The following is a 144,179-nucleotide window of genomic DNA, read 5'->3' as shown; positions in this document are numbered from 1 at the left end:
CTGGCTACGTCCCCTCCACCTGCTGCTGGCTCCTCGTCGTCACCTTAACTTCTCCAGTGGATTCTTCTGACCACGGTTGCCTCATCTCTGCTCCAACAGCCACAGTATGCTCCTCTCCTTTTCACTGGTCATCAAAGGAACTGTTCTGTACGGGCACAAGGAGCTGGGCTTCTTCCCATGGTTACACGGCTGGGTTAGATCCCTTCGCTACCCCGAGCCAAAGCCTCAAAGACTGTTAAAAGGGCCAGCCAGAAGAACAAACTGTATTATACTCACTCATCCTGCTCTGATAACCGTCATAGATGGAGAGAAAAAAAGAGTCTCTCAAACTGATCCTGATTCTGCACTGCATCTGGGTCCTAACAAAACCCTGTTTCGCCATGTGTATCAAGTGCTGAAGGTTTCTAAGACCAATCAAGTCTTAGCTGATGCATTGCCAGGGCAACTGATAGTTTTCTACAAGAGTTAGTTATTGCTGGGTAATATATCTCCAATCTAATTAAGCTAAATGTCAAATATCAGTCATGTAATAACGATATCAACCCAATATCAAGAGGTTACAGAAAACTTGAGGATATTCTGAATTTTGATTGAAATTAATTTCTAATACTTTTTGATGACTATTGTGTACATAAGTCCATATATTACATAATTAAGAGGCTATTTAAGTTGCAAAAGAACTTCAAGATATCTAATTTTTATCTCAAAAGAATGTTGAAGAAAGAACTCTCTTCACTTTTTTTCCTCATCTTTTGCCTTTGCATTTTTTTGTTATATTTTAGCATTCTGAAGACAGGTAATGGAGTAGTGGTAAAAGGATGGAGCCTTTAGGGCAAAACCCTTATGAGGCACAAAAAACATAAAAGTCAAGGAAAAAAGGCTTAAAACAGGTGAGACAAGTGATGCTGTTACTGTTCCAATACTTCGGGTGTAATGTAAACGGTGCAAGGGCAGAATAGCAAACAGGACAGAAAATCAATAGATTTGACCGTTTACTAGGAGTACTAAACGGAAAACAAGATGTGCTCATCACTGACAGGAAAATCAAAACAGTCTCATAAATTCTGTGTGGTGATGTAAGATTTTAATATCTGGCTCGATCTGCACCAATAAAAACCAGGTGTTTTTGATTCAGTCAATTTGACTAGCATCTAGAAATAATAGGCCAGCAGAAGAAGAATATTATTGGTTTTCTCTTCTATAATAGTGACAAAAGGGTGTGTCGGTATGCTAAAATTGGTGTTTCCTGACAAGCTGTTAATGTTCGCCAGCGTTTTGATAATAGCCAGGACATTATTAGACTTCTTCCATTTCTGTGAAAAGATACTGTTTGTTGTACACCGGGATGTGAAGTAATAGATGTAAGTAGGAGAAAGGGAAAATGTCTATCTGACTCTTATCACATTGGCATGTTTTCACAAAGAGGAAATTAAAGACCAGTAATTATAACAGCAGTCTGCTCTCGTGTCTCTTCTCACTTGAATTTATCTTCTGCGGCAGCGTTTACAGATCACAATCCCAACACTTACCTTCACTGTATTGATGCCAAGGAACTGTATATGTCAAGGCTTAAGGAGCTACACCAAACCCTTAAATTATTTCTGTTTCTGGCAGACTTGCTACCTCTCAAAGGTAACAGAAAATGGTCCGGAGGATGTTGGGCACTGGCCCAGTTCAGGTGTTTGGCTGCCCTGAGCACTATTTCTTTAACCTTAATTTATCCAGTGGAGGATTTTGCTGAGGATGCATCATTTTTTTCAGCTCTGTCCTGCTTTACATTCATTCCTTCCCACATGGGACATTAATTTGACCAAACTGTTGTAGTGTTGGCAACCAAACAGCTGTAGGGGAATTATTTAGCTTTAAATGCCTTGCTCAAGGGCACCTCAATGACGTAGAGATTGGCCAGAGACTGTTAAGGAGGCAGACTAGACAGTCTAATGATACAAAATGATGATATAACATTGCTACAATTAAAGGTGCAATGTGTAACAAATTTACATATTCATTTTTTTCTTATTTACAGTTGGTGTCTACTTGTTTTTTTTTACCTATTTATTTTACCCCCATCCCATTTATTTTAGTTGCTTTTATTTATTTATTTTTACAGTGCATTTTATGTGATTCATACATTGGATGGCACTTTGTTGTACTTGTTACAATGACAAATATTCTATTCTATTGTTTGTCCAGGTTTCTGTCCTGAAAAGTCGTAAGGACATGTGGCAAGTCTAATCTTCATCAAGAAGCAAAAGGTCTGCCAAGTCTGAAGCCAGATGTGACTGTGTAGAGCTGAAGTCCTGCGCCTTCTGGTTGTCCTGTGGGCCCTTAGTACAGGAAGAAATGCAGATGGAAATTACAGTTGTGAGACACACATAGTTTTTTGATGCTGTTTTAATTGTCAACATTTATACATACGATTTTAGCCGATTTAAAGAATAATGTGAGTCAGCACTATGTGGTAAAACTGTTGAAGTGTCTGACTGTCAAAATATTTAAATTGAAAGCTTACTGTCGCAGAGGTGATGTCATGTAACTGTCTCTGTCCACAATGTGTTCAGTCTCTGAAGACAGTAGGGATTTTCACCTTTTTAAATAGTTTTTCACCTCTCTTTTGAAGAACGAGGTGAAATATGCCAGATAAAGGCCTGCACATGCCCCGCGAAAAGAGAAATTTGTTCATTTTCTTGAGGTGTAAGAAACAAGAACAGAGTTAGTTTTGGTCTGGACATGTTGTTCTTTATGAGAAACTCAAGAGCAGAACTCCTGGGACGTCCTCCAAGAGCCTTCCCACTTTACTGCATTATCCACGCCCACTTCAAATTACTGACTGATTACATAATATTTGTTAGACACCACACACACACACACACAAATTCTGTGTGGATGATGTGTCAAGAACAGGTTGCAATGAACTCCAAAACAAACTGCCCTGGGAGAGAAACTACATTTTTCTGTTCTTGTGGAGTATATACAGGCCTTAACACGTCATTTTGGTGTTGGTGACTTGTATCCCATGTGATGAGAGATGCAGTCCATTGAGCTATGCTACACATAATTAGATATTTATTTAAAAAAAAAAAAACTGCAACTGTCTTACCATGTAAATTTAGATTTTAACCCATAAAGACCCAAATGAAATTGTCTCTATATCTAACCTTTCTTAAGTGATTTATCACCATTTGTTATAATATTATCTTCTGTATTTTGCATTTTATCAGTATAAATCAGGTTTTTCCCTATATTTATTTACTGACCATATAGATGTTCATAAAAACTCAAATTAAAGTTGAATGCTATTATATCAGAAATGGAAAAAACTAAAGTAAAATATATCATAAACTGAACATAAACCAAGCATTTCCATCCACTGTCATTAATCAAACTCCGTGGGTTTTACTGGTGAATCAATGTTGTAGTAGATGACTGTTTCCACATTCACTACAGAGCCTCTGAACGTCCAAATAGGTCATATATGATTATCATATTTGGATTTGCGCATGCGTGGCGTCTGTCAAATCGCCGGCGGATCTACTCCTAGAAATCCAGCCTTTTAACTACTTATTTCTTGCCTTTCAACGCTTACTCACTTGAACCTAACCTCTTAACCGTGTCTTTTTAACTTGACGCCATCAATCCAAACCTCCATCAGGGCAGGTCAGTATTGTCAGTGGATCCTTACCTCTGGTTGTCACCCATCGCTTCCCGCGCTCTGCCCGGTATCTCGCTGTTTCCACCATGGCGTCATCCTCATTAGCCGGAGATAGTCCTCTTGTCGAAGCCAACAAAACCCTGGTAAAGGCTTACCAAACTATCGCGGACCTCAAAGAGGAAATACTGTGCCTCTCCGCAGAACTTGAGGAGAAAAATGCCCAGCTCTGTGGTTTCTCCAGCCGCCTTCCCACACTGTCCAGTCTGTTTCTGAAAAGCGCAGAGAAGCCCAAAGCCTCCTGTGATGATACGGTGTTATGGGATCCTTCCTCTGCCTGTTCTCGCCCCCCGTGTTCTACACCCTGGTCTGAAGTGGTGATTCGTGGCCGCAAAAAGAACACGAGCAAAGACTCACCACCGCCGACCATCAGCACATCAAACCGCTTCGGCGTCCTGTCCGTGGAGGACGCTCCGGCTCCTCCCCCCGCGGCTGGTGTGCCCCCCATCCCACCTGGCTCTGTCCCGGAACCGGCTCCTGCTGACTCCGTGGCTGCCACCGAACTGATTACCGGCGACGGTCCTAAAGCCGGTCCTCCTGTAAAGCCGTCGAACAAGGGTCCCCGCTCCTCGGTCCGCTCCTCTGCCCGGCGCCGCCTTCTTCGAGAGGCCGTCCGCCGTCACTCCGACGGTCCACCCGTGGAATGTCCACCTAGAGAGACCAGGAACCCTTCACCTTCAACACCGTCTCCTCGACCACTTTTCCCTCCGACCACCGCTATCCTCGGGGACTCCATCATCCATCACGTCCGTTTCTTTAACGCCATAACCAGGTGTTTTCCTGGTTCCACCGTCACCTCCATCCTCCATGAACTCCCTCAGCTGCTGCTCTCACTGCCGTCCACCGTTACCCGGATCATAGTTCACGTGGGCTTCAATGACACTTCTCTTCAACAGTCCGAAGTGACGAAGGTTCATTTTAAAAACCTCTTTGATAAACTGAAAAGATCCGGGAAGGCTGTTTTCATTTCCGGGCCCCTCCCCTCCTTTGCCCGTGGTGTGGGCCGTTTCAGCCGACTCCTCAGCCTGAACACCTGGCTCCAGTCCGCCTCTGCTCTGAACGGCTTCAGTTTTATTGATAACTTTAATCTGTTCTGGAACCGCTCCTCCTTTTACAAGTCCGATGGCGTCCACCCCTCTACACTAGGCAGCAGCGTCCTGGCTCAAAACATTCAACACGCTGTCCTGACTAAAACCACTCCCACACCTATGTGACTACGCTCCCTGTCTTCTGCTGCAGTCACCTGCTCCCCCTGCTGGTCACATCAAACATCACCACGTTCAGAGTCTCCTGTACAGTCTGTAGTCAGACTGAATACCACCCCAGCTGATCTCTCCTCCTCTCCCAGCCCCTCACTAATGACAGCTACACCCCTCACTCACACCAGCTCACCTTTGAGGAACAATCTCTCTACTGGTCACCATCCTATTCCTGTTATTTTCGGTTCACGTATGGGGTTTCACACTGCTAAAAGGCATCGTAATATCACCAATCTCCGCCCATTAATATACACCGCAGTCATTGGTGCGTCCTTCTCTATAGGGTTATGGAATTGCCAATCTGCAGTGAACAAAGCAGATTTTATTGCTGCCTATGCCAACCATCACACACTGGACATCCTGGCTCTCACTGAAACCTGGATTACGCCTGAAAACAATGCAACCCCAGCCGCACTTTCTATCAGCCACACATTCTCTCATACCTCTCGTCCATCTGGACGAGGAGGTGGTGTGGGTCTGTTAATTTCCAACAAATGGAAACACAATCAACTCCTACCTTCAGTCAAATACAACTCCTTTGAATACCATGCCATCCTAGTGACAGCACCAGTCAAACTTTACATAATTGTCATTTATCGTCCACCAGGGCAACTGGGTGATTTTCCTGATGAGCTTGACACTCTGCTTTCCTCCATCCCAGAGCATGACTGCCCCATGCTAGTCCTCGGTGACATGAACATCCACTTAGACAATCCCAGCTTCTCAGATTTCATGTCACTAATACTCTCTTTTGAGCTACAGCGGGTTTGCAGTCCTCCAACCCACAAAGCTGGTAAAGAGCTCGATCTCATTTTCACCCGAAACTGCATCACAGATGCCCTCACAGTCACACCTTTACACCTGTCTGACCACTGTTTCATTCAGTTCAGTGTGTCTCTCCCTGAAAAACACTCTGCTCCCTCCCCCATGGTCTCTTTCCGCCGCAACCTCCGCAATTTGTCCCCCACCCACTTCTCCACTGTCGTAGCCTCCGCTCTCCCTCCCCCCAGCACTTTTTCCTCCTTAGAGGTTAACGATGCCACTGAGTCTCTGTGCTTTACACTTAGCTCCTGTCTGGATAATCTGTGCCCTCTATCTACTAGACTCGCTCGATCCTCCCAGTCCCACCCATGGCTCAATGATAACCTCCGGTCGCTGCGTACCAACCTCAGAGCCGCAGAGAGAAAATGGCACAAAACAAAAAGCTCTTCTGACCTGATCACATTCCAGTCACTATTGGTATCCTTCTCATCCAGTGTCACTGCTGCGAAGAAGGCTTACTATAATAACAAAATTCATTCTGCCACCGACACCAAGAAACTATTCTCAACCTTTAAAACACTATTCAACCCTCCACCTCCACCGCCCACTACTAATCTGACAGCAGACAATTTTGCTTCATTTTTCACAAATAAAGTGTCTACTATCAGCAGTCAGTTCACTGATCCACCCATAGACTGCACGCCTCCTTCTTCAACATCATCATCATCACACACTGCTTCCTCTCCCCTGACTATGGCTACTACTAACTCAACTGATAAAAGCCCAACTGCGTCATTCCCCTCATTTACTCCCCTCACAGAGAAAGAGGTGTCTAAACTCCTTTCCTCTAGCCGTCCTACAACATGCCTGTTGGACCCTATTCCATCCAACCTCTTACAGTCTGTAGCCCCTACTATCACAGCACCAATCACACATGTGATTAATGCTTCACTGACTTCAGGAACATTTCCTACAGTATTTAAACAAGCGCAGGTAACACCACTACTCAAAAAACCTTCCCTCACCCCCACTCAAGTGGAGAATTATCGACCAGTCTCACTCCTCCCATACCTTTCTAAGATCATCGAAAGGGCTGTTTTCAAACAGGTCACAGAATTCCTCTCCCAAAATAACCTCCTTGACATCAACCAATCTGGCTTCAAAATCGACCACTCCACTGAAACGACTCTGTTGTCTGTGACAGAAGCCTTGAAAGAGGCTAGAGCAGCAGCCAAGTCTTCAGTACTCATTCCACTGGACTTATCAGCAGCATTTGACACTGTCAATCATGATATCCTGTTATCCATACTCTGGAACATGGGCATCACAGGCCACGCACACTCCTGGTTTCAATCTTACCTTACTGGTCGGTCCTTCAGTGTGTCCTGGCTAGGGCACACATCAGCAGTTCACCGCCTCACCACGGGGGTCCCCCAAGGCTCTGTGTTGGGCCCCCTCCTTTTTGCCATATACACCACCTCACTCGGTCAGATCATCCACTCACACGGCTTCTCATATCATTGCTATGCTGATGATACCCAGCTCTATCTGTCATTCCCACCTGATGACTCCACAGTCTCAGTGCGGATCTCAGATTGTCTCTCTGACATATCTGCATGGATGAAAGCCCATCACCTTCAGCTGAACCTGTCCAAAACTGAACTGCTGGTCTTCCCAGCTAAGCCAACCATACAGCAGGACATCTCCATCACTATTGACTCCATACCTCTGGCTCCTACCAGTGTAGTACGTAACTTGGGAGTCATGATTGATAATCAGTTGACCTTCACGGATCACGTTGCTTCTGTCACCCGATCATGCCGTTTCACTCTGTTCAACCTAAGAAAGATCAGGCCATACCTAACCGAACAGGCCACCCAGCTCCTGGTGCAGACTATGGTTATCTCCCGTCTTGACTACTGCAATGCTCTTCTAACGGGCCTCCCAGCTTGTGCTGTCAAACCACTACAGATGGTCCAGAATGCAGCAGCGCGTCTGGTCTTCAATCAGCCTAAAAGGGCACATGTCACCCCCTTACTCATTGAGTTACACTGGCTACCCATAGCTGCCCGCATCAAATTCAAATCTTTAATCCTAGCCTACAAAATTCTCCGTGGGTCTGCTCCTGTCTACTTAGGTGCACTAATAAAAGCTTATGTCGCCCCACGACCACTCCGCTCATCTGGGGAACATAGTCTGGTGGTCCCCAGACCTTGTACAAGACAGTCCAGGCTCTTTTCATGGGTCGTTCCACGTTGGTGGAACGCTCTACCAAGTGCTACAAGAACAGAGTCATCCCTGCCTATCTTCAAGAAGCTCCTGAAGACCCAGCTCTTCCGAGAGCACCTCCTGTCCTAGCACTTTCAAACATTCCATTTTAAATATTCTAATAAGGTTTTTCCCAGGACAACCACAGATTCTTTCACGATTATCTCTGGACCTGCTGCGGTGGTCCGGCCTCTTCCCTGCCCTCATCATCACCACTCACTTATCCTCAACCGCCTCCATGTGTCTCCCCCTACTCCCCCCTTCTCCCCCTCTCCCCCTCTCCCCCAGTCCCTATCTCTATCGCTCTCTCTTTTTCCCCTTCTCTACTCTCTCTCTTTAACCCCAACTGGTCAAGGCAGACGGCCATCCTCCAGGAGTCTGGGTCTGCTCGAGGTTTCTGCCTGTTAAAGGGAAGTTTTTCCTCGCCACTGTCACCAGTCACAAGTGTTTGCTCCAGGAGGATTCTGTTGGGTTTCTGTAGAATTGACTTAGAGTCTGGTTTTGACCAACTCTATATATAAAATGTCAAGAGATAACTTTTTTGTGATCTGGCGCTATATAAATAAAATTTGATTGATTGAGTGATTTAATTGGTTTTCCCCTGTAAGTCGCTTTGGAAAAAAGCGTCTGCCAAATGCGTAAACATAAACATAAACATAAACATATGATGACCATGAAAAGATGACAAACTGCATTTTACACAAATTATTTACATGGATTGATAGAATTAGGGAATCAACAGGTATTAAACAGTAGATGCTTTTGGTCGGTGATGTTTTGGTCTTTATGAGTTAAATAGATAAATATGTAAATGGTGCCACAATTCAAATGGTATCAGGAAATTATCTCTCAGCAATGGCTGCTGTTCTTTTTTTTTTCTTCCAAAGCAAGGTCCCTTGGGGCACAGTGGAAGAGGTGGGACTTCATCTCCATATTTGGTCAAAAAGGTAGAGATTTAGAAGTGTATAATGTAGGGTTGGGGGTCATGTTTAATGTTATTGACTAAAACAGTAAGGTTCTTCCAACATTTGTATTAGGGTTTGTTTATTGAAACCTGAGCAAATTTGTTGTTAAAAGTCCAGTGTGTACAATTTAGCAGGATTTAGGAGGATCTCAACGCAGAGATGGACTGTGTTTTACAACAGCTCAAAATTGACTTTTTTCTTCTTCATTTCATCGCAAGTGAGGTCACTTTAAGGAGCATTACGGTTGTTAACTATGAATTAATACTCCCTTAACTAAAAATCCCAGAACAGTCAAAACAAATGCTGACTCTAATGTCATACTTCCATGTTCTGTGTGGTCACTGGGGTAGGGGATTCACTACTGCAGCTGTACCACACTGTATCACACATCGAACTTTTATGGTGTGCACATGAAATCATTAATAACTGTGTCCTTAAAAAAAGTTCCTCAGGTCTTCATGTCTACTTAGAAATTTTCCAGAGACTCATATTGTACCATCTCCAACAGCTACATAATAATAGTGAACTTTTGCAGGAACTTTATTTCCACATTTAGCAGGTGGAATACTTAAAACACTGAGACAGCTCTGGATTCATTTGCGATCAGCAGAGACACAGTGGTTGCTAATTGGAAACTGTGAGGAAATTAATCCAGAGCAGATCAATTTCCTAGTGGCTGCCAGTTAGTAGAAACAGTGTCTCTGTTATTTATGTTTTCTTGCTTCTACAGCTTCCGTGTAATTTACACCTTTTGTCACCTGTGAATGAAATGCATTAAACCAGGTTTTCTGTAAATGATGTGACTTTCTTGCTCCAAGTTCTTATTTCTTTACCAACTTCTGTTATCACATCTATTGTCTTCTTTTATTATAGATCAGCCACACATTTACTGGTTCATTTAAAACAGGGGTCACCAAACCTGGTCCTTGAGGGCCGGTATCCTGTATGTTTTAGATTTCCCTCTCCCAACACACCTGATTCAAATGATAAGCTCCGCAGAAGTCTGTTAACGACCATCGGGTGTGCTGGAAGAGGGAAACATCTAAAATATGCAGGATACCGGCCCTCGAGGACCAGGATTGGTGACCCTGATTTAAAACATCATCTGAAAACACCTGGGGCCTCATGTATAAAGACTTGCGTGGATTTCATACTGAAACCTGGTGTACGCTTAAATCCAGAAAAGTCCTTACACACAAAAAAATCCAGATGAATAAAACTGAGCATATGCCTGACTCCAAGTACATTTCCTTTATACGTCCCAATCAGCATGAAATTGACCGAACATGTTAGAGTACCAGACTCCTCCCTCTCCACGCCCACATTTAAATATGCAAATGAGTATAAACAGGGCCTGCAGGTGGGACTCCCTCTGGGATTCCCCTCTCTACATGATCAGATGATGAAGTCCAGATGGACGTGAAGCGGAGGACAAAACAGGCGGAAGGAGAAAAGAGGGCGAACTCAGCCCATTTGAGCAGAGAATCGATGCTATTGTGAGTGACTTGGATCACCCCCAAGGTACATATATATTTAGTATTAGTGTAACTCACACTTTAGTTCATTCTACAGGTCATACAATAGTCGGATCACAACCAAACTAGATAAAAGTTCATGCGTAATCATGTCAGGATATCAAAGAAGAAATGAAAGACTTGGACTCATTTTTAATCACTCAAATTATTTTACAACAATGGGGCAGAAGACAATGAGACGCAGTATCAACTTCCTGTCACAGAGGCTTCCTGTTGCCTCCCCAACGTTAGCCGATCCTCCGGTCTGCCAACAGCCAGCTGCTGATGCCCGTCCGACCAGCACTGGTCTGTACTCACAAGAGGACATTGAGAGGACTATCGGCGGAGTCAATGAGCGACTGGACTGACTTATAAATGTTCTCACAGTCATTAACACTGTACATTAAATGCATTTACCAACCAGTGAATTTTGTGTCCTTATCCCTTTATATGGTTGTTGCTTAATGTCCTCCCGGGCAGGATTGGCATTGATGGGTCCAGGGTCTGGTTGGTTCTGGTGGGTGGATGTGCTGCTCTGGCAGTAGGATGACGTGCCAGTGTGTTCATTGTTCATCTGTGTATCACCGATGTGCCCATTAATTGGAGGAATGACCTTTTTCACATTATTAACAGTTTCCCAGTGTCACCTCAAAGTGTCGTTCAAAAGCACTAGAAACGTGCGCACACCAGCTATGGAGTTGGGGTGGAGGATCGCACATTTCCACGGTCATTTCACTCTTTATACATTTGAACGTGAGTGTGGAAAAGAGTGTACACCAGGTTTTTTTGTGTATGCAAGTTTTATACATGAGGCCCCTGGACTGTTCCTAACCTCTGCTCCTACATAGTGGCCTTTTGTCAACATGCGTTCTTGTCTGTTCTTCCGTTCTCGTGAAACATCATCAGTCGTGGCCCAAGTGCTGTTCCACTTGCAAGTTCGCATAAAACAAGAATGCATGGAATACCTAGATGTTGTTCTTGTCCGCTAGTTTAAACCAAGGATACACTGGTTGGTGACTTGTGTAGACTTGGCTGGGAAATAATTCCCAAGATGCAGTTCGTGCTGGCTCGACCGGGACCCGGGCAGTTGTGCCCAGCTGAACAGACTACATGTATTACAGTTTTGAAAAATATACAAAATGTATAAATGACATGTAAATACTAGTACAAATGTATTGAAATCAAATCGAGTGATATTGTGGTGGTTTGAGGGAAATACATTAGGGAGCCGATGATGGAAAACACAGAAGAGACAGGGAGGAAAGTTCACAAGTACGCAGCCGTACCAATTACAGATAGACTTGGGTTCTTGGGAAGTACGTTTTCTGGGACCGTTCTTACCAAGACCATACTTGCCGAATTCACAAGAGCATACTCTGCCTTCTTGGTATTGAGAAACAGCCAATGATTCACACTCCAAAATATGCCACTTTAATGAATATCTAATCTCATAAAATGCTGTCACCAAGATGATTATTTTGGGACTGTTCATCAGTTTTTTGGTTTGATGTTTTTTTTTGTTTTTTTTATCATGATGAATAGAATTGATTTTTTTTTTTTTAATTTGAAACTGATCTTGCATTGCGACAAACTTTTACCTAATCATTTATATTCCTTATTTGTAATTTAGACAGAGTAATCTCATTGTCTTGTCTCAAATGTGGTTTTGTGGAACATAACACATTGTATATTTGTTGCAGTAAAACAGCTCAATTGTATACAAATAAATAAAACACGTAAACTCACATTTACATAATTCAGAAGATTTGATGCATTTTTGTGAGATCAAAAAGGTCACGTTATTTTATCCATCTGTAACACTCACGTAGCAAGGTATTTGTTGATATCTCCGTACTGACTGTAAGAAAATAATGTTTACTCAGAGATACTGCACACAGACTCAGTATTTCCATCAGCTTACATTTATGCCCACTCTAAAACTGTTGCATTAGAAAAACTGGACAAACCCAGTTTTACTATGAAGTTTTTATTCTTGTTTTTCTTTTTCTTCTTGCTTAAGTACATCTTTCCCTTTTTCAGTGAACAGCTAATGTGCTTAATGTGCTTAATGAGACATAGAAACACTTTGCCTGAGTAAGTATTGTTGTGGCCGGGGTGCAAAATCCAAGGAAGGCACATGGGCCATGGTTAGTTGCCACATTGTGACATGTTTATTCTCCATCATATTTGTCTGTTTTGTCTTTGTGCTTCTTTTTTTTTGCAAGAATCCATGTTGAAGAAAACAAAGACCCAAATTACTTCAATAATATTAGAAGAAGCACTTCCTGTACTAAAAAAAGGGTTTGCTTGAGATGTCACTTGGGTTGGGATACATAGTGCTGTATGTACTCAAAAGCAATTAAAGATCTCCAAGAAATTCCTTTTTTTGTGTTTCTGTATTATAAAATATAATGACCTTTGTATAACCCACTACTTGACCTGTGGATCACACATATGTGTCCCTTTAATATGTTATAATTGTAGTCCTTATGCATAATTTTGCTTCACTCATATTTTAGTCCTGACACTAAAACTGAGCTCTTAGTTTGACATTGATTCATATGACTCCACACATTGCAACATTCATAGGATTATTAATATGTTTAGATTGATATTCAAACTAAAAGCTAAATGAGCAGATTTATAAATATTCTGTTTCTGATTAAACCAAAGTGAAAAAAAAAAGCTGAACTCCCATTATAACAGCATTGTTTTTACACTAGTGAACATTTAACCTTGAACATTGTTTTGTCTGATATTTGTAAAATGCTTAACATATGTGGACTGTTGAGTAGAGATAATTATTCCTCAATCTCTTCCATGAAAAAACTTAATTGCCATTTCAGGTGGAATAGGAGGGCTCTATTTCATTTACTCTTGGTTATTACACCTGTACAAAACATAGTCGGTCCTGCCACCTTCTGATGACTCAAGTTTACTTTAAGTGTGCTTGACAATTATATGATAACATGGTTACTAATGTAGATATTAACAAACACACCTACACACACACACACACACACAAACAATGTTCAGGTACCTATTCAAGCCCCCAGGGATCACCCAAACCAAAATTTAACCAATTCCTCCACTGCTACCTCTGCTATCAACTGATCAATATACTCAGGCCCCTTGTTCAATTTGACAGGCATCTACATGGGTGAAAGGCAATCGCTAAGCACCTGCAGGTATATGATATTGACCGAGGGGAGATAAAGCTTAACCTATTCAATCATGCAGGGGAGATTGGACCAGAGAGGTTTAGAGCTGGAGCCAATCCAAAGTGTTGGCAAAGCCACTCGAGCAAAAGGCTGCAATAATGAAGAGCATGGAGGAGAAAACAAACAGACAAATTTGTCCTTCCTATTATGAGGATGTGTGAATGAGAGTGAGAACAACTGAGTGCTTGTATGTCAAAGTGTGAGAGTTGTAAAGGGAGAGAAAATGAGTCGACCAGAGTGTTCTACAGATGTTAGCTCTGGAGATGCTGACACGTTATTATTTTGGATGCATTTACAGTTTGACATTACAGTTTTGCACATACTAGTTTGACATTACTGTTTACAGAATCTAATGGCTTTTCAGGAGTGAAGTACTGTGGTAGTGTTCTCATAAGATAGCCTATATTGTCTTGAGCATTTCTGAAGCTTAAAAGACAGTGGAGCTTTCTGCTATGGTCTAAAATAAAACAAAGGAACACCAAAAATACTGGTAAGAGGGTTTTACCTGCAGCTCACAGGTTCCTGGCTCTGTGGGACCTGATCCAGTACAGTTGGTGTAACTGAAGGCTGCACACTGCTGCCTGACTTTGACACATCAAACTAAATGAAAAATATGCTCTACAATTAGGCAAAATATATGAAACAGAACATAGACTTGGCTTTTGAATTTGTATCATTATCCAGGTGGAACACAACGGTGCGCCTGTATGTTATGCTGTGGTGGCTTCTCAAAAGAGGGCGCTAGGCCACCACCCCTCCTGTCTCGCATGAAGACAATGGGAATCACATAAAATAATTTTACAAAAATATTATTTAAATCAACAAGCTATACATGATACAGGTGGGTCTATCCGTACTAATCTGCATTACATTTTGGTGTCCCCATTACACGGTAACGTGTACAAAATACATGTACAAAATACATGTTACCGCGTAATGGGGTCACCAAAATGTAATGCAGATTAGTATGGATAGACCCAAGTGTGAGTACTGTGTGTAATCTGCATTCAAGTGTAGTTAAAAAATGTTTTTGGTCATTTAGTGAGCACTCAAGTGACGTGTTTCCTATAAATATAAAGACTCTTATTATAAATGGCACATGCACAGTAGATCCCTCCCCAGCCATACAGGAGATAGGAGAGCGCCAGTGACATGTTGTGAGGTTCATGGCTGGAAAGGCACCCACTCTTTCAGAGTCAGGTCTACAAATATATGAGCCCAAAAGAGTATTGTTATGGCTGGCTCATGAGCCGAACATAATGATGGAGACAGGACCACAATTAGCTGATTAACTAAGGTTTATTGAAACAATGGAAAACTGAATCAAACCAAAACAAAGACCAAGCGTCTTGATACAAGCACCTAAGTGTGCTACTGAAGCTGGTGGCCTGTAAAACTGAAACACAGAGAGAGAGTGAGTGAAACAAAGGGCCTGCGTATGTAGTCCCTGTCATCAATCTGGCACAGGTGGACTGGCAGGATGCAACTGTATGGATGGATGTAACAGGTTATGTTTCATATGTCTTATATCAGCATTCATTACACATACATACGTGATGCATATTTCATTTAAGGTCAAATGTAATTGTCAGATGATGTTGGATATGTAATCTTCCATTTTGACATTAAGGCAAGAAGGACAAATGAACAAATTGCTGCACTTGACCGCAGCAGTAAGAAGAATCTGTGGGCTCATCAGCACCCTCTGTCATGAGGCAGGAGTACTGGCTACCTCACCGAGTAACCTTTATGCGGTTTTATGATTGACCGCTAGACTGAACACCCAGGGATGGGAATCGAGAACCAGTTCTTTTAGAGAACCGGATCCCAGTAACTCGATTCCTTGGAATTATTTGCCTGCCTGCTTAACAATTCTGCTTATTGATTCCGCCTTCGTTGCGCTTGCTCGATGACGTCACGCGTACATTGCATTGTTTTGGTCAGAATGTAGCCAACATGGCGTTGAGGCAGAAACGGTCTAAAAAGATGGCACCAGGGCCACTGTAACACTTGCAAAGCTTCAATTTCTTCAAAAGGGTGGAATCCCTGCAATATGCTTAAACATTTGTCCACAGCATGTGATTCATTTGATACACTACTTAGCGGTGCTTGTGAATCTAGCGGCAGAGTGAACACCAGGCTGTCATCCAGGCCCAGTTCTGGTTCCGGTGTGGGCAACAAATGTCGTACCCTCTCAAATACAAGTTTCCGAAGGTAGGGGAAAGGAAATGAGGTGCACAACAACAGGAGACAGGCAGAGTCGAACCGGTTCCACATAGTGGAAATGTGGCAATAGAGGAATTAGTAAAGCGTCTTTAGTTTCACTTTCACTGTACAACCCCCCCCACATATACATTCTTACATTATCTAGACTGTGGAAAGTCAGGGCATACAATTAAACTGTTTGAAACCATTGTATTGGCAATATACAGAGAGACAGCAACACAGTCGGATTGTAATGGGATGCCAGTAGTTTGTGAAGGATTATGCATCCAAGGTGAGGCAGAGCTCACTGCTGCCACACTGCGCATCTGTTCCATGTACTTGAATGGGAAATGCAGAAATTCCACAATTTTGAATTAAAAAATATTTACAAAAACCAGTGCAAAACTAAAATATGTACAAAAATACTGGCGAGCAAAAATTAAGTAGTTGAAAAGCAATGAAGAAACCCCTATCAAAAAGTAAAAACATTTAAATAATGACTTTTTCCTGCACTCCAGAAGCTGTTACTCCAAGGAGGCCCCTCAAATACCCAAAAGCCAGGTCTGGCCATTCCATCGCTAGTCCCTCAGCCCACTTGTTTACAGCTGCCTGCTGCGGAACATCAGACCATCCCCCACTTTCTGCCGGAGATGGTAAAGCTCACCCTTTCAAATTAAATTAATCTTTATTGTCTCTTTCCTGTAAATACAACGTAGTGCAGACAGAATGAAACTGTGTCTCTACAGAATCTGTGGGTTGGTGTTTGTGGGTCGAGTGTCAAAACTGAAAGCTGCCCCCCCCCCCGCCCTTTTTATCTCAATCTTAAATAGCTTATTTTAGTTTTATTTCATGATCTTTTTTTTTTTTTTTACTTATATGTATTTACTGTTATTACTGTTAATGTTATGTGTATATACAAATATTAATGTATAGCTATTTTTAATATATTATGAATTGAAATTATTTGTACACTTAATTTTGTCTTTAAATAATCATATTGACAATCATTGAAATTTCTTCTCCAGTTTTCTCTTTCTTTTAATGTATATAATGGGTCACACACTTAAACTATGTGTATCAACAACTGAGTGTATCAGCAGTTAAACTGATTATTAAGTGCTTTGGGGGAGATGATAACTTAGTAGTAAAACATAAAAGAGGTGACAAAGTTGCAATTAAAAGGTTTTTACCACCAAAATGTCTGGTTAAAGCATGCACTCTTATTTAAAAGACTGGCATACCATTTTAAAGTCAAAAATGAGTAAAAAACTCACTGAGCTTGAAATTAGGGGAAAATGCTTGCTGCAAGTAACCTGAGTCAACCCTTCTTTTATGAGCCTCGGCTGATTTGAGGCAGTTAACATGTGGAATTGCAGTTTATTATCTTCAAACGAATCAAGAAAATTGCCACTGTATAATACTTTTTCAGATCAGTGCTTGTTTTGCACGTGCTTGGGAAATTAGAGTGAAATAATTGACCCTTCACTAAGCATTTCCCCCTTTAATTACTGAAGCTACTTTTGGCAAGCTTCAGGACTTGGCATATGAGACAATGGCATTTTCAACAACACTCTGGAGTAATTTGGAGAAAAAAAAGATAGAAAATAGTTCTGATATTTTAGAAAAATGTATACATTTGAGAAATACATTTACAGTATTATTTGTTCACAAGTATTGTTAATGAAGAGGAATATAAAATTGAAGCACAACCTAACTGCTCGTAATGTAAGACCCAGACACCACACATCTGAACAGTTAATGTGCAGGACAGTTATGTCAAAGAGCAATTTTCTTGCACTGCAGGGTGAGACAGTATATCTGATATTGTGTTATTCTAAGCCAAGGTTTAGTCATCACTCCTCAGAGCCTTCACTGTCTGATTTTGGCTCATTGGTACATCTAATTAAGCTAACGTTATCCTACTTCTCTGTTTCACGTGTGTGGTTATTGCTCATATATCATCAGTACACTGTATCTAATGAAGGCATAAAAGCCTAAAGTCTCGTATAAGCTTGCCTCAACAGTAACACAAGATAGGGGGTAATAAAAGCTGTGTCAATATTGCTAGCATGGATGCAAACAGCGACCTAGGGCATTTCTCAATACGGTTTTGTCTGTTCTTATGATCTCATGAAGCGTCATCAGTCGTGGTCCAAGTACAGTTCCATTTAAAAGTTCGCACAAACCAAGAATGGATGGAATTCCTAGATGTTGTTCTTGTCTCCTAGCTTAAACCAAGGATGCACTGATTGGTGACTCATGTAGACTTAACTGGCAAATGTCCCAAGATGCATTTTGTGCTACTGTCAATTTACTCTTGAGGATAATGGCAGCGTCTGTGACAGGCTAATGCAAAAATGTTTTATTGAGCAGATGACCATCACAAGATGATTTGATACAATTTTGGAACACAGGCAAGAGGGAGAATATTGAGCAAATATATCTTTATTATCATGATATGGGATTCAATGAAATTAGTTAATGCAGTTTTGAAAAATATACAAAATTTCTAAATAATATAATTGACATGTGACCAGTTGTACAATTTTTTTCAAAATCAAATCAAGTGACATATTGTGGTGGATTGCTGGAATACATTAGGGAGCCGATGGCAAAAATACAGCCGAGCCAGAGAGGAAAGTTTACAATTACAGACAGACTTGCGTTCTTAGGAAGTCCATTCACTCGGACGGTTCATATCAAGACTGTTTTCACTGAGTTCGCAAGACCATAGCCTACTTGGCAAACTTCATTGAAAGACAGCCCTAGACTGTCAATACACACAGTGCAGGAAAGTTGAAATATTAATTTATTTATTTTCCAAACCACTTAGTCCTTGAGTGGGTCATGGGGCCTATCCCAGCTATGGCTAAGAACCACTAACTATTGATCGAATACTAAATTATAATTATTTTAATTTAACATATCTAACAAGCTAAGCTAGCTAGCATTAGTTAGCATCTTAATTTATCTTAGATGGACTGTAATTTGTTTATATTAGATGGATTCAACTCTGTGTAGGATCTTTCATTGTAATCAATTTGTATCTGACATCTCTCCACTGTGTCTTTGGCTTCAGAAAATGGTAAGACACCTTATTCCGAACTCATCTAAACTTTGAGGATTTCTGCTGTTGCATTTGCAGGTTTCTTCAAAACCAGTGTTTCGGCTTTCTTCCTCCCCCTGAAAGCTTTCCAGAGCACCTGTGCCAACATCAAATTGTATTGTAGCCCTTTTTAGGGGGGAGCTTACTGAAGGGTGAGATCCCACAATGCAAAGGGTGTACTCACTTTAATGAGCTATTAGTTCATTCCAGCCTTAGTTTTCATAGTGTGTTTGCTGATAGAGGTATGAGGAGACATTGCTCTCAGGATGTTTTTACTTTTTGCAAAAAAACAGGAATACACAACAATAATACATTCTAAATATTCAACCAGTGATGACTGGTAATGGCTGCTAATTTAACATTGAAAAAAAAAAAAAAAGCACATATACTAAGGATATTTTTTCCTCATACAGTACATCTATAACATGTTCAGGTATTTGCCGGAATTGTAAAATTAGAATTCAGGTCCTTGTCTGTGTGATGTTTTATTGCTTCAATTTCAATCGAAGCCTTATCTATTACTTCATGATGATATATCATAGCATGGTTAAAGAAAATATGGCCACCGTCTCTAATTCAAACCATCCGAACCTACAGTATATCCCTGCAGAAACTGACACCACACTTACTGTCACAAAACGGTAAGAAAAAAAAATGCAATCAGCAACCTCAGAGAAAAGAGAATGGGAAGAAACAGATAATGAATAAATTAAACTCAGGCAGCTGACAAATGAACGACTGTAGAAGGGGGGTGAAAATCCACCAGGGACAGAGATAAAAAAGAAAAAAAAAACAAAACGTGTGTTTGTAAGATGAAATTAATGAAATCTTTATGTGTGGTGGGTTTAATATGGACTGAGAAGGATTGTAATTCATCCTGTCTCAGGTTCAGCCTCATACACAGGACTATAAAATAGGAGAGGATAAGGAAATGAAATTAGACTGTTTTCTTTGTTGACCATGAACCTTAGATGAAAACATGCAGTTACCCTGACTCATATGCTTAAGAAATAAACACTCCCACAAGCACAATTTCCTCAATTAATTAAACCAGTGAGCAAAAGCCAATATTATCATGTTTGTAAATGATATTCAGAAAATGATGCCTGTGGAAGAAGAAATGAACAGTTCTTGCACTTCTCCTCTATCTCGTACAAATTTAATTTCATGAGCCCATACCATACCACAGTCCAATTACACTGTGATGTGTTCATTATACAACTGGATGCATGTGTTTACAGTACTGAAGCGATTTTCTGTGCTTTCTTTTTTTTGCAAATCATGGCAGTCTTCTCTGACTTGAAGCGAGTTAAATTCCTGCTGAAGATGGTGGCATTTATCCATCAGCGTGGCCACATAGCTTGCTCTAGTGTTTGATGCAGCTCAGCAGATTGATTCGCTTCAGTCCCAAACTACTTTGGCAGATCCTCAAATTTCATTGATTGGGACAAACAAATCCATTTTTATGCATTACTCTAAAGTTGATTCAGGTGCATCATCAAAATTCAACAGAGGGAGACCGCCATCTGGTCATATCTAAAGACTTTTTAAGTTATTTCAACAGCCAATATACCACCACTTTATGTGCCATATTGATGTTGTCATTTCAGACCCAGGATGACATTATCGCTACTTGCTTTATCCTTTTAGTTCTATATGAACCCCTTAGAAAGGGCAGCTAAGTTTGATGCTAATGGTAGTTATGTAACTTGGTCATACTACTATACTTTACTAGAGATGTTGCATAAAGAAGCATCATAATCTGAAGTCACACTAAGGGCTCATTTATACTCTACGTTAAAGACGCAAACAGATATGGACGAAGCGTTCTGTCCATCCCCTGCATACATTACATGCGTAATTCTGTCCGTTTTCCAGGGAGCTTGCGGATGTGTACCCAGACGGACAAAACGGAGCAATATCACCGGGAACAGTCGAAGCAGTGTTGAGATTTGAACAGAATGCTTTGCATAAATAGCAGCTTTCAAAGAACAACTGTGTGAGTTAGTGAAAAACTGCCGACACATTTTTGACAAATACCCTTCTGAATATTAACATTATTATCCACATTAGTAATTACCATGTTTGTTATTAATGACTTTCTTCTTCTTCTTCGCAAAAAGCATTACTCTTCTTTGTGGTATTCAGTCAGTATGGTAATTAAAAGCAGCGCCCTCTGGTGGATTGATTGAGAAATGATCATTCAAACGTACAGGACACATGGAAGTATGAAAGCAGTGATGCATGACAACATTAGAAACAGACGTACCTATTTACGTACATAAGGTGAGCATAAATTAGCCTTAAGGAAGAGGAAAAGAGCTTTTTTTTTCAGATCAAGAACTTAAACATTTTCTTAAAAATGTCAGTCTGGATATGAACTGGTGCAGACAAAATGCTACCCTGTGTTTTTTTTTACCCATCACTCAAACCATCTTCAGCTCACCAGGCAGATTTCAAAACAAAACTATGCCCTTCTGACAGGCCCTTTAGCAAAACACAACATCTCTTCCTGCTGCATGAAAGTGACAGCTCATCTTTTCATTGTCATCTTGGCTTTTTTTTTGTCTTTCCCTGAGTCACCAGCTCAGGTTTATCACAGAGAATTCTGATCACCAGGCCAGATGTACTTCTAAGTAGTGTTACCTTGACTAAAATCACTTGCTACTTGTACATCACATATCATATTAACTCTCTGACCCATGGATTCCACTGTGGGGCGGCTGGGTTGTGGCTGTCAGAGCTGATCCCAGGGAGTCAGCTCTATGTTCCCCAGTCCAACATACATTATAGGAATGTAGCTCCATACGTAGGGGCAAAAGCCCACAAAACATAATTGCAGGCAGTAGTGTTTCACTAGTTTCACCAAGGGTTAGGATTATGTTAGGTTTAGGGTTAATTGTAATAGGCACTTAGGAACATAGGTACACTCCCAATCTCAGCCACTCTAGAGTAGTGATGTAAATTGTACGGTGATCACCAGAGATGTGGACTCGAGTCACATGTCTTGGACTTGAGTCAGACTTGAGTCGTTAATTTGATGACTTTAGACTCAACTTAACAAAATGTGTGCCATTAAAGAATTGTACTAATCACCAGGGTGCGATTTGTTGGGGGGGATGGGGGGAGATCAACCCCCACTCTGGTTTTTACATCCCTATTTCTGCTCAATGAATTTCATCCTCGGGGGGGACAACCAATCATCTGAAATAACAGGCAGGTTGTGACTGTTTTTCACACCTATATCCTACATTACTGGCACTAATGTTCACCTGAACCAAACTGTCGGCAGTCTTAGAATTTGCAAACGTCCCCATGCACTGGGGCGCCATAAAGGGGGGGGTTAATGTGACAAATTCATGGGGCCCAGCATTTGTGTGTCCAGTGAATACAGTTAGAAGTTGTAAAAATTTTGTCTAAGATCTGCTGTATAATAGAGGAATAGAACCCGGGAGTTGGACATTGAAAATATGTAAAGTTTCACTTTCATTTCACGCCAGCATTATGTTAGTTATGGACCACACCCTCACGTATATAACTGCTACCCCCTGCGAGCCGACAAATGAACCCCCCCCCCCCCCCCCGGTTGTTTGACAAATTGCACTCTGCTAATCAAGTCATTTCATACTCACTCACTGAGCGACACAATCCACCTCTCTCTCTCTTGCTGTCTCGGTGTGCTTGTGTGACCTGTCAGCAGAAGGGGTGGGAATCAAAAAATGGTTTCAACTTAGAACTGGTTCCAATTGATCAGTTCCATCGGAATTGTACATCTCAAGTGTAATCAATTCTTCTTAACAATTCTCTCATTTCCCAGCACGAGGTTTTCTGGTTTTCCCTATGTCGTGTTGCGGTGCGCTCTGACCCAGTCTGACGTAGGGAAAACCAGAAAATAGGACTTACAGAGTAGCATGACCATATGCCACAGTTGTGATTTGTCTGTCACCCACCAGGACTGCCACCACTGGCCAGTCTGGATCAGATCACCCTAACATGTTTTAAAATCATCATTCTTTCAGAATATTTACACTTGTTCATTAAACAGTTCAGGAAAATGTGATTGTGTTTCACTTTCTGTTTGTCTATGTACAATAGTATATATGTGAGACATAAATGATATGATATGGAAAATGGTCAAACAAACTCCACTATGACCTGTCCAACAACTTTTTTTCCCACTCAAAAAAACAATCAGGAATTGATTGGAGAATTTATAAGGAATTGGATTACCAAGTTACCAATGTCTTACACATACACATTTCTCTTTAATGCTGCCCATGGTTTAGTAGGTAGGATCAGATTTTTACAGAACTCAGTAGAAGCCGCTGGTATTCTCCAAATGAAAGTATTACAGTCCTGTGTCTGCCTCACATGTGCCACTGGTAACAGGGTTACATGTCTGAAAGGGGATTTAACAAAAGCAAAGTGAAATACCATTTACTGTGGATTTTTTTTTTTTTTATAGATACTGTACCATACTAGACTGTGTGGTAAAATGTCATTACACATTACACAGTAAAATGAAAAAACAAAACAAAACTGTAAAACCCAGTGATATTCATATTTAATAAGAATTATAACAGAAGGGATTTTTTATGCTGTATACTCAGGATGTAATCAGAGAAAAGGAATTTACATGAACATTAACTATTGTTTTTGCATTACTGTTTAATCATCTAAACAGTTGTTGTGTTTTTGTTTTCATAGAATGAGCTGTTTTTATCTACAGGGCGAGTAGGAGGTAGTCATGTTTCTACTGGACTATTCCATTCGGTTAGAACAGGGGTGTTCAATCCTGGTCCTCGAGGGCTGGTATCCTGCATGTTTTAGATGTATCCCTCTTCCAACCCACCTGATTCAAATGATAATTCTATTATCAAGCTCTGCAGAAGCCTGATAACGACCGTCAGGTATGCTGGAAGAGGAAAACATCTAGGATTGACCAGGATTGGACACCCCTGGGTTAGAACATACGGTAGTTTGGGACTTTCATAGTTTTTGTAGCCACCATAGGTGACTGGGAGGTGAGGGCAGAGTGGCATAATCTACGATATCACCACTGGAGAATATTACAGGAGATTATTTATACATCAGTTCATACATTGTTTTTTACCAGTGTTTTGAACATGTTGGACAGGAAGTGGCTCATTTCCTTGTACATTATCCCATATTGAGCTAAAAACACTTTTATTAGGACTCCAGGAAACTTTGGATTTGTTTGTCCATTTCATCCCTGTTGGACTGAGATAAGGTTGTCCATTGTTTTTCCACTTTTGGTAGGGGTGCTAACAACTTAAGACCAGGAACATCCAATAACATCTGTAGTTTTAGACAAGCTGAATTTGGTCATCATCATTTGGTGCTTGTCATAACCACTCAGACACTGCCCATTTTTCTAGTTTCAACCCATCATTATCAAGAACTATATGTTGTTGGTTTTTTTTTTTGCCGATATCCAAAACAAATTAAAGATGCCAATGAAATAAAATAATCAGAAGTATTAACACTTCACCGTGTGACAATGGTGTTATGACCAACTATTAATCTAAGAACATATGTCATACAGGCTTCAAATCGATGCATTGGACCTTTAGCTATTGAATGTAAGGGAATATAAATTAAGGAAATTCACCAAATCAGAACAGCCTGGTTCTGAAACACTCCCAGTGTGTCATGAAGTTGTGATGAGAACAGAACAAAACTGAATCCTGGAGTTAGTGTGAAACACATGCGCTGTAACTCCTTCAAATGCCCCACAAAATTCCCATACATATGCATTTTTTTCCACACCAAGGCATCTATAACCATTCATACTAAAAAAGGTGTTAATAATAACATTAACAATAGCTCTTACGTTGTGCTCTTATTTCAGTTGCCTATGGCTTGTCTTACATGATTTTGTCCTTCTTGTTAACTGCAGCTTTAATTGCTTAACAGCCAGTCAGAGAAGGTGTAAAGATCTGACCGCGATGAGCCTCGACGCCACCTCACGACTCCTGATAAATTGGTCACAGGAAATGACAAAGTGAAAATGTCCTCTTTTACAAACCAGCAAATGAATGTTCAGTCATTTTAACCTACAACAAGACTGAATGTCATCTTCAGAAGGAAAACATTTGTTTCCCTCAATAAAAATCAGAGGAAATTAAATGACCAGGAGGATGAATTGAGTAATGAACAGAGGAGAGGTTTGATAAAAAATTTAAACAAGTGGTGTCAGGCACAACAAACCCCGCCCCTCTCATGTATTGTAGCTTATTTTGTCATCAATCCAGCTGATGTCATCATTTCTATGCTGATGTTGGCATATCAGTTGCTTCTACATATGTGCCAAGTTTGAAGTAAATTTAAACAAAATTGATGTTTTTATAGACTTTTGAAATTTCACCCATTGTAAGTAAATGGGAGAAGAAAAAAGATTTTAAAAATTCTGAAAAAATTTGAAGTTTGACCTACTTTTCCCAAAATGTAACCATATCTATTCCAGGTAACTGGCAATCTATAAACCCAATTTGGTATGAATTCAACCAATAGTTTTGCTGTTAACAAACAAACAAACAAAGACACAAATAAACTGAACCAAAAACAATACCCCTTGCCTCCCCTTCAGGAAGTAAGTGAGGTGTCAGAAGGAAACGCAGATGGACAGGAAGGAAAAGAGAAAAAAGTGGTAGAACAAAGGAGCAAGGAAGTGGGAAAAACTGGAGAAGAAGTGATAAAAGGAAGATGTGAAGATGCAGATAGGCATAAGGGGATAAAAAGACAAAAGATGGTGAGATATTCAGTTCTAAAAGAGGACGAGCAGCAGAGAGGAAAGGAGAGAGAGAGAGGTGTGAAAGACTGGTAAGGAGTAAAATGTGAGCAGATGTGTGTGATAGAGGAAGAGAGTGAGAGTGGTGCTGGGGTCACTATGCCTCCCAGTTTGAGAGAACCATTAGCAGCGTCTGCCTGAGATATCTGTCCATTCCTATTACCGTCACAGCTGGATGCATCCAAGTGTGGGACCTGGCTTGGTCTGTGCAGACTCCTGCTGCACTGGCATGCACACACACATGCACACACGCACCTACACACACACACTCCTATAGGATTTCTGAAAGCACACACACACACACACACAAGTATGTAATTGTTCTGAGTGAATCTTTCCATGCTTATGTCGACATTTATTTTGCACATATGCATTTCTGCTCACATAAGACAGCGGGTTTGCCCAGCAACCTTCACTTCACAGGCAGGTTCAAATCCAGGTTAGCTGCTGACTCCAGTGCTACTACCACTGCTCGCTGCATCTTGCTCTGTCAAGCGTGAGGACTTATTAAGTGACAGAAAAACAAATAAAAACATTAGAAAATAGAGGTCAGAGCAAGAGTGCGTCCTGAAAGCAGTGCAGCGGTTTTGTCTGCTAGTGTGTTGCGCGTAAGCAACCGTCTCATAAATGATTTGTGCACAATCAATAATTGACAAGGCTTCAGAGATCTGATGAGGCACTCGGAGTCACTCGGTCGGATGGTGAGTTGGAGGGTTGGATAGGCTCCAGCGCTGCAGACAGTAAGTTATGCATGTGCAATTCCAGTAAATGCGTAAATGTTTCCCCGTGGCACGGCTGATGCATGACGAGATCACGGATAGTAATAAGAGGTGATGAAAGTGTGTGTGCCGAAGTGTGTGTGTGTGTGTGTATGTGTGTGTATGTGTGTGCGCAATTAAACCAACTACTCCAGGGTCTAGAACGTAGCTCAAGGCAAAGGGATTGTATCACTCGACTAAATGTGATTAATTAAAGAACTTCTTTGCATACGATTAGCATTGAGATGTGTGTGTTTGCACGGAGATCATTATAACCATGCTGTGCCTTCACTGTTCTACATAAAGTTGTCTAATTGGTTTACATCATTACCTGTGGGTTTAAACTCTTTGCCCCATATAGTGTGAATTCGATTCATAAATAAAATAAGGTGTCTCTGTTCAATACCTTTGGGGGCTTTTATTATATTTGCGGACTTTGATGTTTCCACTACTATTCTGGAGGGTCTTTATTAGATCAACAGTGGTAACAAGAGCTCCTGCAGATTCCCCTCAGCTGTTTAAAATGGTTTGAAAGCTCAGTGAAACAAAGGAGAGAAAAAGAGTAAAACAGAGAGAAAGATGCAGTGAAGACGAACAGGTGAAGGTGAAAGCAAAGTGCCTTTCAGCCGCTGAACACCAAATGCATAAAATGTGATCGCTTTGTAGTTTAAGGACTTAAACCAGTGAAGCTATTGCAACATTTAGGGTAGAATTTATTAAATTATAAATCCTGAAACACTGTGAATGATCATAATAATTAAACAGTGCATGCGTAAGGTTGGGTTAAGTATAAAAAAAAGTTAGATTTCACTACAAACATCTCACTTTGAAGGTACTTCCTGAACAATAATTGCTTTGTTTTGTTTTGTTTTTTTTAAAATAAATTTAATAAAAAGAAAATTACATTACAAATAATAGCAGAAATTATTTTTTTTTCTTTAATTTAATCTTCACAGCCCTCCAATGAACTGAAGACATGTCAAAGATGTACCCTGCCTTCGTCCATTGCTAGCTAGGAAAGGCTCAAGCACCCCCATGACTCTCTTGAGGATTGAGCGATGAAATCAATTCATTCATTCATTCATTCATTCATTCATATTTTCAACAATGTTATACAAAACCTATTTACATCCCCAATTTAAAAAAAAAAGAAAACTTGGGATTGTAGCTCATGAACCCATAGTTTGTTTACAATAGTGCATATCAAATATGTAAATGGAGAAAAATTACCATTTTAAGAAAAGAAAAAAACAAAAACTAATTTTGAATTTGATGACAGCAACTCTTTTAGAATTGCCATTGCACTACAATGTGGTTTAATTGAAGTTGCCATATTAGTTTTACATTTTCAGCACCCTTTTTCTCCCAGTGCAGTTTTATAAATTTAAAACTGAGTCTGTTTACCACAAAAATGTGTGTGTATACTCACAAACTAACAAACAAGACTTATGCTGTCGGGGGCCGACAGCAAGGGTATATCCCCGAAATCCCCCCAATCCTCTGCCATATAATAAAGCAAATTAATGACACAATGTACAAAAGATACCAACTTAATTGTTATTCAGAAAGCAGTTTGTAGATAGATTTAATATGAAATGTGACATTGAACAGAAATACTCAGAACTGTTCATTTGATATTTTCAGAATATTACCAAACATGAGATGATCTTTATTATAATGGAATGCACCTCTGCAAGCAAATTGGCAGAAGCAACCAAGTAAAGGAAGCCACATCATGATTTCATGATTCACATCACCCCAGCATGTTTTGGATTTCAATTGCCCGGCAGCCTTAATATGAACAGTTGTTTGTACAAGGATTAAGAGCCTAATTGCCTCATCTCTGATTATCTCATCAGTGTGGCTAGCAAACAATACTTAATGAATCTTTTGTCTGTTCAACATAGTGAATGCATTTGTAGAATATCTGAAAAATATTTGAGTTGTTTTCAAACACTTTGACACAATATTCAAATGTAACCTTGATTGGCCCCTTACTTCCTGAATAATATCTGAGCAACCTATTTTTCATGAAAAAGTGCCATCTAGTGGCAAAATATGACATCATATGAACTTCAGACAAGGAACAACAAGGAAAAGATGGATATTTGTCAGAAGATCAATATGAACTGAATTTGGTCCTGATTTAACTATTATTTCCTGTATGATGTTTGAAAATTTGTTTTTTTAAGAAACATGCAGTGCCACTTGGTAGCAAAATGCAACATCACTTAAGCTTCAGGTGATATGAAAGAGATGGATGTAAAATTTTGCTGAATGATCAATATTGAACAAAATTTGATGTCAACCTGCCAATTATTTGCTAAGTAATGTCAGAAAATCTGATTTCATTTTACTGAAAAAGCCCCACCTAGTGGCAAAATATGACATCAACTAAACTTTGATTAATACAGAAAAGATAGATATTTTTGGATGATCGATATGAACCAAATTTGAGCCTGATTGGCCCTATATCTTTTAATAATGTCAAAAAAAACAGATTTTTCAACAGAAGCACCCCCATTTGGACAAGTGATGATATTCATGGAACACCAAAAATGAATAGGGTTTTTCCCTTATGTTGGTGCAAAAGGAAGATTGTTATCACGTTCACATGGAGGATATCCGGCCTCAATAATGTCAGAAAATTGTTTGCTGAATAATGTCAGAAAAGATATTAGATATTTGTTGGACAATCAATATGAACCAAGTTTGAGCTTGACTGGCATACTATTTGCTTAATAATGTCAAAAAACAACAACAGATTTTTCAACAGAAGCTCCCCCAACCATTTGGAAAATCCACACCACCTGGTGTCAAAATATGACATCTTGTAAACTCAGGGTAGCGGCATGAAGAAAGATAATTGTTAGACAATCAATATAAACTCAATTTGAGCTACATCAACCTGATAATAGCAGAATAATGATCAGAGAACCAATTTTTCCCCACAAAACCCCACCTAGTGACTGAAAATAACACCATATGAACTCTGGGTGGTAGTGAGAAAATGGACATATTTGTAAGATGATCAATATGAACCAAATTTTATGTCAGTCGGCCTATTATTGCTTGATTTATGTCCAAAAAACTAATTTTCAACTAAAGCGCCCCCATTTGAATGACTCATAGAGAAGCTGAAATTGACAGGGTTCTTCCACTAGGGGTCCACTGTGTTGGTTATCAAGGGAAAAGAAATCCAACCAAATCTGTCCTAGTTATCACGTTCACACGAAGGATATCCAGCGGCGGCAGATCCAGCAATGGGAGATCCGGCAGCGGCGTTTGGGGTGAAACCATTATACTGCTGAAGCTCCATCCTGGGAATATAAATATACAGCTCCATTGCTTCACATTGTGAGTAAGACCACTGACCAACCTTTTCTACTTTACTAAATGTTCATTTTTAAGGTTCAGTGGGAAAGACTTAACAAATTCAATGAGATCCAGTTGCTGGATAGAACATAATTGTCATAATTCTACTTTTATTGGAACAAAATTAGCTTAGAATGAGGCCCCATGCTGCCATGTTTGTTACAGTAGCTCAGAATAAAATTAAATAATAAATAAGGCTCTCAACTTTCAAATTGTTTCAAAATAAAATGGAAAACCTGGATATATAAAAAAAAATAAAAATAAAAATAAAAATAAAAATAAAAATAAAAAAAAACAGTCAGTCTGGTACCTCATTGGATCAGCTTTAGTTTTAACTATGGCACCTTTGAATCATTACACAATAATGTCATGGCATTTATTTCCATCTTTAATTGTGATGGTATTTGGTTAAGATGGAGATTCAAACCATTGTGTAAAGTCTTCTCTGTCACATCCCAAATATTCTCATTGGGGTTCAGGTCTGGACTCTGTGGGGGCCAATCCATGTGTGAAAATTATGTATCATGCTCCCAAACCACTCTTTAACAATTTGAACCCGATGTATCTTGGAATTGTCATAAGACTTTAATCACTGCAGTAATTATCCAATGGAAGGCTCTTACCCATTTGCTTAGTCAAATTCAGGTAGTAACTTTTTTTGGGGCTATATACAAATAAATTTAGTTGCTGTATTCACAAAATAAAATATTTAAAAGCTAAAAAAAAAGTGTGGATGCACATTGATCAGACATTTACAGCTCTATTGCTTCTTGTTGTGCACCATTGCATTACAGTGTTTGAGAGTGAGGGAGTGCTGCATTACAGGCAGTTTTTAGAACTAATATATCTGAGCTAGAGTATATTTCGGTCAGTTTATAGTAATTCTTTAGTCGCCTATGCTTAGTTGACTTTAATCTGAAGGAGTCCATGAGAAGTTTTTTTTTTTTTTTGCTGTTGTGGGACTGTACAAAGTTAGAAAAGTTCAGGTCACCTCACTTCAGTAAGTCAACTGGAGGTGTGTCTCTGAAACAACAGCTCAAAGCAGAAATAGTGTAACAACAGTTTTGGTTCATTATGTGACAGTAACATAACACACTAGACTGTGACATCAGCTGTTGTTAAGTTTGGTACAAGCACATTTACACCTTAGGTATTAATATTTGGCATCAAACAACAGGGAATTTTTGAGACTTGAGAGTTTTAACATGGAGGTAAAATGCACTGTGTTAACTCATTTGTCAAGTTCAGAGGTCCTCAAGGACAAATTACTGAATCTCTAGAAACTGATCTTTTTACACACAGCCTAAAACACTGGTATTATTTTATCTATAAATGCATTTTAGGTCTGCTTCCATTGAATTTACTGGTCTATATCTGTTGGAATGACTTAAATAACTACAGTCTCCAGTTCCAAGATCTGTTATTTCTACGAGTTCCAAAAGTCAGAATAGAACTGGGAAAGAAAGCTTTTACATTTTCTGCTCCCACTGCCTGGAATAACCTACAGAAGGAGATAAAACTGATGGAACTGGTGTCTGTAAATACATTCAAAGTGATTCTAAATGAATGGGGAAAGGATAAATCCGGATGCAGATGTTTTTCTAACTGATTGAATCGGATTCTGCTTTGAGATGCTTTTAAGGAAAATTGTTGTTCTACTTTCAGTACCTTTTAAATTATTAATGGTGTTTTATACATATGTTCTTGGTTTCGTGATTTATGTATTCTTTTAGAAGAGACTTTTATTGTATTTTATGTATATTTTTAGTGTGGATTTATGGCTGTGATTTCTATTTTGTGTAACTTCTGCTGCTGCTGTCTTTGCCAGGACACTCTTGCAAAGGAAATTTTTAATCTCAATGAGTTTTTTTCCAGGTTAAATAAAGGTTGAATAAAAAATACAGCATGATATGTAGTTTACTTGGATGAAAAGCTTCTTCCTCTGATTTCATGATGAGTTGAAGTTGGGGGAAAAGAAAGAGCAATGAGAGAAAAACGAAGATCAACACAGGAAAAATAGAGTGAGGGAACGGCAGCAACAGCATGAGACTTTTCATTTTGATAAGGGAGGCAGAGCCGTGGAAAAGCAGAGAGAGAGACTGAGAAACAAAGCAGAAATGAAGTGACAGCAAGCGGGGATAGTCGTTTTGGTTTTCTCAATGAGGACCCGGTCGGGGCAGAGCTGCTCTGCTAGATTATCCAACACTGGAGTTTTCACTCTGGCAGGCCTGGAGAGAGCCAAGCATAAAACTCGTCCTGGAGCCTGGTGTCTTGCCTCTGACAAATAAACCTCATAATGGAAGTCTATTGGGTTCCAAGTGGGAACATTCATTTTCATTACCACGGGTTTATCTGTCCCCACATGCTCTAATGCCGCAGTGCAGAGGTACACTCAGGTAGAAGATCAGAAAAGGGGGGATAAAGGAAAAGGGATAAAAATAAGAGTGAGAGAGGAGGCGGGGAAGTGGGAGGACAGGCAAGGGGTGCTGGCTCATCTCTCAACAAGCATTTTCTCTGTTTTTCCTCTGTTAAAACTGTTTTGCACTCCACGCGTGATATTCATCTTAATCACTGGTTGGAAAAGCATAATTTCATTTTTTAGGTCAGGCAGATGGTACCTTTGTTGAAGAGATTAATTACCATGCTGCGCTACATTAATAAAGGCAAATATTTGAAGGGGAAATGCAATTTGCCCTGAGAGCAAGTCTAGTGTAAATAGGTGAGTCAGGGCCGAAGAAGGCAGATAGCCCGTGGGTGGATCATAATTTATTCTCTGTAGCGCCTGTTGAGCCTGAAGCTGGCAGAGCAGAGGAGACAGAGAGACTAATGGGCATTCAACCACCTGGCAGCAAAGTAGGCATCACAGTGCACACCAGGCCAAGACAAGCTGCAGAATGTTGGGCTGCCTTTCTTTCTTGTAAGATACGAACATAATTATGTGCACTTTTCTTTATTTCAAAGATGCTTTTTAAGTTTCAGGATAAGTGTTTGGAACAACTTTCTCACCTTTATATTCTGTGCTGGCACATTGCCTCTGTGCCACAGATTCTGGCTCTGAACCTGTCAGATGTGGTCAGGACATCAGATTTCAACACCATCAGCCAAGCTATCCGACTTTGATATGAGGTGGTTCGTGGGCCACTGAGAATAAAAGTAAAAGGGAAAAGGTAACTCCTTGTTGTTAATAGATATAATACTGCATGGAATAAACTTGCTTTTTTTTTTTTTTTCTTTGATTTAATTAAATCAACTGCAAAAATGTATATAGGACCAAAGAGGACTGAAGACGAAAGAGGACCAAAGAGGTAGGGTACTCATAGTGCTGGTTCCAGTTCTCGAACTTAATTTTGAATTGATCGGTGTGTTCACACTGGAAGAAAATTGGTTTGGAACTAAAAATTAGCTGGTTCTTCCTCACATCATTGGGCATGTCATATTCTAGGTTGTGAAGACAAATGGAAAGGAGAGGTTTACTGTTTATTTCCATTGCAAGTTGCATGCACAGCAAATTCTGGTCTTTGGAATAAACTCCATGGGAGTTAAAATCAACTCGATTTAAGTGTACATGTGAGACCATGGAATACAGCAGGGTTAAAGTAACTCTTTTCAGAGAGTTGATCTGTTAACTCTTTTCAGGAGTTAAAATTTAACTCTTCTGGGAGTTACAAAATTAATTTCATGTAGAATAAAACTCAACTCTCACTTGGAATTCATTTTATGTGAACTATGGCATGGAGTTAATATGTTAACTAATGGGGGTTAATATTAAACACTTAATGCAGTTAATATTTCGATTTTTTTTTTTTTTTTTTTTTTTTTTTGGGGGGGGGGGGGGGGGGGTGAAAATGATTAAAAACAAAAAACACCATCTAATGACTAGTTGTTTTGGTTTTTTTTTTTTTTTTTAAGTGTGTACAAACACATGCTAGATGCTTATAAAGTGCTCTTGCATGAAGTGCTTTCTTTCAACAATATAAATAGCCCAGGAGACAATCCATGAATTTGTTTGAGGTGCCTGAACAAAAGTAAAACAAAGGAAACAGCTCAACATTGTTGCTGTTTTAGCCAGTTACTGTCATGACTGAGTGAAAGACTGAACTCATACGCACAGTGCTGAAGGGAGAAAATGGGTTTATTAACATAAAACAATACATGAGAACGAGACAAAATCTGGGTTTGAAAACATCAGAGTTCACGGGAAGACAGGATCAGGATGGTGAGAGTCTAGGTTATGGCTCTGAAGTGAAATGGGATGAACATCTATGGAGGTATGAAGCAGTGACAGCAGCAGCAATGATCTGGCACTGTACCAGAGCAGAGGAGGTGCTTCTATGGGCTCCTAATGGAGATCTGCTCCAGGTGTGACAGGTGCCAGCAGGTGAAGGTGATAATGAGTCTGAGGGAGGGGTCTGTGGCAAGGCAGGAGTGTACCGTGACACTTATCATTTGTTCAATAGCTTTGCTCTCAACTCTTGTATGAACTGTATGAATTACCTAAGACTACAATGCAAAAAGCTGTCAAGCTAAAATTAGCATGTTCGACGTTCTAAGTTTGCAGCAAGAGCTAACTTTAGCAGCTGGTTAGCAAGTTAGTCCAAACAGAAATATACACATTATGATACTAACAGAGCTGACAGAAAAGTTACTTCCAGCCTTCCAGCCTTGTTTCAGAAGTAAAATGGTACTTATATGATGCCTCATACAACGTCCATGAACACACTGGTCCTCTCTGTTGCTCTGTCCAGAAATCAACACCCATTATGGTGTTCAATCATGCTCCTCAACATCTGGTAAATGTAACCCAAAAATGACACCATCAAAGACACAAGCTGGAGTTACAGCTCTTAGTTAGTTACAACTTACAGAATGAACTCCAGAAATTTAACTCTTTCACTCTTTTTTTATCTAACTCCAGATTATTTTACTCCACAAATTTGCTGTGTGAAGTAACATCCTGCCACATTGGTTTCACTTAAGCACCAAGGTTCTGAGACTCTGGATCCAGAGCCAGAAGCAGAACTGTGTCTGTCTGAAAGCAGTAATAGATTACATTTTATTATTAATAGATGCATGTGCAGATTTTATGAGACTTTTTTATTGAAAGTATTCTCACCTTTTCTTTCGTGTGTTGGTGTACAGCCCTATCTGTAAAAAATAAGACTGGACTGCAGAGTGTTTTGGAGCTGTGTTGCAAAAATGCCAACACAAAGAGGGAGCACAGCAGATCCTCGCCGACCCCAACCACCCGCTCATCTGAGTTTAAGCTGCTTCTGTCAGAGCGAAGGTTTAGTCTGCCTAAATGTAGGACAAACAGATAAAAAAAATTCCTTTGACCCCATAGCCATTGGTATTTTACATAGCACTTTCTAATTTAATTACTGTATGAATTGTCTGAACTGTGTTTCTACAAACTGTTATGTTGTGTGGTGTGTCTCGGAGATAATAAAGCTTCTTGATTTTTTTTATTTGATAAATTTTGAAAGCTGGATACCAGTAGTAAAATGGTATGCATCAGATTAAGAGTTGATAGGCTTGTTCATACTATATGAATAAAACTTCCAACCAAAATTAGGCTGCTTTTAAACTGCATATAGATAGATTAATTAGCATCAGTAGTTTTACAGCAGAATTTGCCGCCAACGTTGGCCGCTATCCAATGTTGAGGCTACAAGCAGGATGGTATACCTCCCTCTTGTTTTCCAAGTTCTTGACAGACAGTGTGACACTGTGACAAATGGCAGGTGATGAGGTGCAGGTGTAACCCAGTTACAGTAAATCACAGCACACAGGTCCCATGTGTCTCAAAATGAATTACTTCAGTTTCATCAAATCACAAAAGCCTGATTTATAGTCAGCTTTTTGTAGCCATAAGAAATTTGTACTGTAGTCTTAATTATGCATAGACATGGTTATGGTTTTGTTATGTTTAGGCATGAAAACAACTTGGTCTTAGTTTTAGATAAACAGTCAGGGTTTGGGTTGGGGAGAAAAGGTTTAGGAGAATGATTAAAATTACAAAGACAAACTACGAAAATGCCAAAATAAACAGCAGGGAATGGGACATGATGCCTGGTCTCCACCTCCTGCTAATGTTTTTGCAACTTAATAACATCATCTGGCATGTATTGTCAATTTCCAATATCTAAGAACTTACACCGACTTTATTTTGGTGGTTGTTAGGACCACCAGACCCGAGGGGCACTAGACCACCTGGGCTCTAGAGACAACATGGCTGGTCTGAGTGTACATAGTAGTTATAATGCCAACGTCAGACCATTTAAGACTGTGTAAAACACTGTCACACAACAAAATGTGTTAGTGGCCACCCTCCAAATTTATATGAGTGAAAAATCATGGTATTATAAAGTAGGTTTCAAAATCATGTAAAAGGCAGCTTTCTGTGCTCTGAAATGCAGGAAGCATGTCATCTGAATGCACTGAAACCACACCAGATATCCATGTGTCGTTTCAAAAATAATACATTGTCTTTGATTCCCAAAATAAGAAGTTGGAATTCCAACATGCGCTGGACTGTTTAACACTAACTGTGTGTTACTCCTTGGTCCAGCAACGGCCCATTATTATGTGTTTGTCTTGCTGTTATTCAATTACATTGTATATTCCAGTTTAATTTTTTTTCACTTAATCATATTTCATGAGAATGTCTAAAATGTAGTTATTAATCTTATGAATCATTATTTTTACCATAACAAATATTTCATAACCTGGGCCTACACTTATTTGCATTTATAATGAATAATTATGAGACCTGTCTTGTCATTTTTTAACTCTGAACTAATAGAATATGACACAATATATCAATAGTGGATTCAGGAGGCAGTAATGGAACATAAAGGATACCAACTGATATAAAACCTCCATTTTCTGAACCACTTACTCCTAGGTGGCACTTGAGTCTAACTGGGGCCACCAGACAAAGGTGGGGTACACCCTGGATGTGATACCAGTTCATAACAGGGTGACATATACAGACCATTCACTCTTTAGATTAACCGAAGAACATGCAAACTCTACAAGGCCTCAAACATCAAATTTATTGGATTTGTCTAGTCATTAATGTTTCATCCACTAGACTGATTTTAAACCTCTTTCCAAAGCAAACAGGGAAGAGGGCTGGAAAATATGGTATCATCCCATTTTTTGCATGTTTGTTGTTACTTTGTGTAGGTGATGGTCAGCACGGACACACTAAAGATGGACACATGTACTGGTGTTGTGGCGAAAACCATGTAATGTAAAGAAAACACTTCAACTCAAACCAGTATTTAAGTTGGTATGTTTTGCGGTCATTTTTGTGTACTAGTGTGTGCAGACATATTGCGTAATAATTATAAGGCAGATCAGTGGCCCCCCCAGCCCCCCCCAACCCCAATCACTGCCAAAATTTAATCATTTGTTCCTTGTGCCAGTATCAACATTTCCTGAATTTTTCATCCAAATCCGTCCATAACTTTTTGAGTCATCTTGCACACAGACAAACCAACGCCGACAAAACATAACCTCCTTGGCGGAGGTAAAAATTCATTATAAATTCCCATTTTAAAAAATATAGCTGTATTAGTGTGGACAGGGCATCAGCCTCCAACACAACAATCAAGTTTTATCTCATTATCCAAGTTTGCTTAATGTTTTACCAACTAGCAGAATCTAGCCAAATAAAGCAAGACTATTAATGTTGCATTACAATAATAGTCATCTTAGAAAGACGCTGTTTCTTACTATAGCTGGACAGGATAAATATTAACACACATTCATTTTTCTGAAAATGTAGCAATTAGAGTTCAAGATGAATATAGACGAATAGCATCTAGACGTTTAAGGCATAATTTCATGTTTATGTTCTTACAGCATCTTTACATAAGTCTTCATTTAATTCTGTCATATTCTTCGATATTAACACAGTTGTCCCGTTTATGAAGAATCTGACAGCTGCATGACTTGTTTACATAAGCCTCATTTTAAGCCTTTTCTCTGAGTAACATGGCAGACTCTTTTAACGTTTTGCAGTGTACCTCAGTCTCTTTGCCTTGTTCTCTTTGCTTTACTCTAATGCAGTCACTCTGTCGTGAGAGATTATTGTGAATGACTGATGTTGTGTGGATTTGTTGCTGATATTATTTGGGCTGTTGCTGTTTATGATATTCTGTTCATGTTTTCTTTTCTTATATTCCTCATTTAACAGGTCTTATTTATTTTATGTTATTTTAATTTTGTTGGTTTGTTTTTTTTTTCTGTCTTTATGCCAAGTTTACTGAGTGCTTGTTGTAGTTATTGTTACCATTATAATTATCACCATGGTTGTTATGGTTAATATTGTTGATATTTTGTTGTGAGGGTCGTCGCCACCTTCTTCTTACTTTTTCTTCCCCCTTCACTCTTTCCTTCTCTTTTCCCCCTTTCTTCTCCTTCCCCCCAATCCCTCCAAGTCAGGTCCAGCAGAAAATTATAAATAAATAAATAAATAAATAAATAAATAAAATGAAAAATAATATCTTGCATACCGTTTTGGTTCTGATCTCCTGTCCACATCTATAATATCTATAGTGCTACTCTTATTGAGCTGTAGTAACTCACCAACAAGCCATGAATGCTACAGTTGCCTTAATGTTTTTTCAGAAAGCAAATGTAAGTAATTCTTATTCTCCAGCAAGTGACTGAGCTGTCACAGAAGCTCTTTACCTCATTCACTGACTTCTCATATGTTACTTTCTAACAAGTCTTTTCTATAGAAACAAATTTCTGAATTTCCTTTACACAAAGTCTGTCATGTATCCTCTGTATACATCAGTTTATCAATTTGCTAATTTTAATTGCTTTATTTACATGTTTATTTCACACTTAAACATTTGCCTGCAGGTAATGACGATGACATTGTTGCTGCTATGTAGATACTTCTGAGATGCTGCAAACAGAATAGGGTAAAGGCAGCATGCATAAAACAGCACATCAAAAAAGATGTAAAGCTTTAAAGTTCTTTCACTATTTTTACTATTTATGCACCACAGATGCAAACTGTGAGCAGGGAAAAAAATTAAAAATAGTCAAATAACTTGAAAGCCGTTTATATTCTTTGTTGTGCAGATCTTTGAAAGTCAAATCTCAAAGATACAGTTTTATTTTGCAGAAGATAAGAGATCACTCACAGCTCACATTATCATGCACACAATTACAAATGAATAGCATGATATCACATCAAAGAAGCCATCCTCACCACTGTCGCTTCCTTACAACTGCGATTTCAATCCAAAACACAGGCGACATCAGTAAGCAGAGCACAAGCGCTTGTCGTGGAGTCATGCCAGACAAATTGCCATCAGCTGGACGGGTGGTAATTTTCCTGAAATCTGGAACATATCAGGGAAATGAAAGAAGAGGAGCAGCACCTGAGCAGCACCCTGGAGACACAGAGGGGCGATCACTTCAAAGATGAGTGCTTTTAGGGAAGATTTCCCATTCCCATTCGGCCATCCAGATAGAATGAAGAGGGCAAAATAATCTGCACCTTTATTACTAGGTGGCTACAAAAAGGGATATATAGGCAAGAGACGGAACATAAAACAGAGTCATAAGTGGTTTCAAAGTAGCAGTATATTTCTTTCAGTAACATATACTGTCTAGTACTGCACATTCTTGGTGCATCTGCGCCTGTGCTCACCTAAATGTCTTATTGTTTTCAAGGATGTGCATGCAACGGTTGAAAGCAGTTGAAAATAAAATAGCAAAAAGCTAAACTGGTGAACCACACACATCAAAAAACACTCAGAACCCTGAGCTGTGTTCATTGTCTGCTGTTTCTCCACCACCTGTGCTCACTTTTACAGATACTGTTTACTTCATTTCAAGGCTGACAGCTCATCAAGATGAGTCACAGGATGCACTGCCTACCTGAAGACAAAAAGGACACAATGGCTTTCATTTAAAACATCTGACGCTGAGAGCAAGGAAAGCAAAACACTGTCTATTTATTGAAAGTCCAATAAATCAAAAACAAATACAGAAAACTTTGAAATTAATCATGTATGGAAATAATTTTTACATGCACATGCATTTAGCTGCCTGATACTACCAAATGCTATGTTGGAAATTGGCTAGTCAGGTTCAAAGTACAGTTTCAAGTCATGTTTAACCTTATAATTTACACCAAATCACTCACAAGATATATTAGAGTTAAAGTTACATTTGACCTATCCTAACACTTTAAATTTATATTCCACTGAAATTTGTTGTCTGGAAAACACACTGGTTTGAGTACACTAACACTTAAAAAGTTGGTGCTAAAACAAGAAAAGATCTTTCTTTTCTATCTCAGCTGATGATCAATGGGAGTTGTGCATCACATCCTGCAGTAAAATGTGCAATTAGATTCATTTTCCATATCTGCTACAAACATGTCCAAACAATCCTCATAAAACTGGGATAATATTGGCATATCACACACTTACTTGGAAAATGTTCCATTCTGAAATAATATTAATATGCAGGTAAATGTACTCAGGCCTCCAGTGACCCTATGTTGTTATGTATGTATGGATAGACAGATGGACTATAGATGGAGGGCGCTATTGAGCCAGTCAACATACCAAAATACCAGATAATGTCATTGTGACAAGCGAACTATAAACCCTGTTGCATGAGGAGCAGTGCAATACACCCCCCCCCCCCCCCCCCCCCCCCCCCACCCTTCCTTTATTCCCTGAATACCATGAAACAAAAAAACCCAATTCAGCTCTGAACAGCTGGATGATTTCCTTGAGTTCTTCCTTCTTTGCCTGTGAGATCTTCTTCAAGTGATTGACGGCTGCTATGTGTCAACCCCAGGGAACAGAAACCTGTGACTGATGCAGCCAAAGATTTGTTTGACAAAGGAGGAAGCAAGCTATGTCATCTGAACCACAGGAGCATCAAGGAATGATCAGAATTATCGTTTGGCATTAATGCTAATGCTGGACTAAAATACCAACACAGATAACAAAAGAAGTGAGAGGTACAAAACTTAATGACAGCACCCACCAGTGTTTCTTGGTATGAAGGGTTCAGGAAAGGGATTGATGATTGCTGCTGTTGTGGGGGATAAAAGATGAAAGGACAATATGATTAAACAAGTTTCTTGCAAGTTCACCTGTTGAATGTATCTGGGTTTGACATTGATTGCTTCAAAGAATACAAGACAGATTAAAACTGCACTTCAATTTGAGCTGATTGGTTTCTTGTGTGGAGGGTGCACTTCCCAGTGAAGGGTTCTTGCTGTTGCCTCTGCAGTCATCAAAAGAAAACCGTACATGGAAGCTCATGGTAAATCAGAAGGAAGATCCAATCAAATTAGTGTCTGTTAACAGACATGCCTCAACAATATTTCAGTGATTGGAATTAAGTATGTGCTGCAGTATTTTGGAAGCATGAGCTCCTTAAATGCAAGAAAAACTGAGAATGTTTCTACCAATATTCATCAATTCCAAAATTTTTCTTGTCTTGTATTTGATGTGACACCACCTTGCAATCCACCAAATGATATGCTTAGCTTAAAACAAGGAGAAAAGTTTTGGTCATTTTCATTTGTAGTATGACAAATATTGGCATCAAAAGCTAAAAGTTAAGATCCATGCGTTTTTATTTTAATGACCAGTCTGATGAGAATATTATATTTTGAGTATGCAAATGTTTTGGACAAAAAAAAAGAGGATCGGGTGTATTGCTTCTATAAATGTATTGTGTGGATAGCTGCCAACACAAGTATGAAAATGTCACCAACATGCAATGAAACATGAAGAACCAGGTGAAAGATAATGGAAGAAAGGCTGCTACAGCATTTTTTTTTCCAGTATTATGTGACTGCCATGTAAACAGCTTTGTTGTGTTTATCCAGCAAAATTATGTTGAATATTATAGCAATGGAACCAAAAGGCAACAGCAATAGCTTTGAAGTATCTGATGAAAAATCTGCTAAATGCAAGCTTTAAAAAAAATCCTGGTGACTACTGACAACCATTTAAAAAAAAAAGACTGAAATACTGCAATTTATTCAGACCCTCTAATACGTTTACTGATGTTTTTGTATATTTTTTCAATGTTAATATTTGAATGTCCTGTCCACATCCTTATGGGTATTTGCAGTAATCATTTTTGTTTTGTTTTGGTTTTTTTCTTTTTATATTTGCATAATTTATTTACTTCAATTTTACATTTACATGGCATTTTAGGTCACTAAAAATTATGCATTAGTTCAAGTGGGCCACAATTTCTCAGCCCACGTATGAGTACAAGAATGACAGCAGCTGGACTCAATACCAGCCCACATCAGCTGATTCTCTTGGACACATCCTGTTGGTTAATCTCATTCTCGATGCCATGTTTCAACTGCATAGCTATCATTGCTGCCTCAGCCTGCTGCCATCACCACTCTTCACCATCCACCTCCACCCTTACATTCTGTATCTGATGTAATATCATTTTGTTGGCATTGATGCCTGCTCTATTCTGTTTCCTGCAGGGGGGTATTTTTGCTAAAATCCCTACTGACTGAATTGAGATCATTTGAAACAGCTTCTGAAGTTTAGATTTTTGGTGTCCATGTGGAGGAAGAAAATGAGGAGATTAGAAAAAGGTGGTGTCACTCTCTGATATGTGCCTGTCTACTGCTCTGTATAATGAACCTGCACCTGAAACATTAAGTCATCTTCTGCTGAATACAAACTAAATATTGAAAATTAATGCTTAAATATAAAACACAATAAACACATTCTTATAATAAAACTGACACGACTGACCTTATTTCATTTCAATATTCTTTGAAAACTTGGAGGCCCCCTTAACCTGATGTCAGAATAGTTTGACCCAAATGACTTGTCAAGCGAGTGTCAGGTAAAACTATGGACTTGTTGTTAAAGCGAAGTGGCGATACTGTGGAAAACAACACACATCAAGCACCAAAGAAGGCCAGGGCAGAACCTCAAAAGTTTTGCCATTATATCGAGGATTACGTCACGATGGGATCTACGTCCACCAGCTGCAACCCACTGCAGCCATTGTGCTTTTTTTGTGTGGAGATGATAGCTAACAGTGCCATGAAGCCAGTTCATCTCCAGCGACGCCGTAGTACAAAACACGGGTGTCACATTGGTAAACCTGCTGAATTTTGTTAGAGGAAATTTTCTGAATTTCGCTCCTCACAAGAAACATTATGAGAAGCTTTCATAGCTTCCATTTCCATCCATTTCCGTCATCTACTGTTTATTTGACTGTTGTTTGTTTATATATCCAACTAATTCTGTAAAGCCCTGTGAGGCAACCTTGTTGTGATATAGGGCTCTACAAATAAAATTGAATTGAATAACTTGATAACTGCAGTCGCCACCTTACCACCAAGAATGTCAAAGATTATCAGTGAAGCACAAACCCATGTTTCTCACTAAAATGTCCAAAAGACTCACAGTTCATATGAAATAATATTTTGGGCAGGGTTAGTTTTATTGTCAGTCATTATGTTTAAGCTTTGGTAACATTTTAAGAATATTTCTATTTTATATTATTCAAGATGAGTTTATTTAAGTAATTCAGTAATTATTTTTTGTTGATAAAAGGTTCCTTTAGTCATTAATGACCAATTTATTTATTTTTCTTATCAATGAAAAAGGGCACTTTTCAGTTTATATTTTGCACAGAAAATGTACATATAAAGATGTGTTGGATTTTTTTTTTATGTAATAAAGTTAAATATAATTTGGTTTTGAAAATAAAAATTTGGCACCTTTGGCACAAGCAGAAATTTTGCCAATTTTTTTCAATGAAAAATGCTGAAATGAGAGTTGGGGATACTTGAATAAAAATATATGTTTCAGGGGGTACTCAACTCAAAAGTTTGAGAACCAGTGGTGTAAGGCATTGGCATCAGCCATATGGTTTTGAGACAGTAGTGGTTATGAACAGTTCACTTGCCTGCAGAGTCTGACATTAAGGGTTTCTGTTTATTAAATAGAATGTATTTTCTTTAACAGAGAGCTCAAGTGTAGTTTCAGCTAAGACATTACGCTAACAAGACAAGTAAACAATTTTGTTTTGTAATTCACTACATGTTATCCTGCTATCTCTTGGCTGTCTGTAGTTAGCGCACTGATAATTGTTTCATACATCAGGAAAAGTAGCAAAAGTGTATGATACCATTTACAAAGTGGGTGAAATTTCTGAAAAAATACTAGTGTGGTTGGTAGTTATTTTCAGTAAGTTAGTGACAGAATCACCAAAGAGAGTTTCACCAAAGCCTAACCCCAACCCAATGATGGGAAATGGTATATACTGTAAGACCAGATAAGTTGAGTTTACTTAAAAAATTTGAGGAAACCAGTTGCCTTAAAAAATTCAAGTATTGAGTAGTGAAAACTTGAGTGTATTAAACTTAAATGCTTGATTTGAATGGAATTGCCATTTTAAGTACAACACACTAAATGCCAAGTTAATTTAACTTAAAATGTGTTGCAATGTCAATTGCTTTGTAAAATCATTAAACTTAATATCATCAGCTCATTGCACTCAATTCAAGGTGTGTTCAAGTCAAGAGCTTCTGCAATGTAAATTGCTTCGTATAATTATTTAATTTGTTATGTTATAGTGTGAATGGAAAACAAGCGGAAAATCTTCCAATTCAATCTTCTACCTCTAGACATGCTTGTAGCTTGGAAGAGCATTTGAGTAAGCACAGTCTAAGAACAGCTAAGGATGGAAAGGAAAGCCATTGTTCGGCCTATGGCTCTCACTCATGGTGCAGCTCTACAAAAATGCAAAAACAAACATAAAAAGGCCAATAAACATTGCCATACACACATTAAGTCAAAATTAACACTAACACCACAACCCCGCTGAGCCCCTGCACATAAAAATAACACATTTTCAGCAAAATGCCCAATACCCACAATGCAATGCGGAGTTAAAAAGGTGTGGTCGTGACTAAATCTTAGTGATTTAAATCCATTCAACTTAAACTGTTTTATACTTTTGACTATGTCTACAAATTAGTAGGATATATGTAACATTTTATAGTAATGTAATAGGACTTAAATCATTTAAGTGTAGCCCCATGGGAATTCTAAGTTGATTTCTGAAATTCATATTTTTGATTTCATTGTATTTTTATTTTTTATTAAAATGTGAATATCACTATGTTTAAAATTTGGAAGCGTTGTGTATATGTAAAAATAATTATTTGTTAAAAAATAGTTTACCTGTCATGTTGAGCCAATCCAAGTCGGGAGGAAGTGATGTGTGAGGAGAATGCGGGAGAGGCGGAGAGAGACGTGGAGTTGCAGAGAAACACAAGGCGGAAAAAAAGAGTTGGCAAAACGCTAATTTGTGGATGTAATGTGGAAATGTTCAGAGACTAAGGGACAGTGAGTCACTTATGGACATTCTTTGGTGTTTATTTGGATTTTCTGTGCTTCTTGTGGACTACTCTAGCGAAGAGTTTTCCCCGGAGGATGCAGTGCATGCTAGTCAACTCGACTTAGCTTGTTGGAGTTTAACGTGGACTGTGCAAGCTAGTGGTCAGCTCGACCCTACTACGGAGCCCAGTTCATCAGACTCTTTTTCCTCAGAAGCCAGATTATTGAACGGGACGACGACAGCAGTTCCTATCAGCACCGCCAGCGCTGTGAGGCTTCAGAGAGGACGCTGCCGCTGCCATTAATAAACAGCTGTGAGTTTTTTATTGCTGCGCCACGGCATGAAATGACCATGAAGTTTTAGGTCCCTCCGCTCCCAAACCACGCTTCAGGCCTGCACCAGTTTGTGACTCATACATTACTATATTTGGTATCCATTTTGATACTTAAATATGTTAGTTTAGTTAGATAAACTGCCGGCTTTAGGGTTAAAAATTATAAGGGGTATGATTTTGTGTGCCCTGCGATGAACTGGCGACTTGTCCAGGGTGTACCCCGCCTTTGCCCCTATGTAGCTGGGATAGGCTCCAAGCGACCCCCGTGACCCTGGTGAGGATAAAGCGAGTTCAGAAAATGAATGAATGAATGAATGATTTTGTGTTCTGTTCATTTAAAGTGAACTAACGGGACTTATAATACACTTTAAAGTGGACTGAACTGAATTCAAAGAACTGAACTGAAAAAAGAAAAGACAATTTATGTACTCATACCTTACTGTTGAATGTTTAATTTGCTTAAATGTTTAGTAAATTGTTCAACATTCTGTTTGGTGTACGTGTGCATGTTTAATTGTGATAATTCATATGGTGGGGATATTGATTTTAAAGGGGCAAATAGTAAAAGGTGAAAAAAATTCAAAAAGGGTTAAAACTATTTTGATATGCATAAGTAAGGCAGGGTGTTGAAGCTACAATACATTATACTGAGTAACTGGTTTTATTTAATCTAATTTAATCTATTACAGGTTTACTAAAAGTAGTCTATTACTGTCATTAGGACATTCTGAATAGCTGAACAGTTACATTTGTGGGATCTTATAATTACCTAACAAAGTACATTGGTGAACTATAAAGAGAGAGAGATCTCTCGCAACACATGGATTCGGGGAGCGCACTCCAACAAATAGCCTGACAGCTAGGGGGCGTTACATAAGTACATTGTAATTAAAGCATTTTAGTTAATACAAGGTCCAGGCTTACAATGTATGTCCTCTTTTGGATGAAGAGGTGATTAGAAAGGTTGAGAACATGGTGTGGATGAAGGAAAGTAGATTGATATGGTCAAAATAAAATAAGAATACTGTGTTTTTGCGGTAACTGATTATTTAATTTTCTTTACTTTCCTGCTCCTTTTTCTCCTGATCTGCATGTCAGAAGAAAAGGTCAAAATTATAATTGGGTAATTTGGGGTGAAAGAGTTGATAATCATCTTTAATCATGTTTTCATAAATAAAAGGCTAAATACTGGATGTACACAAAGCTGCTTGTTAGTACAAAAACTCCACATGAGACATTTGAGGTCATGTGACTACATCTAAAAAAACATATCTGAAAGAGCCAGAATCATCTGTCTGATGATATTTACTAAGAGAGAAGTAAAGAAGACTTTTCAGTTTATTGATTTTGTGCAGACGGGGGAAAAAATGCAGGACATGCAGCTCAAATCCTCTTAACATTTTAATTTGATGCACTTGAGGCTGGAGTGTGTATTTTGGTTTTCTTGCCGTCACGTCTGTGAGCAGACAGCATCCTCTCATCCTCATTGATTAAGTCGTCAGACTGGCCAGCTGTGTCTCACAAGAGATAATGTTTTAATTAACGGACTTCAATATCTAATTAAGATTAGATGTAGATGGTGTTATAGAGGTCATTTAAATGAACGCAGACAGGCTGGCAAGAGAATGTTTGGGCTCATGATGGGATCAATAAGCTGCCTGTGGGGAGTACCTTCCTGTGGTCCTCAGGTACTTCAGAGGAAATAGCCGGCTTTCCATGTTTCAGCAATGAGTCGAAGTCAGGGTGACTGAACACAAGAGACACCTCTTTTAAGATAGTGTTAAAGGTATTCCTGTTTTGTGTGGTGGATAAAGAGGACTGACCTGCATTCATCATGCTGATTTGCCTTTGGTGTGTCTTCTGACTTTACTTTATTAGAGGATACATCTTAGAGAGTGGTGACTGAGGACGGCTAACCTGTTGTGCTTCATATTTTCCAGAAAACCTTAAAGCTCATTTAAGCGTATCAGCATCTAACATTTTACCACAAGGGCCAGAGACACACTGTACATCTTAGGGGGACATCAAGGCCTTTCATTTGAATAAAAGGGCAGGACAGGACTTATAAATGAATACAGACTCTGCACAACACATTACAAGCGTAATTTCAAGGACAACACTGATTACATTATGGCAGCATGTTAAACAGAGCAAGGCAAAGTAAGATAAATGATAATCATAATATTCCAATACCTGAACCTTTTCTCACCTTTTACGATGGCACTTTTAATCAATAGAAAGATATTTCTCTGTGTTCATTATTAAGTCCTTGACTCTACCATCTATTTCATAACACTGGAAGGTCTCAGAGCGTCTGTGTGTGTGTGTGTGTGTTTGTGTGTGTGTGTGTGTGTGTGTGTGTGTGTGTGTGTGTGCGTGTGCGTGTGCGTGCGTGTGTGTGTATCTGCACAGTTCTGAGAAGTTGAAATGTTTTTAACTGGCCAATTTGGTACCTACAATTGTGGAATAGTCCCATTTCCACATTAAATATCTCGGTAAGTTGAGAGGATCAATATTTTGGGAGATATTCAGCATTTTCGAATACAAAAACCTTACAATCATGTTGCTCGATTGATGGGAAGTACCACGCTGCATGACAGGAACTGAAGTTAAAAACAGGAACAACACATTTACTAACTTCCGTCCCTAGATATTGGTATTAATATCAGGGTCAACACACTAGTTTGATATATTATTAAAGACACAATTGGTCGCTTGTAGTTAAATTCATACAACTGGTAAAACTATCTAAACCCTGTGCAAGAAAATGTGTCAAAAACTCTGTTCCTTATGTTGTGCTCATTTATATTATTTCATGCATTTATGAATGGCAACATGTATTACTTTGCATATGGAACAATCACAAATGTACATGTACCCACAAATACTAAATCATACAATGTATGCAAGGTCAGCTGTACAACTTCATGCTAATAAGATGAGCAAGAGTAAATACCAGTTAGTGTACAGACACCAGGCACGTCTTTATAAAACTGGGGAATTCTATAATCAAAGAACATTTTTTACACTTGCCTGAGGTTGATTTTGAGTCAATATGCTTAATGCGAGATGGAAACAACTGTGAAATAAGGTCTCACAGTGCAAACATTCAACTTTAAAGAACCGGCAGATGCATTGCCATAGATATACACATTAAGTACAAAGACATGACTGTTCATTGCTAAAGGTGGTGTGGGTGGAGGAGGAGAACAAAGGTGTTCACAGGCCTGAATGTCTAAACCATGGTCTGCATGATACCTGTGTATCCTGCCTTCATCATCTATGTGTGCACTGGTTGGTTACAGAAAACCACTAGTTGTCTTTAGCCAATGTATTTAATTTTCTTCCATCTTACATATTTCTTGGCAATAATTGTGTTGCGTAAATTCCTGTAATTTGTCAGAAAAAGGATAGAAAAGATTGGTCCATGAGAGGCTTTGCACTTTGGTTTGGATCAAACAGAAAAATCCACCCGTTAACTGATATAAGATTTTAGTTAAATAAGTTAAATAAATCACATTTTCTGTTCATGACCGTTCAGAAGTTCTAACCAAATTCACATGACACTAACACGGAAACACAGCTAGTGTCAATGGAAAAAAATAAGTTAATTTTGTAGGATGTGGAAATGCATTATTAAATTCCCTTGTATTTGTTAATATTTGAAAAAAATACTTCACACAAATACTGTAAGATATTTCATCATGTGTCAAGTGTGCTTGTTTATTAGTCATTAGTTTTCCTGTTCTAGGTGTATGTGTGACACACACAAATGTATGGTCACGTTTAGGATTGATTGATTGATTGATTGATTGACTGATTGATTGATTATGTTTTATTTTTTGGATGTTATTTCCTCAAAAGAAATATTTTACATAGATTATAATGATTGAATAATATCTTGTTGGTTACAAGGACTTTAAAAACAATGTAAAGTTGTTGGTTGTTATTCTTAGCCCTGTCGCTAGTGGGCAGTGACACCAAGCTCTTCTCCAAAGGACCCCTCTTTTCGCGCTGACTTTCTTGATTTCCTCATTCTGCTGAGTGAGGCTGAACTGAGAACAAGCTAACCGTCGCCGTATCATTATTTTCCTGTGTTAACAGGAAGCATTATCTGATTACTGGTCATCATCGTGAGACCTGTAACTTATGCCATACAGTTAATGGTCCTTTTGTTTCATAGTCCTCATTTGTTAGTTTTCTTTTCCAAACAACTTCAATGACTGTTATAAAGTTCTTCATATGAGTGTAATTGGATTTACCAATAAAGGAGAAAAATCCACAGAAATGGGAAAATGAGTTAGAAGTTGAAACATCACCCTGTCCTCCTAAGGGTTTCTAGTGGAAAATGGACCCTGCATCCAGTTCAGCTTTAACAAAAGACATCTGTCCAGAGAATCTAACAGAGGTTGTTAAAACATGAAATAATCTGAAAGTAACAGGAAAAGGAATTTCTTTTTTTTTTCTGTCGAGAACAGTACTGAACTGAAGTCAATGATAATTTTGAGCGTCCTGGTTCATTAATTTCTGGGGCAGCAGGACAAATGTATCTTGGAGACAAGAGGCCAAAGATCATCGTGTCCCATTCTTTGCATTTAATGAGCGGTCAGCCCTTCACAAGGTGACTTTGATTCTTCACCACAGGACTCCGTCTCACCTTTTTCCTCTTAGCGTCTCTTTGACTGCCTCCGTGTCCTCCACCTCTCCGCTACAGCGGCCAGCTGCAGTCCTACCCTGACAATCTATGCTTTAAAAGCACAGCTCTAATTAAAGCCAATGTTTAAATACCTTCACTAATCCATAGACCATTGTAGTGTATTAAGACTGCAATCATTGATTGGAAAGGCTGATTCAAAGTGTTAGGAAAGGCAAACTCATTAGAGGAGATTTGAGAGATGTCCTGTGTTGATGGCTGGAGAGAGAAACTTCACCTTGATTGTTTACTGAACTAGAAAGACCATTTTCTTAGAGTTAACTAGTGCAGATCATCTACAAAGAGTCACACAGCGCATTAAGTGTCACAAAAAGTAATGTAACTACTTATGATTACTACTACTACTACAACTACTACTAATAATAATAATAATAATAATAATGGATTAGATTTCTATAGCGCTTTTCAAGGAACCCAAAGCACTTTACATTATTCGCTCTCACATTCTCACTCTGGGGGTGGTAAACTATATTTGTAGCCAGAGCTGTCCTGGGGCAGGCTGACGGAAGCGTGGCTGCCAATATGCGCCAAACGGCCCCCCCATTGGCATTGATCATCCTTCATCCACTCTCAGTAGACTTTACAAGCAGGGAACAGTAACCGTGACTTGACCGTTGAGCCAGTGCACAAGTATGATTACGTGTAACTTGTATGTACAGTACATGTGTGTACAAAACACTTTGTGACATTTTGGAGGCAATTTTTTGCTTACCAACCTATATGCCATGAGCTACGGTGAAGGCGCTGTGTCCAGTGTCATGTTCATTGTTGTCTTCGTCGTCATCTTCATTATCAATTTCTTCAAACATCTTCTCCTATAAAACTTCGGGTCGGATTCATTTCAAATTTTTTTATGTAGCTACCTTGGACAATGCCTACGAAGTACGAATTTTCTAAATATTGGAAACCTGTCTTTACTTATAATGAGCCATATTTTGATAGCTTATAACATGGAAATCGTTACAGATATCAATATAGTTACTATTGAGCTCTGATAGGAGGTATTTATGGACTTTCATTTAATTTGTTGAGTTATCCTCTAGTGAAAGTACCACCCACTTCAGTTGGGAGATTGATCTCCTGCTTCACGACCACAGGACTCTAACATTGTGGCAGAACCTGACAACCTCACAAATTCTAAATGTTATTGATTCTTGATAGAACATGCTGGTGAGACACAGGGACATTTGTCTGACTTGTGGAACTTTCCAGTGAAAACTGAGGTTTGAATATAATTACAGGAGGACACATAAAGGCTCTCACATGAAATGCATGAATAACCTGCTAATTTTGACAGCAGTGCATTGAAGGAACACAGCAGAGACTACTATAAGGAGAAAAATCTGTATTAAAGAGAAAAGGAATTAAGATGTGAAGCCATAAAGACCAGAGCTGAACAGGTGAGGAGCCTAAGCTAATGCTGTATTCACTGTCTTAACACATTCTGATTACACATTAAAACAGGACAAAAACCAGTAAAACTATTTATACTCATCAGCAGAAAGTGGCGCTCCCATAGTAACTTCACGCCGTGCTGTGATTCTGTAGGAGGTCTGGGGGCTTGTTATCCATGATGGTTCAAATGCAGCCAAAGCGAACTGGAACAAAACCAGAAGACAGTGTGTTTCTGTTAACTGTTTTGTCTCTCAGAACAAAATAATAGAAAAGTCAGCAAAATTAAATTTCATCTGTTACTGGTCCTGTCTACTGCCTGCACACCAACACTGTGGTGTGATTTTAGAAAACCAGTATGACCTGAGAAAAAATGAGTGAGTGTTACTAAGTGTTGTAGATGTAAAAGGTGACTCATATACTACAGTGAACTGTAAATTCAGTGTGGGGCAGGTGAAGTAAATATGACCTATATGCACTGTACTGTTATGGAGACTAACTAATTTTTCCCTCGACATTTGAGCAACAACTAGAAAAGCGCTCGGAGAGCACAGACCTCCACTAAGGCAGGTCAGTGGCCTTGGTGGAGTGATCGGGGGGGATCACCACCAAAATTGAATCATTTGTTCCTTGTGCCAGCATCAACATTTCCTGAAATTTTCATCCAAATCCATCTATAACTTTTTGAGTTATTTTACAGACAGACAGACAAACCAGCACCAGCAAAAACATAACCTCCTTGGCAGAGGTAATAATGACTTGTATTGAAGAAATGTGAAGGTGGTGGTTTATGGTCCTGTTTGTTTCTTGTCGCATACAAAGGGCTTTATAAAAGTGGGTGAAATGACTTTCACAACATAATCTGATGTAGTTTGAAATAAGAATAAATAGCTGATGAATCTGAAAACAATTTTTTTTAACTCATTTTTTTGTATTTATGTGTACTCATAGTACTTTCAGATGTTGATATATTACATGTTCTATGGAACATGATGTATGTATGTCCTTTACTTTGTTTGGACCCTTTAAGAAAATGTAGTGGTGTTTCTGGTCATTACTGTTTTAAGAGTTTATGGCTAAAAGAAGGTCTTGAGGTCCACCATGTGACTGACATCTGCTGAATCAGTCTTTTAAAAATTTCTGTGTCTCTTCATTTTCTGCCAAGCAGATGTTAGGTTAGCAAGTTAGGATCCACCAACATGATCGTCAAGTGATTTTTATAAGGCACAGGTCACATAAAATTTTACAATTTTAACATGTCTGTATGCTAGCAGTTAGCATTAGTTGACCCATAGGCCTTCATACTCCAGCTTTTGTCTAAATATGGTCCACTCTGGCTCAAAAATGTAAACCTGACAATGACCAGGACATACGAGGGCCGTTCAATAAGTTCATGGCCTCACCCAGAACAGAACAACACAGACTGATAATTTATGTTTTATTTTTCAACATAATCTCCATTTACAGCAATGCACTCGGTCCATCGATGTTCAAGCATCACTATCCCATCACGAAAGAATGTAACATTCTGTATTATAACAACCAGTATTTCTGGGTGAGGCCATGAACTTATTGAACAGCCCTCGTAGGTTCCTGCCCTCAAAAACTAGTGGGTGATGTGCACATGTTGGCATCGTGTACATGATACAAAAAACATCTCACAGGAACCAGTGTGGATCTCGTGGATCCATCAAAGACCTGTTTCGATGTGGTAGTGGAAAAAAAGAAGGGCAAATAACTCTTGACGTGACTAGAGAAAGAGAGCAAAAAAATGTCCCTATCACCTATTCTCCTGTGCGGCCATTGATCTCCAGGCTCTGATTCAAGCCTCGTATTAAATCACCCTGGGGTGTGGAGCCACAACCTGTTCTCCCTTATCCCTTTGTTCAGACCACCACCAAAGATAATAGAAAGCATTTTGCACCAGGAGTTCCAGGGTGCCCAATCTCGCCTCCAGGTCTTTTTTAAAATCCCTTTTCGCTTCTCACTTTTTCTGCACCCTTTTCTTCACCTCTGTCTGCTTCTCTTTGGCTCTTTTTCTTCTCATTTCCCCCTAAATCTCCTCTTCCTCTCCCTCAACCTTATTGTAAAGAAGTCTTTTGTAGAACCCTGATGGAAAGACCACTTTCAGACAAAGACGGCTCACATTGTGGGACAGGGACAACAAATAGGATCTTTTGTGGACAGTCTGAAGGGGTTCTTTCATCACCAACAGACAGAGAGCAAGAAAAGAAAGAAAAACATAGTGAGAAGAAGAGCTGAAGTCAGATTTCTTGTCGGACCTACAGGCTTTAAGAGAGTTGGAGATTAGGATTGAAATGAAGTGGTTGAATAATGAAACAAATACAATCTGGTATGCCACATATATGCACAGACAGTACTTTTGGTTACAGATTACTAGTTACTGTGTTTAAAAAGTAGTATGTATAGTAACTATTTTAATTACTTCATCATAATACATTTGATTTCTTTTCTGCATTAACTTGCAGTGAAGCTGAAAAGTCCTACATAGACATATAACCCAAGTAGAACGCAAAGGTGTTAGCTGTCAAATGTTGTGCAGTAAGGTTCAGGTCTTTTCTGATTTCACAAAGAAAACGCTGTTGAATTTCCAGCCGTGAAAGGCGTTCTAGTCCAATAACATGGCTGACAGACTCAAGTTGATTTGGGTAATACACATAGGTTTGAATGGCAGACGGGAGGATGTGAAAATTCTCAAGAGAACCAATCAGAGCCAGTATTCAACATTTGGGTGTCAAATAATAAATGAATGGAGTTTATTTAATATAGAAAGAAAAAAGGCTCTTTGTAGGATCTTCCACCTGAAGGTTTTTCCCATAATATATTTTAATGCAATTCCCAAATAGAATCAGCATTCTGAACTGTACATTAATTCCACATTGTTCTAAGTCATTCTAAGAGATAATTGCTTTTTTTATATATAGAATTGAATCATATAATACTGTACATGAAAGGATTCATACTTTCTGAAGTGTTGTCCATAAGTCCAATTTGTTTTTTTATGAAGACATACATTGTTTTCACATATTACTTATTTTGCAACTTTGGAAACTCTCAGATCCTGACTTGAAGAGAAATAAGCAACCAGGTAAACTTTATTTCTATTGCACTTTTCACAGATAAATTCACAAAGTGCTGCACAATAAAAGTGCAGAGTGGCATAGGATACAAATTGTGCAATTAAAATAAGACAAAATTAAAATACATCACAGTAATTCAAACAACATAATCAAGCCACAAAGTCAACATAGGTTAAAGAAATGCTTAAGGAACAAAAAGAGTTGTGTCTAATTTGCACCACCACTCATCAGTGATAGGAGGTTCAAAATTAGGTCCAAATACACTATATTGCCAAAAGTATTTGCTCACCCAACCAAATAATCAGAATCAGGTGTTCCAATCACTTCCACGGCCACAGGTGTATAAAATCAAGCACCTAGGCATGCAGACTGCCTTTACAAACATTTGTGAAAGCATGGGTCGCTCTCAGGAGCTCAGTGAATTCCAGCGTGGAACTGTGATAGGATGCCCCCTGTGCAACAAATCCAGTCGTGAAATTTCCTCGCTCCTAAATATTCCACAGTCAACTGTCAGCTGTATTATAAGAAAGTGGAAGTGTTTGGGAACGACAGCAACTCAGCCATGAAGTGGTAGGCCACGTAAACTGACGGAGCGGGGCCAGCGGATGCTGAGGCGCATAGTGCGAAGAGGTTGCCAACTTTCTTCAGAGTCAATCGCTACAGACCTCCAAACTTCATGTGGCCTTCAGATTAGCTCAAGAACAGTGTGCAGAGAGCTTCATGGAATGGGTTTCCATGGCCAAGCAGCTACATCCAAACCATACATCACCAAGTGCAATGTAAAGCACCGGATGCAGTGGTGTAAAGCACGCCACCACTGGACTCTAGAGCAGTGGAGGCGCGTTCTCTGGAGTGACCAATTGCACTTCTCCATCTGGCAATCTGATGGACGGGTCTGGGTTTGGCGGTTGCCAGGAGAACGATACTTTTCGGACCGCATTGTGCCAAGTGTAAAGTTTGGTGGAGGGGGGATTATGGTGTGGGGTTGTTTTTCAGGAGCTGGGCTTGGCCCCTTAGTTCCAGTGAAAGGAACTGTGAATGCTTCAGCATACCAAGACATTTTGGACAATTCCATTCTCCCAACTTTGTGGGAACAGTTTGGAGCTGGCCCCTTCCTCTTCCAACATGACTGTGCACCAGTGCACAAAGCAAGGTCCATAAAGACATGGATGACAGAGTCTGGTGTGGATGAACTGGACTGGCCTGCACAGAGTCCTGACCTCAACCCCATAGAACACCTTTGGGATGAATTAGAGCGGAGACTGAGAGCCAGGCCTTCTCGTCCAACATCAGTGTGTGACCTCACAAATGTGCTTCTGGAAGAATGGTCAAAAATTCCCATGAACACACTCCTAAACCTTGTGGACAGCCTTCCCAGAAGAGTTGAAGCTGTTATAGCTGCAAAGGGTGGACCGACGTCATATTGAACCCCATAGACTAGGAATGGGATGTCACTGAAATTCATTTGTGAGTCAAGGCAAGTGAGCAAATACTTGTGGCAATATAGTGTATCTTAGATAAATAAGATATATGGTCAAAAGAACTTAGTTCAAAATAGATAATTCACACTAGCCTATATGTTATAGTCTTAAAAACTGCTGCCAAATAGTCAAAGGATAAAAACTGTGTGCGATGTGTGTTTATATCTCAGTCTGTTCTCACTGTCTCATTATAGGGGCGAATGTTGCATTTCCAGTGGCAAAATGTTTTCAATTTCCAAGGTTCATTTATTGTCATTCAGACATGATTATATTTGCAGTCAGAGAATAATAATAACCTCATCATTTACTAATCAGCAATTTAAAAAATATATGTAAAGAAATGACCTGAGATTTATATCTTAAACTTTAAGAATAAATAAAAGATGCACCTATAAATAACATTGTGCATAATAGATATAAAAAAACTCATCATTAAAGGTTCAGTGTGTGATATTTAGTGACATAACTAAATGCCCCTGCCCCCATCAGACTCCCCTATGATGGTCAGAAAAAAGTCACAGTCCCTTGTTAGAGTTGGTGCTTATTTTGTTCATTCTTGGGATATTAATTCAGGGCGATATTAACTCTGGTCCACACACAAACATTATAGGTGACAGTAATGCACTATAACACTGGATGTTATCAGTTACAAAATGAATGAGAAGTCCGTTTATGTCTGCCTTAAAAACATTGTGAAAGGTCACCCATTATCTTTGCCAATATAACATAATATTTTAAGGTCACAAAAACACAACAGGTGTCATTTTCTTGCAATTGTATCAGAATGAAAATGTAAATACAAAGATAGCATTCAGTTTTCATACACAGAACCTGTAAGACTTAGCATTATCTTTAATACGGGTTTAATTTTGCCCCCAGTGCCACCAGTGGAGTTTTATCACTTTGTATTAGTAATCTAGTCTAGACAATCTCATTTTAATTTATTTCTGGACATGATCAGACACTAAAATATGGATCCTCATCTATGTTTCTGTATCTTTTACCATGTCTTTAATGGTAGTCGTACTTATAATGATGGTAACTCAAGATTACATCTGTCCTTAACAAAACTAAATTAATCAATTGCAATTCAGTTCAATTCTGATCTAGAGGATGTCCATAAAGTATCTTTACAATTCAACAAATTTATTACAAAAGCAAATGAGCAGACACATCTGTGGAAATTATTACAAAATAAAAAGCAGATATTGAAGATTTTTTGCCTCAGTGATATTTTGCTTTTTTAAATGGAATCAGGCATTTTAAAACATTTCCCTGCGGTCTACATAAATTGGAAATGCTATGCTTGGGTTTGAATTCTTCATTAATTAAACTCCTCAGGTCCATCTTCAACCCTATTTCTGAGTAATGACACCAGAAAGGTCATTATGAGCGCTAGCCCTTTAAATCCAAATGAGCCACTTCATACCCCACCCCCTCCAGGTTGTTGGCTGTGCTGCTCTGTCCCGTTCAGCCCCTTGTGTTTGTTAATACAACCAACAACTGAACATTTTAGGTAATCGGCTCGAAGTTTGGACATATTTTCAGTCACTGCTACAACTGCTGCTGCTGATAAACAATTATGGCGTACTCGGAGAAATGTTCAGCGGAGGTCTTGACCTTCTATGTGCAAATGTCATGATGTAACTAGTTATAAAATGTAACAAATTAAGAAGGACATGAAACAGGTTGTAGAAATCCACTCGATTTTTGCTGGAATTAATATAAAGAAAGCTTTGCAGCACCTGGATGGTTCAAATTCAAACTTTTTGAACTGTTAGGGTACATATACATAAATAAATGTACCAAAGGCTACTAAAAGTGGGTTTAGCAAAATATGACTGTTTAATACACCTCTGTATGGGCACCATTAGTTGCATGAAGCACATCAAGACGATGCTGGATTTCTTGCTGTGTTTGCTGTAGCATAGCCTTATCAATGGTGGCAATGGCATCAAGAACAAACTGACGAATATGAAGGTGGATGTCTTCCATACTGAATGCTCACTGAGTCTGTGTGTCCAATTTTGTTTCAATAAACCACGGTACATAATACGCCTTTTCTTGAGGAGTAGCCATTATTTAGGGGTTTATTCAACAGAACCTATTTCATCAACAGGGTACCTGAAATACACCAATGCAGTACATAGAGTACATAGAACAAATCTGATTAACATATATCATCAATTGTTTTTCTAATTCATTTTTTAAAATGTAAAAACACTTTATGCAAACCTTGTATTTTTATGGTGCCAAACATATTACTTAATTAATAATACTACTACTACTACTAATAATAATAATAATAATAATGGATTGGATTTATATAGCGCCTTTCTAGACACCCAAAGTGCTTTATATTATTGACCCATTATTCATTCGCTCTCACATTCTCCCTCTGGTGGTGGTAAACTACATCTGTAGCCACAGCTGCCCTGGAGCTGACTGACAGAAGCGTTTTCCCTGTGTAATTATCTCGAGGCACCTCACAAATTCAGATAAGGCTTTAAAAAGACAATATGGAGAGGAAACTCAACAAATCCTCCAGGAGCAAACCTAGGGTGTCCGTAGGGAGCAACAACCCGGCAGACCAGGACTATATCACTCGGTTAGGACTTGATCCTTTTCAGTAAAATGCAATTCTCTTGTCCTACAATCTGATGACAATCTCCTCTCTATCAATGCCATCTCTCCAGAACAACTTATTATTTTTGCTTCTTTTTAATTTGTGTCCTTTATATCACAGCTCATCACAGCTACTGTACCTCAACCTCTGTTGTCAAGCAATGGCATGTTTTCTCCTCTGGTCTTGTAGCTGTCACAGCAGATAAGAGGAAAATTCACTTTCTGGCCTCAAACTATCCAGACCTCAAATCAAGCACTATCCTGGATTTTTTTTTTTTTTTACAAAGATATTTTACTAGTCAGCCATAAAAGAGAGGGTAAAAAAAAATAGCCAGTACTACTGAAATGAAGTACTTATTTCTTTGCTGCACAAAGAAATAACACTGCACAAAGGTCTTTGCTCTGGTGTCAACGTGTCAAGATTTCATCCAAAACCAAGAGTTCATTGGTTTAAAGTTGGGCTTAGGTTATAGGATGAAGATTGGCATCAAGATTAGAGAATGAATTCCATGTTTAAAGTACTATGTATGTGTTTACTTGGACAGTATGGGGGTGTTTTTGTGCTTAAAGTGCAGTCAAGTCCACAAGTTGATATCTCACCTCTCACCAGCTCATAGTGTGCCATAAATCTTGTCGACAGGGTTCGGGTTGATAATTGCAGCTTTTCTCCACTCAGCCCTTTGCTGCTCAAACCTACATCACACCAGCACCTCCCAGTTTGACCAGAACCTCTTTTCACTTGGGAAATTTACCCTGAAAATTGCTGCAGGAGTTGAGTTCAAGGTGACGCCTTCATATTAACACAAAGACAGTGTGAAGACCATAGTTGGGCGTAGAAGGACTTTTATTTGATGCTTTTAGTAAATGCAAGGAGTTTGTCACTTTGAAAAGCACTCATTGTTTATTATTAGCTTTAAATTGCTCTGCAGTTTCCAGACATCCCTTGATTGAAAAGTGCGCCAGTGTGCTCCAGACACCCCACTGTTGTGTATAATAAACTGTTGACAAAAATGTGAGAAGCATTGGTCTTTGAGCCGTCCAGTGCGTCCGATAACAATGCCATCAGTGTCAGATGACTGAAAATGAGGTGGTCAAATGAGTGCAATACTAGGTCAGTAAACATTCTAGCCTGTGAGGGTAATTTTGGTTAACTTTTAATGATTAACTACATTTGTCAGACATGAGGTCCTTTTCCGCCAAAATACCAGGAACTTTTAATACCAGGAACTAATTTACTTAGGTAAAAGAATTCCTGGTAATCTGTGTGCTTTGCGTTTCCACTGCACCCCAAAGTTCCTGGTAATTTATTCAAATCAGGCTGATGACGTATGAGGGAGTGGTAAAAGAAACTGCACTACACCTCTAGTCCAAGTAACAAGTCCAGTTCATTTACATTCAGAAGCTAAGATCTAGTTCCATTATATTACACAGTACTTTAAGTGGGCGGTTTTGGTTTAACGTTTTGCTGGTCGTTGCATCACTTAATCTGTCTGGAATACATTTTAGATGTAGTTAACCATCTGATAATTTATTCCAAATGACATATTGTTGATTTTATTTAAAAATGGTATAACATATATTTTCAATTTCTCAGTCACTAAACTAAATCATGATCAGCTTTAAGTGTGATGGATGGTCCTTTTTTCCTTTCTGTTGTTTAATAGATATAGCCCAGGTTCAACCCTAAAGTCATACAGATTTACTCGAATACCTGCATTTAATTTGACTGCATATTACTTTAAAAAAGTACTTATACTCTACTTACATTTTGATATCTTGTAAATGAACAGACAATGTTAGGATTTTTTTTTTTATTAAAAATTACAACACAAAACAAAAGGTGCAAAAAACAAGGTGCCTTTAGATTAAAAAAGAAATAAACAACTGTGAAAGGTTCGGGCTTCTGGACAAGCCTATCCAGGACAGCCAGAAAGCCAGTCTGGAACTCCTTCTCTTGCTGTCTTGCATTGTGTGCAGAAGGAAGAACTGTTGCCTGCTCCTGACTTTTAAAAAATAATTTACCTCAATTTTAACAATAGTATACCACAGCTGATCATTTACATATGTACATTATAATTTACAGAACACAGTGGATCTACAAATACACAAAACATTTAGAAACAACCATCTAAAACTGAAAAATGTAGCATTTAACTTCACATATTTTGTTATTTTCTGTTATGAATGAAAAAAAAATCACTTATAGAAAGTGCAGACATTTTTAATTACAACATATACACAACGTGTAGTCATGGTTACATTCATAAACATATGTCCATGTATTGAAAAAAAAAAGCTGTAACTCTACACAAAATGATAGTATTATAACTGCCATTTCCAACCCCTGGTTTAGGTAGAGAAACATATATAGAGGGAAAACATATATCCTTCAGAAAAGTTACATATCAATAGATGATTCAAGGACATGCATGATAACGTATCGTCATAGGTCCCAGGTTATACTAGTTCTGTGAGAATATGGCTTTATTCACAGATTTAAAAAAAGACCATCCTAGGATCTTTTGACATGTGAGTGAGTGTACGTAAATTGGATTATAGTGAGCAATAAAAGTATTCCGTTAGTGATTGTGCAGTAATCTTAATTTTGTGCCTACTTTCAAGATTTTTATTTTATTTTATTTAACCTTTATTTAACCGGATAAAGTTTTTTTATATGTTTTTTTTTGTTTTTGTTATTATTGCAAAAGTCAAGTTATATGAAAAATAACCCGACCAGTGTAGTGTCTTGGACCATTTTGACACTTCGATTATTGACTGAATTATCAATTAGCACACAAACACTACAATAATCAACTGGTTTGGAGCTACCCTACAAAAGATTATGTAAAAGTTATGAAGTAGATACCCTAAGAATCAGAGTTATGTAATCAGATCAAGGGACTGATAATCAAAATGTATTTATCAGTGAAATTCCTGAAATTCGTATCCTATTTAAGCAGCTGCTTGAATATCAGTGGTGTTTTGTTTTGTTTTTTTTCATGCTTTTGACACAGAATATATTTACACATAACATACATACATTGCAAAATTGGGTTCTGGTGGCAATCCTATCATTGTGCAATGATTTTTTTTTTTTTTAACATATGATGGTGTTTTTATCACATGATGGTGTTCACCTCCTCCTCTTCTAACATGCCACAATCAACAGTTGTATTTTTTTCTAAATCCATAGAAACACTGGTCCCTGCTGATGGCTGATAGCAGAACAGCCTCATCTTAGACAGGATGTGTGTGTGTTTCTTTGAGATCATGAGTTATTGTGTGTGTGTCTGTGTATGTGTCGGGCCGGTGGAGCTTTGTGTAGACAATCCATGGGCTGAGATGGTGAAGGTCACAGAGGGCTGTGACATGTGGTCCGTCACAGAAAGGCCGGAGCAGCTTGCCACCTTGTGCTGTCTCTGTTTCGAGGCTGGGGGCTCGTGGCTCCGCGGGGCAGAGATAAGAACATGGTTATTATCCACCTTCAGCCTGTACACAAACCATTTTCACAGCTCACTTTGCTCTTCTCTCCTCTGTTTATCCCTCTGTCTCTGTCTTTTTCTAAAAATGTCTTTGTGTCTGTCACACTGCTGCAGTTTCACACAAGCATGCACAAACAAACAATGCACAGATACAATCTGGCTTCTCTCGTAGATATTCATATCTTCAACACATGCTGTTTCTGCTTGGTTGAGCCATGCATTAGAAAATCTATGTATAGATATGTGCAACATAGTGTGCATGACAGGCTGTGCATTCATGTGAAAGCAATGCACAGTGGCAGCTTTTCTACAAGAACACTGACATAAGCAGATTCAACAATTAGGAATGTAAGCATAAGTACTAATTTGAAGTAGTTGTACTTAACTTGTGTATCTACATTATAAAAGCCAAGTGACTTCTGTGTGTGTGTGCATGCATGTATGTATATCAGCTTGAAAAACTGGACAGAGCTAGCCTGTGCCATTTGGAGAACTTATGTATTTTGAGTCAAGGATCAGACAGGCAATCTGGATCAACAGAAACACTGGGACACAACAGGAGAAGCAGGTCCAGCTAACACATTAACAAGGTCGATCTGGGAAATTGCATATTGATACGACCAATACTTTTGGAGTTATTACATTTAAAAGTTACAGTGGGTTTACAGGCGGCCTGTGGATGAGTCCATTCACAGCCGCTAATGGGGGCTGGACTGGATCAAAGGAAATACCGGGACACGACGGGAGAACTGGGTCCGGCTCTGATTACACACTACCAAGATCGGTCTGGTTCTTCCTGTGGCCCGGTTCCACTCCGCCGGTCCCTGATCAGACCCGGCCCATTAACACCCCCCACCCCAACAGCAATATGGTGACAGACGGACTGGAGTTTGGAACCACACACAGGACAGGAGCAATTCGCAATAAACCATCATGTTCAGTCCTGTGTAAAAGTCTCTGGTCCACATTGATGTCAATACAAAACACAATGAGTCCATTCTGTTTCTACCTTATCTGTGTGTTACATCAGTAAACTTAGCTAAGTCATCAAATAATGTGAATGAGATGAAGTCATACAGTAACATTACTGTAAAGCCCTGTCAAAAAAATATTAAATATTAACATCACTATGAATGCATCCTTTTCTGTTACTTTTGATTTCAATACAAAACAAAATGAGGGCCATTATATTTTTTTCTAATCTGTGTGTTACACCAATAAGCTTAGCTAGGCTCCCCATTTTATCAACTCGACTGCTTCTAGAACCCGTGGATTTCCACGGGTCAATGCACTAGTTTACATATGATGCATCGGGGCACTCACCAAAATGTGAGAGATGCAAACCAATTGTGATTTTTAAAGGCTGCTGTAACAACAATAGTTTGAGTCTGAAAATGACTGAAAAGTGTTTGATAGTTTCCTGGCATCGTGGGGGAAAATTACCTTTCAGCATATCCTAATGCAGCTAGTCTGAGAGGAAATAAAAATTCTATCCATTTCTCTAAGATCTTCAAAATCTGCCACCATGACGCAAACTTCAGACCTCATAACATGCTTTGTCAGGTAAGGGGGGGGGTTTAGACACATAATGAACAACACTGATTGCAATAACTGCAACAGTGTGAGACAACATCAGGCCTGCTGGCTTTATATTTAGTCCTTTGAATTGGACCAAGAAGATGTAGCTGCTGAATGGTGTCTCATGCTGTTTATGGCTGTTTTTTTTCCCCCCCTGCAGCTTTAATTGGGCAATATCCCAGATTGTGTGTATGAAATTATATTTCATTTTATTAAACCAAAAAACAACAACAAAGCAGCAAATGTGAATCACTGAGGTTAGAATGGTGTAATGAAGTTGAAGAAACATAATAAATGGTGTTTAAATCAGTGTATGACCTGCAGCAGATCGAAGTCAACATGGATAGCAGTGGTTCTCAACTGGCCCACTATCACCCCTCAATGACAAGCTGCGACCCAAATTAATAAAAGTTACACTCAAATTTATTTAATGTAAAGATGGTGTGTTTTGAACCTGAGATAATACAGAATATCACAGTATGCCAACACAGAAGACAAGCTTAATGATAACCCAAACTGACCAGCAGGAAAAAAGACTCATTGAGATTAAAAAAAATCTCTTTTGTAAGAGTATCCTGGCCAGCACAGCAGCAGCAGAAGTTACAAACAATAGAGACTTCATCCATACATCCACACTAAAACCATACATGAAACACCAAACTAATAACATATGTATAAAACACCATCAGTGAATCAAAAGGTACTAAAAGTACACAACAATGTTCTTTAAAAGCATCTCAAAGCATATCTTGATTCAATCAGTTACAAAAACCTTTACATCCAGAGTTATCCTTTTCCCATTCATTTAAAATAACTTTGAATGTATTTACAGAGACCACCTCATTCAGTTTTAGCTCCTGTTGTTTCCAGGCAGTTTGAGCAGAGGATGTAAAAGCTTTCTTTTCCAGTTCTGTTCTGACTTTTCTCCATATGTTTGAGCTTATATCTAGAAGCCGCTACAAGGCCAGTGCCTGAAACTGCAGTGCAACAAAAAGTCAGCTGATATAAGAACACTAAAATGACTCATTTCATAAAGGATAAAGGAATTCTTTTCATGAAACTCTAGGCTGTGAAAACAGGTGATTGTGTGAGGCTTTGCCCTCAGTTAGGTTTGTATGATAATGATCATCTTGCACCCTATGGTCTCCAGCCGCCTGCCACAGTCATGGAGAGACTGGTGGTAAGGAGCTAAATTGGCCCCTCAGAGAGTGAAAGAGCCAGGGATCGAATGGACAACTTCAGGCTTTTATTCTTCAGAGGGCACTTGAGATAAAAAGTTGTTAAGATGACCACCAGAGCTGAGTGTCAGCTACATGAGTACAAAGGCCAAAAGAGATGGGGGGGGTAAAAAAGCGGTAGAAGCACAGGCAGAGAATTTTTTTTTAAGGTATGAGGGAGGAAAGTGTCTTTGCGCAAAGAGGTGAGGTACAAGATACAGAGAAAGTGAGAGTAGAAAAATTGAGACAACTGTGTGTGAGGGCGAAGTGAGAGCGATTGAGACAGTGTGATAAAACTGGAGGATTAATGAGCGAGAGAGGCAGAGTCAGAGTGTGGAGCAGAGACACACAGATGAGGAAAAGGTCAATGTATGGATTGTGTCCTCTGAGGAATTTATGAGCGCTGTTATGTCTCGGCTGTGATGTCATATTGCGCTCCTGTCCTGTGTAACTGCATAAGATGAAGGAATACTAAACTTTTTTTTTTTTTTTTTTTGTAATAAAAAATAAATAAATAAAAAGCTAAAAATAAGCAATATCCTCATTCTTTTTCATTGATGTTCTTGACTAAATGATCATGAAAAAGAATGACCTGTTTCATTAGTTATGCATACATTTTCTCTAAATCACATTGAACACCAAAATGAAAAACAAAAATCACCACTAACCAAGTGTGGGACAGCTGTGAACCTTTCAGGCTGTTAAAACTCTACTTGTAAAACAGTGGCGGCTGCTTGTCTTTCAGACAGGGGAAGCTCATTGTCGGCTTATATATATGTAAAAAAAAAAAAAAAAAAAAAAAGAATTAAGAAAATGCTCAGTGACCATATCGTACCAAGTAGGCGTCTTTTCCAGGGACTGGACCAGTGTCCTCTCAATATCCATCAGAACTAGGCTGCTTAGATTGCCTTGGCCCAGTGTGTTGCAGGTGTAAGATTTCAGCCTTTTTAAACTAGAGATGCTCCTTTCACTCCAACCTCGCCGACAGTTTTATTGATTTAACTATCTACAAAACGATATTAAACTCGAACAAGAAATGATTAAATTATGTAACTGAAACAAGAAAACGCTGAAATTATGTTAAATTGAAACAAGGAAGTACAATGAGTGGGTTTTATTTACAGTGCAAGAAATGAATGAGTAATTTTGTAGTAGTTTCTCTCTTGATTTCACAGCAGAATGCGCGACGGTGTTAAACTGAACTGTGTCAGTGAAGGAGATCTGTAAATAGCTGTCAATCAAACGGGATTCAGCCTTTGGACCGATTCTCCTATCAGCACATGGGATTCTGGCGTCCAGCCCAGCCGAGCTCCGCCCACAGCTCCATTCACCCCCAGAGACGCCCGGCGTCCGGGGGCGGGACAACATCGTGGCATTTATCCAATTACCGTCCAGTTTTGACACAATGAAAAAAACTGTTCCATTCAGTCCCACTGAAGCCCAGAGACGCCCGCAGTCTACGGACAAATGCTTTGAGCAGAGATCGAATGAGAAAACAGCGCAATGGGAATGGATGAGAAGTGAACAACATCGCGTCCGTTGGTTTGTGATAAAGCTGATTCTGAACGAACTCATCTTTGAGATGAACGTGTTCTAACGCATTTGTAGTCAATGAAATGTCAACACAACCGAACATATTTAACCATTTAATTTTCGTAATTTTAGGGGAAGCCGGGCTTCCCTTGCAGTCTATGAGAAATCGCCACTGTTGTAAAAACAAATCACCACTATTTGCTCTAGCTTCTCAAAGCATTATGACAAACAATCAATTGACCGAAAGTACTTTAGCATTTTAGCATCCACCCTTTTCATGGAACCAAGCTGTTGAAGAAGAAAATGGAAGTGGAGTACTGAATACTGTATAATACTGTATATGTTTGAAAGGGAACGTCTAAGTTCTGTGATGAACATGTGGTTAAAACTCAGTGGCGTCATTAGGCCTATTTTAGGGGGGCTTCAGCCCCCTAAAATAATTTGGTGCTTTTTTAAATTTTTTAGTTTTTTACAAAAATGTTCTGACAAATTCAATATAATGAGGCCAGAATATGAGTTTAAATAAATAATCATATAACCTGTCATTATTAACTAAATATGATCATAAATCCGTCAGTTTCCCTTCACTTCATAGTGTAAGGTTAGAGACCCTTCAGTGCATCATTATTCAATCTGTTACATGTCAGACAGCAGAGGGCGGTGTTTTTTCTGTTTTCCCGCCTTCCTTTTTTTCTGCAGGTGATTTGGCTTTCACCTGGGCAGGCTGAGCCGCCTGTGACTGGACCATGAAGACTCCAGCCAGCCAATCAGAGCTAAAAAGACAGGTGAAAAACTTCACCCTCCTCTTCATCTTCCTGCTGCCCGCTATCTGATGAGGCCCTGCTGCCATGACAGTCCTTTGTGAGCTATTTTTTTCTCTGTTAGAAGGCCATTGGTGTGAGGTTTGGGACATAGGTGAGTTTGGGGCCCCCTATACATTTTTGCATTCACACAGCTTCATCTTTTGTTTAGTACACTAAGTTTATTGGTTGGTGCTACCCATGTATGTTTTTGTGACAGCAGTTTATAGATAAGTTTAGGTGTTTCTTTTGTTTTTCTGTTTCCTCTATTTAGACGCTCAGTTAGGCCCTGTTTTGTTCTATTAATTTCATTTATTTGGCACAACCTGCACTGTCCTGGCCTCCACCACATTTCTCTGGCCTTTGTGTTTTTGTTAGCGGCCTGCATTTTGATTTATTAAAGAAATAAATGAATTAATTGTACATGACTTGTGTTGACTGCTTCTCTGTTGGCTGTCAAGTTACTATCCAGCGTGTTCTGTGATGTAACACAGTCCATTCTACTTGTCCACAGAGTACATCCACATGACTGAAAATCCAGTCCACGTTTTCCCTGCAACTTTGCTTGCACTCATTACCCTCGGCCACACTGGCCGCAGGATATTGTCATCAGTTGGTCGTCCGTCTGTCCATAAACTTTGCCATGCACTGATATCTGTCCACTAGGGGCAGTACGGCTCTGTAGGGCAGACCCCCTCTGAGTCGGCCACATACTCCGCGGATATCTGCGCATACTCGTGTATTTGGACCGCACTCACTGCAGACACAAATCGGATGTGACAGTGCACAGCATGGTTAAGAAAAAAGGATGAATGAAAATGCCTCTGTAAACCATCATTTGGTAAACCCGAACTCTGGAATCTCCACTTCCCGTCCAGCTTCACTGTGGCTTTGACAGTGGAGACAATAGAGTGGAGGAATGGGTGAGAGAAATGAAACTATAACAGTAACTTTCACTAATATTTGAATACATGAATACTGCTTAACTCTGTTTGGTTGATGAATCTCTACATCAAAAACCGTTATAAATAAGGTTTTTCAGATCCCACAAATGATGTCTAAAAATGTTATAACATAAGCAGTCCCCCTATCAGGGTAAATTTTACCCAGTTATGGTTATGGGTATAAATGCCTTTATTTTTCGTTCTTGACTTGTAGTTATAGTTTTAAAAACACAATTTTAGTAAAAGTCAAAAACTGGCTTATCCAATATCCCACTGAACATCTCTGGTGATCCTGTTCCCTGCATCTGCTACTGTGTGAGAACACTTATCACTATACCGACCTGCACCACAGTCCTTCTCCCATATATATAATGTAATATTGTCTAATAACCCATCTTTTTGTAGTTAGTTTAGATTTTTTTTTTTTTGTTTTTTTGAAAACGTTCATATCCTTGGAAGCACCTGATCAAACTGCCACACAGAGAGTCGAAAAGGTCACCAAACTGACGAAGGTCTCCAAATAATTATGCATTTTAAGCAATAACGTTGCAGCACAGCATTCTGAGTCAAAAGCCTCCTTTAAAATGCTATGAGATCTAAACTCCCTGCTGCAGGTGAGTAATGAAGTAATTCAGCCTGATACAGCTCCTGAAACCTATTACTAAAGAAAAAATTTAGAGAAGAGACACTTTACTCATTCAACCTTGTAGTTAGACCAACTGTATACTGCACATTAAGCCAGAAACAGTTTATCAAAATATACCAAATTTATGCACATGGTGCAGTTAAAAGAGATAACTAATATGATACTGGCAGAGAATCAACAAAACCAAGTCCTTGGGAAAAAAAGAAAAACAAGGCATGTGCAAAGGGAGGCCAGTGCAGGTGAAGACCATTAAATCTTCCCAGAGAACCAGTCAGATCTTCAGCTGTTAACTAAAAGCTTGTTCCACTCAACCAAAGCAACATCAAGTTGAACAAGTCTCCCACAGCAATTAACACATTGGAGTCATAACCAGGACTTTGTCTGTCAGGAGAAACAACAAAATCTCAACGACTGAAAAACAGCCTGAAAACAGTCACCTCATGTCACCAGTCAACAGTCACCTGTGAAACTGGAACTGGATACTTGGGAAAGAAAACAGCAATTCAGTCATCAAATCTGTCTTATAATCAAAATTACTTTGGCAACTGAGTGTTTACAAAATAAAAAGGTCTCAAGTGCCAGATGTCCCAATATTTTCATCGGCCCATCAGAAAGCAGATGAGTTATTCAAGTGGCAGAATCATTGGATCCAATGATCGTAACATAGTTGACATAATACTCCAGCAAGTTCTATTTGCTTACGGCTCATTTTTGAGAATCCTTCTCAAAGTTTCAGTGTGGAATATTCAGTGACATATAGTGGTATATGTCCCCTCGTTACAGCTAGTGTTTGTTTTTTTCCATTCTGAAGTATTTAGTTGAGGATATAATATATTAACTCTGGTTCACACTGAAATATAGTAAGCAAAGGCACAACACCAAAATGCTGGATACAAAACAACAAAAGACAAAGAAAAGACAAAAGAAGAGGAAGTCTGCTCTGAGCTACTGTAGGTACATGGTGGTGCAATGGAGACCCAGTTCCTCTGTTGATAAGTTGTTCATTCTTTTATTTGTGATTGATTTAACTGAAATCCAGCCTTTGCCAACTCCTAGGATAGTTTTTCTTACATGTTAGTGCTTGTGGTGGAACTTTATAACTTTTTTCTGAAAATCAGTAGATGGAAAAACTGCCAAGAAGTGGGTTTTGTTGGCAGACCAGCCGCACTGGTTTCTTTCCACCAGTTACTCACAAATTTCTTCTATTGTTGTCTTCTTCCTACTCATTTTTCAACCTGGTAATGGGAAACCCTGCTATAAAGCTGGGTCTGGAACCAATTGATTTTTGGTCAAAATGTTCATAAAAGTCAAAATTAGGTTTGTGAAGTGTTCCATTCAGGTGGAACAGAAGTATTGTAAGAGCTATGTTTAAGCTGCAGTTCTCATAAATAACTAATGAATTTTACATGTTATGACAATCTCAATGAGGGATGCACCGATCCAATTCCAGTATCAGGCATCGGGTCCGATACTCAGTGTGTACTCGTAAAAATTATCCAATACAAATGCACCAATACCACTTACAGCCGTGTGACATTCACAGTTAAAGTGCAGCAGGTACGCAGCAGTGGAATAATGTGTGAAGAGTGTGGAGATTTTTCAAAATAAATGACAGTGATAAAAGAAACGCTGACTGCAAGTAATGTTAAAGACACATACGGAGCGTTCTGTCCATCCTCTGCGTACATTCCATCCGTTTTCCAGGTGCTCGCAGATGCATACCCAGATGGAGAATACCAGCAGGAACCGTGGAGGTAGAGGATCTGTTCAAAGAGCAACTGTGTGAGTTAGAGAAAAACTACTGACAGATTTATGACAGCTACCCAGGGCTGGGCCGGGGTACGGAGCGGTGCAGACCGCCGCCAGTGGAAGTGAAAACAAAACTTAACACTCATTTATCTTTTCCCTACCTGCTGAAGGTTTGCTTTTAAACCATCCATCCACCCATCCATTATCTTCCACTTCTGTAGGGCCAGGTCGCGTGGGGCAACAGTGTAAGCATGGATGCCATCGACTGCCACCCAATCCACACTGCATCCGGCCCCTACGGTTCCCTCGGTGGGTGGTGAGTCCTCTGGCGGGCCCACATCGCTCCTTTAGGTTGGGCCCGGCCGGGCCCCGTGGGCATAGGCCCGGCCACCAGGCGCTCACTTTCGAGCCCCAATCCCGGGCCTGGCTCCAGGGTGGAACCCCGGCTGCGCCATGCCGGGCGACGTCACATTCTTCAGAACTTTCTTTTTCATAGGGGCTTTTGAACTGCTCTTAGTCTGGCCCGTCACCTAGGACCTGTTTGCCTTGGGAGACCCTACCAGGGGCATAAAGCCCCCGACAACATAGCTCCTGGGATCATACGGGTGCTCAAACTCCCTCACCATGGTAAGGTGGCAGTTCAAGGGGGAGGTGCTTTTAAACCTTACCAGTGAAAACGCTGCAATATTAGTATCACATTAGTGTTACCTATGTGGTCTCCATGTTTGTTACAGACTTTCTTCTTCTCAAAAAAACTTTACTCTTCTTCGTGGTATTTGTCCAGTATGGTTAATTCCAAGTGGCGCCCCCTGGTGGATTAATTGAGAAATGCTCATTCCAACACATTAAATGTCAGTAGCAGCACCTTGTTACAGTCAGACTAATGACAATGACAATAAAGCACATTTACAAAAGGAGCTAAGAACTGGAATGGGATTATTAAGTACTCGTATCGGTACTCAGTATCGGCAAGTACTCAAATGTAAGTACTCGTACTCTGTCTGGAAAAAAGTGGTATCGGTGCATCCCTAATCTCAATCATATTTAAGGTCTGAATACCCTAAACCCAGCTGGTTGGGTTTAAGGTAAGATCATAGATGGATTTGATTAGGTTTGTTTTATTTTCTTTTAATATATCTAATTATTCTTTTTTCAGACAAATGTAAGATATTGTTAAGACTGACTCATAGGGCCTTGACAAAACGCATAAACACAGGAGGAAAATATCATTTATTGATAATGGTAATGACTAACTTTATTTCGAACATAAGTAGGAATAAAACAAAGGTGTGCAAAAGGCAAAGACAAACCATACATATAAACAGAACACTCCAGAATATAGACGGCAACAAGCCAATCAAAAAAGAAAAAAAAAAAGTCACACAATGTACAACTACTTCATTGTGGCTCCTCAACAACATTTTATGTCTGAAATAGAGTAGGAAGAAGCCGAGTTTATATTGTCCTACCCCAAATGTACATGGCTAAAAAAGAACAGGTCAGCCACTAAGTTAGTGAAAAAGAGCTCAAATTAAAACATACTGAGAGCTGTGTCTCCTTCTTCAAACAATTTCATTACCGTCCTGGGTTAAACTGCTGTTCTTCATCCTTATATTTCTTTGAAAATTGTATTTTATTTATTTCTTTAAAATGATTTATGTTTTTACTTTGCTTTAATTCATCTGTTAGACTGTTCCATAATTTAACTCCTGTGATTGAAACACATCCATTTTACAGTTGTTCTGATACTATGTATTTTTAAATGCAGTTTCACCCTTCTCTCTGAGAACAATTTTTGAATTTTATTTTGAAAAATTCAAGTCTTGCTTTAAATAGTATAGTTTGTAATCTTTAACCCTATAACGCCACAAATATTATATTTGATACATGAGTTTTGAAGCCCTCTACACAATCAGTGTGATTATTTTTTTCTTGAAAAAAATTGATGTATACAATTAGATAAATGCAATACATGGATAATCCACCAGGGGGGAGGAATTCGTTCACCAGAGGCCTTTCCAGTGACACTGCAAGATTGTCATTAATGAAGAAAGAGGCCAACTTTGCCAATTTTGAAAATGAATTACCAATTTGTTTGACATGTTTGTGTGAAATTATGTTTTTGTTTGTTCAAAAATAATAATATTTGAGCATTGAGACCTGATGTATCAAATATGATACAAAATTGCAACTCATACGTGGAAATTGATATTTGAAAAAAATGTTTTGGGTTGTTCAGAAGGAGCAATAAAGGGTCCAGTTTCAAAGAACTGGAATTTTCTGTCAATGCTTTAATGTTTCAGGCTTTACAGGGTAAAAGAAAAAGTTCCTTTGTATGGTCTTTATGTCCATGTCTTTTTTCATCATATATATTGTTTGTTTCATATGTGTTTCCCCACACCTCAACACAGTAACTCAAATATGGGGAAACTAATGTACACTGCAACATATATAATGCTTTCTGATTGAGAATATGCCTTGTTTTTCCCTGGACGGTGATGCAATATTAGCAAAATTGTGCACAAATAAGATTAACCAAATTAATAATAAGGTAAGTCCTATATGAGTGATCAGCATCATCAGTAGTGTGATGTGTGCAAAGTGATGGATGCAAACTAAATGTAACAAAACAAAAGGTGAACAGAGGAAAACAAAAGGATGCTACTGCAGTGAGGCTGAGAGGGAGAGCTTCAGGGTTCTGCCACTGCTGAGTATGAAAAATTGTGGCCACACCCACAGCTAGGTAGTGCCGGAGAGACCAAGCCACCTGACTGGTTGCCTGCAAGTAAAAGAGAGAAGCTGGGAGAGCTCTGCAGGCAGGACAGAAAACCAGTCTGATGTAGAAAAGCCCTGCACTGGGGTTGTCACAGGTGTAAGAGTTGGTTTTACCTTGACATGTTTTGACTCATCTACAGTCTTCTTCATCTTCATCATCTTCACCTGACAGCTGTGACATCTTTTCCTTCTTCTTCCCTCTTCTTACCCTGCAGCGCGATGGTCTTTGGAAAAAAGAGTCCCAGACGAGCATGAGTCCTCCCTCATACTTAATCCTTCTTATGAATTTGTTTGGTTCTGATTTCTTCAGATCATCTGTAGTCTTGTTGAGGTAAATCAAACTCTTATACTGTATGTTTGTCTGAAAAACTGAAATCAAAATAAATCAACAATAATCTGTGGAGTCATTTCATACAAACGCCGTGTCTTTAATACAGGCCAGAGGAAAGAAATTTTTAAAAAGAAATCTCTTCTCTTTCACAATTGTTCATCCTTGACAATAATGAGATCACAGTGATATGTTGATATGATTATTGCTTTTGTCTCCCACTTCTCAGGTTTGTCTCAGTGTAGACCCCCTTTAATGTACAAATGAGATCTCGACAATGTTTTATATCATGATCAGTGTTGTCCAATTTATACATGTCATACCTTACTAAGGCTGATCCACCAGAGAGCTCTCTCTGTAAACTCATTTCATCATTATTTCAGATCTATTTGGTAAGTCTCAAATTAGGCTCAGTAAATTCTATAAAAGAGGTCTGTACACAATCTTGAACCGGTCTCATTCTAGTCATCTTAGTTTAGTCCTTTTTTGATTTGAAAAAGAGATCTCAAAAAAGGCTTAAATAATACTCAGATTTGCTCAATTTATGCATCTAATGTTTTCATTGGCTTATTAATTGCACATATTTTTAAGTTCACATTTGCACACTTAAGTAACTATGTTTTACCAATAAAACCTAAAATAAATTTAAAGAAGCGAACGATTCATTTCAAGTTTTTACCATCTCTTTATTATATATAATTCAAAAGCACCTGAATCATACATGTTTAGTAAATGACACTGTTCTTCAGCTTTTCTAATCCCTCTCAGCAGCGTTGGGGAAATGTGCAACAAATACTACACCAGGCATTGAAGACAGATCTATGAACACTACCTTCCCCAAAATATTCTCAAGTGCTACAGCTGTCTTTTTGACTGGCTGATGGTCCAACAAATGTCTTACTTCGCATTTTTGAGTGACTCACAAACTAATCTTCTCTCCCTTCTCCCTGTGGCTGGTTCCACCACCAAGATAGAAGACACAGGTTGACCAGCCCACTTTCATCCGCCATCGTGCACAGTATGGTGCGCTTTGGCACAAGTTCAGTTTGTTTATATTATTACTGTTTACCAGTTGATGCTTTTGCCCAACACAGCTAATTTTATATTTTGCCAAAGAAACTATCAAACCAGAGGTAGTTTACCCATACAGTCAATAGCCTTGGAGAAAAAAACTAAGTCACTAAATGTTTGGGGCAGAGCCTGTACACTTACAACATGTTCAGGGAACAGTTAGCAGAGCTCGAGACATTAGCTGAATGCAATAGAAAATGTTATTTACCACACCACACTTGCAGTGTGTGAGTATAAATTAGTGTCTTCCTCTTTCTTTGTCAACACCCTAAAGAAGGCGCATACCGACACATGTTGGTGTGTTTTTAATTCCAGCTCCTATGAATTAATCTACAGGCCCACATGAAACAAAGGCTTTTTAAATGTTCTAACCAAGGGAGTACCTGGATTTTTATCTTTTTCCAATGGTTCACGCTCTCTCCATGAGCACCTTTGGTTTGCTGAATACCAGTAGCTCCCTGTGAAATAGTTTTTTTGTCTTTATAGGAAATGTTATTTGTTTACAAAGGGCTTGTTTGTGCATAGCACACCTTTAATTTTACACACTGCTGTCCAGGTTGTATGATTTACAAAATAAAAGTTTGAAATTCTATGGAGTGCCCTATTTTTCTGATCCTCAAACTGATATCTCAATTGTAACTCCTCTTTCTCAACAGTTTCTCATTGCAATGTCTCTTCATTTGCTGTATGATTTCTCCTAAGGGGAAACAAGTAGTAAATGAGACTACACTCAAACATTTGAGACCTCCCCTATTTCTCCTGCTTCTCAAACTAATGTCTCGTATGTGAGTCCTACATGTCTCATTGCTATGTCTCATCTTTTGCTTGTTTTATTTTTCCTAAGGCAAAATTAGGAGAAAGAACTGTGACAAAAGGAATACTTAATTGATCCTTAACAGACAATCATCATTTTGTCTCCTGAGCAACAGGAGGTATACCACTGAGAAACAAAATTTTCCTCTGGGAGGGCTCTTTAAAATTACCTGTTCTTTAAATTATGCAAAGACTTTTGCTCAATCTGACAGATGAGCTAATATTTTTCTTCATTGGGACAACACAATAATCTACATTGAAATATACAGAGTGGGGAAGCAAAATTTACAATATTTTGAGGCAGGGATTGAAAGACAGTGTATGACCAATTAGTTTATTGAAAGTCATGAGAATTTATTTGCCACAAGAAAATTTACATAATAGAAAATGTTTTTATTCTATGTGTCCTCCATCTTTCTCAATAACTGCCTTCACACACTTCCTGAAACTTGCGCAAGAGTTCCTTAAATATTGGGGTGACAACTTCTCCCATTCTTCTTTAATAGTATCTTCCAGACTTTCTCGTAATACTTTTGCTCATAGTCATTCTCTTCTTTACATTGTAAACAGTCTTTATGGACACTCCAACTATTTTTGAAATCTCCTTTGGTGTGACGAGTGCATTCAGCAAATCACACACTCTTTGATGTTTGCTTTCCTGATTACTCATATGGGCAAAAGTTTCTGAAAAGGTATGGATAATAGTGTTAGGTATGATTATGACATCAATATATGTTTGGTTTCAAAACAATTGAAGTAGTGTCTGCTGAGAAAAAACAACTAAATGTTCATTGTAAATTTTGCTTCCCCACCCTGTAGCGTTATTGTATTATCTTAAGTTCACTAGTTTGATGTCTGAGAAGCTGGCATTCTAAAATTGTTGGCATTCTAAAAGAATAGATTGACTATGTTTTGCTGATAATTTGGAGCTTTATTTACCTATTTTTGAGAGGACAAGATGAGAACATAATTTAAACTGAGTATTTCATTATCACAATGACCTAGTGAGAAAATCAAAACATTTGGATAAGGGTTTAAAAAAAAAAAAAAAACTATAATTTTTTCATTTTAACCTAAATGATCTATGAGGCTGATGACATGTTATTTAAGACACAGATAAGATGATAAAATATAGATTCCTCCATTTAGGAGCTTTTGAAATAACAAATTAAACATTTCAGAGAACTAGACTGTGTTTCAGGAGAGTGTGAGAAGACAAGTTCGATGTCACTATTTTTCAGACAGTAGGCATCTTATTTTGGAAAGGTGAATGCACTTCTTATTGCGTGTTGTGATTCACAAGCAGCGGCTTGGTGTCTGAAAGCAAAGAGAGAAAAGTTCAGATGCAGAGCCGTACCTGCTGCCTTAGGAGACAGATTTCAGGTAAAATTTCTGGCTAGTTTGATTTGCCCATAGCGGAAATATAGATTTTCCTTCCCACTCCTCAGGTTGGATATATTAGTTTGCTCTTTCCCTCTTTCACTCCAATCTGGTGCCATATCTTCCCCTGTCCCAGGAGATTTTATGTTGGAAATGTTTAGCCCACTAATGCATGATTCCATAACACTTGTACAATGGAGAAAAAAAAAATTAGAGCATGTGTTGAGAGTCTCAGGGTTTTCGTCGCTGTGTTTGCGTCGTATAACACATACTTGATGCACACAAATGCACAAAATGTCCCAAATACACATGAGACCTCAGACATATTCATGATGAATCAAGACACATTCACACATTTTATATATAGGCTGCTTCTTACAAAAGTTCACACAGAGGCGAAGATACACCCAACAGCACTAGGGAAGACATATTTCTAAGTTGTTGTTTTTTTTCTGACAGAGGTACGCATTGCATAGCATCTAAATATATTCTGTATACTAAACTCAGTGACTCTCAAATGCACACAAGGCCAGAAATACTCAAGAAAATGTTTTTCATAATGAGAAGTTTTACACAATCAAACCTGCTGTATTTGAATAAAATTCTATCAAACACACGAAAACTACATGACGGACATTTCTTTTAATTCTTCTCTATGTTAGCTGGTATTAGTTTACTTTCTGAAAATTACATGAAACTCAGAATTTTACATAGATGTTTTGGGTCTTGTGTGCCTTAAATGCTTATTGTGGACCAACAGAAATAACTCATCTTGTTGTAATATTGAAGGTATTATGATCACTCCATCACTGCCATTCTGTTGTTGAATTAGTTGAGACTTGTTCTTTTCTGTTACAATGTGTGTGTGATTGTGTGTGTGTGTGTGTGTGTGTGTGTGTGTAGGTGTGTGTGTGTGTGTGTGTGTGTGTGTGTGTGTGTGTGTGTGTGTGTGTGTGTAGGTGTGTGTGTGTGTGTGCGTGTGTGTGTGTGTGTGTGTGTGTGTGTGTGTAATGGTTTATTACGGATTCAGTTGTATGTAGAGTTAATATGCTTGTTTGACTGACAACACTGAAACAAATTAAAAAGTAATCATGCAAATCATGTTTTATGTAAAAATGGCAAAATGTCAATGTGTCAGCTCTTTAAATGTGTTAATTTGCTGATTTTCATTTAAGTCACTTTGATAACTTCAACGACTGGGCTGTCATTTGGACTAAATTGCATTGTGATGGTGTCACTTTGAGCTCCAAGACTTTATTTTTCGTACTTTTTCAAATGATCCCTTTAGGTGGCACAGGGATGTTCTTTAAACCCCTCATGCTTTCAATCACAGCTGTAAAATCAAAGTTCAGAGGTTTATGAAACTTTTTAGGCTTTCCCAACTGCAAAACAGGAAGACAGAAAAAATATTCAATAAGCAACCATGACCAGGTCTGACCAGTATGTTTGTGTTGGATGAGATCTTGCTGCATTGTGACAATAAGAGTTTTACAAAACATTTAAACTGCAGAAGCTGAAATCGGAGGAAATAATGCCAGAATTGGAATACACACGCCTTCCTTCAGCAGCCTTCACTTCTCAGTCCAAATCAAAACACTAAATATATAGAAAACAAGGGCGGATCACACATTGATGGGACAGGGGGCGGGGCCGAAATGTGTATTATATAGTAGGATTATGTACAACTTCAAGACTAAATCCAATTTAAATGTCAAGTTTGCAAAAAATTCAAACCAAAATTTGCAGGTAAATTATTATGATACCAAAACTGAAAACTGTACCAGGCTGTAAACATCATACCCTTCCTAAATTTTTCTGACAAAAGTTTTTTTTTTTTTTTTGCCTAAATCATCAAATATTCAATTTCTGGTTGATTTTTTGTGTTTCTTGGAGAACCTTGAAAAAAATCATCTCAGCAGTTCTTTTAGGATGGGGATGACATGTTTCTTTCTGCTGTAACATTGGACATTTTAACATTACGCCCTATGGAGTTTGACTTGGCTCAACAGGCCATTTGAGGAACTTCAGCTTTTGACATTCTGCACTGGTTTCACTATACAACATGATTATTCCTAAATCTTTTGGCAAATTAAACTTTCAGCAAATATCACTGAAATGTGTTTTTTTTTTTTTTTTTAATCTGTCGCTCAAACTAACAGAAAATCAGCATCCAGGGCTATATACCAGACCTCTCTGGCAGCAGCACAAAACAGTCGTTTTCTTCTTTTGTCTTTCCTCCACTAATGCACCCATGTATGCAGACACACAGGCTCACACTCACAGACACACAAACACAGCCATATCAATCAAGCTATTTCAGGAAGCCAGAAAAGGGAGAGGAGATAGGCAGTCCGGCGCTCAGATGCCGCTCTGCCAAAGAAAAGCTGTTGGCTGCTGCCAAGGTTGAGCGAGCATATTGCCTCGTAATGGAAAAAGAATGGAGAAGCAGACACTGCACATTGTCTGAAACTCTATCAAACGATTCCTCTGTCTCTTCCTGCACACAGACTGTGACACAGTGTCTGATAATGGTGGGCTTGTGTAACTGTGTGTACCTGTGTGTGTGTGTGTGTGTGTGTGTGTGTGTGTGTGTGTGTGTGTGTGTGTGTGTGTGTGTGTGTGTGTGTGTATGTGTGTGTGTGTGTGTGTGTGAGAGCGTGTGTGTGCATCTGAGTAAGGTAGAGAGTAGTGTTTGGCATCATGTGTTTGTCAGAACTGATGTGTTCAGTCATTTGGCATCCCTGTGTGTTTGTACACGTGTGTGTGGTCTGACACCAAATAGTTGTCAGAGCTGCTGTTGATCGCTGATAAAGCAATGTTTTATTTTGCCAAGCACAAAAACAGCACAAGATTACTGACAGGCTGTATAGCATCCATTCTCCTACAGCTCAACACACACACTTTGCCACCACTTTAGGAGGCATTGCACTGACTTACATTCATTTCCTGGAGACTAACGGCATTTTCACACCTCAAAGTCACAGATCATGTATGGATTATGCTTTTTCCTCCTATTATATCCATTTGGTTCATTTAGCTTTGCTTTCACACTGCTATTTTTGCAGCCAACTGCTGCATCCGGCCACCATCATCTCCATTTGTTCTCTCTGTCTATAGTCAACATTGACTGGTTTATAGACAGGGGTGTGTTTGATGTGGGCATGTTGTTGACTTGGCTCATTTGTAACTCCTGTCTTCTGTCAGTCTGAACCATGGTTCAGTTTGATGCAGACCAAGACTACATTTACTAAAGACCAGACACTTGGTCCACACAATGGTTCAAAGGAGGTTTAACACTCAAACTCAAAAAGCAGTTTAACCTTATGCAAAACCATAACCATGACATGTCTGACCCATTATTACCATCATTGAACTACATCCTAGCTCTAACCCTAAAACAAGTCTTAACCCTTAAACCATTTACTACAGATACACTGAGTATGTAATTGGTCTAATAGTGACCAAAAGCAGAAGAATGGGGATAAGACATTATTTTATACACGGCCTGGCCAAAAACAAAGTTGCCACTTGGATTTACTAAAGACAATTTATCAGATCCTTCCATTGGATAAATGTGTTTCGGCTGCAACAACTCCTTTAACCCTGACTGATGAAGTGAGTAGTTTCTCATTTCTTAAACAAGCATCAGTTCAAGAACATAAAGATTGGACTGTGTTTCAATGGACAAATGTCATGTGGTCTGATGTGTCCACATTGACCCTGTTCCAGAGTGATGTTCCAGAGCACATCAGGATGAAGTAGGCAGATGAAGTTGTTACCCATCATGCCAAGTGGCTGCAGTATATGTCTGTGGGGACAGTGTGATGATCTGGAGTTGTTTCAGATGGTCACGTCTAGATTCCCTAATGACACAGACATATTCCAAGATGACAATACCAGGATTAATCAGAATCAGATTGTGAAAGAGTGATTAAGACCCCTGCTTTACAGGGTTAAATTTGGATTTTTGCTTGTTTGTTTTTGCACAACCTCAAATACTTAATGTTTTGTGTTTTAGCCTTGATATTCCTATCACAGTATTTCAGTACAGTTAACTTTGTGTGTCCCTGTTTACATTGTGTGGATGTTTAATTACGATGGTTTATGAAAGTGCTGCTGAAAATTATGTTGTAATATTTGTCCCATCTTTGTGACTTTGCTCAAGACAGCAAAATTCCTACATGCACCTTTATCTGGATTCATATCTTAAGGCAGGGGTGTCAAACTCATGTTCACCGAGGGCCACATCAGCATAATGGTTACCCTCAAAGGGCCACATGCAACGGTAACAGTATAAATGTAACCAAATGTAATGTAAAATAAATGTAACTACTCCTTAATGTTAAATAACTCTGAATTTATTACTCATTCAAGTCCAAAATGTTACATATGCATTTGATCAGGAAATGTTCAACTTTGGTCGGGAAACCCTGTAACTTTGTTCAAAACCTTTTTGTCACAATTGAGAGGGGCAGAATAACAGAATAAGTACAACCAACAATTGTGAGCTGCTAAGAACATGTGTGACAGATGTAGAATTTTACAAAAACAAACGGCTGCACACAGCCTTGCAGATTTGTCTGCATAAATAAACCTGTACAACCTGTGCACAAACCTGTAAACACTAAATACATTGCTATACATATAAAATAGTATATGTAATAAACTCAAAATAACAAAATCAGAGTTGTCTCAATTCACAACTATACTGGTCAAATTTTTAGGTGAAGTTGATGAGGAGATGCTGCCTGTCCTTAAACACACCAAGTGGATCCCCTCTCCACCATCCTCATCCATTGATCATGTTCTAAAAATAACAAACAAAACCAAATGCAAGCACAATCATTAAATTGGACATAGTTCAACTATTCTTCTTGGTTGAAATATATAATATAATTTGTTATATTTTAATTTGGTTTTTACAAATGCTTACCTATGTGTTTTCTGACCAGATGTCTGACACCGTTTTTCCATGACCAGTGTATCAGTGTCTGGTTTTAGGTTTTGTGCTGAGGCAATCCGTAGAACAGCGTGGAGGTTATCATCCGTGATACGTGATCTGTGCTTGTTTTTGTTTAGATTCATTAAGGAAAACATCTGTTCGCACAGATAGGTGCTCCCAAACATAGACAGAACACAGGCAGCATGAAGTCGAAGTTGTGGCATCAAACCAGGGGGCAGTAGATGGTAAGATTCCCGGATTGCAACATCCTGAAACTTTGCTCTCAGGCCACTATCACTTTGAAGCTCTATTAACTCCATCTGAAGGTGTTGGGGTGCTGTGCAGACATCAGTGGTGAATGGATTGGTAAAGATGGAAAAGCCCGAGTGCTGCCCTTTAAAGTTAGAGAAGCGCCAATCAAACTCATCCATTAACCGGCTCAGTTTGGTCGTTAACTGAGTACATGAAAAAGTACTGGGAAACAAGGCTCTGACAAATGGGAAAGTGGGCAAGATTGTCTTGTTTTACTTGGTACATCCATAGGTCAAGTTTACGCTGGAAAGCAGTGATCATGTCGGACATCTGCGTGATAACTTATTTGCATCCCTGCAGCTTCTGATTCAGTTGGGCAAGATGCTTGGTTATGTCGCATAACATAGCTAAGACACACAGCCAGTTTGAATCTGATAATTCAGACAAGGGTTTTCCTTTACTCTGCATGAAAAGAGCAATGTCTTCCCTAAGCTCAAAAAATCGTTTGAGGACTTTGCTCCAACTCAGCTACCGTACTTCTGTGTGATATGGCGCATCTTCATGCTCCGAGCCCATCTCCTGCAAGAACAGCTGGAACTGACAGTGATTCAGTCCACGCGCACAGATGAAGTTCACTATTTTCATGACCGTGGTCCCGATATTATCCATCCCCAGCACCTTCCTACACAAAGCTTCTTGATGGATAATGCAATGATTGTCAGGATCTGTGCCTGTGTGACTCTCAGCTCCTCCCTCTTGGTTATGGATCTGTGCCTGTGTGACTCTTAGCTCCTCCCTTTTGGTCATGGTCTGTGCCGGTGTGACCCTCAGTTCCTCCGTCTCCTAATCATCATCATCAGACTCACCTGCTGGCGCTGCGTGGCTGCAGCCAATTACCTCTAGCCTATTTAAGGCTTTGGTTTGCAGCCATGCAGCACTGGTCCATTTCTCCTCACTCCTTTCCATAGCCCGGACATTTATCCATATTCATCCACGGACTCTGATTCAGGTTTTGTATGTTGTTTTTTTCTATGGACTCTGCCTTAGTTTTGGTGTTTGGTTTTTCGTTGTGTTGTTTTCATTTTTGTTAAATAAACTTGTTATTTTTTCCCTTCAGTTCCGTGCATTTGAGTCCTCTCATTTCCCCTTTGTGACAGACAACAAAAATGACAGACAACATAAAAGACAGACAAAACCAGACAATGTCTGAATGCCAACATGACAATGATAACACTGGTCTACAAGGAAAATGCTTCCAGAATAAAAGTAATGAAATTTTACCACATGAGAGTCACTGATAAAGAAAAATCAAGTAAAAAATGCTGGTTGGCTGAACTTTCCAAGATACAGCCTTGGGTTAAAATGTGAAATTCAAGAATTAACGGGAGAATGGGTTTGACTCAAAAGGAATATTTGTCTCAGAGTACAAGATCTACTTCAAAACACTGTCTGCACATTAGAATACATTCACTTTACAGGCTCTATTTAGTGGAAGCTTTAAAAAAACTATTATATAAATAAACCAATATATATGTGTAATAACACTTAATCATTTACCTTGAAAACATCAGCAAACCGGCACTTTTGTCATTTATTTTCCAATTCATCTTATTAAAATACGTAACATTTAGCATATTTAATCTCTGAAGCAAATCATTTCTAAAAAATTGTAGACCACTGTAAATTATCAGAGGCGTGTGACAGTTATTTTTTGCCATTTTCTCCTTCATTAGTCCAACCAAACCCGCTTTTCCTCCACACATTGCTGGTACACCGTCTGTAGTTAATCCCACCAACTTTTCCCAAGGCAATGCATTTTTATTTATGGACTTCTCCACCACATTAAAAATGTCCCATCCCATTGTGGTCCCATGCATGGCAGCTACATTCAACAGCTCCTCAGTGACAGAGAGGTCCGACTTAACGCCTCAAGTAAAAATGGATATCTGTGTTGTCTGTGCTTTCATCAAGAGTTAATGAAAAAGCTATGTAGCTGCGTGTCTCTTTGGCCAGCTGTGTTGCCAGGTTTCCTGCTAGTTCCGTAACTTGTTCCGTGATGGTGTTTCTTGATAAACTGACATTTTTAAAAGTCTGTATCTGGTCGGGACACACCTGCTCACAGACCTTCAGCATGCACTGCTTCAAAAAGGCACCATCTGCAAAAGACTTTGAAGCTCGGGCGATTTCTTCAGCCACTATAAAGCTAGCTTTCACTACTGCAGTGTTTTGGGATGAGGCTTTCGTGAACACATTCTGCTGCCATCGTAGTTTGGCTTTTAATTCTTGGACAATTTCTTGTTTTCCTGGAAGGCTAACTTTGGCATACTTAGTTTCGTGTTTGGTGTCAAAATGCCGACGTAGATTGTACTCTTCGACAACTGACACTGCCTCATAACACAAAACACATACCTGTTTTTCTCCTTGAAGCACAAACATGTATTCGCCTTCCCATCTTTCTTGAAACAGCCTTCCATCTGCATCAGCTTTTCTCTTCCTGGACATTTAGGGATCATTTGTATTTCTCAATTCCACTCGTTGAAAATCGCATTGATGTGGATACACTGCACTCTAATAGCAGGATACCGTCACTTCGCAGGTAACATGATCGGCATGAATTGTGGGAAATGTAGTTTATGGTCAATGCACGCGTTTGACTTATTTATTTTAAGACAATGAGACCTTTTAAGACGTTCTCGCTGGCCACATAAAATGACATGACGGGCCACATTTGGCCCGCGGGCCTTGAGTTTGGCACATGTGTCTTAAGACTAACAACTGCATATTTCAGGACATTTTTCTTGTGTGTCAGATGAGTAGGCTAAAACAACCTGGTTTTAAAACAGGAAAAGAGGCATCAAGCCATCCCTATTATTTCTGTTCTGGCTATCTTCAGCATTTTGTCCCTGGAAAGTCCTGAATATATGAGTATCTGAATAGATTTATGTCCCCAAAATATAAGTAATACTTGCCTGCTTGCATAAACATAAACACACATCACTTCATACAGAAAAAATATATTAATCTGTCAAAGAGGGTGAAATGGACCATATATTTAAACATTTCACACAAATTACTTTTTCATCATCACAGATAATCTATCTGAATGGGTTTGCATCTGAAGCTCCATTTCCGTAACATTTTGTGGATAAAAAGAAAAATGGGGTTATAGATGTTATTAATGATAGAGCCAACTGCACATCACTTCAAGCTGAAAACATTCTAAGTGGATTTTTATTAGTTTATTTATTAGGTTATCTACCATGAAAAGGGTTGACAAAAAGCACCACTTCTAAGCAGCTCCTCTGTTGACACTTTCACATTAGAAAGCTGCTGAATATAATTCAAGTTTTCTCCTGGATGCTACTCAAGAACAGCTGAAGGTTGCATGTTTTTCCCCAAGGTCATTTCACCTGGTTGGACATGGGGGGGCTCCTATAAAACAACAAATCAATGATTCTGTCCTCATGCATATTCCCCAGGTACAGCTCATACCAGTTACTTTTTAACATGATGAATGTGGTCCCTGGCTTCTGAATCTGTGTCACTTCACTAATCAGACCTAACTATTTCTGACATTCACACATTTTTGAAAAAGATAAAGGAAGGTCCGCACAACCTGTGAGCTTTGGGAGCTCACAGGTTGAGTGGACCTTCCTTCATCTTTTTCATCAACTTTTTTGGGATCCTGCACACCTCTCATTCTCTGGATGTGCGTGTCGATCACCTCTCTTCATGATTCACAGATTTTTGTTCATGCTCATACCTTCAGGTACTGCTAACTCAGTAGTCTGTGGTCAAGTTTATTTATATCGTATATTTACAACAACACAAAGTGCCCAAAGAGCTGTACAAAGATATAGGTAAAAAAAAAAAAAAAAGTATAATAAAAAAAAATAGTAAAAATATATATAGATATGCTAAAATTGATAAAAAAAAAAAAAGATTAAAACTGATAAGATAAATAGTATCTAAAGACACAACCAGAAGAAAAACAAATAAAAGTCACACACTTGTATTAAAAGCCAGTGCAAATAGGTGAAGCTTTAAAAGAGATTTAAAGTGCTCAATGGACTGTGTACATGTGACATGTTGGGGCAGAGTGTTCCAGAGCCTTGGACCTGCCACCGAAAAGACTCTGTCACCTTTAGCCTTCAGATGGGTTTTTGGTCCATCTTGGCGATTTGAAGATCGTGTCTCTGCAGATTGTTCTAGAGTAACATCACTTATTTACATACTCAGTTCTGGCTGAATAACAATGTGACACCTTTTGAAATCTATGCACAGTTAACCCTATACCACCAAACATATCATATTTGATACATGACTTTTGAAGCCCTCCACATGACCAGTGTGATTTTTTTTTTTTTTTTCTTGAAAAGCTGATGTATACAATTAGATACATGCAATGCATGCCTGGGATGGCCATGGCTCAGGAGGTAGAGAGTGTTGTCCAATAACCAAAGGGTTGGCGGTTAAAATCCCACTCTGTCCAAGTCAGTCCGTTGTGTCCTTGGGCAAGACACTTCACTCTCCTTGCCTCCAGTGCCACTCACACTGGTGTATGAATGCTTATGAATGTTCAGTGGTGGTTGGAGGGAAGGGTGAGGGGTGAAGTGGCAGCCATGCTTCTGTCAGCCTGCCCCAGGGCAGCTGTGGATACAGGTGTAGTTTACCATCACAAGAGGGGGAGTGTGAGTGAATGAATAGTGGGTCAATAATGTAAAGTGCTTTGAGTGGCCAAAAAAGCACTATAGAAATCTAATTCATTATTACACAGATAATCCACCGGGGGGAAAGAATTCGTTCACCAGAGGCCTTTCCAGTGACACTACAAGATTGTCATTAATGAGAAAGAAGGCAGAACTTTGCCAATTTTGAAAAGGAATATCCGATTTGTTAGATATGTTTGTGTTATATTATGTTTTTGTTTGTTCAAAAATAATAATATTTGAGCATTGACACCCAGTGTATCAAATATGATACAAAATTGAAACTCATAAATGGAAACTGATATTTGAAAAAAAAAAGTTTTGGTTGATCAAACGGACCAATAAAGGCTCCATTTTCAAAGAACTGGAATTTTCTGTCAATGATTTAATGCTTCAGGCTTTACAGGGTTAAGGACTTCCCCAGTATTGTTTGCAGTATGTATCATGCTTAAGTTACAGTTATATTAAATCGGACAGACATTTACCACAATGAACTTTCCCCACATCTGTTTGAAGTAAGAGTAATAGCCTATTCGTTAAAAGCTTTCTCATATTTTAAATGTAATATATGACATATGAGGCTCCATGTCAAGAGTGATGTTGCCATATGCATTACCTATAACCTCCTGAGATCCAGCTATGGGTTTTCTGTCCACATTTGTGGACACGAGCTTCACAACTTTATACAAAGAAAAAAGAAAAGAAAAGAAAAGAAAAGAAAACTGTCCACCACAAAGGACATTCCATAAAAAATGTAAAAACTGCATCTGAAAAAACTGTTGCATCATGATGTTTCCAATATAGGCACTTATTTAATAAAAAAACAAAAAAAAGCTTGTACTTTGCTGACATTTCCTGGGTCTCAGGAGGATAAGAGATTATATTACTATGACATATGTACATCCTGAAGGTTTCACAAGTTTTACACCTAAGTTGTTAAAAAAAAAAAAAAAAAAAAAAAAAAAGCAGACTTAATGCATGGCTGTGCTTATTGTTATTCAGTTATGAATGTGTGTACACATCTCTGTAATGTTATGTGGTTTGCATTATGTATAACTCAGTGACGTCTTCACTGTAATGGTCATTTCAACTCAATAATGAACTGAGAACTTACTCAGTTACTTTGACCTCATGTCTGTCTTTTACTAAGAACCTGAAACATCAGCAACACCTTCAGGGAAATTCTACTTATTTGGCACTTGGAAATGTTTAGCTGGACTCATGGATAACCTGATTCTGTTTTGGGTGGCTAAAGCTCAAACGTCAAGGTCACTGTGATCATACAGAACACTTATTTGGCCATTACTAAGGCATTCACCTCAGTAATTATGAAAAAATTTCACGCCCTTCATATGAAATCTATCTCTCTATTTGTTGGCAATTCAGAGGTTGAACAGAGCATGATACAAAGAAACTGGACACATCTGATTGAGCCTGGTTCTGGAGATCAACTTTAAGCCAACAGAATTACTTGTTCTCAAATTATTTATTACTAATAAATAGCAGTAATGCTGTCATAGGAAACTGAACCTTGACAACATGATCAAGACCTGGGTTCTGCAACACCCTGTCAGGTTTTATTGTGTTTATTATGACCCGTACCTCTAACATATGTAGTACATGAAGCAAGATTTTACATGAATATATGAAATACCTCCAATTTCAATAGGTCTCATATATAGATTGTGTCTATATATTTTCAGCTTATTTTAGTTTATTAGGAACTCCATTAACTACTGTGAGGCTGCAGCTATTCTTCCAGGGGTCCAACACATTAAAATAACTCTGTAAAGCACATCACAGTTAAAAACAAGCACAAAGAGCAAATGAACAAAAGAAAAACAAACTACATAATAAAAGATGAATAAAATTGTGTAGCTCTCAATCAAGCAATCAGTCATATTGTATTTATATAGCACCAAATCCTAACAAAAGTTATCTGATGACACTTTACATATAGAGCTGGTCGAAACCAGACTCTTAAGTCAATTTACAGACACCCAACAGAATAGGTATAAACACTTCTAACTGAGAGACTATATTCATATATGCAAAAAGTTGCCTTTCCCTTTTACTCCTAAACCAGATCAATGCGCCATACATTTATACATTCAACAATTAAATCCAGTTTTCACAAAGAACATTGTTGTCATATTCTCAACACGTCAAACAGTCAATCGTCACAAGTCAACCATCTCAGTAATATACTTTGTATAAGATAATATACTGTCACGGTCCGCTGACCCCTGACCCCTCCCTCTACAATTACACTCACTTGCTGCACATTGCACAGCCACAGCACCTTCCCATTAGGAGGTCATATAAGGGTCTCCTCAGTGGCTGTGCAGCGCCAGATCATTACACCACCATCCTGTTCACTTTATGGACTCTGACTCCATCTCCACTCAGGTTTGTGGTTGTTTGTGTAGTTTGTTTTCTGTTTAATGAACACTGTTTTCTCCCTTCAACACCGTGCTCATGAGTTCATTCATTCACTACCTTGTGACATATACTGTAAATAGTACCAAACAGACATTCAGCGCATGTACTTATGATACATATGCCCTGTGATTTGTGTCTATTTTACAGTTGCTTTTTTCCCAATCATTTCACAGCCATGTCATTGGTATTCCCCATAAAGTTAAACTTTCTCAGTTCATTTGGCATCATTACTAGAAATAATTAGACTGGATTATGAATGAATGAATGAATTCCTTCAGCACCAGACTTTTATATCCCTATGTGCAAGAAGGAGTGCAGCTATCAGACTATTCAACAGTTCTCAGTAAACCTTCCATGTCACACCATGTGCATGTGTAACCACAATGTAAATATGTAAATAATATTTAATTTTTATTCAAATTCTACATTTACATAAATATTTATGTAAGTACCAAATTTCTTATTTTTCTCTTTATATTTAATTGTTCCTTCATTTGTGGTTTTTCTACCTGCCTTTTTCTCTGTACTTCCTTGTTGTATGTTGCTGCTGTTGACTGGGAAATTTCCCCATGGTGACATAAATAAAGTCTTATCTTATCTTATCTTATCTTATCTTATCTTATCTTATCTTATCTTATCTTATAAAGGGTAGGGTTTCACAATGCAGTCTTCACATTTAGTATCACTTTAGTGTTTAATTGTAAATTTTTGTAGTACTAAGCAAAACAGTACAGCTTTTTTTTTCCTTTTCATTTTAATTTACCATTGCATTTTACTAAACATAGACCTTCATTTGGCATACTTCATATATGTACAGTGTGTGTATCTGCACATTCATATTGCTGTTAGTACAGTATTTTGTATGGTGTGTCCTCCTTTATTATTTCAGGCACTCTATGGACTTCTTTGTAGAGGTTTCCTTTCTTCATCATGGTCCTGACACTGTAACCCATGGATGCAGCTGATAAAAGGACTGGGCTGCTGCTGTACTATTAAGAGCCTCTCACCTCAGTCTCATCCATACTATTATGGCACTTTTGCATCTCTGTGAGTGAGAGTGTGTCTATTGGTGTGACTCTAAAAAAATGTTGACAGTGGCTGTCAGTGTCACAGTATTGGTGTGAGTGTGTGTGTGCAGGATTGTGTAGGATTCAGACTCTGCAATGTGTGTATGTGTGAGACAGAAAGAAAAACACATTAAGCTGATGCTGTCATCTCTGCTCTCAACTTCCTCTTCCAACAAACAATACCCACCTGTGCCAGTCGCCATCACTCATGTCTTCTTCATCTCAGCCCAAAGAGAAAAAGAGAGAGGGAGTAAAAGCAAGACAAAGAGAAGGGGAACATAGACACAGGGGGCTCCAACTTGCCGTGGCATTTCATTAGGGGAGATTTTCAACACCATTTGAAATTCTCAAATGTCAACAGTACATCCTGTCAGCACCTGTTAGTTTCTGTCTCACATTTTTTGTGTCAGTCCTGTATTGTGAGCATTTCCTGTAACATGTCAGTACCAATTAATCAGGACAAGTTGATTGTGCACCAGGTGGAAAACTGTAGGTATAATTGTTAGGCCTGGAATGTACTCAATACAAGTGTGATACATGAATATGAACCTCTGCACATGGATGAGCTATCTATCTGTACCTGTAGGACTTATGGAAATGTTGCAGTTGGGGTGTTTCAAGAATACTTGCAATTTTGGAAAAACTCCTTGTAACCATGGTGAATCTCAGAAATGTACAGCAATAGACATGTTCTGAACTGTTTACCTGGTGTGTTGGACATTGTCTACAATGTGCACGCCTGAAAATTCGGTCAGTAATCCCTACATTTCCCTCTTCAACTCCATTTGTGTTCTGTACATAAGCCGTTTTTGCCAGTTTTGTGTCAACCAAAGGGTAATTACAATTTTCAACCCTTTGCCCTGTTTAAAAAGCCAAACAACTGCTTACATATTGAATGATTTTGAATACTCTGTGATATTGCCTCAGTGATGGAACAATTTAGGTCTACATTTTATGGATCTTAAAATCATGACAGCAGTTTTTCAAAAACCTGTTTTCGTAACTGCTGCTCAGGTTTTTTGACCCTCTAAATCTTTTGTCCCTCAGATGATAAGAAATAGAGGCTATTATGGGTTTGTACGTTCAATTTCATTCAATACGCATCTGTTATCGAGAATAACTAGTTCAGCCATCAAGTAACCAACTTGTTTGTGATTGGTGTGCCTCTGTTGAGGACGTTCTCATCTGTCCCGTACATAACCAAAATTTTCACTTAATTTCAAAGTGATATCTTGAAATAAAAACAGAGAGGCAAGGCCAAAAAATACATCAGTTACAGTCCTTTACCACAGAGGAAGGTAAACAACCAAATGTGAGACTTGTCATCTTAGAAATAGGCCAATAGTAAGTGTTGAAACATTGCAAATCAGGAATGTCCCGTACATAACCACTTCAGTGTGGAACATGTCTTTTCCATCCAAGCAGGGTTTGATATTGACTTCATAGTTTATGCCAAATACTCTACTACCTACTGATGAAGACTGACCAAAATATCACTGTAAAGAAGGAATTTAGGAAGCCCATGCTGGAAATACCTTTCTGCACATCTCCAAAATCTGACAGTGCAAGAAACATACCTAAACTGGCCATGTCCCGTACATAACCATGCTTCAAATTTTCATATCTTTTGAATACTAGAGCAACTATATTTCACTGGAAGAATGTGTTTAGTAACTGCTTTAATCTTCACAAAAAGACATCATAGCACAAAGAACAATTCAGTGATCCTTATCCATCTTTAAAAAGAGTGTCCCATACATAACTTTTTGCCAGTGTGAGTTATGTACGGGACACCTTAATATATTTAAGCTAATCTTGACATTCTGATTTGCTGATTTGCACTGATGGCCTTGATGGGCATCTCATGACCCATCTCATTAGTGTACTGGGTGGGGAAGCAAAATTTACAATATTTTGAGGCAGGGATTGAAAGACAGTGTATGACCAATTAGTTTATTGAAAGTCATGAGAATTTATTTGCCACAAGAAAATTTACATAATAGAAAATGTTTTTATTCTATGTGTCCTCCTTCTTTCTCAATAACTGCCTTCACACACTTCCTGAAACTTGCGCAAGTGTTCTTCAAATATTCGGGTGACAACTTCTCCCATTGTTCTTTAATAGTATCTTCCAGATTTTCTCGTAATAGTTTTGCTCATAGTCATTCTCTTCTTTCCATTATAAACAGTCTTTATGGACACTCCAGCTATTTTTGAAATCTCCTTTGGTGTGACGAGTGCATTCAGCAAATCACACTCTCTTTGACGTTTGCTTTCCTGATTACTCATATGGGCAAAAGTTTCTGAAAAGGTATGGATAATAGTGTTAGGTATGATTATGACATCAATATATGTTTGGTTTCAAAACAATTGACGTAGTGCCTGCTGAGAAAAAAACAACTAAATGTTCATTGTAAATTTTGCTTCCCCACCCTGTAGACCCAATTTTACCCAGGATGTGTGGAATATAAGTGATGTTTTAAGCTTCATATCCATGGTACCTGAAAAGTGGATTTTTTTTTTGCTGGGAATTTCGCATCATGCATAAAAAACTTTTTTTCACTTTTTTTTTTCTTTGACTAGAACATAACCCTAACCTAATCCTACATGTCAGGTATTTGGAAGTTTGTTCTTTTGTTATTGTTGACACTTTGTCATGTTTTTCTGTTTCATACAAATGATACAACCCCCTTTCCACCATGCAATAGCAAATGACATTTACAAAGCATGGTTTAATCATGTTTAACCCATTTCAGGAAGTAACAAGTTCAAAATGATGATTATGGAGGCAAAACAAACAAGTGCCCCATACGTAACCTCCATGTCCCTTACATAACCCCTACTACTACTATTACTACTACACTCTGAATTTTTGAACACTCTCAGCCTTGATGGAAGACCAGTGATTCATGCCCTTAGTTTTACAGTGTTACATGTCTACTCATTGCAAAGGAGCTGTTTGGTGGCATTACCTGGTGATTTGGGGAAATGAGGACAAATGGAACTGTATCCTGAAAATTCTATTGGACATTAAGAAGGCACCAGGTTTGAAATCGGACACTAAAATCCATTCAGATTGATTTAAAGTACCTCAGCTCACTTACGCTTGGGCAAACCTGTCAACTGGAGCCCATTTTCTTGATGAGAATTACATTTTTATCATCATTCACCTTATTTTTGTTGTGTGTGTCCCGTACATAACCATAGTGTTGTCATGGTTTTCTAATTGCTGTTATTTCATAATAAAGCATAGTATTTGAAAACGATTTTCAGTTTTTTCTTCCTTAGGTTCCTCTCTTAGGGATCAGCTGAGTTTTGAGCAATTTCACCATGGTAAAAATTTTGGCCCTCTGGTTGACAAAAGTTGCGAGTATTCTTGAAACACCCCAGTTAAGGAAGCAAGAGGAGTCAAGAGAGTATTTCTATGAAGACAATAGTAAACAAAACTACACATGAACTTAATCTGCTGTAGCTCAAAGTGTCTGTGAATACACTTTACTTAAACTTTAAGCAACAACCTCAAAGGCTCAGTTCTAATAAACCCCAAGTTGAAACTCCAAACATTATTACAACATGGTTAAAAAAAAAAGGTTTTGGTCTCTATATTCTCTAACTTATGACAACTGTATTTACACAAACTGTATTAAGGCTTAAAATTGTGCGCGATAAGGGTACAGCTGAGGTGTGCTGAAGAATAACTATTATATAAATGACAAATAAATGACATTTAAGCAAAAATCTATTTGTGTCATTCCAAAAACTTTTGGCCACAACTGTAGCTGTACCACCTACTGTTAGCATCAATTCTTATTGGGTTATGTGCTCTTTCAGCTAGCCTGACACATTATGCCAGCTAATGTTAGTTAGCAAATTACACCCAAGACTACACACACAATTGTCACATCAACTAACTGTTAGCCAGTGTTGATATTTTCAGCAAAATAACTTGTTTTTAATTAACTCAGCCTGTTTATTAGTCTGCTTCTACATCACATATGGGCATATACCTAGGGATGGGAATCGAGAACAGGTTCTTTTTGAGAACCAGGCCAAGTTCTAGCTCTGACTTCATTTCCTGAACAAGTGCTCCAAACCTCTGAGAACGCACGATTCATGCACGAAGAGGGGTATGCGCAGAGAGGAGAGGGACAAATTGCAGTTGAGTTTGATAGACATACACCGTTCAGTCATTTTGATTGGGTGCTCAAAATTGGATGATTGGATGGTGTTTTTTCAGTCCTGTTTGTTCCACAGGTGACTAAATATTTTTTTTATTTTTGTGTTAGAGCATTTAATTAATTGGTTGTAATCAGGGTGTGAAGGGGATTCTAAGCTATATAGTAAAAAGTGCTCTAGGAAAACATCCCCACCTTTAAGGTTTGGTTTGTGTGTTTGGGCAGTGGTTAGACTTCATTTATTAGTCTAGAATGGAGAAATAAGGCGACTCCTTCCCACCACTAGCCTGGATAGACAGCAATATGTATGTGGTATAGCAGCTTTGGCCAAAATAAGTTATATTTTGGCCCTGGGTGGCACCAAGTTGACAGTCTGTAATAACAATGACTTGCTTTGTGTCAAGGGCACCCACTGTCAGAATGTTGTAAGTCTTGAGCCATATAGGCCTTTGTTCGTGTCCAGATCACCAGCTGTGTTGGTGTTCCCCATCCGAAAAGCATTGTAATTCTTGAGCAGCGTAAGTCTTTGTGACCTGAACGCAGGGTGTTCCCTAGCCCAACGTACTGACACTGTTGAGCGGTCAGTCTCTAGTGTCCTGCAAAATGCCCGGTTTTTGTGATTAAAAGCCTTGTGTTTTTCAAATAGTGTAGTTCAATTCAAAATATGAAACTATGTGTAAAAATTCAACAACTAAAAAAAAATTCAACTATAAAATTTTCAAATTACGAAATACAATTATCCAAACAAAATTCTTGCGAAATACAACTATTCAGTACCTGACAGCACACATTTGCTTCCATACCTCTTTTTTTTCTGTACTTATAATTTCCAATATATAGTTTACTTAAGGCGTCCATACACTGTGCGATTATTTCGATCGTTGCACACAGCTCCATCTCAAACTGTGCGAATCAGTCGTACAGTCAGGCTCACGATTCCTGTTCTCACACTGTACGGACCGACGCTCGTATGCGACCTGACTGCTCACACTGTAGGACCATACACCACAGGACGCACCACACGTTCGAGTGTTGTATCCGGAAATACAACGTTAAAATACCAAGGAATCCGTAAAAGCGCATAGACGATTGTGTATTGGCGTGAGTCATGAAATGGTAGTGCTAAACAAAAACCAACGAGCTGCTTTGGTAATATGTGCCATTATCTGTGAGGAATCAAAAAAGAAGAAAAGACAACGATGTGTTTGGTGCAGGAATTGGTTGTCCAGACGTGGACAGTATGGGCTGTCATCCTACAGCAAAGAGAACTAGAGGTAAGCTGCAACAGCTAAACTGCACTAGGACAACAGCCAGCTACTGTTAGCTTGTACACTACTGTACGCGTCTGTGTTCGCGCATGCTCAGTGTGAGAATTTGCGGCACATCGGTTCGTGGCACTGCTTTGATAGTACGATACACTCACGAGGAGCGAGTAGGATTTCAAACAGCTCCGTTTTCCTTGCGAACACACGATTGCTGGTCGTGAGGTGGTCGTGAGGTGCTAATCGCTTCTCTTTACCCCATGTACACTGCACGAAGCACGACACATGATTAGAGGCACATCTGGCCCGATCCCAGAAATAGTCGCACGAGTGAGAAATCGTCTCTAAACTCGCACAGTGTAAGGCCGCCTTTAGTCTGTTCATCACTATTAACCCAGTGTCCCTTTTCCCCACTCCCCTCTGGGGGAGTGGTTACTGTTTCAGTTGTCACCGCCTGGGACTCAATGATGACAGGATCTGAGGTCCATTTACATGGACCCCCTCATGTGCCCCCCACCCAACTGCATCTTTACAGACTGGATCTACATCTGCAAATGGACGTTGATCAGTCCTGGTGCATCTATAGCCTATCTGTCCATGAGAGTGGATCTCTCCTTCACTGTGGTTCTCCCCGAGGTTTCTCTTTTCCCACTGGGTTTTTGGAGTTTTTCCTTGCCGAGAGGGAGGGTCTAAGGACGGGGGATACCTGTGACGTTCATCCATTTCCTTCATCTACTATTTATTTGACTGATGTTTGTTTTCATATCCAACTAATTCTGTAAAGCCCTGTGGGGCAACCTTGTTGTGATATAGGGCTCTACAAATACAATTGAATTGAATTGAACTGAATAGCTTTAGTGATAGTGATGATGAATAAAACTATCTGTGCTTCATGAGAGATGTGCCTTGCATACTATTTTTAATAAAGAACAGCATCTGTACAATAAAGCCTTCACCTTCATTGTTTCATCTTAGCTCTTTAGCCTCCTATACTGTAATGTAGTTTTATATTATACTTGTCAGTGACCAAACAAATACTGCTACATATAACACTTTATTACATATGAGTGTAACATAGGTAACATTGATATTTAAATATATTTTGGTCAATGATTTTTTTTTTTTTTTTTTTTTTTTTTTATGATATGCCTAATAAGTAACTATTTATCCTGATTTGGTACCAAGGGCAGAGTGGGTCCCTTTTTCATCCCGGGAGTTTTATGCCCAAACCAGCTCACTTTTTCCATGGAGGAGGAATTTGAATAAATGAAACAGCAGCTAGCTTTTACAACGCCTTTTTTATAAGTTCAGGTGTATGTTGGTCAGTTAACTGAGAACACTTCACTTTAACAATATGTTTAATTCAAACTTAAATTAGATAAAGATTTACAGGGTGGGGAAGCAAAATTTACAATATTTTGAGGCAGAGACTGAAAGACAGTGTATGACCAATTTATTGAAAGTCATGAGAATTTATTTGCCACAAGAAAATTTACATAATAGAAAATGTTTTTATTCTATGTGTCCTCCTTCTTTCTCAATAACTGCCTTCACACGCTTCCTGAAACTTGTGCAAGTGTTCCTCAAATATGCAGGTGACAACTTCTCCCATTCTTCTTTAATAGTATCTTTCAGACTTTCTCGTAATAGTTTTGCTCATAGTCATTCTCTTCTTTACATTATAAACAGTCTTTATGGACACTCCAGCTATTTTTGAAATCTCCTTTGGTGTGACAAGTGCATTCAGCAAATCACACACTTTGACGTTTGCTTTCCTGATTACTCATATGGGCAAAAGTTTCTGAAAAGGTATGGATAATAGTGTTAGGTATGATTATGATGTCAATATATGTTTGGTTTCAAAACAAGTGACGTAGTGCCTGCTGAGAAAAAACAACTAAATGTTCATTGTAAATTTTGCTTCCCCACCCTGTATAAGGTAAAAAAAAAAATGATAAAGATGAAAACGCATTTACCTTTGTACAGGAGCAATAAATTGAAATTAAAATAATTTAAAATTGCGTTTTTCTTTCCAACAAAGGTGCTCTATTGTTAGTGTGGCAGGAGGATTTGCTCCTCCCTTCCCCCCGTGTGCCAAATCGGCATTGATTGAAGGGAGGCGCTACCCGCCGTATATATACGCAGGTGCAACTACTCTCTCTCTTTTTCGCTCTTCCTCATCAGCAGCGTTGGCTGTGTGGCGTTTCTTTTTAAAATCCAGTGTAACGCTGGTGGCTGGTCGGCGAAGCTGAGAAGTGCGACTGACTTCTTGAGCAGCGTGTGGAAGCGTGTTTCCCTGTTGGCGTTTAATCGGGTGCATGTACACCGTGTGGTGAAGCCGGGTTTAAAAAAGTTCCATTCTACACATAACGTGACTGTGGAGCCGGCGGACATCCCCAGAGTCCACCACCGCAATTTCCCTCACCCTCCGAAGCACTGCTGTTCTAGCCGTTTGGATTGCCTTTTATAATTTTATTTTAATCCCACATCCGTGGCCTCCGTGCGGAGTGACACGGATGCACCATCCCCCTCTTCGGCGTTTCCTTCTTTTCATTTGGTTGATTTGTATTCCGTTGTGTTGTGTGTTTGTTTGTTTGTTTGTTCGTTTGTTTGTTTGGTTGTTTGTTTGTGTTATATTGAATTGGTTTCATTGAATCTTTTGTTACATTATCTTCATTTGTTTTGTGTTAGTGTATTATTGGGTTGTGTTTTATTATAATTGTATGTATTCCATTTGTTATATTGTGTTTCATTGAATCTTGGTTTATTGTGTTCCTCTTTCTTTTGCATGGTTAATTTGCTTATTATACTGCATTTTTCTGTTTAGTAACTTTTGTTTATTGTTAAGTTTTGGGTTAGTTGAATTTCTAGTATATATATTTTTCCTTTTTGTTTAGTGTTTGTCTATTCTTAGTTTGTTATTGTGTTTTGTTTAATTTTGTGTATTATAGTTTGATTAATTGTTTTTTTTCTTTACTTTAGTTGAGGGGCTGGGGGCAGCACGTGGCCTTTTTTTAAAAATTGTTTTCTCTTTTCTTTTGAACAGGTGCCGTGGGCCTTAGGGCGGCAGCATGATCCCTGGTGGTGGATTTTTCTTCACAAGTTTCCAGTTTTTATTGGTGTGCAGTTCACGGGTGTTGGTTTGCGGTCCCCTTTTTTTATATTTTGTTGGATCCCTGCCATAGTGGTAAGCCCCGGCCCTGTTCACCTGTATGGGCCACGTGCTAGCTTTTTAATTACTAGGTTTTTTTAGTAGCAGTCTTTTAATAATATTTTGTTCAATAAATTGTTTTAAATCGAAACCGTCTATGCCCCTGTGGTATTGTTTTCAAATTTGAACCTGTGAGCCCTCTTACTAATTTCCTGGGGTGCAATTCCCCAGGTGGCGTTGTCACCCAACTTCCCTGCACTCTCTCTCTCGCCACATTCCGTAGTGGCAGATCCAGAAAATTGAACGGGGGTGGGGCTATATATTCAGGGTCCCTACGCAAGTATGGAAGGTATGGTATTTGATTTTATAAATTTCCAGGTCTAGAAAAGTATGGAAAATAGAAAAAAAATGTATGGAAAAATAAGACTGTTACCACTGTTCTATTTTCTAAAACATACAATTATGCTTATATAGAGAGAAAGAAATGGATCGATCTGTTTTTTTAAGGCACTTGCTAGCACAGCTAAAACGTTTGTGTGAGAGCATATACAATAGGCTACGTGTCCCAGAAAACATTTGGGCAGATTGACAAGTTGAATGCCCAACCTTCTGCTCTTATCCTCCTCCAACCCATTTTAAGGCCCGCCCAGGTGTCGTTAAGTTTCACTGCTGCTTCGATGGACAGGTGATGTCCACGCGCTGTTTGTGAACGATATATTTAACATGCCTGGTATGATCTTTGACAGAACTCATAATAGGTAGATGTAAATTCTCTGAGGACTGGCTCACAAATCCCAAATATAAAGACTGGTTGGCTAAAGATCCTGAATGGATTAAGAAAGCTAAATGCAGACTTTGTGTGAAATCATTTGACATCTCCTTCATGGGGGAGGCGGCGGCTGTGAGTCATACGCAGGGGAAAAAGCACTGTTGTCTTGTCACCGCATCCTCTGCACCGAGAGTCACAGCATTTTTGGCTCAACCCAGCGTGAGACCAAGTCCGACAACATCAAGTGAACTTGCCCACACACCAGATGATGAACGGTGAGAACATGCAAAGATGACCAAAGAACTACTTCAGTCTGCACGCTTTGCACAACAGATACCATTTGTTCCTTGAGGAGGAGAAGAAGAAGAGGGAGAAAACACGGCAAACACAGAAACAGAGCGTCATGCAGGATGAAGTTGATGAACTCAAGAAGAACAGAATAAAGCTTCAGACACGCATAAATGCACTCCTGGCATCAGCAGATGAACTTGCAGTTGAATCAGAAGCCACTGACAAGATCTCTGTCTTTGCTAAATCGAATGCCCTCAGAAAAGCTGCTAAAAACAAAGAACAATAGTTAATGCAGTATGACAAAGACATAGAAAAGAAAATATCTCAAATTAAGGCATTTTGAGGATACAGCCTAGCCACACAGTCCAAGTCAGACCTGTACAGAACCAAAGTAGCCTTTGTGTGTGTTTGTGTCTGTGTCTGTCTTCGTGTGTGTGCGCGTCTGTCATGTGTCTGTCAATCAGGCTGCTATCGAAGGGGCTCTGGAGCCAACTCCAGATCTTCCTCAGTACTGTGGTCAGGAGGACTGACAATGGAATTAACCTATATGTACCTGTTTTTAATAGCCAGTGGATGAAGCACTGGGCCTTGTGCACGGTGACCAGTAAAGCAAAAGTACAGGTAGGTTATACAGAAGCTTTTCTCTGCATGTACATCCCTTATGTTTCTCCAGCTCCATCCTTTTGTCCAAACATGGTTACAGCCAAAATGCAAAAGTGAGGCTTCAAATCATTTATGGAAAAACAAATCTGTGATATTGTGACTATATCTCACTCCTTTTAGACCATCTGCTTAAACTAACAGAAGTACCTTAATAAGCTCTGACATTAAGCACAGCCTTCGATATTTGTAACTGCCCTCACACCATCTATATTGTGCTATGAGAATGTCAAAAAGTAGCAACAGAGACATAATAAATTCATTTCCTCATCATCAGTAGAGTCAGCTCTTTTACATTACCCCAAACCTCAAATTTAAATGTGTACTCGGCTAAAGAACCACCACTTTTGTTCTGTGGTTGGAGGTTGACACACGATTTCTAAATGAATATTAACCCGAGACTGTTGACAAGATGACATGACAACAATCAACTTTAGTCTGTCACAGTCTCCATAAAGACTCAGATGATGAGCTGTCATGTTGAAAGTGAGTGAAATTAGGCCAGAAATAAATAGAGGGAATTAAATTAAGAGTGCAGTTACCCAAATAATTATATCACACATTTTCTTTTAGATTAACGTGTATCACATTTTTGAGAAACCCTTTTTTTTCTAAGCAATTGCATAAGCAATTATTCTCAGGCAGAGAAAATTGCTTGCTCATTACTTGTGTTGTTTATCCTTCATGGTTTATTTGACTAATCCACAATGAGCCTGAGAGAAATACTGTTTCTGTAGACCTCTTTAGAGGTTTATAGCCTGAATGCAGCATAAAATGAGTGTGATGAGGAGAAATATATTACAGCATACCTATCTATCTATCTATCTATCTATCTATCTATCTATCTATCTATCTATCTATCTATCTATCTATCTATCTATCTATCTGTTTTGCAAATGACAGGTTGATATGTGCAGTTAAAAAAAAAAATACAGCAAAGGAAGACATCTCCTCTATTCACAACCATTATCAAATTTATCTGTAGCGCCCCTTTGCTCTTCAGGCTTTAACAGGGGTAGCTAACCTGGGTCCTTGTTACACATGTAATCTCTTACAATATTAACTAACCCTTGTCTGTGGAGCAAAGTGCATACCCTGACGGTGTTACGTACAACAGACACATATCAGCCATCAGACAATCCAACTGCTGTTTATACATAAGCAATGTTGTACATTCCCCACCTTACCAAGTATGCAAGTTTTATCAGACAATGGTGCTAAAGTGTGAAAATAAAAGTAGTCTTTGCATGTCATTATCAATAAAAAAAATCCCCTGTCTATGTTTTACTATTCTTATGTTTTTGGATTCTGTATTCAAGTGTATGTAACATTTTATTACTGTACATGTTCAAGGTTCCTAATGTCAGTGACTTTATACACTTGCATAGTTTAATCCACTATAAAGTGTCATATTCTATAAAATCATCACCTATCTGTAGAGTCACAGTCCTTTGAGAGACACGTATCTCTCTAAATTTGAACAATTTATGATCTAAGAAAGGCTGCTTTCAGCTTATTACAGCTTAAGATGGAGGAGAATTTTATCCTCATTTGGACAGGCATGATTCTAACTGAATGGGAAGGTACTGAAAAGTAGTTTAAATTTGGTCTATATAGTAAAGTGGTGGTGCAAAAATTGTAGTATTTGCCTCTAAAATGTGGAGAAGTAGGAATAAGGTAAAGTCAAAATGCTCTGAGCTGCTGTTTTGAAGCCAGTTTTTTTTTTGTTTGTTTGTTTTGTTTTGGGGGTTTTTTGTAATTTGGCAGCCATATTGTGTTATTGAAACCAGAAGTGACAATATTTGGACAAAAGGAGAAGAACTACAGTAGCATGAGGAGTCAGAGGTGTTTCAGAAGGATCATGGATAATGCTAAATATTAGCTTATTGACTCTGGAAAACACTAAATTTCATCAGTCATCTCATAACGTATTATATGGTCTTGTTAGTGTGACCTAATAACCAGTGGTGGGCCGTCTGGGCCAGCAAGGCCTTCTCTGCTGGCGTAAACATAATCAGAAACACTGAATTACATTTACAGCCTTAACTATAATATTTGTTCCATGAAATTGTATTAATTTAGTCGCAATAGACGATTCTCTTCATTTCTTAGCATTTCTCTTGGCTGCACTGCTTCCAGTACGTGTATGTGGATGGAAGATACTTTTGTCCAATCAGATTTCAGTCTGTATGTGTTGCCAGGGTTGATCTAATCTGCCCTGGGCCTTCAAAATGAGTAGTGATGATCATATAACTTAAACTGTATAGCATCAGGATTGTTTGTGTAACCAATGAGATTTCAGCTAGCTGGCCCTCAGTGTTACCAGCATTTATATTTCCTCTGATTGGATGGTAAGAGCAAAACTTATTTGATATAGCTTTGGCAATATTCTTTTTGATTTGTGCCAGTAAAGCTCATTTAAGTGAACTGAACTGAACTATTAAAAGTAATACAAAGTAAGGCCAAGGAAAAACAGCACAGTATGAGCTACATTTTCATTGAATTGCAAATCTGATTCAGTTTTCTGACATTATTTTCCGTTTATTTTAACGCGTACATTTGGTTGGATCATTTGGCTCTCGTTTTGGAGATTTTACTGGAAATGTGAGCTAAAACTCACATCTAACTGCTCTGTCTTCTGTGCAGGTTCCTTTCCTTGCCATTATCTGAAGAAACCATCTTCATTATCTTGTTATCTTCAGATAAAAGCTGATCGTTTCTGCTGAGATCACACCTTTTAGCCCAAAGCTGTTGCCTCCATTACACATTTTGAAGCCATTGTGTCACAAGAAAGAGAGAGACGGCTCATCATACCGCCGATTCTTAATTTGATGAAAGCGCGATTTAATTAAAGTATGATCTTGACAACTCAGCTTTTGTTATCTTATTGTTAAAAGAAAATTAAATTGGGATCAGGCAAAAAAGTCTCTAAAAGATAATTGCGTGAGTGCAGCGCTGCTGTTTTCAGTTTCTGCAAGAAAACAGGAGATATTCTTCATGAAAACTACATAGTTGGTTACAAATAATTCAGGTTATTAATCAATGAGAGATGAGTATTGCTTCCAACTTCATTAGATAATAATACATTTTAACAAGAATCTGCAGGTCTGGTTTCTGGTTATATGCAGCAGGAGCTGTAAATCCCTAATGATCAACGGCTGATTGCATTTACTATGGAATTACCTTGAAAGTTAAGTGCGTTGTATGTTTTCCGAATTGATGTTTGGATCCCATTGCTTGAAAATGAGGCTAATGAAGAAATATTTGAAGGATCAATTTTTAATTGCTAATGTTAAGTTTACACTGGTATCAGTTTGTGCTGGGAGCTGTTTGATTGCCAGGAAGCTAATGTAACATTTCAAAGCAAAGCAGTGTCTTAGTTGTCTATGTCCATGTCAAAAGCCTATATACTAAATTCAATGTACAAGACATGGGTGGATTTTTCAGCAAAAATCCTTTTACTCATTCCAGTCTTGCTCCTCCACTGCTGAAGCTGTGTAAAACACTAGGTACAGTTAACTTAGAAATGGAGATGGAGCTAACCTCAATAAATGAATGGTGTGGAGGTACTGCTAGATTGTTGCTCTAAAAAAAAAAAAAACAAAACCCTAAAACCTCCAGCTCCAGTTGACTCTGATGAAAACTGTCACTCTTCATAAAGTCAACCATTTCTTTTTAACTTTTCCCAAGAAAAGAGTGACAGGAAACAAGACACGAATGCCTTTTGGCAGATTTCTGAACTAGCAGTCTAACAAACTCTTTGAACAAATTTGATAACAGCACCATCAAGGGAAGACTGACTCAAATCTAGACAGACGTCATTCTTTGACAAGATATGCTCAAATTTTAAATATTGTTTCTGAGGATTTTCTTTAAATTTCCACCACCTCTTTCTGTCAATCAAGTCAATGCACATTGCTCTAAGTAACCTAAGTCTATCATGACTGTCTGTGATCATATGACCATACTTAGTTGGATACTTAGCCAAGAATATTTGTCAGTGTAGGTGAATTCAACAGTATTATCCTTACGAAAGCAGAAAACTAATTAATATTACTACAACATTACTGTACAGTGTGATGCTTATTTTTCAGTGGTGAAAATTCTCAATGCTCACGTAGAGCTACAGCAAGTTTATATAAAATCAGTCACAGCAATCACAAGTAATACATAAGGAATAATGTACAATGCTAATTATTAATGTGAAATAAATCCTGGCAAGATTGATGCAGGTCACTAAAGCAATGTGGAAAGGCGTTCTGTTTATTTATTTATTATTATTTGATTTATTTGCTGTTTTTAAAAACAAAATGTGACTGGGACCTTTATTTATTTCAGCTGAAGGAGATACCAGGCCTTTATTTGGTGGAGGTTTGTATTAGACTAAAGTTTTTAATTTCTCTGCACAAATGGTCCTATTTAGTATAAAACCTTTTACTGATGTGTGCCTGTTTGCATTGTTAAAAGCATCATTTTGCACCTTTATAAAAATGCATTTCTTCATTATATTACAATACCCCCCCCCCCCCCCCCCCCCCCCGTTGTTACAGTTGATAGAAAGCATTGTTTTCTTTTATTTTATAAATGTTGTGTATCCGTCATGCTTATAATTTTCTACTGCTAGCTGAACAGCAAGACACACCTGCAGTGACTGAAACCATACAAGAACACTTCAGATGAGTGATCTACAATGACAAAGTGTTCAAAATAGATGGACTATAATGTTAATACATAAGAATGAATTTGTAGAAATATATGTTGTGCTTTACTGAAGGACATTATTTGACAGTTTATCCATATTTTTACCCAGCATGTAGTAGATGACCAGCTTTTATTTGTTCATGTTGACTTTTACTCTGGGTATTTTTAGAGCCTTGGCTTATAAATTACCTTTTGAGGAAATATAGCATTATAAAAATCAATAATTAATAAAATTTGATTTGATTAATGGTTATTATTTTATTGATATTACTCATACAGAACTATATACAGCAAAAGTATAATACCAAAAGCTGTGTAATAAGTTATCTTATTTTAATTTTTAAAAAATGGTTACAATATGCCTCCTCATTACATTTTTAACAGGATACTTAGTAATCTAACAACAAAGACATTTTTTATTAGATTGCAAGTCCCAGATTTTAAAGAAGTGTCTGGAAATGTCCATATTAATGACAGGGGGATCTGCTTCCATGGTTACTTGGGTCAGACTCATTTATCCCTGTAAAGCCTTAACCATTAAATCATTGACAGAAAATTCCAGCTTTTTGAAAATGGAGCCTTTATTGCTCCTTCTGAACAACCCCCCAATTTTTTTTTTGAAATATCAATTTCCATGTATGATTTTCAATTTTGTTTCATATTTGATACATCAGGTCTCAATGCTCAAATATTATTTTTGAACAAACAAAACATAATCTGACACAAACATGTCTAAAAATTGGAAATTCCTTTTCACAATTGTCAAAGTTCTGCCTCCTTCCTCATTAATGACAGTCTTGTAGTGTCACTGGAAAGGCCTCTGGTGAACAAATTCCTCCCCCCTGGTGGATTACCCTGTGTATTGCATGTATCTAATTGTATACATCAGGCTTTTCAAGACAAAAATATCACACTGATCATGTAGAGGGCTTCAAAACTCATGTATTAAATATAGTATGTTCGGCGTTACAGGATTAAACATCCTTCATGAGACACAATTTTCTGGAAATGAGCCTGATTAATAGACCCTGGATTCACTTGTCACCTTTATGAAAACAAAAACCTCATGTAAAAAAAATACTCAAACATTTCTTTCTGATGCCCGATGACTCAAACGTAGCCAGTTTCACCTTGATTTGTTTACAAGTTTCAGTCAAACCTGGTGTATACTGCTGTATGTGGAAGTGTTTGTATTGCCTAATTGGAGCAAGAATTGAGATTAAGTTATTATGCAAATAAACTTTTGCTGTCTGTCGCCACAGGGGTGCAGACAGCCATATGTGCTTTGATTTTGAGTATCAGGAAAAACTAATAAGGAAATGTTACAGAAAAAGTAGAAAAACTTCCTTTTAGTCGTCTACATTTTTCATCATTAACTCATACATGAATGGAAATGGTACACAAGCCAAATCAATACTCCTGAAGTTGTTAGACATTTATAAATAGGAAGAGGAAAACAATCTGTCTGTTCAGCTAGTGTTAATTATGCCAATGTACCTGATAAGTGAATTTCCATACTGCCAGAGAATAATACAAACCCAAATATTAGTGGAACGTAAGATGTGGAAATTTGCAGAACACTGTCCAACTGCATCCTGTTATAAAGATAAAGAGAACCAGAGCTATTAAAAATATACATCACTGTTGTCAGTTTACAACAGCAGAATCCCCCTGTGGTATTTTCTAAAGCTGCTGAAATGTGTAATGCATTATTGATTAATATTTACAACAAATGATACAGGTAATGCGCTTATACTACAGCATTTATTGGATTCTCCACAACAAAATACCGCATAACAGGGTTTCTTTCAACACAGTGAACTTTATACTCAAAACAATAATGCAAAATCTCTTGTTACTGAGACGACACCAAATCTTTCTTTGGTTTTATTAGATGAGCAGGTTTTCTGTAAATATTCTTCCTAAATGGCAAATGTAGAAAATGCAGTGAAACACCTAAAACAAGTATTTATACATGTCAGACTCTTAAATTTAATGCTTTTTAAGACCAATGGAAATATAATTCAGAGTTTTAGACAATTTGGCATTTTTACTTATTCAAGCATTACTGATAAATCTACAAAACACTGAACGATATGTACATGGTCCAGTGCGGATTTTATTTACAATGGGTTAGGTTGATCTATTTTGCAAACAAATGAAATGTATTGTTAAAGTTTAACAGAGCCTTGTTTTATAATATAAAAGTTGGACAAAGTGTAGCAATACATAGGCCAAAAGCATCAAATTACAGGATGGATGCTTGTCAAAGTATTTCACACTTAACTTTTTCACACTCTTTACCTCTTCCACCATGCTTTGCATCATAAACATAATTCCAAGAGAACATGTTTACAATGGCATGCTGCTAGCATGCACATATAATTAATCTTCAAGATACAAGATTTTTATTTGCCATTTGTGCACAGTCCAAACCTGTCATTTCAAAGAAAAAAAAAACATTTAGTCTTAAATAAATAGTACTAAAAACACATACTAACTAGAAGCACTCGGAGAGCGCAGACCTCCGCCAAGGCTGATCAGTGCCCCCCCGATCACCACCAAAATTTAATCATTTCTTCCTTATCCCATTTCCAACAAACCCTGAAAATTTCACCCAAATCTGTCCATAACTTTTTGAGTTATGTTGCACACTAACGGACAGACAAACAAACAAACAAACAAACAAACAGACAAACAAACAAACAAACAAACCCTGGCAAAAACATAAAATAAATAATAGTATATAATAAAAATAGAAAAAAATAAAGAAATCATAAACGATCTTTTCCATGTTAACAAAGGTAGTGTACTAATATTTGCTAAGTAGCTCATTTTTTGGTCAACAAAAAAACGAAAAATGAGCACTGACTAAAAATGTCTTACTTTGCTCTTCAAACACCTGGTTTTGAATTCTCCTGCCTCACACTCAGGTGCACAAAACACATTACCTGGCAATCTGTACCGTCATGGTCATCCATGTGCAGAAAAAAGCAATGAGCCAGTCCAGTTTTACCAGAATACAAATACATTTACATTTCCAACAATAATTCAATAACTGAAAGCCACAGGACTTACACTCATGTTATCGAGCCTGCTGCTCCACAGGCATGTTCTGTCAGCTTGCATGACAAGAATAACTTGAGTTTATCAAATTGAACTGACTTGCTCTCGTCCCAACTGGCACATAAAACAGTCACAGATGGTTACAGTAGGTGATGGAAAACAGAGACAACTCTATTTCCTTCTCTGCATTTTTTGCTCTCCGTCTCTGTGAGTGGGCACTCTTATTTGATAAAAAAAAAAAAAAAAGGAATACCAACTTTAGGTTCAGCAATGCAGACATAGAGATTTTCTTTTTTTTTCCAACACCTTTTTTTTTTTTTTTTACACCTGGCCCCCAGGGGAAACTTCCCAGCTATACCCTCAGACTGGCTGAATGCATCGCTCAGCTACTTCTCCTTTTTTCTCAGCTGGATATCTGTGGCTCATTCACCTTGTTGAGAGTGTAGGGCAGAGAAAGGGAAGAGCTGATAGTAGACGGGGAGACATTTTGTCAGGCAGTCAAACTGTAAAACGTACACAAAGACCTGTGAAGATAGATGGTTGAAAAGGCAGCCAGTCAGGAAAACTAGAAGGACACTCAAAGAAAGGACAGAGACAATAAAAGGGAGAAATAAATTAATCTGCAAGATGAACCTGCTCTATTAATAGGACAGGTGACTGCACTGGTCACTGCCAATCAGCTCCTGTAAATCCTAGTCTTTATTATTCAATCTGAGGTCTCCTGACTCTATATCCACCTCCTCATTCTCAGACAGATGGTCAACAAAACCAATTAACCTTTCTTCTCCTCCCAGTCTCTCACCTGCACCATCATTCACTTCTCCATTCAGCCTGGTCCCTAAAGGGAAGAGTCTGACACAACCTGAGCTTTTCTTTTAGAAAAAGAGCAGGCACCCACCAGGTTGGTAAGCATGAATCACAGAGAGGGGGGGAAGCCTGGAAGAGTAGAGTTACACTGTGTCCTCCAGCTTTATTGGCATCCTTGGAACAGATGAGTTCAAACTGCCATAAACAAGAGCCGGAACATGAAATAAGCAACTTTTTATTGGACTGAGTGTAAGAATGAGGAGTGTCTACAGTGCTTTTAGAGACATCGATACAGTGGTGTAATCGAGTTTATTGTAACAGATATACTCAAGTACAGCCCCAAAATGAAGTCCATATGGAAGATACAGACCTGATCAAAATCTTAAGACCAGTTGAAAAATAGCTAGAATTTACCTTTTGCACATTTGGATCTTAATGAGGTTTTAAGTAGAGCTACAATTTACAAAAGCAAGAAGGGGGAGTGAGACAAAAAGCACTTTGAAAAAGTAATTTATTGAAAACAACAAGTAAACTGAAATAGGCTGTTTATCAGCTGATCAAAAGTTTAAGACCGCAGGCTATAAAAGCCAAAATCTGCTCAAAATTCTCATTTTCTTTCGGGCATTCACACGGTCATGCCCTCCTGATGGCTAAAGCTAAGAAGCTTTCTCTTCTTGAACGTGGTCGGATCGTCGAGCTGCATAAGCAAGGCCTCTCGCAGCGTGCCATTGCTGCTGAGGTTGGACGCAGTAAGACATTCTAAATTTTTTGACAGATCCTGAGCATTGTGGAACAAAAAAGTCAAGTGGTAGACCCAAAAAAATTACACCTGCGCTGAGCCGGAGGATCCGATTGACTGTCCGTCAAGACACAGGGCGGTCCTCGACCCAAATTAAGGCCCTTACTGGTGCCAACTGCAGCGCAATAACCATCAGACGGCATCTGCGGGAAAAGGGTTTCAAAAACAAAAAATGAATTCAAAGACCTCGTCTCCAACGCCACAAAACTGCCCGTTTAGACTTTGCCAGGGAGCATCAAACATGGGACATTGAAAGGTGGAAAAAAGTTTTATTCTCTGATGAAAAAAAATTTAACCTTGACGGTCCAGATGGCTTCCAAACGTTACTGGCATGACAAGGAGATCCCACCTGAGATGTTTTCTACCCGGCACAGTGGAGGGGGGTCCATCATGATCTGGGGTGCTTTTTCATTCAGTGGAACACTGGAGCTTCAGGTGGTGCAGGGTCGTCAAACAGCGGCTGGTTACTTGCAGATCTTGCAGCGGGCATCCCTCATGACTGAGGGCCCTCGTCTGTGTGGTAACAGCTGGGTTTTTCAGCAAGACAACGCTGTAGTTCACAATGCTCGCTTGACGAAGGACTTCTTCAGGGAGAATAACATCACTCTTTTGGACCATCCCGCATGTTCCCCTGATTTAAATCCCATAGAGAACATTTGGGGATGGATGGCAAGGGAAGTTTATAAAAATGGCCATCAGTTCCACACAGTTGATGCCCTTCATGAAGCCATCTTCACCACTTGAAGCAATGTTCCCACCAGCCTCCTGGAAACACTCGCATCAAGCATGCCCCAACGAATTTTTGAAGTGATTAACAAGAATGGTGGAGCTACTCATTACTGAGTCCTACTGAGAAAATTTTTTGTTCTGGTTGGGAGAGTTTTTTGTAATTTTTTGAGCGATGGTCTTAAACTTTTGATCAGCTGATAAACAGTCTATTTCAGTTTACTTGTTGTTTTCAATAAATTACTTTTTCAAAGTGCTTTTTGTCTCACTCCCCCTTCTTGCTTTTGTATATTGTAGCTCTACTTAAAACCTCATTAAGATCCAAATGTGCAAAAGGTAAATTCTAGCTTTTTTTCAGCTGGTCTTAAGATTTTGATCAGGTCTGTACCATTAAAAAGAGCCATTACACTGAATATCTCTGCAAAAACTTTTTTTTTTTTTCACCCCTGGAGTTATTCTGGGCTCGTTTGTTTTCTTTGGCATCTGGTGGTCCATTTTTAAGCTTTTCCATTGCTAGAAAGGTCTGAGGTCAAATAAAAGACATCGATGTCCGTGTCAGCATTAATTCAGTGCATTCATTAATTCAAAGGTGTGTACACCAGTCTGTTGAGATGGACCTTTGGATTATCCAGTATTTTTCCAGCTCCTTTGTAGTTGAGATTATTAGCAGTGGTGGGCCGTGCATTTGGTAACAGGGCCTTCAGTGAGGACTTACTCAACTTAAAGGTGGGGTATGAGATCTTAGAAAAACGGTTCGAGCAAGCTACATTTTAAAAATACTCAATTCAAAAGTCCAAACCCCTTTCTTCAGACATCCCTCCGAAGCCACACCTCCAGAGTACTGGCACACACAAGGCTTGTTCTCGAGGGTTCACGAGCACGGCACAGAAACAACTCGCCCGGCTCCGGGGGCCCCGGCTCTGGCAGCTCCAGCAGCCCCAGCCTCGATCCATGCATACCTCATTCAGTCTCCTCCAACACTTCCACTCTTACAGAACAGCCCCAATTCATACCAATCTGGCTAACGTTACATTTCCTAGTGATTTATGTTGGTGACAAAATAGTTTGCCGGTGAACTTTCCATCCTAATATAGCCAAGCTCTGGCTTCATTTCCTGTACTAGTGCTCCAAACTTCTGAGAACGCACGATTCATGCACAAAGAGGGGTACGCGCAGAGGGGGGAGGTACAAATGGCAGTTGAGTTTGATAGACATATCAACATTCAGTCATTTTGACTGGGCGGTCAAAATGATTGGATGGTGTTTTTTCAGTCTTGTCCATTCCACAGGTGACTACATTTTTTATTTTTGTGTTAGAGCATTTAATTAATTGGTTGTAATCGGAGTTTGAAGGGGATTTTAAGCAATATAGTAAAAAATGCTCCAGGAAAACATCTCGCACCTCACCTTTAATCAACCTCTTAATAGCACCACTATGATGTCAATTATAACTACAATTATGGAAACCATCAATACTATACAAAAAACGCAAAATAACAAGGCGTGGCATTAAAGAGAGAGAGGGAGGCATTTTGCAGACTGAGGGTGAATACCATTATTACTAAACCAAGAAATCCAGTTAAGACAACCCCAAACCTCTACACTATAACCACAACTGTGCCATATACATTATCTGGAGAAGTTCAGAATCAATATTTATCTAATGACAAACACATAAACAATTTCAATAAAAAACCCCATCATGGCCTACTCCCCAGAGATGCTCATTAATTATACACAAAATCCAACCTCCTTTCTTTGCGCAGGAAAACTTCATTGTCCCTGTCATTGGTAATCGCTGTGTTTCAGTTCCATCAATAAGTCCTTTTTTATGACCAGCAAGGCTAAGGCTGTGAATCTCCTCTGTCCAGTCGTATACTTGGCATAAGTTTCAGAGAACGTCTGCTCGACCAGCTAGCTAGCGTCAGGGTTGGCCGACCACTCCTCACAATGTCCAGCTTTTCTGTAAAAGTCCACCCTGAAAATAGATTTTTAAGTATGTCCAAGACCAAATCGTTTTCCTCTCCTCCGTCAGCCACTGTGGGTGTAAAAAATTCCACCTCAAATGTATTAAAATGAAGGATAGGAAGAAATCATACACCCTAGGACATATGACAACAATCAGGCAAATAAACAAAGAACATCCTCAATATGCATACATACATACATACATATTTATACATAGATCAATAATCAAATTAATTATGAATTTAAAATTATAGGATGAAAATGTCCGATCCCAGGAAAAGACAAAAAGCAGAAGAAATCTATTTCACAGTCATGAATCAGGCTGGAAAAAATACGGAGACATACAGAGCATGATAAAGATATAAAAAGCTAAACTGGGTGTTTTCAGCGTAAGGACTACAGACTTCCAGAGGACAAAAATTATTGGAACAAGTAGACTAATGCTTCATCACTACAGTCAAAGGCAAACAATATATTCAACCTAGACTAGATGTGCAGTTGTCATTTTTTGATAATGGGTTGGACAGGCTTTCAGAACAACTGGGTAATGAATGGATACCCCTAAACCACATCAGGTAAAAGCCACAGACATCTAGACCTCCCAAGAAGTTACAAAAGTAAAAGTCCAAAAAACACAGGTACAAACATTTGTCAAGTCTGACCACTTGTAAAAAAAAAAAAAAAAACTGCCAAAATGGGTCATTTGTTTATGTTTATGTTCACGCATTTGGCAGACGCTTTTTTCCAAAGCGACTTACAGGGGAAAACCAATTATGCCAGACACCTAACATAATTTCCGACACAACAAAGTGCAGACCTCTCTTCAAGTTCCGAGGACAAAAGTACAAAAGCTACAAATAAAAATATCTGTCAAATGTGACAAATTCAAAATTTGGTTGGGTTGACCATGACCCAGCTACATTCTCAAAATAAGGGAAAGGGTATTTTCTGAGATCTGAGGCAAACAATGACAGTAATTCTCTGTATAAAGACACTCAGTATCACTGACTCCTACATATAGTATGTGTCTGACCTTTTAACCAGGACAAAAAAAGATTGTTTGTGATGGTACTGCAATATATCCTCAGCAGCTTGACAGGTAGTATTGAGTATTTGAAATGGGATTGTAGGAAGTACTGATCTCTAAAGCCCTATTTGGACGGGATTAGTTTTACGTATGTACATGGGGTAAAGTCGTAATTGCCAGAGATTTTAGTCCCGTCCAAATGTGCTATGTCAGTAATCATTACCGCACAATGTCAGTAAAGATTACAGCGACTTATACCTTCTGTAAAAGGGTCCAGGAAAATGACCCCAGGAAACCTTGTGTACTGTCGGAATTGGCGTATGACAAACACGATTCAGAAGCAAAGGAAGGTCAAAAGCACTTGTTAGAGGCACGGGACTTCTGATTGCTTTAGGTAAGCTAAGCAATGTAGCAGGGCTGTGTGGCTAGTAAATAAAAAATGTTAGCAGCTTAATCATCCGGTTGATGGACAATATTATTACTAAGGAAGCAACGCCATATGCACGTGATGACAAGAGGGGACGGTGGTGCATGAATGGATTTACCCCTCCCACTTGTGGTAGTTTTACTGATATTTCTTGTAACTGGCCATTAATATTACTGATGTCTGGTGGTAAAGTGGCATTACCTCATGTACCTATGTGAAACTAATCCAGTCCAAATTTGTGCGTAAGTCTGTGTTTACCTGTTGCACCACAGTCAGTACACCCCTGGTTTCAAGGAGCACAAAAGAGTATGAGCATGGTAGATGAGCAAAGTACTCCTGTTGACAGGGGTAGCCACCAAAATGACCACTTGAGAATATTTTCACTGCTTTCACTTGCCTTTCTTTAGACAGCCATTTCTAATGGGGAACTCAAGTCCCTAAATTGCTGGTCTACCACTGCCTCAGTCACTTAGATTTGTAACATTGAGAGACTTTGATATTTTAGCACATTAGTTTGGATCCAAACAAAGCAGAGGCAGTTCCTGTGTTCTGCAAGGTAAGATTATTGGTTTTGTCCAGAGACCCTTGCACCTTTGTAGGAAACAAAAGCACAGTCCACAGCTTTGTTTCTATAGTGGTTCTCCTGTCTCCTTTTCCAAAATGGTGCCTGTGGACCTCAACTAACACTGACTAACTCTCTGATATGTACATCATACAAGCCCACTTTAACCTTGTACCGCTACAGTTTACATTCCTTTGCACATATCCCCACCATCACATTTGTGATATGCAAAACTCTGAAAAAAATGTTTTAAAAAATCTATTTTATGAATTTAAACCAAAACATGTCCAGTGTGTAACACTTATTGAAATGTAAGGACATGCCATTACAGAAAATTATTATAAGAGCCAGAATTATGTTTTTATTAGTGTACTTTATAAGCACAGAAAAATGGAGATTGTTGACTTTGTTACTTTAGAATGCGTAATTAATATCTCTAGAGCATGGGTATCAAACATATGGCCTGCAGGCCAAAACTGGACCACCAACGGGTCCAATCTGGCCCCCAGGATAAATTTGTGAAATGCAAAAATTACACTAAAGATATTAACAATTATTTAAAGCTATACCTACCGATGTGGCATTTTTCACAGCACTTAGTAAAAGTTTGAACATGAACAACCCACCTCCCTCCAAAGCCCCGCCCGCTTCCCCCTGCCTGAGCTCTGATGCTCCCCTCCTCTCACCTGATGCACACAGTGGAAGCGGAGGTAGAGGCAGAGGTCCAGTCCGCTTCGGCGTGTCCACAGACCCCTCCCTCAGCAATCAGACACATCATCCACCTGCCGCAGGCCCCCGGCTCCTGTTTCATCTGTAGACCCTGCAAATTCAAGATCATCTTTTCACCTGCTGATGGTAGCGCAGGAAAGGAATGGGAAGTCTATGACTTTCCTGCTGGTGGTTGTGGAATGGGCATGTACAATACAGATGAGTCTATTACAGGCAGTCTCTTCACTGCACCTCATCACCTGGGAGATGAGGTGCCCAGGTGATGGACGTGTGCACTGTGAACTGTCTCCGCAAATTTTCCATGGACATTTGAGGTTTCATACTCCATACATTTATCATCCTACATCATCCTACATTGTGTGACACCAAGTACATGTACATGTATGAGTCCTGCGGTCATAAAAGCTGACCTTTGTGCAGACCTGTCTGTGGAGTGGAAAAAAGGCGAGATAGTGATCCAACCTTTTTTCCACCACTGACTAATTTACACAGCCAAGCCAAAGAAGTAACAGAGGTGAAGTAGGCTGGACTTTTACATAGCAGACCTGCGTTCCAGAATCAAAGGGGCGGTGACGCAGCGCAGTGTATAGTGCACATATGGAGATACTGGGATGGATTCTGCAGCAGCCGCCCCAGGTACCAGTCCTGCGGCTTCATGCCACGGGTGAAAATGGCATGCAGTTGCAGCACCAGTGGCATGTAGCTGCAGCACCTGCAGCATCCCTGGCATGAAGTCATGACACCTGCGGCATCCCTGGCACACCTGGGGTAGCTGCCACAGAATCCATGCCACTGCCTCCATATGCACCCGCTGTCTCTCAGGCGCAGGGGTCACCATCATCAAAACAGCACACCTTGGTTGTGGAACGAGAGGTGTTCCTTTTATATAGTGTTCCAGAATCTTAATTCCACTGTTCCTACCTCCAGAGGTGTTACAAAGCACAATAAAGGTGGGACCAAATGATCCCACCATTTCATTTACACAGACGTTGTTCTGGAATAAAGGCGGAATAGTCCGGTGACAGAAGTGCTGTGTAACAGGGGCTACTGTGATCTGTAAGTTGTAATGCACATGTGCAAATGAGAAGCTGAGGCATACGACTGCGTAAAAATTCTACTTAATTTTCTTGATAAATTTGAGTTTTTTCATATTTTTTCATGTTATTCACATGTTTTTAAAGGATAGTTTGAAGATGTAAACATTTTTTTTAAATGTAATTTTAGTGTGTGATAGGAGTGATTAATGGTGACTGGGGTAAAGTGACTGATAGGAGCCGTCTCCTACCTGGAAGCCACTTTTTAAAACATTTTTTTCTGTTCAGGAAGCACATATTTGCTCTTCTGCATTCAGAAGCTAAAGAGACACAGTGAGCTCTACAAACTACAGCTAGGCTGTGCAATGCCGTTCTCAAGTATATTGACAACCTGTTTGCAAACAGTGGCGTTTCTCAGGATTTACCTGATATGCATGCTGCTTAATAGGTGGAGTGGAAGCCTTTTCTGGGCAGAGAATTGATCCCACCATCTTCTGCCTCTGAGCAGGACAGAGCTGTCTTGGCGCTGTCCAGTGCTGAATCTATCCATGAGGAGGTAGCCATAGCACTGTCCAGTGCTCAACCTATTCATGAGGCTCAGGTAGCCAGTGCTGATCCCATTGAGACATAGGCTGTCCCAGCCAGGCCTGATGTCGATGGTGAAATTGGTCTGTCCACTACTGTGACCCAAGGACGGTTGAAATATTCTCACATTTAACACCAGGGGGAGGACGTGGTCAACTTAATAAAGTCACATCCTTCATTGTTCTCAGATGTACCAACACAGACCCATGTGCTGCAGCTCGATTAATTATAGCTCAGCTTCCTCTGTTTTAAAAGTGTTAATGGTAAAGCAGTGTAGATGTAGGCTACCATACACACATATTGGAGTATATGACTCTTCGACATGGTGAAGTTGAGTTATTTGGAAGAAATAAATCCATAATATCAAGTAAGTCCATAAGATCTAAAATGAGCATGCAGAGAGAGAGAGAGAGAGGAGGACAGAGATGGGAGAAAGAGAGAGAGAGAAAGAGAGTGTGTGCTGCAACACAGGAGAGTTTTTGTACTTTAAAATTTATTTTTGTACCTCTGTGTTCCATAAGCCATATAGATAATAAACATTCAATGTAATGTATGTTTTGTGTATCAGTAATCTACACATAATTTTACATTATTTTTGGTGATAAATTAATTTAAGCACCAAAAAAAACTGAGGAGCTGCTTGGGAGGCGAAAGAGCCGGCTCTTTTTTGTGAGCTGAGCCATAAGAACCAGTTCACTTAATATATCCCATCACTACTCCTTAACAGCCCTGGATGAACAAAATAGTGCGTTTGTGTTAGTACCTCTAACACAAGTCAGTGATGCAATCTGCAGTGTCACCACTAAAGGTCACTAAAATTACATACTGAACCATTATATTTGTATTTGTATTTCATTTTACTCTTTTTTTTAATCAATACTTTTTGTGGTACTCATGAGGCACAAGACTACATTACTTCCTCAGCATAGTAGTTTGTAATTTGACCCTAATACAGCCACTTTCACTTTCAGCTTCAGCTGCATTACACATTTTGGCAATACCTGATTCTTTTGGAAAACGCCATCTGGAGTAAATCTATGCAGATTTTCACCATAACATTTACAACATAATTCTATTATAAAAGAGATGAGGATAATTTCTTCTGTATTGGCCTCAATAGATGTCAGACTTTAAACACTTCCACCCACACACAGACACACATATTAAATTTTCCTCAGGACCACTGAAAAGAAATAGCTCCTTATATCTGAATATTTTTTGCAATCAGATGAAAAGAAAGTCTTGGCAGCACCGATGATTAAATTTTAATAATCCCAACTAAATAGCAGATACAGAAAGCAGTGAGCATTTGATTTAAATGCCACATCCAACACTGGCCACAGTCTCTAGGGGTTTAACACTTCTTATCAAATATAAATAGTAATATGCTGGCATTATGCCACATGTATGATGTAGATTGATGTACCTATTAAAAAGTGGCATAATGAACTGTCTTTTCTATTCTCTTTAGGTTCAGCAATAAAATAAAATTAAGATCCATTTCTTTTCATTCATTACTATAAATTATTCAGTCAATTTCTTCCTCTTTTTTCTTCAGGAGTCAAATGAGCTTCTGGTGGATCATTAAGACAACGAAGAGTCTGTGTTGAGTCTAGCTCCAATTGCCTCAGGAGACAGTTACTACTCAGAAATATTTATTCTGGTCTTTATTAAGATTGTTAGTAACTTATTTGCATCAGGCTTTTTAGAGATGATTCAAACAGAGCAGTGCCTTCACTGGCACTTTACAGCAAATTTTATTTTATTCTACTGCCAATACCTTGATCTTTCTCATTTTTATGCTTGTGTGTTGTTTGTCTTGTGCTTTCACATTAATATTATCTCAGACACTTCTCCACAGGAGGCAGGTCCATGAAGGCAGGGGAGGTTAGTGCTCACTTTTTGAGAAGCAAAAGTGAGATCATTACTTACAGGAGAGTAATGGGTTGAATAAACTATTCCTAAATCTCAGTATGATCTTTAAAATATTTTTTTCTCTATTCATTGGAGGAAAAAAAAAAACAAAACATTATTCCAGTGATTAAAATGTTTCAACAGTGACATCTGCAGGGCAGGCAACAGGGGGAGGGGCAGAAATGGTTGGAGGAAGGGGAAGCTCTCCTCCTTAAGGTGAAATCTCTTATAGACATTTATTTTAAGAAAGTCAAACTCTACATAATACCTTTTTGAACAGATGCTCCAATGTTTTACACCCTATAGAGAAAATAGTAGAAATTTATTCATTTGTTTGTTTGTTTGTTTGTTTGTTTATATAAAACTATATGAAATAAAATGTATGAAATGAAAGAGAATTCAAGAGGAATACAAACCCTGCATGAAACAATATTCATCAAGTTATCATGTTTCAGATGTCTATAGAACAAAAAGCTTTGAGTCCTCACAGTGCTAATGTATGTAAAGCTGAAAACAATAGGTCTACAAATAAGATGTACAGAAGTGTTGAAAAAGTAAGTGAACTGATCCGAAGCTATATTGTCTCCCTACATGGCATGGTGTTTACAATAACATTGTTGTAATATAACTAAGTATTATATTATAATGTTAAATTTTATGTATTCATTCTAGGGCTGCACGATTAATCGATTTTAAATTGAAATCGGATTTTTTAAGTAGGACGATTTTTAAAAAAGGGAAATCGTAAAATCGATTTCATCTCTCGTGCCTGCGGGCCGCGGGCTTCCGTAGGCTCCTTCTCCTATCAGTGACAGCGGTCTGTCACAGAAGTCCGTGTAATGACCGGACTTTAAATGTGTTAATGAGCCCGCAGTACTTACAGCAATGTAAACCGTGGCTTCACGCATGGATCCCGCAACTGAAATATAACTGCATGTGGATCACTCATCTTAGTTGTTCCGGATCCGTACCGTACTGTCTTCTTCCGATCCGGGTCCGGGTCTCGGGGTCATCAGCCTCAGTAGAGGAGCCCACACAGCCCTGTGCCCACGCACATCCACCAACTCCACAGATAGAATCCCTCCAGCGTGTCCTGGGTCGGTCTATTCCACGCACAGATCCCCCAATTTAAATAGAACCGCATGTGGATCACTCATATTAACGTGGTCCACGCACACAGGCACGCACGACTGATAATAATAATAATAATAATAATAATAATAATAATAATAATAATAATAATAATAAACTTTATTTGTATAGCACCTTTCATACAGAAATTGTAGCCCAAAGTGCTTCACACTGATTGAAAAAAATACAATATTAAAATACATTTAGATTTGATTAGAAATACAATAAAATAAAAATAAATATAAAAACAGCGCACATTAAAATATTTGATTATGCATAGAATTTTTGAAGTGCAAGAAATAAGATGAAATGTGAGAGAAATACAATAAAATAAAAAATAAAAGCAGCGCACATTAAAATATTTGATTATACATAGAATTTTTGAAGTGCAAGAAATAAGATGAAATTTGAAATACAGTAAAATAAAAAAATTTAAAAAAAATCCGAAGTGATGCCTGTCACTGACTTACATTGGTTTCACTTCTGTGGGCTCAGATACCCAGAAAAATAAATAAATAAATACATAAATACATAAATACATACATATATATATATATATATATATATATATATATATATATATATATATACATATATATATATATATATATATATATATATATATATATATATATATATATATATATATTTTTTTTTTTTTTTTTTTTTTTTTTTTAATGATTAATTTAGTCCTCTTACTTGCTAAATTTTTCATTCACAAATGTAAGTTCTGTAACACAACACCAAATATTATTTATTTTTTGAAAGATGTTGAACTTTATTTAAAGCTGTTAGATAAATCTGGAAACAAAAAGGCAGGTATAAAAAAGGTATAAAAAACATAACTATTTGTACTGATTTGGACATTGTGTTATAGTGTATTCCCCCTGGCAAACTTATGTTATTTTCTTGTTGGATACATTGTTTGTATACTCTACTTCATTCAATAAAGATTTAATTAAGAAAAAATATGATGTGATGTGATGGGTTCATCACGTGATACCATCACAGATTTGAGGTCAGAGCAGTGCCTTGCACTGTGGGCTGCTCACAAAAACAACATGCTGACTTCTGTTGTCTTTTGTAGTTTTACCCTAAAATCAAAATCAAAAATCGAGTTTTTAGAGGAAAAAATCAGGATTTTTTTTTTTTTTTTGCCAAAATCGTGCAGCCCTAATTCATTCATTAACTAATTTTCCAAACAGTTTAATCCTCTGATGGGTCTTGAAAGTGCTGGAGCCTATGTCATCCACAATCAGACACAGGAGGGGTACATCCTAGATGTGTCACCAGTTCATCACAGGACTAACACCAATGAAAAACTCTCATTCACCTCTTTCTCACATTCACTCCTATGGGCGAATTAGAGTGACCAGTTAACCTATGAAGGTGCGTGCCTTTGGACAGTGGGAGGAAGCTGAAGTTCCCAGACGGAACCCACACTGACACAGGGAGAGCTTGCAAACTCCACATAGAAAGGCCCTGATGACCATCACTGGCATTGAAGTTCTCTCACTGGGATGCAAAATTTAATTTATGTCACAAAAAATAAAATACAAGAGTTAATGGCCATTGGCTGAATGACTCAAGAAATCATTCCTGCCTGTGGTCATCAGACTGTTTAACTCCACCGTATAATCTCATATTTTGCACACTTATGTAGATTTCTTTAATTATCATATTGCTAATATATTGTGTAGTACATGTTGTACAAATTGCGGTTCTAATTTTGTATCTTAATGGAGCTTTTTAATATGCATATATATATATATATATATATATATATATATATATATATATATATATATGTATGTATGTATGTGTGTGTGTGTGTGTGTATGTGTGTACTAGATAGAGCAATCTAATAGGTAAATGGATTGATCAGATGCCATTTCTTTAATTCTTCAGCTAAAAACAGGGGTAACTAATGGGTCCGTAATATCTAGACAATATACTATATGTAGCGGTTGTATTCGTGCGTTGTGGTAGATATGACAAAACTGAACTTCATTGGACACTTGTCATTTATTCCTGGTAGAAAAGTATACAGTCAGTCTCATCAGTAACACCCTGTCACACTGCTAAGCAGGTAGACAGCACAGTTCCATTTAGAATTAAAATAAATATAAAGTAAATACAATTCATACCTGGCAGAAAAGTATACAGTCAGTCTCATTAGTAATACCTGAGCCTTGTTCTCACACTGCTAAGCTAAAATAAAATAAAAAAAATCAAAGTTAGCTAACACACCACATATTAATCATGCTATGAACATATAATTAAGAATATTGTCATTTTCATTCAAGAATATGCTTGACCGATAGGGAGCTAATCATTACACAAATATAATGGTGTAATACAACCACTTAGATATGATCAAATTAAAAAATGTAAAATAATGATGGGACTAACAATGTGTGTACTTACCAGGTAGACAGCACAGCGAAACTTTGTTGCTATCTCCCTGGGGTGCATGACCCTAGTTTGCAGGGGTGTGGCGTTCAGTGCCCATAAAATAAAATTGTAATTAATACAAGAACAGTGTGAGAGATGGCAAGTGGAATCACACACTACATACATGAACTCCGTTACATATACATTGTAAAAATTCATGTCTGTATCTAGGTTGTTATTTCCCTTTTCATGTAGAGTGTGTAAAATAGCACAGTGTTTGCCTCTGGAGCACAGGATTATAATCAGAAAGAAGGTTTGCAACCCATTGTTTTAGTGCTTTTTGCTTCATTTTACTTATGACTATTATATTGTACATTTTGCTTATATCTTTGTACAGCATGTTGGGCAGCTTGCGTTGTTTCAAATGTGCTATATAAATAAACTGGACCTTGACCTTGTAGACATAAATAGCCAACTAGTGTAAAATAGTATGACAATGGAGGTTTTCCTTCTATCCTCTTCCCACTGCGTCGCAGTAATCTAGATCAGTGATTATCACACTTTTTCGGCTCGAGACCCAAAAGAGAACTGTAACATCTCCTTGGGACCCAAACTTTGAACATTTCACAATTTATAAACTAACAGTAGCATGCCCATTTTTACAGAAAATCAAATATTACAGTATTTTATATGCTTTGCCATTTATTTTATAAGAATGAAGGCTGAGCTTCATTTACTTTGATTTAATATTGTGAAAGCCAGCATACAATAAAAGTACTAAATGAACAAAATTATCAGAAATGTTCAAAATAATAAACAAAATTGAATAACATAATCAACTGACAGACGAAAAGGCACAAAACCTAAACAAAATAGTCAAGAAGATGGACAGCATTATCAAACAATAAAAGTATAAAATAAAAAATAAAAATGAAAGGAAAAAAATAATTAACAAAATAAATTCAATAATAAAAAAAAAATCCAACTGAAAAGCAGATAAAGAGAAATAACGAGAGGAAACTTAAGGATGTGAGCTAAAAATAAGTATTCATTTCAACATAATCATACATCAGTGTAAGAATTTAATCCAACAGAGGTCTAATCATGTATTAGTTTTCCACTGCTCATCATCACTCTAGTTCCTCTCAGTAACTGTCCTGTTGTAGCATGTTTAAGTGCAACAAACGCTAACCCAAAGCATTACATTTTCAAGCATAGAAATTAGTAATATGAATAATGTCTACTCCTTTTATGCTCATCAAATGCAGGAGGCTGATTTCACAGACATGGATTAACCAGATCTTCACTTGAAGGGGCTCGGATTAATGGATCATGCTTGACACTTACAGTGCTTTTAGAATTTATACACACACACACACACACACACACACACATATATATATACATATATATATATATATATATATATATATATATATATATATATATATATACATATATATATATATATATATATATATATATGTATGTATACATACATACATACATACCTACATACATATACATATATGTTAGGACTGTAATGGTACACAAAATTTTCAGTGTGGTACGGGAAGAAAGAAAACCCCTCACAATGTCTATTAATGCATTTATGAATTTTTTTACATTTTTCCTCCAATTTTTGGAGACAATAGAATATAGAAAAAAAGGAATAATATAATTCCGCTGCTACAAATCAAATAGAAAATAAAATAAATTATTAATATTACTAAATGTATTTTGAACATTAGTATTGCACTTTTCCCTGAAAGATAATTTTGAACAAACAAGAAAAATCTCATCACAGTTCTGTCAGTTTACATTCTGCATAAAAATAACAATAAAAATTCCACATGAAGTGCAACATTAACAAGAGGAAAAACTGGTATTCTGTTTAAACAAACTGAAGAGAAACAATGACAACACAATGAACCAAATTATTTATTTTAGGACAAAGAACAAACTGTCTTGTGTGCCTGTGTGCACGGGGGATTTTTTTTTTTTTTTTTTTGTCGGAGCCGGGGGGTAGGGGGGGGGCGCGCAGTTATATACCTGGGGGTGCGGTCCATAACTAATGTAACGAACGCTGTCATGAAACGAAAGGGAAACTTTACATACTTTCAACTTTCTATTTATTCTTCTATTATACAGCGTGCTTGATAGACAGATAGGCAGACAGACAGACAGAGCTAGTGTTAGTGTTTTAGAACTACCGTAGTTCCTAGGGGCCAAACAACATCCGTCTTCTTAACGTCTCTCTCCTTGTTGTTGTCTTTCACCGGGACCTGAACTGATCCAAACTGGACTGTAATGGTGGCGGAGGGTCTTCAGTCTCTTCCTTCCAGGTTCACGTCATATTTGTTGTTGTTTTTAACCTCATATCAGCTGCTATTTCATATTTTGGGTCAATGTGTGCGTCCTTCCATATGTCCATGTGAAACTGGCGCGGATTTAAAGTTCCACATCGAACGATGTCTTTCGTTCCTTTTTCTTTTTCTCAACATACTGTGCCGTTTCAGTACAGCTGTGTACCGAACCGAACAGGTGTGTACCGAAACGGTTCGGTACTTGTACCGTTACAGGCCTAATATATATATATATATATATATATATATATATATATATATATATATATATATATATATATATATATATATATATATATGTTCACATTCAAATATAAAGACTGTCAGACTGGTAGATGAGCACTGGACACATGATGGGCTTCACTTAACTGGATTAATCATAAAATGCCACACACACTGGACAAACAGACTTAGACGTGACTGAGACAAAATGACCCCCACAGAGTATAAAAGTCACCTTTCCTTTTTTTTTTATTTTCCTTTTCATAGGAAGCCGTAATATTTGACATCAGTTCTGTTGAAGAGTATACATTCTGTGTTTCTGTGCACTTATAAGGCATAAAGAACTGTGGAGAGTCTGTTTGGTGTAAGAGTAGTTTGGAGGGCATGTGTGAGTCATTGAAAAAGGACTTGTAAAATAGAGGACGCTAGAAAAGTGGGTGCTGATAAAGTGGAGTATTTATGTTTAAAGGAGCCAGTGAATAAAGGTGCTGCGTTTACTGCCCGGGCTGCCAAGTTCTGAAGATTTAGTTGAGTAAAACTGAGTGAAAAAACAAAGAAAAAATAAATAAATAAAGATTGAAAAGGTCGAAGTCTAAAGGAGGAGCATAAGCCCATCAGCAGAAGATACCATGTTCCCCTCCCTCCTTAACTGAGTCAGGGAAAAAAAATCCAAAGAAGAAAATGAGCACTTTGCTTCTCAAGAGCATAGTGGTTAACTACATCTGACAGAAATATAAGACTGAGGAGAAGTTGAGAGCTTGATGTCGAACGAACATGGAAGCGGGAAAACGTATACCAGCTGATGAAAGAGAATGCTTTAATACCTGATGGTGCTAACTCTCTGTAATTGACCCCTTATGGCAGCCCTCCATAAGAGGATAATCTCTGGTGAATTGTAAGCGCTAACTTCTGTGGAATGATATGTGAAACAGCAGAACTAAACTTGAGGGGAAATTGTGTGTGTGTGTGTGTGTGTCAGATAAAGAGAACTTATGGCTGCCTGCATAGACTGTAAACTTTACATAAATGCATCTGTGCAGTACGGACCATTGTGATGTTTGCTAACACTGCTGACACTTTTTGTGGGTGGAGAATATTTGGTGGCAGCAAGTGATGGTTCCATTTTCAGTTATGTATAGATGTCATCTTAACTTTATCCTTTCTCAACATTAGTTCAGTTTGTAAAAGTTGGGCTCATGTTTGATAACTGATTGTGAAAATAATGTCTACATTGGGACTGAACGGGTCCGGTCAGGCTCAGCTCAATGAGTATGAATGACACCGACCACCGAAATGAAATGGACAGCATGTTTGTTTTTTTGTTTGTTTGTTTTCTCCAAGGCTGCACGGTATCCAAAGCATTTATCAATTATTTCAACACTGTTATGCTCTTCTATGTGCGTACACTAAATGGACAAAACTATTGGGACACATTGAATTCAGGTGTTTCTTTTCTAACAGGGGTCTGGGCTACAAAACAATAATGACAAATGTCACAATGTAGTTTTATATTGTGATAAACATCATTGCATTGATTAGTTTTGTTTAAATTGTTATCTTTATTTCCAGCATGTCTCAGAGATTGCTAATTCATCTTAATTAATTCATCTTAATTTCTCTCAACATTGATTTTTTTTTTTATCCATGATTGTGATTTTTAATGTTCTATATCTAAATTTTTACAGTAATTTCTACAGTAATTTTGTAATTTGTGGGGATAAAGACATGCTTAAATAAACATATCTATACCAGTACTTGTTTATGTTGATATGGAGCACTAGTTCTCTATATCAACATAAACATATATCTTAATTGGAATAAAACTACACCACTGTGATGCTTCTACTACTATCTATTATTAAAAAAAAAAAAAATGTAACGAAACCTACTTTCGGTCAGTTTAATTAATTCATAGTTAGACTATTATTTCAGGGCTGATCAGGTCCGCTGTTGAGATAGTCAATTAATGTTCAACCTTATGAATCATTTATCTCTTCATATTTCGTTTTACACTTCACTCATACACATACAACATGTATATGACAATTGCAGCACACAACAATAGTGTTACATACAAGCAAATCTATAATGGCAAATATAAGTTTATTTCAGTTTTACAGACCAATTTAACTATTTTATTAACCATAATGATAGTGAAAGTTATTGAGCAATAACATACCAACTCCATCATCATTAGGAAATGTATGAAAGAGTTTCTGTGACACATCTCTGACTGTTTCTGCAAACTTGAAGTACATCAAATCTACGATTCAGAAAACTGCTAATAACCACAGATAGAAATTAAAGCCACTACAGCAGTGTTTTGAAGTGTAAAACCCTGGCTCCACTGGACTCCCTCAACAGGTATTTACAAAAATTTCTATCTAAAACTTTTTTTCCAAGAATCGGCACAGTTTTCTTTGCTTTATTTAGATGTTCTGTGTGCTGGTAGTTCATTTGTTAATCACTGATTCATTAATGTGATTTCAGACCCAACAGAAGGCTGTAATATCTGCCAGATTAGTGTTGATTGACAGGTGTGACTGACAGCTCACTTTGCTGAATCTGACTTTCAGAGCCTGTTTATTGACCACACTATGTCCTATAGTTAAAATGAAGCACTGGGACAAGGATTTTGTTACGCAAGCATTTCATGAGATTTTCTGGTACATAATTGGAGTCAAGCCTATTAACCCATAAAGACACAGATATCCAGCATGAACCATCTACTGATCTAAACTGTTTGATACCTGGTGATCCACTAATCCTATCAGTACAAGTAAATAATTGGTGTAAAATGCAGTTTGTCATCCTTTCATGGCCATCAGATTTGACCCATTTGGACATTCAGAGGCTCTGTAGTGAACATGGAAACACTGTCATTTTCAACAAAATTATTTCACCAGTAAAACCCATGGAGTTTGATAAATGACAGTGGATGGAAACACTTGTTTTTATGTTCAATTAATAATACATTTTACTGAAAAAGTCACATTTTCTTCAGTTTTCTCTGTTTTGATATACTAACCTTTGAATTTACTCTGAGATTTTATGAAAATCTACATGATCAGTGAATTAAATATAGGGAAATACCTGATTTACACTGAAAAATGAAAAATACAGAGGATAGTATTAGAATAAACAGTGATAAATCACTTAAAAGTTAAATAGAGAAAAAAAAATCCTTTGGGAGCTGGCACAAAAGTAGCACTAGGTTAAACATAATGTAGCAATGGTCGCTACTGTTGGCATTAATTCAGTATTTTATTGTATGCATAGTATATAGCAGGGGTGTCCAAACTTTTTTTAAAGAGGGCCAGATCTGATAATGTGGAGATTGCCAGGGGCCAGTGGTCCCTTCAGACGTTTTTTAAACAGTAAAAATTACATATAAAAGCGATAATTTTAAAAACAACTTTATTTTCATTGTCAAAATATCATTTTTTTTAAAATGCCAATGTAACCAAATCTAAGCCACTCAGGTGTGAACAAATTAAAAAAAACCAAAACATTTCTGCCTTCCTTTCACATCTGGAGTCAGATAACATAGAACAAACCATGTGGAGTATCTTAAACGTCCAAGAAGTTGATAAAAATCTTAACCCCACATTCATTTTAAACATGACTTATGTGAGTAATCATTACTCATATTTTACTCAGTAATGCAAAGTCTGTTAACATTTAAGATGAAAACATATGACTCTTACTCTTGTCTTTCACAAAATCATTCAGAAAGTAATATTTTGTGTCACATCTACAAATACATAACACCAGCAGTTATAGGCAACTAACCTGGCAACTTGGTAGCCTGCCTTGGTGGCGAATTCATTGAACTCCCAGGTTCACATGAAGAGTCACTGTTGTGAGTTTAAAGCAGCTTGAATTTGCTTCACTTTTTCGGAACGCTCACTCCCTGCTAGCTTGTCGTATGTGTTAGCATGTTTTGTCTGCTAGCGTCTCTTTACGTTGAATTCCTTAAACAAGGCAACAGTCTCTTGACAAATTAGGCAAACACAATCACCTCGATTTTCAGTGAAAAAAATTTGTAATTCCCATCTCTCCTGGAAGCGGCGGCCCTCACTGTCAACTTTCGTTTTTTATTTACAGGCACCATGGTTAGAAATTAGCGAAAAGGGTTCACGGCAAAGTCACAGAGCCAGATAGAGTTAGAGTGGTGCTGCCACCATGAGATGAAAGGAGAAACTGCATTTTGAACCTTTTATGATTCATGTACTCGGTTCAACAGTCCAAGTGGGCCATAAATAATATAATATAAAACCGAAGCTGTGGGCCGTATAAAATCTGACCGCGGGCCGTGATTGGCCCCCGGGCCGGACTTTGGACATGCCTGGTATATAGCATACTTACTAATATTTTATGCATTATGCAAAGACATTACTGTTATTTAAAACAACTGAATGTGTTGACAATTAGTAAGTAGTTGGTGACATTTAATGTAGCATTTCCTATTTCACGACAATGTGGATTAGTAATATGAATGTGCTTACCTCCATTTACTGATGGTGTTAACTTGCCGAGTTTCAATCCATGTACTTTACCAGCTTTACCCTCTTGTCCTAATATGGTCACTTTTGGCTCAAAAGGACAAATGGAGAAACCTTTTATGTCACCTAAGGGTTGCATCTTTCAAAGGTGCAAAATAGTGCGTCTGCATCCAGTTAGTACATTTGCCACAATGAATATGCAATATGGGGCGTTTACACGCAATAAGGCGTGTGGTGGGAGGAGAAAATGTAAATATATTAATTTAGCACACGCAAAGTGATTTTTTAAACCCAAAAGCAATTTTGCACATAGAAACTGCGTCTATATTTACCACGTCTCAACAAGAGGTGCAAACAGGTTGGATGCGTAATTGCGCACACATGGAGGGGGTTAGGAGACATTGAAATGATGAAATGCGATGCAGAGAACACATTTTTCACTTTTGGAGTGACGGAAGAAAAAAAATTGAGATGTATGCCCCCCCCCCCCACGCACACACATGCACGCACACATATGCACGCACACACACACACTTTATGGGACTCTTTTCCACTTGATCTGATAATTGTAATTAAAAATACACACCGAAATTAGGCTTCAGTGTGACAAAATTATGTGCGCCTGACAGTCATTCAATCTACCCCCCCACCACCACCACCAACACCACCACCACCACCTTTCAAATGAAAAAGGAATGAATGAATGAATGAATGAATGAATGAATGAATGAATGAGTCATGCAATACCTTCAATGACAAAACTCCTCCAGCGTTACATTTCCATGCATCTGGATCATTCAGCGCACTGTTACCATTAGTGCTGCCATATTGAGGACTTGCAGCTGATGTCACTAGTCATGTGATTGTTGTTTACACAGCCATATTGGTAGGCATGCTATCTGGATCCAGAAAGTCAGAACTTCTGTTTTATACCGTGTTTTTCTTTGGACTCATGTTTGCATGTTTTGTTATTTGTGAGTATGTCTGCTTGTGATAAAGGCCCCATAGATGAGTTTCAATGTTTACTAACAGCAGTGATGCACGGGCAACTTGGAGGCAAAAACATGAGTACCAGCTACCAGCTGGCTCACATCAGCCATGTACACCTCCAGGCTCTCCCCCAGAACTCGTGAACGAGCTGATATGTTAGCTCTAAAACGGTCCATTAACTGTCTCTGTCCAAAACCTGATCCCATCTTCTCTTTCACGGCCGCATAATTTGACTTGACCGCATCGGGAAGGCTGTCCCATAGTAGAAAAGCAGACTTGAACAGACAGGTGGGGAGTGTTATCACCAGCTCCCTGCTGAACTCACCAGTGTCACCCGCCATAGCTCCGACTGCCACTTCCATCTGCCTTACCCGCTGAGGAAACTCTGACTGCCATCACCGGCAAAGAGAGCAGGTAGATCCACAATCACTCTCTCTCTATAGGGTGATAGGCCAGGGGAAGCCCTCCTGGTAGGTTTAAAGGGGTCTTCATCACCATACCACATTATGACAATTCTTTTTAGCTTACCGGCCAACAAGCCATAAGCTATTGTCGTCATGCAGCGTTGTCGTCTGTTGTCTGTCGCCGTCGTCTGTCATCGTCTGTCATCGTCTGTCGTCCGTTAAAAAAATTTCAATCGTCTTCTTCTCCAAAACTACAATTCCCATTGACTTCAAATTTGGTATACAGCTTCTTTATGATGATGTCAACAAAAGTTAGTGAAATTATTTGGATCCAGATCTGATTCTGGATTTGGTGCGACTTTGAAAAATGTTCCCATTATAACAGATAGGAAGTGGATTGATACAATAAATCAGTAAGTATCAATGATATCAAGTTGGAATTTGAATTTTTTACAGATCTGATTGGAATATGACCAAAACATGGGCTATTTCTGTAATATAATAAATACACATAACTGGGTGATAATAAATGGCATCTGGATATATTTCCCAAAGCTTTTAATTTGGCCGGTAAGCTACAGGGCCATTGGTCCTATTTTTTTCATGCCGCTGAGTGCAACACGCATGCAGGCTAACTATACTGAGAAGCTACGCTAACTGTGGTAATAACTATAAATGGCGGTCGGCAGAACAGAACCACCACTGCCACCAATGGAACCCAGCGGTCTTTATGCCTAACTTATACTTGGTGAAAGCTAAGTAATAAGCAGCACACAGAAGTTTAGCAGGTCCATTGTTTAACACGCTGTACAATCCAAGGAAAGCTTGCCTACCATTATGGCGTCGTAAACAGAAAACCATGTGATCATGTGATGTTTGTGCAAAACCTTAATTCCAGAGCTGTTTAGCACACGCAAAATCCCTATTTAAATAGGGCTGTCTGCAAGACTTTGCACCTGTTGACATTTGCTCAAGCAATTTTAGTAAATCACCCACAAACCGCAGTTCAACCCCACATGCAAAATTCTAGATTGCGTACGCACATGCAAATTGGGAGATCTTAGTAGATCTGGCCCATAAGGCTCAGAGAGAAAATGCTTTGATGGAACGTGTGCATTAGCACATTGTGGGATTATACTGACTACATAAAATTTGATTGATTAACTGATTTTATATACTTGCATAATAATTTCTGTACTATTTGGTCTTACCACTATGTAAGATTTTGTGAATAAAAAAATGGCTTCTTTCTTTAAACATAGGCCCACACTTTTTACTTTTGTTCTATGTTTTTATACATGTATTTACTTACATATGTACTATAGTACGTGAGAATTAAGGATAAACAACCATCAAATTCTATCCTTATCAAATATTTATCCTTAGAATGGCTGCATACACCCAACAAGCTGTATGGTGTTCAATCCTTTATCATTATCAGATGTAAATATGATCAAAACTGTGCTGCCTGTTTTTTTAATACACACCTCACAACACCAAGAACTTTCAAGCTTTAATCAATCAATCAATCAGTCAATCAATCAAATGTCATTTATATAGTGCCAAATCATAACAAAAGTTATGTCATGACACTTTACATACAGACCTTGTCAAAACCAGACTTTTGTGGTGGAAAAATTTACTTTTTATATTTTATACTCTTTATATTTTATACTGTTTGTACATCTTCTTTTAATGCTGAGTCATTATTCAGTATGTGTGATGTTTACCACTCTGTAACACCCCCAACCCAGGAACGGAGTTCTTGCCTTGAGTTAAAACCCAAACACCTAAATGTCTGAATGTGTAGATAGAGGATGGCGCCTGCACTCCAGATGGGATCCAAGCAAGGTTAGAGTGAAGAGGTCATCATGACCTCTTCACGGAGCAGAGAAGGAGTAGCAGGGAGTGGTACGATGTACGTAAGGAATGACATCATAGTTTGAGGGGGTTGGATTTGGTTCTATATAATCTTTAGTTTTCTCTTGTTTAATCAGACTTCACTTACAGAGTTTCTCTGTGATTGACTTCTCAATAAATGCATTTATTTACTTTAACTCTAACTTTCTCTCCTCCTCTTTGTGTGTGGGTTATCAGTTGAACATTTCCATAACACTTTCAAGTCAATTTACAGAAACCCAACAGAATCCTCCAGGAGCAAACACTTGGTGACAGTGGTGAGGAAAAACTTCCTTTAAGAAACATCTCAACACACGCAAATGTCCTTTTAACACGTCTAATATTATCTTCTACTCCTCCTTACTATTGATATGTGATTTTATGCACATACTGTTTTGAATAGCTATTTTTCCGTTGGTGCTTAGACTCTACAAAAACAATTTACAAATATAAATAGATTATTACAATTGGAATTGATGCCAACTTGAATAAATTCCAGATAAGCTTGTGGATTTATGGAGCTGTAGATACAAATGTCAACTCGTTCCCTCCTTGTTACCACTCCACTCTGAGTTGAAAATGAGGTGAGAGGTCTGTCAACGGTTATCAGAGAGGGAGAGAGGACAAAAATAGGACAACTGTAAATTAGTCACCTCATTAAGGCAAGACAGTGCAATGGGGGGAAAAAATAATAACTTCTCATCATTTTTGGTCCCGCCAAGAAACATGTTCATTCTTAATCAGCGAGGGTTTCTGTCAGTTCACGATCGTCGGGGGAATTCAACGTTAGTTATGTGCAATTACTTTTTGGCATTCAATAAGGCAGCGAAGCAATAAACTGGCTTTGTGTTAATCCAAGATTAATTCTCATGAATATTAGATCAAGGAGGAGGATTTCAAACTGGGGAGATGTAAAATACTCACTTGAGATCGCTCGCCAAGTACATGAAACTCAAGGGGGAGGAAGGATCTGTGCAGCTCGGTTTCTTTGTGGGTGTTCAAGATTCAAGATTCCTTTTATTGTCACTGTATACACAGAGCACACACAATGAAATTCTGACGCATTTTATAGAGACACTACTTCTTGAGTTAAAAAAAGGATATACACAATGCGAAATATTTAAAAGGTAGTAAATAGCAAAAAAAAATAAAATAAAACAGTAACACCCCCCCATTCAGTCAAGTCACACACTCATACACTATAGGTGCACAGTATTGTACATTGTTGATTTTTCATTATTGTCCATTGTTGATTACTACATGTGGTTGTTATTGCAGAGTTTGGTATAATGACTGTTCTGGGGTAAAGGCTGTTTGCCAGTCTTGTAGTCTCTGCTCTTATGGTTTCTAACGGTATTGCATGCTCAGGCTGATTACTGTTAAACTTGTTTCTCATGCAGTACAGTTAAAGGAGTCCTTTTATTGTAGTGTATTTTTGTAAATCAGAACCAAATTTTTATAGACAGACCCACTGATGAGTCCCAAACATTTAAAAAAAAAAAAAATTTTAGCTGTGAGAGGAAAGAGAAAGAAGGGACAAGAGAAAGCCATCAAAGGGGAAGGAGATAGATGGAGGTAAAATAGACCACAAAATGTGCTTTCTCCGACACTGTTTGGTGATTTATCCTGCTCCCCTCCGCTCTCCCATCCAAACATATCACACCCACAGCCTCCTGCTCAAGATCATCATCACATAATTGGTTTTAAATCAAGAGGAAGATCCTGCTGCCCAGCGGGGGCCAGGATCAATCATGGGAATCAATGACAAAACACTGAGATAATACTTCCCAAATCGCATTTCTCAGCCATGAGGGGGCCTCTGAGAAGTGACCCCCGCTGGCTCAGGACTATGAAAGGTGTTTTCCTTGTCACACACTGTAATTGGTTTACGTGTGATTTACAGAAGTGGATATTTATTGTATTGTTGATGTAAGTAAAACAGATCATAGAGTTCACGCTGTATTATGCATTGTCTGCACTGCAATGAGTTGTTGTGTGAACCATTACAGCTATTCACTGTAAGTACACTTGTACTGTTTGTGTAGCTGATGATGAGGGGGACAAGTTCAAGATGAACTCGAACAGGCATTAGAAACATTACAACCAAAGAGCAGTGGATGTTTGGCAGAGATTGTTGTCAGTGCCAACAGGAATCCATGCAGGAAAATGATTTTTCTTTTTGTTGCTGTTGTTTTTATGTAGGATATAAATATCCATGAACAAATTCTAAGACATTCAGGCCTTGTTCAGAATTCCAGCTCAAATTCCTTTTGTGGTATATCCACATTTTATTCAGACTGATTTTAGATTGTCTCGACAGCATAAAACCACATGAAATATTATTCATCCTTATCAGATCCAAACCACATTTGGAAGTTTGGAATGCATCTCAGTCCAATTGCTCTGGCTACTCAACATCAGATGGACAGCACGATGAGGGACAGCAGTCCATGGACAGACGCCAACATAAAATGTATTTTCTTTTTTTTTCTATGCATGTCAGTTATCTTGTCAGTCATTTTTCTTTCATTTGACAACTATTTCTAAACTTATACTGTCCTGTAGGTATGCTGAATTACTGAGCATTGAATTTGTGTCTTTAGCCAAGGAAGTGTAACATGTCTGCATCTAGTCCTAAGACAAAACATATGGAGAGATGTCTCGTGGCTCTCTAGTGGCTTCCTGTCAAACATCAGTTTGGTTCTAAACTTCCTGGGAGAGCTCCAAAATGCACTGCAAAACTGTTATCCCCCAAAGTGCAAACAGCTAAATTAGACCCTCATACAAGCAGCTATTTTTAACCCATAAAGACCCAAACATCCACTGCTGACCAAAAGGATCTACCAGTCTAAAATGTTTAATAACTTCGTAACCACTAATCCTATCAATATGTTGAATTAACTTAGGTAAAATGCAGTTTGTGATCATTTCATGGTCATCAAATATGACCCATTTGGATGTTCAGAGGCTCCATAGTGAACAAGGAAACACCATCATCTTCTACAACATTGATTCACCAGTAAAATCCATGGAGTTGGATCAACGAGAGTGAATGGAGACACTTGTTTTTACATTCTGTTATTGATATCTTTGTTAAAAAACTCACTATTTCTTCAATTTTCTCTATTTTTGATATAATAACCCTCAACTTTAATCTTTAATCTTAAAAGTAGGACTTATGATGAAAACCTGACTACCCTTGATATCAGTGGTAATGATGGAGGTGAGGATGTGATGCATTCAAGAGGTAAATTAGGACCAGACAGAACTGAGGTGGAGGAAGGTCTACATTTAGGCATAAAACAGAAACAACATCTCAAATGTGAATAGCCAAGATGGAGCACATCAGGCTGTGACTGGATATAGAGTTTAGAGATTTTGTGAAGTTGCTTGTGACATGAAAACAGAAAGGACAGTTTCACTAGATTTCATTCCAAACTCTAAACTGTGCCTTTTCAAGCTCCCAAGACTATTCTTTTGGATAACAGACAGTCTGAATCCATTCATAACTAAAAGGAATGAAAGAAACGCAACTTCTAGTCCATTACAATGACATACATTCCACTCGATACTTTTATTTTTGGTCATTTGTTAATGCACAAACCATTTGTTCTGTTTTGTTAGAAAGACTTCCACCAAAAACTCACATGACCATGTTTCACCAATCAAATGTAGTTAGTGGTTACATTTGATGTAGTCACTAACTACATTTGACTCCGTACCACCAATCAGATGTAGCCAGGCAGTCACATGATAGCTTGGTTCCAGTTTCACACAGGAGCAGAGAGAGCACACCGGAGCACAAACACAGGAGTGGATGTCAGCAATGGATGAAACAACAGCTTGTGATGCGGATTTAGATGAGACAGAAGATACGGAAAACCCCTCAGGACTGGCTCGTGGCATAGGCCACATAGGCGATTGCCTCACCCTGACCCGGTTCTCACTGCGCGTGTGCATGTGTGACAGAGACAGAGTGGGGTTGAATGACAGCGACAGACAGGTGTTGAACCAAGTATCCAGGTGAAGGTTATAGAATTTACCACCATGAAAAGGCCTTCCAAGCCCTTAGCTGCACAGTTTCAAAGCAGAGACAAGAGGAGGCAGAAAAATAATCCAATTATAGAAGTAACCTTTTATAACGTTAAAAAAAAACATTTGATGTTACTAGCAACAGCTAGCTGAATGGAAATGAAGCAAAGCTGACTAATAATGGTGCTGTAGATTATTAAGATATGAGGTATCAGCTGAGGTGTGTGGTTCACTGCTGCTGAACTGGTTTATACATGTTTCATCTGGTTTACTGCTGGTTCAAGGTTCAAGGTTCACTTTATTGTCATTACATGTAGTGTGTACATGAAATGAAATCAGTACTCAGGTCCAGCAATGTACATGGCAAAAATCCTATAAAATGAATCCTATATTAAAAATAATAACAATAAAATCTGAAAATAACAGTAAAACATAATAATAATAAACAAGAAAAGCACTCTGAGAGCGCAGACCTCCGCCAAGACAGATCTGCCTCCTCATCTCCCTATAGCTTCTTATTCGGAGTCGTAGTAAGTCCATCTTATTATCCAGCAAGCGGACATTTGCCAGAAATAATGTTGGTAAAGCAGGTCTGTTTGTAGCTTTTAGCCTGGCTAACAAGCCAGCTCGCTTGCCCCGTTTCTGCCTCTGAGCACACCGCTTCCTCCTTCCTCTCAGCCGCTGTGTTTCCCTTCTCCAACCCGTTGTTCTCAGGAGCCCCAGTCTGCCTAATGCTACCTTGAGTTGTGGTTTAAATCACCACACTGGGATTCAAGAGTTGAAGCAGGTCCGAAGAACTAAACTTTACTCTGCTATTTAGTCTATTTACAACGTTTTTTTGGTACGACAGCTGGTAGCTGAGAAGCCGCTGCACTGTTGCACACTGCCATCTCTTCAAATAATGGCTGGTTTATATATGTTTTTACCTCCGCCAAGGAGGTTATGTTTTTGCCGGCGCTGGTTTGTCTGTCTGTCTGTCTGTCCATGTGCAAGGTAACTCAAAAAGTTATGGACAGATTTGGATGAAAATTTTAGGAAATGTTGATGCTGTACTGGCACAAGGAACAAATGATTAAATTTTGGTGGTGATCGGGGGGGCAGCACTGATCCGCCTTGGCAGAGGTCTGCGCTCTGTGAGTGCTTTCCTAGTTTACATATGTGTCTATCTGATTTATATATGTTTCTATCTGGTTTACTGTTGGTTGGTAGGTTTCTATATGTTTCTATCTGGTTTACTGCTGGTTGGTTGGTATATATATGTTTCTATCTGGTTTTAGAAGAACTGGCCCTGACACCCCAGGCTACACATTCAAACTATGTTTGCCTTATGGTCTATGAAAAAGAACAGCCATGTCATGCACTGTCATGTGTCTGCCCAAACAAGTCGACATTTCAGCCTATAAAAACTCAACTTCGAATTTGAGAAACCACATCACGTTAAGTTGTAATAAGCTTAGTTTTGGCTGTGGACAGCCTAGCACTGTTTGTAATACAGTTTGTTTAATTAGAGTTATAGATATTCGACAAAAGGGGAAGATATGTTCAAAGACATCTAGGCTAACTCGTAAAAGTAATTAGAAAACCATGCACAGTATCTGTCTCCATAAGAACAGACTAGATGTTAATGTGATTTAACCAACAAAAATTATTACGAGGTATATTTGTAAGTAGCTGTAATGTTCCCTTATATTTTTTTTATTTTAACATTTCATTTATTAATTGCTGAATTTAAAAGAACAATAAATACGAGGACCGTTCAATAAGTTCATGGCCTCACCCAGAACAGAACAACACAGACTGATAATTTACATTTTATTTTTCAACATAATCTCCATTGACAGCAATGCACTTGGTCCATCGATGTTCAAGCATCACTATCCCATCACAAAAGAATGTAACATCCTGTATTATAACAACCAGTATTTCTGGGTGAGGCCATGAACTTATTGAACAGCCCTCATGTTACTCAGCCCTTCATGTTACTCATGAAGTACTCAGTACTTGAGTAATTTTTTCATTAAGTCCTTTTTTACTTTTACTTGAGTAATTATTTAGATCACTACTTTTTACTTGTACTTGAGTAATATTTTTCTAAAGTAACAGTACTTTTACTTGAGTATAATTTTTGGCTACTCCACCCACCTTTGCTTACAAATCATTTTATTTTAATTTTATCATGCAAATTCTTCTTGTGTGTAAAACACATTATAACCTTGTTTTACCTAACAGTTATATGAATTAAGTGTTACTTACAAGAAGTCACTGCCTGTGAGAGGTGAACTTTAGAAGAACACTCTACAACACAAACAGTGATTTAACACAGCTTTACTGCTAACATCTAAATTTAGGTGTATGTGTTGCACCCTTGAAATGAATGACCAGACTCACGTTCTTCTTCATTTTGGGCAACGTTTATTACTGTCCTCAGTTCGTTTTACATCAAGCATTTTTTTAAGTTTCTGCACGACTACACAACAATGCACTGACTCTACTACCCATGAGTCCTTTTGTGTCTCACTCTTAAAGGAACATGACCATGTTATTACATAGGTACAGTTTTAGAATGAAAAAAAAAAAGAATTACTTAATTGTATATATATATACATATATATATAAATAATGATTTAACCTCTACAATGAAATATGAATTTATAATTATATACTTATAATTGACCAAACCCTATCACCGTGTAAATAGTTTTCCTTTTAAATTTCAATGCGCTACATATGCACCAAATCCCTTACTTACATCCTGAAAAGTCATTGCCTGAAATATACTTTTATCCCTCCATTACCCGTCCCTCACTGCATAGAGGTCCTAATGACACTCTTGTTTATAGTGAGAAAAAAAAAAAAAAAAACAGGAATAAAGCTTGCAGCTAAAATAAGACTGGTGTTTTATCCATTCTAATAGATAAGAAGAAGGGAAGTATGAGTTAAATTGATGCGTCAGTGGAAAAACTAAGAAGAAACAAACAAGGAGGTATAATGACAGAAGGTTTCCACTGTTTTTTAACCATTCAATTTGCAGTAGAATTAATTTTAATAACAATGGCACAGGTTTTTATCAATGGTTAAAGTGAAATTACCAGTAGCCATGTTTTAAATGGGTAAAAATTAGGAATTTAGGAAATTATATATAGTAAAAATGCATTGATATACACATTTACATGAAGTTTCAATATGAATACAATTATTCAAGACATAAATTACTAAAAGTATTTGCACTGGAAAGTAAATACTAAGTCGTCCTATGTCTGATAACACAGAGGTTTAATAGAGTTTGCATTTAAAAATAAGATTTCATTTTGAAACCATCCCATACACTTCATGCAGACCTTTATTACAACTTTCTATGTGAACTTTTTGCACGATGAGTTATTCATGGAGACCTTTGAAAAGAGCACTCCCACTCAACAAAATACAACCAAAAAAAAAAAAAAAAACAGCTGGGAAAGAACAAGAAACCTTCTGCAATGGCCAGTTGTGACATGGGGTGACATTAATTTTGTCCTTTAAATGGGTCAAAAACCAACTTTGGGTCTTAGATCACCAAACCACACAGAAAAAAAAAATCCCTGTGAAGCATCCAGGTGTATAATTTCATCTGTCCTTGTTCTGTCAGTGGTCCCAGCTGAGGGTGTTACTGGTCAGCATGTCCTGTCCTAATTACTTGGCTAGCAGGGACGACCACAGGCCCAGGTGCACAGGGACTCTCTGAGCACTCGAGAAAAGGTCCCAGGTCAATATACAAAGGGAAGCACACAAACATGGATGCATGCAAGCTAGACCCTGCACAAATACAAAGACATAAAGAACTGCAAGCACAAAAGAGGGTGCAGACACATCCTGCCTTATGTGCGTATATACTTGCAGCCACAAAACACAGACAGTCCCACACAGGCGGTCAGGCCCAGATGTAGTGGGACTGAGTTTCCTTCCAGGTCATTAGCCCCCGACTGTCAGGGCGAGCTGAGAAAGAACAAGTGACATGTTGTCTTCAGCTCTGCCAGATGTGCTGCTGACACCACAGACAGACAAACACTTTGCAAACCCACACTTCTCTCTGATCTCACATGCTGTGATTAAATTATCTCCTTACATCAAGTGTGATCAAACACAAGAGAAGTTAATTCATGTGCAACTTAATTGTAAGAGAACATAAATGGATTTGCAAACCTAAAATAGCTGACAATATGTGCCTCATGTCTGGCGCATGTATGTTTACATGTATATTTACATTGTTCACACTGTTACATTCGCACATTTTAATACTACTTTTATATTTTTAAAATTTTACCGTCTTGTAGAGTATATCTCTAATTTGCACATATTTCAATTGCGTACTATTTTAGATTTTATATATTTTTTTTATAATATATGTCTCTATCTTATTTTGTTGTTATTTAGATATAAGTGCACTGTTGCTGGTAGAGACCACCTGCAATTTTGTTGCACAACTGGTTTAATGACAATAAAGTCTATTCTATTCTATTCTATTCTATTCTATTCTATTACTTTTGTAACAGACAGTGATCTGTGTCTTTATTCTGTTGCATGAGGAGATAATTAGGTATATAATGCATTAGTTAGGTATTATTAAAGAATAAAAGTGCTTTGGTTAAGGCGGTGATCTGATCCACATGCGCTCATTTATCAGATCTGTTGGGACTACATGTGTCAAAACTAAAGACTGTATGTAATTAGTGGACCAAGAAACCATGACGTCACCCATTGGTTTCTGAGCTGCGATTCTGAAACCAGTAGTTTATAATTTTGGCCTCTGGCATATTGACTGTTTGGGGTCAGAAGTGACCATTTTTGGACAAAAGGGGCAGAACTGTGGAGGCGCAAGGAGTCAGTGCCAGAGCTAGGACCTAGCAATAGCCTTTTTACACCTGCAACAATATATTGACCAGAAACAGTGAATAATACCAGTGGTTTATTTTATTCAGTTTTATTCGGTTTATTCTTAGGTAAGATATGGCACAGCAATAAAAATTGTTACTCACTTTTCGGTGTTTTTCAAACTGTCACCAGCAGGGCAAAGCCATCTTGAAACAAGGGTGGTGAATAAATGCAGCCTGTGATAGATAATGTGGTGGCTACAATAAAGACACCCTGAAATCCAAGTGAAAAACAGTTTTTAACCCTTGGCCAACTTCTGGCCGAAGGGGTATTTTAATTGTTTTGTCATCTGTCTGTCTGTCCATCTGTCCATTCAATGACATAATCGCATTATCTGAAGAATGCATTGAGGTATCTGCACCAAATTTATATTGTGGATGCATCTTCGCGTGGAGCAGAAGCCTATTGAAAATAAGTCACCTTGACCTACTTTTTCAAGGTCAAATGGCCTTGTGCAGTTATAATATCTGAGTACTTTCAAATATAAATATGTGTGTAATAAGTTTTACACAAATACAATCTAATCTAAATTATAGGGCAGTAACTTTCAACAGAATCTTACACTATATTTGGCCGAGGGGTTTTAATTACAGTGCTCACTTAAGGTACAAATAAAATAAACCACAGTCGTATTTTTTTCTTCAGGTCCTCTATAATCAACATCATTTAAGACATCACACAAGTCCTCTATATGGAAATTACATTACAGGCTATTAGCTAATAATGAAGTTAACCAAGATCTACAAATTAGTTCAAAACAGTCTAATACAAACCTCAATAACAGAAACAGGCAAATCTTATTGAACACTAAACAGACTAAGCGTTTAGTCATCGTGTGGAAACAAATGTAATGTGGCTGGCATTACATCCGGAGCACAAAAAATCTACATTTACAATTTGGATGCATACAAATGTATTTCCTATGAGACAGGGTTGTTGAATATGAATAGTCTATTGCATTAAAGAATTCAATGACAATTTGTTATGGTCTACACCATTCAGATGAGTTTACTTCAAACTAATTTCAGTCTATACTGTCCTGTAATTTCTGTTCTGTTGCCACCCCCACCTCCCCTTCTGTATTTTGTAGAATCATCAGCCTTAATTAAACTCTCACAGGAGTCAACACTTTGTCACTGATTATGTATGTTTACACCCTGCCATGCTTTCCAGCATCTGAACCTCCAAGTCTTTTCAGTTTATGAGACGACAAACAACACTCTAATCCACACTTGTCAACTACCAACAACAAAAGCAGGGAAAACAAATCACTAATGAAAAAGCAACACATACAATGTATGCTGTAATTTGTGTCTTGTGGATGTGGCCACATATTGGAAATCAGTCATGATGCTAAATTGTTGCTACAAGGACTCTAATAAGTTATTTACACAGCACAGTTTGTAGTGTTCATTAAATACTGTGCTACTGCTGGCTATGTCTCTTTTCAAAACATATTAATTATTTGAAGATGACTTGGGGAGCTGACAAAACATTGATCATCAAACAGGCATCCATGATTAAGCTTCATGTATAATGAAAACAGATGCATTTTAGCAGCATTTTGGTCTGTATTTGCTTGTGCATACAACATATTCTGGGACTTCAAAAAAACACCAAAAAAAAAAAAAAAAATTGACAATAAAAGTTCATGTTAACATGTTAGCTCGACTAAAATCAAAGTTTAAATAGTCTGACTAACACCCCTAGATAATGGGATTGAAAGTCCATCTACCCCTTCATGTATACAGACCAGTCGGACTAGAATGGGACCAGGTGTCTTGTGGCTACGTTAGAGCTCTGCGCCTGGAACTCAAGTAATATGCATCTCATCTGCATAAACAGTAGAGTGGATACAAAGTACACTAAGTACAAATTTACAATATTGTCCATTGTCATGTTAGTTTACCTCTTGGTTGCTAATTTGTTAGCTTGCTAAACTATTGTTGTGGTCTGT

General features: G+C 38.4%; 1 long non-coding RNA gene across 1 annotated transcript; it reads right to left on the bottom strand.

The window, feature by feature from the left end:
- Positions 1–99,923: 99,923 nt before the first annotated feature.
- On the bottom strand, positions 99,924–118,486 carry LOC115432500 (uncharacterized). The gene is made up of 4 exons (XR_003937216.1): positions 118,477–118,486; positions 111,837–111,844; positions 106,724–106,729; positions 99,924–100,121 (listed from the first exon to the last, which is right to left on the bottom strand). It is a non-coding gene; the product is annotated as an uncharacterized LOC115432500 (long non-coding RNA).
- Positions 118,487–144,179: the final 25,693 nt, after the last annotated feature.

This window comes from Sphaeramia orbicularis, chromosome 14, assembly GCF_902148855.1.
Source record: "Sphaeramia orbicularis chromosome 14, fSphaOr1.1, whole genome shotgun sequence".
Lineage (NCBI taxonomy): Eukaryota > Metazoa > Chordata > Actinopteri > Kurtiformes > Apogonidae > Sphaeramia > Sphaeramia orbicularis.
The sequence above is the reverse complement of the archived record's forward strand: the minus strand, read 5'-3'. Positions and strand labels throughout refer to the sequence as shown.